Consider the following 142,640-nt stretch of genomic DNA (forward strand, 5'->3'; position numbering starts at 1 on the left):
GCTGCCACACATGGTTAAGCATTCACCACCTGACTCTGCTTCGTTTCACACCGCCGCCCGAGGGGAGAAACAACGAGAGAGGAGGCACACACACAAGAGAAAGTCCAAGTTGTGGAAAAAGAGGTGTTGAACTGGTGAAGCATGCCTGCCCTCAGCTCTCCAACTCACTCTCACCTGCCCCCAGAGATCCCCACAGCAAATAAACAGCAGCACTTCTTTTCCCTTCCAGCTTCTTTAAACCTGCATGGATGTGAACTTTTTCTCCACTTCCCCCCCCTTCTGTCTTTCTTTCTTTCCTCATCTTTTTTCACTCATTATCTGGCTTAACCTGTCTCTCTCTCTTTCCATCTCTCTCTCTCTCTCTCTCTGTATATCCACTTTCCTGCAGCAATGGGAAATCCTTCAAAATCCATAATTCACGCTTCAATGCTCCCCTCTCTCTCCTGTCTCCCAACATTTCTCCCTCTGCAGGCCCTTTATATTGGTGTGTGTGTGTGTGTGTGTGTGTGTGCTTGTGCATGTCCCTGTGTGTCCATGTAAGTGTTAGAGAGAGAGAGAGAGAGAGAGCTGAATGCAGATGCAAACCCCTTGTGGAAAAACAAACCTGTGGTTTTGCACACACACACACACACACACACACACACACACACAGACGTAATCTCACACATTTCCAAACATGTCTTATTTACATGCAAACCATGCACTTGACACTCTTATACAAATTAGTAATTTTAATAATTCTGTGGAGGAAAAGCAGAGAAACAAATATTTTAATTATACTGTATGCAAATTAGTAAAAGATTTCCGTTGACACATGCTGCACGTGAGAAACAATATGTACATCAAAGAGAAACTCATGGAACACAAATTAAAATGCATGTATATTGTCTGTCCAAACCTGCTGGGCCATTTGGGACAGATTGAGTACTCTAAAGAATTCACTCTGCTGCTTCAAATTAGATTTACTGGAGTTTGTTTCTCTGCATTGCAGAGTGGAGGGCTCATAATTTAGTTTGATTGTGTGTGAAGAATGAATCCCTGCTGACTGCAAAAAAAACACAAGTGTTATTTTAAAATAGGACTCGATCATACAGAATAGTTTTGTATGATAATCACAAAATTAAATTCAACTTACAAGCAGTCCTCAACCTTTTACTCAGATATCAACAATCTGCATCTTTAAAGAACACAGAATGGACTGCTGCAGAGGAAAGGCAAAGAAGGCAAGGCCTCTTAACATCTCTACTCACATCTCTGAAAAGAAAATTATGCTTCACTACAATCGGGCCTCATTCTTCCACTTCAATTTAGTTATAAAGCATATCTTCAACAACATTGAAGGTTACCAAATTGCTGAACAGATTTTAAAAAAATGCTTAATTAAAAAACACAGCAGATATAAATACATTTTTTGTTTCTAATCAAACAAAAATATAGAGCAAACAAATATATTGAGTAAATATCTGAGGCCAGGTAATTTTTTTAAACTTTTTTCAAACACATTCTACTGAGGTTGATCATAATCAGAACAAGATTTATTACCAAGTAGATTTACACATGTAAAGTATCTGTGTCCGTGTTGAGTTAATAAAATCATCAAATAGTGTTCAAAAAGAAAGAAAGACAATTATCATCAACTGTAATGAATGTGAATCAAAATAAACCAATAATTAAATCAAAGGCCAGAGATGACAATTATCAACATGCTTTTTAATTAATTGATCCACTCACAAACTGTCTTTTACAAACAACCTGAAGCACACACACACACACACACACACACACACACACACACACACACACTCACACACACGCACACGCACACACACTCACACACACACACACACACACACACACACACACACACACACACACACTCGCGCACACGCACACGCACACACACACACACACACGCACACACACACACACACGCACACACACACACACGCACACACACACACACACACACGCACACACACACACACACACACACACACTCAAACACACACTCACACACACACACACACACACACACACACACACACACACACACACACACACACACACACACACACTCAAACACACACACACACAGTGATCTGTCTCATAAATCAGATCAGCGCTCTCTGAGAGGGCCGGAAATCCAAGGACAGCTCAGACACGTGGAGCAGACACAGCCAAGACCTCCTGGTCCCACGCCACCCTGTCTCCCTGTGTGTGTGTGTGTGTGTGTGTGTGTGTGTGTGTGTGTGTGTGTGTGTGACAGAAAGAGAGAGAGTGTCTGTCCATATTTATGGCTGGCTCTGAAGCTCTTTCCCGTGTGTGCTCTCACCAGCATGTGCACATTTATCTGAGTCAGTAATGTGTGCTCTCTCTCTCTCTCTCTCTCTCTGGGCGCACAAGGCCTCTGAGTTAGGAATCTGCAGCCTTCTACAACTCTCCACCACTTGGCTTTTATACAAGCTGAGCGTTCAGTGTGTGTGTGTGTGTGTGTGTAAATATGTTTTCAGGTTTTTTTAAGATTTATTTTCAGGCTTTTTATGCCTTTTTGTAGAGATAGGACAGTGTGTATAGAGTTGGAATTAAGGGACAGAGAGATCGTGGAATGAAGCCACAGGTCGGATTCAAACCCAGGCTGCCTGCTGGGAGGACTGTAGCCTCTGTACATGGGGCACGTGCACTAACCACTAGGTTACCGCCGCCCCCATCATGTCTGTTTTTTGTTCTTTAACACCACTAACATACTAAAATCTCACTTAACAAGCCTCTTGTCCCTGAATGAGCTTGACCCCGTGTAATGGCCACCTGTTTTTATGTGGAACCTGGGGTGTAGTTTAACATGATTAACACATGACAGTGTGTGCGGGGGCGGAGGATGAAGGGTGCGTCAAAAGGAAGCTATTGGTTTTTAATTGTGTTTTTCAGCCTCTAACTGACTCCACACAGCAGCACAGAGCAACGAGCTTTGAATCGAAAACAGCAGCAGAGAGCGTCCTGTTGTCTTTTGTGTGTCTGGATGAGACTCTGAGTTATTTATGGGCTCTTTAACACACTGAGGGGTCAGGGAGGAGGGCCGGCGAGGTGAGCACCGCTCTGGATGGAGACAACAGCTCATTCAATAGAATCAGCGCCAAAGCAGTCTCTCTTAATAAAATTCCTTCTAGTTCTTTTAACCTCCTCCGCTCCTTTTTTTCCCCCTTTTCCATCTCTGGCTCTTCCATACCTAATTCTTTCCACTGATCTGAGGGATAATTCAAATTTTTTCCTCCCTCAGCCTCTGAATCAAATCTAATTTCTTTCAGGTCCACTCCTGCTAATTTGGCGTTAATGCTTCAATCCGGTTTCCTTCTCTTCCAACTCTCATATCTCTCCGCAGCTCCTTTACTCAGGATGAAATTCAAGTGTCATTTTAAAAATCTCCCACTGAATCAAATCTAATTTTCCTCACCATCTCTCACACTAATGTGTATTTAAAAAGATCTAATGATTCATTTTCTCTGTTGAGCTCTCTCCCTGATTCTGGTCATCGGTCTCCCTCTTATCCATGTGTCTCTGTTAAAACTAAAGGTAGAATACTGTACAGTGTGTACAGTGTGATGTGACAGTATATTATACAATGTGATGGCAGATATGTGTCCATGACAGAGGAAGTCATTGCACAGTCATTGTTTGAGATGACAATACAAACATCACTTTCATCATTCTTAAGGGAGAAAACCTTTGGGTCCTGTCTGTACATATTTGTGGGTCAAAAAACTAAAATGTGCACAAAGTTTGAGGTAAAATAGGCTGTAATGGCTGAAAAGTCATATCTGCATGCAAATATCCCATACCAAAGTATATCCTCTAAAAGTGCTTCAAAGTACTGTTAAGTAACACTTTCAGTATGAAGATCAACTTTATGAATTATATGAGACGACGTGTTTCTGTTTGTGGTTTTCATCAGGGTCTATTTTACACTCTTGAGCCTTCCTCATTGTCTAAAAGCATTACAGAATGGATAGCATCAGAGATAAACCATTTATGTTACTTTTTCTTCTTTCATTTTTTAAACTTAAAAAACGATTATACTTCACTCTCTGATCACAAGACTAAAAAAAAAGTATCATTGACCTGGTAAAACCCGGGATCTGCTGGTTTACCCCCTCATTGATCTACATGTTTTGTGAGGTTTTGTGTTATTTTGTATCACACAAATATTGTGATGGATCTGAATTCACTAAGTTAAACAAAGAAGTCATCCAAGAACTCAAACTTTTACGATCTGTAAGTCATCCAAAATATGAAAAGAAAAACTGGAGCTTTGATTTGAACCTTTAACCTGTTTAATGAAGCCTTTTGAAAACTTGAAATATTTTAAAATTCTAAATATTTTTATTAAGTTTTCAATAGAATAATGGCAAGAAATAATCACAACCATAAAAAAACAGCAGAAAAGAAAGAATAAGTAAAGGAATAAATCAATGTGTCTGCTACACTTGAATATAAAGGTTTACAGATCTTACTTTGCATATGAAATACCTCTGTATGTAATTCCTGCAGGATGAATACATGGAGGCAAATAAAGTAACACAATCAGAAAAGAAAGATAAAAGGGAGAAGGTAGGGACGAGATGAGGAGGGCTACTGATCTGGGCTATTGGCATCACATTTGTTTGCATAATAGTCTAAAAAGGGGTGCAAAGTTTAAAAAAAAATATTTTCTATTCTTGAACCATGCTTCAGAATATTTCTTGTTTAAGAACAGACGCTTGTGAATCTAGCGCGAGTGAGATGGAGAGGTTGGTGGTTTCCAGCTCAGCAGAATAAGCCTGTTGAGACTTGAAATATTTTTGAGTTTAAACTAATTATTATTTTCACTCTGTCCATCTCTCTTTTTTCCCCTGTACCTAATCTCACTCCCTCTTTTTTTGTCTGTCTCACACTTTATATCTCATCCACCCTCTGTCACCCCCTTCCTCCTCTCTCTCCCCCATCCTCTCCTCCACTGTGTAACCAAGGGTGCGAGATGTCTGGTTTCAGAAAATGTTCCCACATATCAAAAGGCTCCTGGGTTCTGAGTGGAAGCGGCCAAGAGAAGGAGAAGGTCAAGTTGAATACAGTGGGTGAGGAGAGAGGGATCAGGGCAGAGCTGTGAAGAACGGTGATTAATACCAGCAGCAGAGAGGCGGCAGCACTGAAAGGGCACTGAGAGAGGGAACTAATGCAGCACTGCTTTGTCCTTTATTTCCCCCTTCAAATATCCATTCATAGCCCTTCCCTATTGTCTGCCAATGATTCAGAATCACCTTCATTTTTGTTTCATCTGTGCTTTTGCTGGTGAACCCTGATAACCTGCATATTCATTTGAACTGCAAATTATTTAGATTAGAAATGAACACATACTATCAAAGCCCTGCTGTGTGTTTTTATCGATAAGCATCAGCCAAGTGAAATGTAGTTATAAGACACTAAAACTATAACAGGATACTCTTCATACAGGGAAGGTCTGGACCCAACTCATTATGGTATTCACAGAGAACCAACAGCGAGCAAGCACTCAGAAACAACAAGAAAGAATCTCTCTTTTATCAGGCAGAGAGCTCCACAAAAACCATGATCTTAGTGGATCACCTTCTGCTTTACCCTGTGATGAGGTCGTTAAAGCGTTAATTATAACTGACGTGTTAAAATGATTTAATGATACAGGAAAATTCCCCCTCAAAAAGGCTTTTTTTTTAAAAAGTGACAGTGACATAGTTTTGTAGATTGGTGTCATTTTTTTCTTTCAGTAGGGAAGGTCATCTTTGGATATCTTAATATCAAAACAGCAATTAACAAATCAAAAGCTCTGACCGACAAAGATAAATTCATGTATCTGTGGTAAGTCCTTCAGTCCATTCAAACTTGATTTAATGATTGGATGGTTTATCTTTCTCTCTACCTGCACTCATAGCTCCTGAGCTCAGTGTTCAAAGTCTAACTCAAATCTGGAGAATGATTTGCACAGAATTAGCAGAGCGAGGTAGTTTGATAAAAAAGGCAATGATGCTACCTTCTCCCCCAACACCCTCCAATGGACTCATTCTGCACTGGTATTGAACCTGAGCATGTTCAGGTGTTATGGGACAGTGGGACAGAGTTCTTTAAAGTATTTGCCTTATTAGCAGACACCCTTTCACCTCTGTTGCACCTATTTTTACTTTCCCCCATCAGTGCACCTCTGTGGCTTTATTACAGATGTTTGAGGCTTGACAGAGGTGCACCAGTCACGTCGTAAACAGGGTATGTAAAAGTTGCTTAACAAATCAATAGTGCCCATTTTTATTCCAATTAAGAAACATGTCGCTGGGTGCAATGGTTAGGCTCGATGATGAAAACAATAGAGCCACACAGAGGAACAGGATATATCTGTGCTGGATTTATTAAAAATACTTTTAATAGAACATAGTTTGAAACCAATATATAACCTTTTCAGTGAGGTGATGGTATTAAAATATTTGACCCTTTTTAGATATGAAAAACAATCAAACTGAATAATACAACAATAAAAAAGACCTCTCACTGTGGTGACCATTTTCATTCTTTCATCCCAATTCCCTTGTAACATATTCCTCCTTGTTTTCTCCTCTCAGCCTCGTTTCCCCTCACCGTGAAACAACCACAAAAATAATAAATACAATTCTATTGCAATAAGCAAATCTGCTCCCCCGAAGGACATCGCTGAGTAGTGTTCAGCAACTGTGCAAGGTACTCCAATCAGTGGCCTTGTTCCCTTCACACAGGCCTGCAGCTCATAATTTGCATGACATTGGACGAGTTAGCAGATTCTCTCTCTCTCTCTCTCTCTCTCTCTCTCTTACACACACAAAAATGACCACAAATACAATTGCATGCATATTATGATTACATGGTTATTGCACTTCATAACAGGCAAAAGGATATTCAAAGAGGCACGATACAGGCACATGTTGTCTCAAACACACACACATGCACGCAAACACACACACACACATGCATGCAAACTCAAAGACATGAGGCAGGCAGAGAGAAACCAGAAACAGATCATCCTCCTGACACATAAATGTGAAATTTTCTCTGAACATGAATCCAACTCTCTGCAGCGTTCTTGTGCTCTGGTTCCTGTCTGCTGCTGCTGGTAGGCAGGTCATAGACTGGGACTGTTTTTGTTTGTGTTCTGTGTGTTCTCCAAATCATCCCTTTGCTTATAAGTGCTGCGTAATTAACCATTAAAATCCTTTTATTCAATCATAGCTTAGTGACTGGAAGTTGGCCCAGCAGGTCTGTCAGGCTTTGAACCGTACAACACCAGAGCCAAAGTGTAAGGCATGGCTCACTCATGTGCTAATGATAGTAAAGGCTTTTAAAGGTGACTTCCCATATAAAGGGACAGGGTATCATTATTTTTTTGTAGTAACATGCTAAACACACAGGCTGTGCGGTGGTGATCATCCATAGTCATGTTTGCAATAGTAAATAGGAATGTTTTATTTCCAGATGTGTGTCATGTCAACCACAGAACCATAGAAGAGGTGGATGTGTTCATTAAAGCCAACGACTGCTGTTTCAAATCCTGGATGGATTGTGTCTGTAGCCATCTTGAACATATTTAGACAACATGTTAGAGCTGATTTAAGCTCAGAGGGGAAGTTGCTAAATTATCGTATACAATTATACAGTCTGTAAAAAAACGTATTCATTAAATTGGATTATGAACAAAAGTCTTTTCCACAAAATGCAATTCTATTTTCTGTGTTAGCTCGCTTTGGTTGTTTTGTCAAACATAATAAATATCCAGGAGGCAACATGAATACAAACAATGGAGGCACATTATGTATCCACCTGTCACTCAAAAGGCCGACCACTGCATAGGATTATGTGAGTTGAGTTATGTGAGATTTTGATCAAGTTGATTCAGTTCTTATTTATTTGAAGTATTTTAGACCAAACCAAGTATTTTCTCCAATTTGGAAAGTCTGTTGGTTTCTCCTTCAGTTGTACGCTCTAGCGATGACACTCTACAAGCAGCTACCCTGAGTGGGCGGAGCCATCTCTCTTCCCCCATGTGGTTGAGAGGGAGGGGTTCCCATGAAAACAAAACAACATGAATGGAGACGTGTATAAAACAAGCCTCTGAGTGATAAACAAGCTGAGGGAAGTGTGAACAACAAACCCAGAGGGAGCTGGACTTCACTCTTCACACACTTATTTTTTTAGAAAGTCATTACTCAGAGATAGTTAGAGGTTATATTTGATATCTGCTACATTAATGTTTAAAGTATTAATATATACATTTCACATATATGTTAACCAGCTGGGTTATATTAAAATGTTCCCCCATAGTTGTAATGAATCAAAAATGAGCTTTCAACACCAACTGTTTTTTGGGGGTTTTTTTGTACCAGGCTGCAAACAACTGTAACACTGCTGTGAAGTCAGTCATTTAACATTGGGCTCTATAGAGACTTATTCACTTTTAGATTATGGTGGCCATTCTAGGAACTGCAGTATCCATAATGACTCATGTCAAGATAATGTTAAAGTACGGCCTCAAATTACAAAACAATGGGCTCTATTGTTTGAAAGTGGTTTGACATTTACAGCACAAATGTCATTCGGCACATGAGCTGTATCAGAGCCTGTTTACGATATCCAAGTTTGCACTGTGTAGATATTACCCATGAACACAGTTTGCTCAGTACATTTCATTTATTTACAGCCTTCATTGTGTTGTTGTTAATACAAACTAACATAAGCTCAAAACAACTCTTTGTTTTTTGCTTTTCAAAGACTTCTAAGAAGGTTTTCTCTGAGAAAGCTAAAGAATAAATGCAGATTACCACCAACTTGTGAATGTAGCTGAATTCAGATGGTTAGACGATGCTGATTAAAGCAACAGTTGTCTTATCAGAGACAGAATCAAAATCAACAGTTGCCTGCTACAAATGAAGTTTGATATTATCTACCTCTTTCTGAATCAAGGAGCCACTGTACCAAACACTGATATGAATTTTAAACAGGGTAATCTCTCTGTTATCACTGTAAACTGTGGAACGCTTGACAACCATAGCAACAGTAACTAAGGGAGGTGGGGGCACATGAAAACACACACACACACACACACACACACACACACACACACACACACACACACACAAACGTGTCTTCCTCCTCTGTCTAGCAGGTGAAAGGCAGGGAAAGGGTTTGTGCACGAGGCAGCTAAGTGGCTCAATGCGCTATCGACTGGCTCACCGTGGCAACCTGCAGAATTCCACCGCCTCCCCACCAGCCTGGCAGACTATCTGCTCACCCTCCCCTCCCTCCTCCTCCTTCCTTCTCTGCCTCCCTCCCTCCTTCCCTCTCTCCCCATCCCCCACTTGAGCAGCTCCGGGGAAGCGGTGACGTGGGAGCTCCCTGCTCGGAGAGAAATAGGCTTGGAAGGAAAAGCCTGGCAGAGAGGGAGGGCGAGGAGAGAGAGAAAGAGAGAGAGAGAGAGAGATGCTGCACTACAGAGAGAGAAAGGGAGAGAGAGAGAGAAAGGAAAAGGGGGGAAAAAAAGATAAAGATCCTCCCTCTCCCAGCACTCGTTGACAATGACACTGGGAGAGTCATTTCGAAGCAATGAGCCAGAAAACGCAGAGCCGCCGCTGCCATTCATCGTCCTAAGCACGACACTCAGTCACCACCTCGCCACAATCGCATTCATCTCTCTGAGAATAGAACCGGCTTAATAAATGTATGGCAGAATGCTCGTTTTATAAAAACAGCCCATTGAGTGCTGTGACTCAAATTCATTGGAAGTAATAGAAAAGTGGATTGGGAGCTGTGCAGCTCTTTGAATTTAAATGAAATTGATTCAAACAAAAAGAGATCGCTTTCATTAAATATTTGGGATTTTTTTTTTGTATTTGTGGAAGATAATGGGGAAGAAGTGCAAATTCTGAAGATGAATTACGTGCACAGACATTGTGTGTTCAAACCCAGTTGACTACACAAATCACAAGCAGGATGATTGCACATGAAAACATTAAATCTACATGTCCGAGATATTCTCTTATGAAGAATGCAGCTGAGTCTATCTATTCAACATAACAAAGAGGCTTTTTTTGATTTTCCTTTTTTTTTATTCCCAATGTGGCTAAAATTTTTTGAAATTAACAAAAATCCCAAAATGTATACATTACAAGTAAATCATGTATATTAATAAAGCAATCATTCAAGATGTCATACATTTAATAACCCAAAAAATGACGACATCCATGGCAGTAAATTGTCACATCACTTATCCTCCTCCAAGTAGGACATCTTGTAATTACCTGAATTGAATATTAATGTACCGGCTACCAGCCTTACTCCACTTTCTCTTCCTCTACAAATAATCAAAAAATACCATTTCATTTCCCCCATCAGCCCCGGGTCATGTGCTGACGATGAGATGGAAAACACAGCGTGTCGTTAAGCTGCCAGCTAATCAGCGTTTGGCTCGTAATCCCCCCCCCCCCCCCCAGCGCCCCCCACTTTCCATCAAGTCTTCCAAACAGGCCCCTTTTTCTCCCTCCCAACACCACTTCCACCACCTCCACCTCCTCTGCTGTTGCTGCTGTAGTGAGCCTGTGAGATGGATGGCACAGCCCTAATCACCCCCTGCAGTGCACTGTCAGCATGGCTGCAGGCCGCTCTTAACATTTACACCACATGATCATACACGCACACACAATAAACACAAGCATATGAGTGAGAAAATCTCTCCTTCTCTCTTCACTCCTCCAGCTCAGCCCCCCCCCCCCCCCCCCCCGCTCCAAGGCCCGGCACACACCACCACTTCTCTCGCTGTCACCTTGGATGGATTCACTTGGATGTGGCCATGTCCTGAGGGCTGAGGGAGGAAGCTTTCCTCCATCTCCTCACATAGCGTCTTCCTCCTGCCCGTTATCTCCAAGGCTCGAGACATCATCAGCGGGGGCACTGCAGCTCTGGCTTCCAGCCGTCTCAGCAGCAGCAGCAGCTTCAGCAGGGGAGACGGCTGCCAGAGGAGCCAGGAGGGAGGCCTGCTCGGATATCAGCATCCTCTCATGTGGCCCCGCTTCAAGGTTCCTTCCAGTCCGGTTAACATAAAGCAATAAACACAAACAGACTGACCCACACACACTTTCAGGGTTAGCTTTCATTTTATTAAAATGAAAATTCTTCTTATTCTTTTCTTATATCTGAGACTACAAGGTCAAATGTCAAAGGATCAATTAGTTGTGGTGGCTAAAATTAGAATTGTTTAAACACTCAGGTATCAGTTATCAGTCCCTCTGAATCAGAGATCAGCGCTCGTTTTTTATACTTTGGCAGTATAATCTGAGGAGATATTTTAATATCTAAGTATATTATAAGTGTTATTTCAGATTACAAAAAGGCAAACAAGGCAAATCAGCTGAAAGATTATTTCTATAAGGTTTTTTTTTTGCCTGTCATAACTGCCAGTGAGTTGCTGATAGAAGAAGTGATGTAGAAGGCCCTTTGTCTACAATATCTTCTCAAAACACTTTTTGATGAGTGTGTTACATTTGACAGACGAAAAGAAAAGAAGAACAATCATTTGGATTTTTTTTTCAGAAAACAACTTCACATATACAGGACAAAATCATCAGAGAAAAGATGTCAAGAGGGGTTGACTGAATCAACATAAAAAGCAAGTTCCTCGGAAAGTAGCTGAAAGTGAAGCTTAATTCAAATTATTATTATTATTATTATTTCAATTCCCTGATTGTTCTTCCAGTAGAGTGGTCATCCTGTAGAGGAAGCCTGGGTTGATATTTGACATCACATTGAACAGCTGTGGGGAGCACAGGCAACAACCATTGTATGAAACGGACTAAACTGGGTCCATTGATAAAGAGCCCAAAGACTCTTCCACCCAAAGAGGCCCTGAGAGTTTCTAGAACATCACAGTTTTGAAATATTGTGGAATTACTTTTCACACATGTACCTCACAGCTCTCTCACAATTTGAAGTACCCTGATTGGTTCAGGATTGTGTCTGGACATGTGCACACTGGAGGAAACTGTGACATGTGTACAGTGATTCAACAATACAAACCAAACTGAGGCGTGCAGTTAAGAGTATAAACGACGTTAAATCACTCCGCCCACTTACTCACGTTGAATGTTCCAGACTGTTATACCTGCTGTGTTCACACCCCCACTTTACAAAGACTTTTTTATTAGGGGGGCTGGCAGAAAAAATAAATTATCTTAACAGGCATGACAAACTAATTTGTAACAAATGAGCTCTGGACAATGTTGGGAAACTTTGAAGAGTGCAGAGCATGTGTGAAAGGAGTTCATGATGCAGAATCTAGACGAGCTCTGTCGTCTGAAACGTTGCTGATGTCGAGCTCAGTTAACTGCTCATCATTTGTTTCCTTTTATTTTATGAGTCGGAAATATATATAATGGACCACTTTGGGTATATTCATATCATTTCATATTTGATTTATTTGCTCATTTCAGTGTATGGTTTCAACACAATAATACACAACAAAAAATATTTTCTCATAATACTGAAACACTGTTCATGAGCAAACAGGAGCAGGAAGAAGAAAACTTATAATACATGCCCCCTTTCCTAATAACATAAGATACTGTTTAACTGAATAAGATGGCTAACCTGTTGTTTTCTCTTTCTTTCACAAAACAAAAAATACATCAACAATATAGAAACAATCAAATACAATCAGTTAGATTAACTCAAAACATTCATAATTTCACAGAACCTTTTCTTTATACATTCTTTTAAATTGAATGATGACAGACGATTGATGATGAATGATGATTCCTAAATTAAATTGTGATAAATAAATCACCACAAACTAAGACAGATCATTTATATTCCAGCTAGTTCTAGATGCTCTTAATTCATTTGAATTAGTGAGTAAACACACACATTGCCTTGAGGCCCCCTGCTAAAAGACATGTTACTGTATCAGGGATTGTTCTAAAGGCAGACGCATTAAGTGAAAGAATTTTATTCGCTTCAAATGTAATAATCACTAAAAGTTAGGTCACCCGGACTGTTGTTTCAAATGCTTCAACTCTTAAGTTTACCAGTAATAAAACACCTCTTCAGATTCCCAATAACCAGGACCAGGTTCACTAAGAATGGAATGCGGCCGCTAATAACTTGAAAAATGGTGCTCTACTAATCTGCTCCACCTCAAGGTCTAATTTAAATAGTACATAGTGCTAAAGATAGTCAGGCGCAAACATGCCCATGAAGTAGTTTGGCTTTTTGTTTTGCGTCTGAATTTGGAGAAAAGCTGTCTGTACCTTCACTCTGTGCAGAACTGAGCTCTAATACTGACAGAGCCGTGTTGTCTACATAAACAAGATGAGCTAAGAGAGGAGCCCTTTTTTCAGGGTTTATTTTGATGACAGACTTGATGTAAAAAACGAGTTTCACTGTTTAAAACAGAGCGGTCTCTCTGGATGGAGCAAGCAATGGCAAAACATGTATCCCCTCGTGTACAACGGCTTCAGACCGTCTCAAGATGTGGATGAACAGACCGGGACTGATTTAACCCTGGTCATATTATTAACAGTAACATCAAAGTCATATTTAGATATTTAATAAACAGATCATTTATTTAAAATTCACACAGAGGCGGTGGTCGTTGTTTTCCTGATTTAAGTGTGACATCTCTTAAATACTGCAGCACAGCTCCCACCTGGGCTGTATTCGAATTACCAAGTACCTACTCAATCTTTCAGTAGGCAGTAGGCAGTACCTACTATCTGTGCTGTATACTGTTTAGTACCTACTATTCAGTAGACACACACAGTAGGCAGATATTTGTTCCTACTTCATCTGATTCATTCAGTGAGGAAGTGACGTCATTTACGTTACCCGAACCGGCCGCATCCACCTGTTTTTTTTGTTTAGCTTTATTCAAGAAGTGTAATGCGCATATACAGTCAGGTAAACAAAAAACAATATCACAATGTAAATCAAGTAAGAGGCAGATTAAATAACTAAATAACATACAGTAGCCTACATAAAGAAAAGTAGAAATGAAAGACAGTAATATACAGAATATAAAGTAAAATAAACCAATAAAGACACATTTAAATAGTGAAATCATTATTTAAATAGAGGGAGAAAGGTTTATAATAATGCAGATATTTGTTATATTTTCTGTTGTTAATTTAAAGTAGTGATTTCAGTCGGGACTTTCACTCTAGATTAAAAATTGATTCTATTAATCCACGCTCGTTTGTTTTGATTTGGAGGCGGACGTGACGTGACGATTTACGTTTAATTTTGCACAGCATTGTGGGAGGTAAAACACAAGCACACATCCGATCCATACTGCATAAAACCCAGAAGTTAGTATCCATTCTGAAATGTTCAGTATACTGAGGTGGACCCAAAAAAATGCAAACTGAATGACCACGAAAGTTCAGTATACTGAAACTCCATACTGAATAGTACGTACTGCATACTGAACTGTGACAATTCGGAAAGGGCCAAGGTCTCAGCAGATGGTTTTTGCGTGTGGCTGTTAGCACCGGTGTTTGAGAATTAGACACTTTTTCACAGTGAGTCTTACAAGGGAACAGTTTTCCCCTAAATAGCAGCGCATAGACTCATAGGCACAAACAGAAGACGGCACAGAGAGACAATGTTTGCCCTGCAGCACCATCAGGGCGTATACATGTGTTTGTAAATTAGATGGTGTCTTTTTGATTCATTGTGCACAGGTTTAGCAGGTACAACAGCAGCAGCAGTCTTTCTGTCTCACTGCCTGTTCTTTAGCTTTTTATACACTTTATATCAACACATCAGACTCATAAGTTCACATGTCATGTATCCAAGCACCATTTTAAAAGTTTCTATCCAGAAAAGGTTGATAATATTGCTGCTTCAAACTTTGTCATATTATCTACATCCAAACATTGACATGGAGAGGAGATAGTGTATGACTGTATCACATTCTGATTATGAAGATGGCTTTCTGATTAATGACAATATGGCCTATTATCTTTAGACCACCAAAACATTGCACGTGTTATTTCATATATTTATAACAATAATAATAATAATAATACATTTTATTTATAAGCGCCTTTCAAGACACACAAGGACACTGTACAACAATCAACATTTAAAAAGCAAGGATGGATAAAATCAGCATACAATAAAGTAAATGAAATGTAGGACAGTGTAATTACAGATAAAATGTTAGAGTGAGTAGGCGATCTTGAACAGATGGGTTTTGAGTCTGGATTTATTACTGTTTTTCTAAGATATATTGTGATTTCTGTCTCACATGTATAGCAAACTTGGCAGCTGTGGGTCCTATCTGACACATAAAGTTAAAAAGCCTCTACATTTACTTGAATGAGCTTTTACAGTTGATAAAGACATGAGAGATGGGAGCAGCAGTGCTAGAGTTTGTGTCTTCTGCTGCCCGTCCAGAGACACACCAGCAGCGTCCAGCAGAAGTTCTTTACGATACCTTGAATTCCTCCTCCTCCTCAGCTGCTGCTTTTTGAATCTCTAATCTTGGCCTGTGAGCTCTTCTTCTCTGAAGTACTTCCCAGCAGCACCTGCTTTATAGTGAGCTTCCTCTTACAGCTTCTCTCCTTTTTAAAGAAGGCCTCCTCTCTGGTGGCAGGTTGCTCTGTGACTGTGAGGTGCCGCTCTGTCTCTCTCTCTGGAAGTTTCTCCCCAGAGTGACACACACACTTTTCCATGCATCCTCGTCAGAGTAAAGAACGTCCACTTGTGACTCAGAATGGCCAGATCCTGATGATGTGTTGATGATGGGGTTGGCTTTTTTTGTAGTTTTTCCAGTCACTTGAGGTGTTTCTCATTTATTCTCAGCTCCTTCTCCGGGTAGCTCACCTCATTCTGCACACTGTCCGGTTGGTGTGTGGCTTCTCTTGTGTCTGTTATAATTATGATTTTCAAAGATCCTTAAAGACTTTCAAAAAGCCTAAATAATAGAGAAGAGATAATCTCTTAGTTTCCCTTGATTTATTTTATTTTGCAGGTGTTAGTGACACTTATTTTTTCAGAAACAATGATTTGTTTATGATCCCTAGATCAAATAAATGCAGAGCAGAAAGTGTTTTTTTCAGGTTACTGAATAAACTGAAAGGAAAGAGATGTAACTGATCTTGGTAGGTCATTCTAATCGTATAAATGCAAATATAAAAAACATTTTCTTTCAAACTTCTTTAAAAATAGTGAAACTAAATAAGACTAAATAATGGTTAATATGGATTTAAACTAAGTTTTTTAAGTAGGATTCTTTCATGGTGTATGAGGGTATTTATATTGAATCTTAAGCTTAAATCTTTGGAAAGACTTTTCTGTCTGTGTGCTGTTTGAAGGAAACAGGTTGGGAAATCAACTTCAACGTCATCTTCCATTTTCTTTTGTCACTGCAGGGCGATTAGTTTTGCAGCAAGGCATTAAAAGAAAAAATACATGTATGAAGCTAATGAGGTCAAAAGGAAGAGGGTAAGAATTTACTTTACCGTTTCGTTTTTCTTTCTTTACTCTGTAGCAAACAATCTTCTTTACAGATATTTTTTATACCATAGGACAGTGAGAGTGACAGGAAATGTGGAGAGGAGAGTGTGGGATGACATGGTGTCTGCACTCTGTACTCTCTCTAAACAGAATGAATCACCAACAGTCTCATCAGTAATTAGATGAATGAAACAAAAAAAACCATCTGAAATATAAAAAGAGACCCTCCCCTACTTTCCCAAGCCATTAAGACCCTCCCAAATTTTAACCCCAAAATCAAACAGGTCTGTTGTCCATTTTAGTGGTAAAAACTAAAGTACAATTTGAAGTATACAGTTTTAAAGGCTGAATTTAAAGCAGCTGTAAAATCTGTTTGATGGCACCAATTGCTATCAGCATTTGTTGTGAATTGTACGTCACTGTTAGATACTTCTTACAGACTCTACCATAAAACATTTGGAGTTGTCATACATAAAATTAACTGGTGATTACTGCCCTAACATTTTTATGACTTCCTCACATGCTTTCATTTTTCTCAGGATATCTGCCAGTCAAATTAATCCCCCTGCCTGCTCTACCTGTGCACACATGCGTCTGTATGTCTGTGTGTCTGAAGGCTTCATGTACCCATCTGCTTCCCTCTTGACCTGTTGACCCAGACCTCAAATGAAACCATGTGTCCCCTTCTTCACTCAGCTGCTGTCTCTGTCTGTGCTCTAGCCTCCCCACCAACCACACGCATGTCGCCTCCACCGCTCCCTGCCAGATTCACAAATATGGCGCTTTGTATTGGCATCAAAGGTGCAGTGGACTGGTGTAAAAAACTGCATCTCCCAGCAGTCATTTAGTGGAACAATAACTGGCCAGTAAGCATGACTTTATGCTCCAACCTGTTGTTGTCAACCTGACTTTCTTGTGTTTATCTTCTGAGCCAGGAGCTGAGCTGGTAGTGAAGATTGCAGCTGATTGGCTCCATTAGCTGAACGCTGAAGATACCGCTCTCGTTCATGAACTCCCGTTAGTCTGCACAGCTGATTGGCTCCATTAGCTAAACGCTGAAGATACCGCACTCATTCATGAACTCCCGTTAGTCTGCACAGCTGATTGGCTCCATTAGCTAAACGCTGAAGATACCGCTCTCATTCATGAACTCCCGTTAGTCTGCACAGCTGATTGGCTCCATTAGCTAAACGCTGAAGATACCGCTCTCATTCATGAACTCCCGTTAGTCTGCACAGCTGATTGGCTCCATTAGCTAAACGCTGAAGATACCGCTCTCATTCATGAACTCCCGTTAGTCTGCACAGCTGATTGGCTCCATTAGCTAAACGCTGAAGATACCGCTCTCACTCATGAACTCCCGTTAGTCTGCACAGCTGATTGGCTCCATTAGCTAAACGCTGAAGATACCGCTCTCACTCATGAACTCCCGTTAGTCTGCACAGCTGATTGGCTCCATTAGCTAAACGCTGAAGATACCGCTCTCACTCATGAACTCCCATTAGTCTGCACAGCTGATTGGCTCCATTAGCTAAACGCTGAAGATACCGCTCTCATTCATGAACTCCCATTAGTCCGCACAGCTGATTGTGAGTTAAATCAGGCAGGGGCGGACCGCAGAGTAGGAAAGTTCATAGATATGATCAATGGTTTTAATGACGGAGATTTCTAATGACGGAGATTTTTACTAACGTCACCATGACAACACTCTCCCTTCATGACAACTTCACCGGCTGTGACTCACTGATCACAGTGGTCACTGCGTACACGCTCATGACTGCTACCTGCCTCTGACATCCTCACACACACACACACAAAACACACATCAGTATCAATCACACAAACAGCAGTGTGAGTCACTGTGATGTCACAGCGCATCCCCCCACCCTCTGCCCAGACGCACAGGAGACGCTAACAGAGAGAACAGGGGTGTGTGTTGACGTAAGCACAAATCCTCCTGTGAGACTCATTTTCAGTGAGTCATGTGCACCTATTAACCTCTCTGTCATTACGTCGCTGATAAAAATAACTTCAACACGAGGATTTGCGTCTTGAACGTCTAATTTAATTCTGGTGATTTATGTTTCAGCTCTTTTAACATCCTTTCAAACAATACTCAAAGGAGGAGACCTTTCATTAGCGTGACTTCATGAATCCAAAAAGAACTGACTCTGTCACCTCGGCAGGTTAGAAACATTTGTCACACGGTTGGAAATAAGGTTCTTTGGAGGCCGCTCTGCAGATTACATTTTTTCCTTTTGTGTCTGCTAAAAAGACAGATCTGTATAAAAGAAGATGAGAGCTCTTTAAAACACGATGCCACTGCTGTTTAAAATCAGTCTTAAATAAATGATGCCAACTTCAACCTGAGTCTAATTTAGAATAATACATATTGTTTTAGCTCTAAAAACGTATAGTGTTAATACTGTCACAAGATTCAAGATTCAAGATTTAAAGATTCAAAGAATCAAAGATTCAAAAAACTTTATTGTCTATCACATTGTGACAGAAAATTACCTTTTGTTGAGGTTCAACATGAAAACATACAAACATTCACACTAACACTCACATTAGGTCATAAATAGCTAAAAGTACCCTAGGTAAAAACACATGCACAGCATTTAAAAAACATTGCTTATTTAGCCTTTAGACCTTTGCGACTCTTAATCTCTTTTCTGATACCGTCTTGTAAATGTCTAAGTAGACTTTTCTGATCTCCTTCGTCTGGGGCACCGAAAGCCTAGCGGTTACATTGTCTTCATCGCAGCGGCCATGCAGGTTTGAATCCGACATCAGCTCTTCGCTGCATGTCATTTCAACACTCTCTCTCCTCCCAACATCTCCTGTCTCCTGAAAAAATGACCCCACAAATAACTTTGTCTGTCTTTTAATTGTCAAATGTGATTTATTTTTGTATTTTTTTTAATGGAAACATTTTAAATAAAAAGTGAAGCCTGTCTTGCATTCAGTGAATAGTTTTGTGACACCAACACACTGACAGCAGTAACTAATAAAGATGTTTAAACAAATCCATGTGTATAAATAATAGTTCTGGTCCCTGCTGGTCTTGTTTTGCTTCAGAGCATCAGTGTTCATTTCAATCAGCTCAAAACTCCCCACACAAGCTTTAAACTCAAGTTTTGTGCCATCTGTTGTCACATGAAATCTTGAAATGCGTATTAAAGCTTCAATCTTGTACTGGAGTTATAATACTCGTAATAAAATAATACATATGTCCCCCGCCCCTCCTCAATATCTGTTACAACCACCAACAGCAGTAAAACAGGACAGGACTCCGGCTGAGCGGTTGTTACTGCTTGCATTAAAAGCTGCCAGCAGTGGTGACTCACAGTTTGATCTTTATATAAACAGTTGTTTCAAATCCCTTCTGATAATAAAATGAACAATGAAAATTGTAGTGTTGACAGTTTGGCCTGTTCTGCTGCAGCCAAGAATGAGAACAACTGAAACATCTTCTGTTCTGTTAACTTCAACTGGAGATGACACATTTTCAGATGAAAGAGCAGAAACAGTGTCCCCTCCCAAGTGACACATCAGACGTTTAATCACGTGTCGGCTTGTCAGAGAGTTTCATGTGAGGTGAAGAAACAAATCGATGTTCTGAAGCCGAGGCGTTATAGAGTCCTTCGGCCGAATGTTTAAATCTAAACATATTTGTTAAATATTCAGTCAACTGTCCTTTCTTCACAGCAGCTGCTCAGTCAGGTTGTCAGCTGGATCATTTAAAGAAACCTTTTCTGATTATTAAGAACCAGAAAGCTTTTTTAGACTAAAGGATTTCAGCTTTGTGACCACTTGTTTGCAGAAGGTCTTTAAAAACAAAAAAAGCTTTTCATTCAGGAGCGTTGAAATCCAAATCAGTAAACGCAGATCTCAGTGAATCAGAAGATTGTCATGTAAATTGTACGCAACAGAAACAGTGAGCTCCACTCTGCCTCTTTTTTTCTAAAGGGTTGGGAGACCTTGCTGCTTTGATACTTTACATCCACATTTCTGTTCCCATTATGAGGAATTATGCATCATTATGACACCATGCCTCCCCTTTATCCCCCTGTTCTTCTTCGGCTGTCATTTGATCTGTAGTTCAGCGCTGTGACGCAGACTGAGCGTCACTTCTTCCTATGTGGAAATGTCATCTTAATCAGACGTCCTCACTGACTGGGAGAGCAGTGGCATCAACAATAGCCACATGGAGGGGAATCATTTTTGTCCATAAGCATCAGCTAACATGTTGTAGTCAAGTTATTTCTCTTTTGTTAAACTAACACTTTTTTTTTTTTTTGGTTGATGTATTTTGTGTTCCTTTCCAGCGCATCACATTTACTGTAAATTGGTCTCTGATTTAGTGAGTAGCTTTTAACACCCACCTGACAGACTCTTTTTCTTTTGCATTTTGTAAAAGGGAATGTTTTTTTTGCTCTTTCTTTCCTTCTTGTTTGTCTTCTATAAATACTTTTCTCTGTTCACTGTTTCATTGTAGAAAATAATATTTTTTTCCATTTCCACCTGCCCTCAAATGTAATAAATACTTGCATGGCACTCATGCTTAAAATGCATATATTAGTAGATATGTTAACTGCCTAAACTTCTAAACTTGTGAAAGGTTGAAGTTTCATGTTTAAACAAAAAGACTAATACACTATAGGGCTATAGATGCATGATGAATGATTTATTTGTTTTAAAGCAGTTACTCTTTTCAAAATCATCTCTTATCTTTAGTTTCCTGTTGATCCCTTCTCTCACATGTGCTTTAGCTGAAGGGGAAGTGATCGTAACCAAGTCTTTCAGTCAGTTTCAGCAGCTCGTACGTGCACATTGCGCCGTTCACCAAACCATATTTAATCCATTAATAGAGCATGTTGACTGTGAGGGCAGAGGGATCGTTATTTATTTATTTTTTCATGAAAACTGGCAGTAGCTCCACCACAACCTGAACTTTTATACAATTATTGACTTAAAGAGGATATCAAATGTAGTGTGAGTTTAATCTGAAAACACACCAGACAAGTTTGTTTTCACGTCTTCAGTTGTTGTATTTGTAACTAATTACCTTAAAAATACACGAACGTTTGAGTTCCATCAATATGTCATTAAATAAGTGGTGCTTGAACAGCTGGATAAACACTGTAACCCGTATCTCCGTGCTGATTTTTCGTTTATCCCGTTCTCCTATGTTAAAGTGCACCGTGGGGCTGTGAGCGGGATTATGTGCTTCCGCAGCTCAGGTGAACTTCAGCTCAGGTGATCTTCACTGTTCAACCATTAACAACACGCACACGTGCTGGTAACACGTGCCAGGTTTTAAGACTCTTACATTTAGACAAAACCCGACGTGGCGTGAGCTCTCTGTGTATCGACCTTTGGCATCAGCAGTCATTGTTCCACACAGCTCATCTGATCACACTAAATGCCATATCTGATCAATCCTGTTATCTGCTGGTGAAGGCATCATGAGCAGACAGGTGACATTTCATGGTCTCGTGCTCCTCGCATAAAAAAAAAGCTTTCTTGGCAGTATTTCTTGAGACGAAATAGCCTTACCACACTCTCCGCCTCTTATTGACGACAGGGTTTATTTTCCCTGTAGTTAATTTAGGAATGACGCAGCTGAATTTACAGACTCAATGCATAGCGCTGCACCCCTTGTGCGCGCAGCCCACCCTGCTGCTGCAGAGAGCAATCCAAGTGAAGAATAATCAATGACAGTGTGCTTATAAAACGTTTGTTTGAACAAAGAGACACATTTAAGTACACTATGGTGATTATTTGATGTGATATTTCACCGCTGATTTGCACTCATTGCCTTATAAGGGCAGACAGTCGTGCCTCTCTGCAATAGGCCGAGCGCTGCAGCCTGCGGGAACCCTGCACTTTAACCCTCTCACTGCTGAATTTTATTTGGTGGAACCGTATGAAACAATGCAAAAAGGGCTTAGTAGACTACTACTTGTTATTTTTAATGCATATAAATGAACCCGTGAGGTTGATGTGCAGTGTAATGGATAACAGTTAATGGGATACATATCCAGAGGCCATAAACAGCTGGATATGTCATTTTTTAACCCTCCCTTTGTCCGGCATTTCTTCAAATTCATTTGAGTAACCTCAGTTTTAAGTCTCATTTGTCAGGATGTTACCAGAGGTCTATATGTGCATTAAATGTCCATCATACAGGGAGTCATGTCTGCATGAGCTCTCCGTGCCAAGGTGATAACGGAACCGGCTGGTGCCTGTCCTGTCGGGGCTGTGTGCACACAGAAATAACCCCGCTGGACTTTAAAGCCGGCGGGGTTTGAGGATGCTGACCTACATCGGCTGCCACACAACCAGGGGGCTATATCTTTTTTAACTCCGCGGAAAATCCCTGCAGAAAATCCCCGCGACACGGTGCCATCCCAAATGTCATCTCATTGTGTGACCTTGACTCAAGAGAGGATATGTGGATCTGTTCAGTGTAATGCGCAGTAACAGCGGCGATCTCTGCACAGACAGACCCATATTATCATCATAATGCAGCATCGGATGAGACGGTTTTCTTATTTCACTGGGATCATCGGTACTAGACGAGGCCTTGTTCTGGTGGAGGTGATAAATCAATGTCGAACAGGCTCTCTGGCCTTGACGCTGTTCGGGCCCATCAAGAGTTTTTTAGGCGGAAAAATACGTTTGAAATGACTTCTATTATGTTAGAATTAAAAAAGTAAACCAAACAGAATCATGTGTCTCAGCTCGTAACATTTTGGATATCTCTGTGGGTGGTAGCCTATACTGAGAGGACGCACTCAGCAAAAATCTCGCATAGCCTACTAACCCGGTCTAAAGACGAGTTTGGACTGAACATACATTTCATTAAACGAAGGGCTTTGGCAGGTTGCATTCATTCAGTTGTATTTCAGTCCATCGTGGTTTAGAGTTAAAAAAAAAGAAGCTCTTTTTCTACATGGCACCGTATTGCAGTTCGATCTCGCTTCACATGCAGCAACATCGCAGGGAGACGTGATGCCTTCACTGTCTCATCTAGAGTCGTAATCTAGAGAACCGCGACCAACTATTCATTTGGTAGCACTTATTTTGTTGTTGGACATTTTTACAAAGGGAAGAGTTGGCCCATAATGTACGATTATTATCTTGTGTGCAGTTTCCCTTGGCATTGTTTTTTTTTTTTTTTTTTTTTTTTAATCAAATTGGCTTCACATCATGACAAAGTTCTTCTCAGACCAGAGGGGGAAGAGCGAGTCAAATCATAGAATGTAAAAACTCTAAATCCTTGTGCTTTTTTGGACTTTCTGAACACCCTGTCTCGGATGAAATACTGCCTGTAAAAGTGATGTAGGCTACCTGTGTGGTTGTGTCGCTAGACAGATATAAAGTGGAAAGGTGCAGTGTTTAGCTTGTTAATTGATGCCTTTAAATGTGTTCTTCAAATGTTAAATGATACGTAAAGGCTTCATTTAATGCTAATAGGCTTATCCACACCTCTACAAAGAATGTTGTATAATGGCTGGAGTGAGCTGCACCAGCGTTAATTACTTGAGTGGGTTGGAGCACTCTGTTTCCATGCCTAGCATTACTTATTTCTCACCCATCACGTTTAAAAGAAAGCTGACTTCACCAGCAGTATGACTTTTTACAGCACTCATCAAGAGGCTACTGTTCACACGCTATCAAAGTCGTGATTACATATTTCTGGGCAGCCCCTGAACGCAGCACGGGGAACAACCCCCCGCCCCTTATTACCTCCCCCACTTCTGACGTCACGCCAACGGCTATTTGCATGAAGTGTTTTCTAGCTGCAGCTTGAAGTCGCCTGCAGAACGAGTCTCTCAGAGGGAAAGCGAGGGAAGAGACGCAGTCTGAATACGAGGAAGAGGAGGGGGGGTACTTGGATTTCACAGCAAAGGAGCAGCAAGTAAAACGAACTGAAAGCAGAGACAAGGTGTCGGATACCAAAAAACAAAGGGGCAAAAAAAAACACAGGAGATTCTGCTTCTTGCATAGGAAAATGGAGCTGCCCGCCGCGGGAGAGCACGTCTTTGCGGTGGAGAGCATCGAGAAGAAGCGCAGCAGAAAGGTTTGTCACAAGAGCACTGAAGGACATTTTCACACATATGCACATATGAGGTCTCTTCCTCTTCTTTCTGACTTGATGTTTTGTTTTCATTATGTGTGTTCTAACATGACGGTGCAATGCAGAGTGCGATTGCTGCGTAAAGTAACGTTACGCTAATTTCCCGTTTCTCTGCCTTCACAGGGGAGGGTTGAGTATCTGGTCAAGTGGCGAGGATGGTCTCCAAAGTAAGTCCATTTCTCTAATATTTCCTCACAGTGATAACACTCCTGCGTGTATCTGTCACTGTGTGAATCCGTGCGGGCGTGGGCGCGCAATTGGGCGGTTGCGCTTAAACGCTTCAGGCTTTGCCCTCGATGCTGGTTGTGGTTTTACAATGTATGCAATCCCCAGTGTGCCAATTAAAGGAGGCATGTCTAAACACCCGGTGTTTTTAGAAATACCAATATATCTGCAGTTAAGTGGAAGCTGAGCCATTATGTCCTCCTCTCTCCCCCCCCCCCCCCTGCAGCCGTGCGTAAAAGTTACTCAAGAGTTATTACACGTGCATCCACAGGGAGTGCAAGTGTCTCAGCATGTTGTTTACACTTGTACATGCCTATAAATAAGCGTTACCACGATTCATAAGTCAGGGACTGTCTTGTGTCACTGTAGGGTTTGTTTTGCTGTAGAAGTGACATTTCTCCCTCAACCAAAATAAATTGATTTTTCTGTCCACTCTCTGCACAGATACAACACGTGGGAACCAGAGGAAAACATCCTGGACCCGAGACTGCTCGATGCATTCCAAGACAGGTAAATTAATCATCATTTAGAAAAACACACACATAGAAAAACTGCCTGTGACTCATCTACATGAATGAAGCAGAAACATGAGTTTGTCATCAGGAACTACCACAAGTGACACAATCAGGATGTAACTATCTGCTCAATAAACGGTGTACATATTCAGTGCCTTGTGGGGGTTTGGATTAGGATTAACATTAGGGTCAGTTTAGGGGTAAACTAGAGTGTGTTGCTTTGCTGCTTCTGGTTTTTGTCACCTGATAGTTCTTTTAAGTGTCAGCATCAGGTTATCACACTACCTGCAGTCCCACCAGATGCACCTGAGTGTCTTCAACAGGAAGTGTGACAGATGAACAAAGTCTTTGTGGATGGGATAAATGACAAAGCTAAAACACAAAAATTTTGGTTGACTATTTGTTAATTTCGAAACTCAAAGGGGGTTTCCTCCAGAGTTTCAGACTCGCACAGCTATTTTCAGAAACCCCTACATAAATGTTTGGAAAAAATATGACAACTACATGAATTTGAATGATCTCACATGATTACTCGTTTGACCTAATGTTACATTGATGAGTTCAATTCAATTAAATTCAAAAAACTTTATTTGTCCCCGGGGGGCAATTCAAAGGCACACAGAGCAGTAAATTAACAACAGTGCAAGAAAACGAAACATTTTAACCTAAATATAAAGTGTCAATTTAAATACAACTTAAAGCTTAAACTTAACTTCAAAATACAAAATATAAAAGAGTAGATATAAGTGGACAGTGATCGGACTAACAGATGTAAACAGATGTAACCAGAACTATGTGCAGTAGTGACCAGATGTAAACAGAACTATGTGCAGTAAACAAGAAATAAATATATATATACAGAACTATGTGCAAGTAGGCAAATACTAAATGATAAGTTAATAAGGTGCATGGTGAATAATGGAAGAACAGAACTAATATATACAATATAACTGTAAAGGTAAAAATGAGATAAATAAAGTGACCGTAGTGCAATGATGGATAAGAACAACAGGAATAAAGTAACCAGAACTGTATGAATACTGATATAGAAAGGATAGAATAAAGTGATGTAGTTGTAGTGAGTTGAAAAGGATCAGAACTTAATCTACTTATTGTCCCTTGTTGAAAAATACTTGATCTGTGTGATTACATTTTCAGTTGACATGTCATCCTCACTGTGTGTGTGTTGGACAGAGATGGTGAACCAACAATAAATAAAACACACTTTAAGTGGAGAGGGACACTATATGATGGTGCACATCTTGTTGTTTTAATCTGCTCATGGTAATGTGGAAACTCAAGAGGAAATGAGGATTAAAGGAACAGTAACTTGTTTAAAACCAGAGCTGCATACACCATCTAACATTTGAGCTTGAATGACTCGTGTTTTTTTTAGTAATGAACTCAGTGTTAGGCTACCATGGTGGAATTAGCCACTTGGCTAATTGCTAAATAGTCTGTTGAGTGACTGAGCAGCGAGCTCCATATGAAGGACAGTGTAATTGAATTTCTTCCAGGCATGGCATGTTAAACTGTCACTGGCTTTCCTCCCATAGCCTCCCTCAGCTTTTCGCTTACAGCAACCTTTCAGGGCGCAGGTCACACGTTAAAGCAAAACATCGACATCACTCTGTGTCTGTTTTTGCAATTACCTCTCCCTCTCTAAAGAGGAGAGATTTTATTGAAACTAATTGCGTGTCTCTCTGGGGAGCCAAATCGTCTGAATTCCAGGCTATGAAAATACACTGAGTCGTCATTGTAATTAGATGTGAGGGAGGAGGGTGGGGGAGGGGACTGACATCACTTCTGTCTGTGGTATTGAGTTACTGCCTTGGAGAAACATGCATGGAGACTGAGGAGAGCTGTGGAAAGTCAGAAAATGAGTTGGCCTTTATCTTCTACTGTGGATATGAGTGTTATTTAAGACCCTCGTTTGAAGCCACTCTACCCTTTTCTTAGTAGAGTCCTCTCCAGTAGTTCAGCACAAGTGTGATGAGGTATAAAGAAAGTCTATAGGTTACTGTGAAAAGACAGAAACAGTTGGTCTGAAAGTGTAACTCCAACCTGTAACAGGCTCAGTGTTGTCTAATTGAGCCAGAGGAGGACACCCGTGACGCTGTGTTGCCATGCAACTCATCTCTGGGAGATGGTTTTACTGATTGGCTGCTGTTTTCCTCTCCAACAGGGAACGTCAAGAACAGCTGATGGGATATCGCAAGAGAGGACCAAAGCCCAAGCACCTCCTGGTTCAGGTGAGAAAGTGTCTCAGTGAATGAAATGATAACTTGCTGCAACGCTTACAAATCCATTCAAATGCACAAATTATCTTTCAAATACCAAAAAGGGATGTATGCTTTTATAAATATAACCAAAGAAACTAATGTGATTTAATATTACCCAAATGGAAAAGACAGCAACATGCTGCATGGTTGTATTTGTTCCATTTGTGGAAGAGGACATCTGGACATTAAAAACCAACATCTTTGCCTCAAAAAGAATAAGTAACTTTGATTTTTTTTTTAAGCACTATTGACAAGATATGGCATTCCTGGTATAGAAAAGATTTGTAGAATTAACTTCCATAACTTCCATAACTTTATTGGATTCATATAAGAGAGATTTTTTTTATTTAATTGGCAAAATTGAAGCAACATAGTTCAGATATCCTTATTTCTAAACACACTTTCCTATGATGAAACTCAAAAGCATCATTTGTTAAAACTCCTTGACTGACAAACATGCCTTTAACTCAATACATCAATGTGTAATGCAGGCTTCCTGTTGTGAATTTAAAGCTCCTGGGGGTTATCTTCTCATAATTATAAGACTCCCTCCATCAGAGCCACACAATGAAGTATGCGCATTATAAAACATTTAAGTAGACAAGAGAGGATAACTGATCTTAATGTGTAAAATCAGTTGTTGGCATGCTTTAGATGAAACAGTTTTTAACAAATGACACATACTATTATCGCTGTTTAATGTTATAGTGACCACCTGTCTGACCTAACAGTTGTATCTGAATGACTGTGAATTGTACATTAAGCACATCAATCAGCCGTCCAAAAGGGCCGTGAGGAGCCCCTCAGGGGAGAGTTTTTGTTCCTCTCAGGAGGGTGTTGGTGGTAACACATTGGATAAAGTCAATGACGGGACACCGAGCAGCCAGTGACATTCCTCTGAGCTGAGGTCACAGCCACAGGAGACACTTTGAAATGTCACTCTGACGGCCAAGGCCGGTGGCTGAAAGAGATGCACAGGAGCTGTAGGAGGGCTGTGTGAACATGGACGAGGGGCCCCTGAAATAAACTGTGTTGCACATCGGGGGCCTCAGAAGAGCCTCTTCACACATTCCAGGCACAGTGAACCACAGCCTGATACAGACACATGTATAGATGCTGTAGACGGTTGTAGCATTAATCAGAGTCCTTCTATGAGGGACTTCTGTAAAAACTATTCTTCATTTGAATCCTTGGAGCTGTATATATTTGTATTGCTCTTTTAATAACACAAATCACTGATTTTTCTCCACAGGTCCCATCCTTTGCACGGAGATCCAGTATTTTGGCAGACCTCCACGGGGCGACCCTGGACGATGACAGCTGTAAGAAGACCAGCCCCATCCAGATGCTCCGCCCACAGAGTCAGCAGTACCAGCTGAACAGCAAGAAGCACCACCAGTACCAGCCGCTGTGTCGTGAGCGCGAGGCCGAGCAGCAGCAGCAGGCCACCGGGAAGAAGTTCTACTATCAGCTCAACAGCAAGAAGCACCACCACTACCAGCCGGACCTCAAGGTGCACGAGCCCATGTTCGCTAAACCCAAAGAGGTGAAAGCTCCGGAGCTGGCTAACAAGGGGTACAACCTCCCCCCGGTGTTGCAGCAGAAGTGGGTGCGGGACAAAGACTCAGGCTGCCTCACCAAAGTAAAGGATATCACCATGGAGCTGAAGAAGCTTCCAGCGGACCTGAATGGAGAGCCAGAGAGGGTCAAACCTAAAGAGGACGCTGTAACACAGTCGAACGGTGTCAGCAGCAGCAAGCTCAAGATTGTGAAAAACAAAAACAAGAACGGGCGGATCGTGATAGTCATGAGCAAGTACATGGAGAACGGGATGAAGGCGACCAAGATTAAAAACGGGGATTCAGGAAGCGCTGAGAAGCACCTGCAGAGGACTGACAGCAGCGCGGAGGAGCATCTGGAGAAGATGAGACTCGTCAAGAAGCTCGGCCTCATGAACGGATTTGCAAAAAAGCTCAAAGACAAATCGACCGTTCTTACTTCTGGATTCAGCCGAGATCGCCCCCGGGAGAAAGAGCAGTCCCCAAAAACTGAGCCGACTGTGACGGAACGGGATAAACATGTCGAGGTCAGGGGTCAGGGGCAGCTTCCGAAGGATCAGCCTTTACAATTGACAACCAAATCTAATCTGCTCCCCCTGCCTCTGGACAGGGGGGTTCCCCACTCAGCGGATATACAAGGAAGCCAAGGTGGATTTCAGGGACTGAAGCGGCACTTTTCTGACTCTGACTCTGAGGAGCACGGGAGCAGTAAAAGGTTTTTCAGCACCAGGAGTATCAGCACACCTCACCCGGTGTCTTCTCCCGCCCAGAGCGTCAGCGTGGCCCAAAACGGACACCAGAGTCCCATTGGACTGCCAGTCTGTGAGTACACGGACCAGGAGGAGCCTATGGACTTGAGCATTGTAAAGTCCAGGCATTGCCCAACTCGGGCTGAGACACACAAGCAGACTGAAACTGTTACACACACTGAAACTTCTACACAGGAAGAAACAGACACACAAGCCATGACACATGTGGCACAGACAGAAACTGAGCATCAAACTGAAACAGAAAATGCTACAGGAGAAGAAAAGGTCAACTCGTTGTCTGTGACTCACCATGAAAAGAAAACAGACGATTCCTTTCCCTCTTTCAAGCCGTTCCTGGGAAATATTGTGATCACTGACATCACTACAAACTGCCTCACAGTCACCTTTAAGGAATACATAGCTGTGTAACTGGACTGGGTAAACTGTGTAACTGTATAAATGTAAATGAGATATATTTGTATTTTCAGATGATTGAATGTACAAATGGAACCTTGATGTTTTCCTTTTCTATAGTTTGGATTTAAAAAAAAAAAAAAAAGATCCTCTATTGCGTTATTTGCAGCTCTACCTGTTGCTATTTCTGGAGATTTTAATTACATGCAGTATCTAATTACAGCTTAGTTTAAAAAATACTAATTAGGTCAAATAAATGCCAGAACTTCTATTGGAGATGCACTTAATCCTTTTCTATGGATGTAATTTGATTGTACACTCAACTGTCTGCATCTCAGATAATGTTCAACAAATAGGCTTTATGGAGAGTTTTGTATGAAAGACAAATTATATTGAAACATGGTAAATTACACTGTGTGTGTGTGTGTGTGTGTGTGTGTGTGTGTGTGTGTGTGTGTGTGTGTGTGTGTGTGTGTGTGTGTGTGTGTGTGTGTGTGTGTGTGTGTGTGTGTGTGTGTGTGTGTGTGTGTGTGTGTGTGTGTGTGTGTGTGTGAATGGGTTTGTTTGTGTGTGCGAGCACGAGTGTGAGAACAGATGGACAAGATTTCATCAAGGGTGATTGCTGCTGGGACAGATTGTGCCATTAGGCATGCTTAAACATGCGGATAAAGAAAAATGAAGCGCCTCTCTGTCACTCGCAATGTGATCTGCATTGTTAAAAAAAAGAGAATATGTTCTGGTTTGTGAATGAAAGATTGTTTTATGGTTAAAGTTTGATGTCTGCTCTGACTGGAGAAAAGGTGTTTTTGAGTCATGCTACTTAGCAGCTGATCCTGAGCACAAGTGAACTCTGTTCTAACAGTCAAACTACAACCTTGTGACTTTATTCTAAGTTTTGCCACAATGCAGTGACTAAACTTTATGTTTCCCATAGTATTGTAACACTGCAAGTTGAGCTGTGTGTCCTAACAGGTCTGTTCCAACAAATGGGGGTTTCAGGATTCAGAATTTCACGTTTCTATTCTCTTGGCGTCTTGACATGTTTGCCTTTACGCAAGGAATTTCATTTTGCTTCTAATTGTCACATTTTGAGTCACTTAAAGGTACAGAAAGCACAAATTCTTGTCATAAACAGATCTGTACCCTTGTTACATACTAATCCGTTCTCTTTTTGTTAGAAACCCCCTCCCAACACTTTGTGATCCAAGCTGCGTTTAACTGCTCTGTGAGATCAGATGCACTTTTTATGTTTTTGTGTGCAGACCTTAAAGAAATGAAGGCTTTCAATGATACGTTTTGGAATAATAAACATATTTGCTAGTGTTTAATGGACTTGTGTGGTGTGCTTTTCTTTTTCTACTGACATGTTCTTACACAAAAAAAATCGTACTGTTCTCATCATGTGACCTTGGCCTTGAGAATCACGTTTTAACAAGGCCACAATTGTGCTTTTTAAAACCGCAAACTGTTGCTATTTGTGAACCTGTGTGTGTGTGTGTGTGTGTGTGTGTGTGTGTGTGTGTGTGTGTGTGTAGACAGCGGGCCGTGTGGATTCCTACAAAGCCTACATGTTTAAAGATGGACTCTTATTTGCCTCATTCTGTTGAGCTAAGGCATGGAGAGGAAAACATTTTCATTCTTTTTAAAGATTCGCAACAAATTCAAAGTTTATAAATGGCATTTTGCTGCTAAATTCTACAATAAGAAGAATGTGTCAATTGGAACAGCTGGTCGTTTTGACAAGAGGCCATAGGCTATGAAAAAAAAAACCTGTTTTTGATTTGAGAAAGAGAATGTGGAGATGTATGTCGTTAAATAAGACGCTTCATCATCAACTCTCTTAACCCGCACAATTTTGGAAGACGATATCCTATTAAGTCTTTCAAAGCTCATAACTTTGACCTGAACAGCTGTCCATGTCAGATGTTTGTTGGATATATCCTGCTGTCATGCTGAGAGAGACACAGCAGTGTTCAACCTGCAGGTTCAGCTTTAACGTGTGATTGTGTAGCCTATGAGCCGCTGTTTCTCAGAAGAACAAGAGGGCGTTCAAAATGAAAAAAACTGTGCAAAGGAGCAGCATGTAGCCTTCCCTATAATCCCGACCCCATCGGTTTATTTTACAATGCTTGTAAACGTGAGGGCTAATGAATGATATCCGCTTTTTCCGACGCCGTGAACGCATCACGTATGGAATCCGACGTCGGGGAAGCAGCTCTCTTCCATTTCCTCGGTTGCAGCAGCCTGCCAATAAAAAACCCGCTTTCTGCTCTCGTTAATGTGAGCAACGACAAAGAAAATGGCTGTCCTCCCTCCTCTCCATCCACTTTCTGTTCAGTCTCTGAGAAACGCCTCGCAGCTGCTGCAGCAGCCGACAAATAACTGCAACAAGGTTTCACCAGAGAAGCTGCAGCGCGGAAATTCCCCCGCAGGATTTACTCCACGTCACTCCCTGCAAGTCTCAGATGACTTGTTTTTCTTCCCGTGTTATTAAAAAATAACAAGCAACGCTCCGACACAGTGGGCTGCTTTTTTTTTTCGATAGGCCAAAATAAAAGAAGTAGCCTTGGCTTGTGTTTACAACAACAACGTCTTCATGATGATGAGCCACCCTCCTCTTCTCCTCCTCATCCTCCTGCCTCCCGCCTGCTCCTGCAGAATTTCTGCATGCATGACTGAGTTAGGCCCGCAGCCTAAACGGTCTCTACATGTGCAATAGATTTCCAACCAGCAGGTTTACACAGGAAATCTTTTTGTAAATGAGTGGTAGAGACATAAAGATTGATCCCCTCTATTTGGTGCTGGTGGAGGGCTTCACAGATTTCTAAATCAAGCATTTGACTTGCCTATAAACGGAGGCTTAAAAAGTTACAATGCGTTCAATGCCTTAAAGAGCACTTACCCATTCCTTCAATTTCACCATCAAAAACTGGTCAGAGGAGCCTACACAGAAATGTCAGCTCAGCTTTATTAACCAGATAAATAAGAAGAATCTCCATCATAAACGCTGAACTTGCATTTCACACTCATCTTCTTGCTTTGTCTCCAGATATTTGCATTATAACAAACACACTCTTTTCCTCTGTAAATGTCCAGCCTCGTGAATAACTCGGTGATAAATTAAAAACAGGAAAGCAGTTTGGACGCATTATGCCAGATTGTGAATGTTTAATTGAAAGTGATCAACCAACAGGTGTCTCAACCCCACAACCAAATGTTCTTGCAGATTCTTGAATGTTTAAGTGAGATGTAAAATGCTGTTATCTCAGCAGTGAAGTGTTGCTTCTTCAACCTTTAATTCTAGATACATTTTTTTACACATCTATAGGCCAACTCGCTTTTATTGTTGTTTTTTTTCTGGAGGAAAACTCCAACTTGTAAGATTAATTCTTGTGTAGAAAGCAGGATGTGAGCAATCATTTCGGTGTGGACAAAAGTCAAATATTCAGTTGAATAGGTAGCTTATATGTTGGGGTGGCTCTTCCGTTTGGAAAGGCTTCAGAACAACAGAAAAACCGTGCAGTGCTCAAACTGAGCACATCAAAACAGGCACGTAAATAAAGACAGATGTTGGTGTGATGTAAAACTCAGACCTGTGAGTGCTTATAGAAGACAACCTGTCTTGTTCTGCGTGTGTGGTTAATTGGAGATCTATGCGTTGCACAAGGACGAAATAGATCAAACATATCTGCGCACATGCTGATGTTCATCCTCTTTGTATTATAGCCTGTGTTTCTAGTGCTTTTGAAAGAGAGTTACTCTGAGGATTTGCTGCCAACCTGGTCATTAAATTAGCAAAGAATATTTTGAGTTTAAGGAAATAACTTGTCCGCGTGAACCCGAATGCCAAATAACGAAGAAAACAAACAAAGTGTGTGTTCATAACCTGTGAATCTGACGTGTCCTCAACTCCCCATTCATTTTTTTAAAAGATTTTTTTATTAAAGGAATTTTCATTAATGTTTGTTTAGTTTGATTCACATAACGTTCGGCACGACTTTTTCGATTTATCGTCGCACCTGTCTCAACAAAACATCTGATCTAAAGGGGACGAATAACACAAACTGATTCTGTCTTTGTCCGTCCATATACATGTAAGTGAGATATCAGCGTGTTTATGGCGTGACGATGGTTTCAGGTTAATACAGGAATCCACGTCTTGCCCGGATACAAGCCAACCAATAGTGTTTAAACGGCGGAGGCGCTGCTGCACTGCAGACGCGCCGAGACCAATCGCATCCAGAGTTTGAGGCGCGCCTGTTTTTCCCTTTCTGTCTGTACAGTGCGGTTTAGCAGCGCAGAAAACGACATGGACAGGAAAAAGGATTGTTATCAGAAACTAGATCATTTAAGACCGACGGCGTCCTTCACATGGAAAACACGTCGCCCTTAAAAGACTCAATTAAAGGATTGTGGATCTTTATCGAATGTGGACATCTTCCAAAAACTAAAATTGTTTTTTGGTGGAATCACTCTTTTCCATGACCTTCCCTTCCGCTAATTAAGTACAGTAGTTAATGTTTTGGTTTTTTTGGCTGACATCCTCAGTTTGGCTATATTGTGAGGGCTTTACGCATAAAACAGCAAAGATTGTGACACCGTCCTCCTCTTCATTCTGTAAGATTTTATAAACTGCCGCTTTTCCGTAAATGTAGGCTATTTGTTTATTTATTAATTTTCATTGATTAGAAATAAAAACATTGATAAAATGTAGCCTAGATTGAATTCTAGTTTTGGCGTCAGCGTATTTGTGCCATTGACTCAATCCAATTAATCAACTCTGCATCTGACTAACTTTCACTAGGCTATGAGGTATAAGGACAATATTGAGTTGCAGGTGAATAGAAATATGTCAGTGATCAGTGTAGTCTATATCACTAACCCTTCATTGTCAAATCAGAGTTTTTGGTTTTGTTATTATAGGCCTAATTCCGATGCTGTGGGCTCGAGTGATAAATGAACAGTAGGCCCCAAAGCTCCACTTCCTGAAGTTTCTCGGTATGAGTCATTTTAGGAAGGTCAACGTCGATAATATTTTAGGTGTACAATCACCATCTCTAGTTTCATGGCTAAAGTTTTGTCGTTTGGGCCATATGTTTGGGCCTACTGAAAAAAGACGGAAAAATATTGTATGATCGTGACGACATGATGATTTCAGAAATAAAAGGCTGTATGCTCTTTAAGTGACTGTGTAACATGATGTCGCAGTTTGTCTTTTAGAAATCTAAAAAAAAAAAATGAAAGTAGGCCTATGCTATTTAAAGAGACAGATTTCAAACGTTGATCTTTCATGGCTTGATTTTGTTTATTAATCCAACTACTGCGTTATTTATAGGCCTACTGAGTTTTTTTTTTTTCCACCTGAATATCGATTCATAAAATTGAAATTATACGCCACTCGCTTCCAGAAGACTGAGCACAATCAAAAATAAAAACATGCTTATGTTGGGAGGGAAATTCGCATTATGCTGTTTCCTTCCGTTTTATTCAAATCAAGTAGATGGATAAAAAAAAAAAAGATTTCAGGTCAAACGAAGATTGGCAATTTATTTTTTCAAAGACAACTAACAGTCTACCATTTGTTAATTATTTTTGAAAAACTAATAAGGCAAAAAATATATATTTAATAGTGTTGATTCTTCCCATGCAACGAATTTATTATAAGGGCTATTATTGTTATGTTATTGTTATTATTATTATTATTATTATTATTATTATTATTATTATTGGTTTTCATTCAAAGTATGCCTCAATATAATGAGGCCTACTTGTTTTATTCATGTAGGCTTTTTCTTTCTTCTAAAAAGTATTTAGGCTCCAGCCTGCAGACGGGACTGCAGATCTGATCCATTTATTATTTGAGATCATTCTCTAGCTCTCTTTCTGAGCTCGTCATGGTTTAAAAGAACTGGACCACGGAAGCCAGAACTATTTAGTTGTTTTAGACATCACCTGTTTTGTCATCTCTAGAGAGGGAAGTGGAAGCTTATTATTATGACACATTTCCTGACCGCTGGTGTCGATGTGTGCACTTGATGTTATTTTTGCCATGACCAAATAATTACCACAATAAAGGCTATTAGCAAATATTAGGCCATAGCCTATACTTTTTAATTGACCACACAATAAGACAAGTAGGCTACCCAAATCAACCTTTCTGTGTGTGACAGCTGGTCTTTGATTTTATCCTAAATGTAAAGCCAGAGGCGGGTATGTTTTGAACTACAATCAGTAGCCTAAGATTGGTAACAAATGTATAAGTTTGTCTTAAAACGTGACTTGAAAGTAAAGGCCTAAACCCGACAAAGCACGTTTAGATTGACGACATGAAAACTAAAGTGTAGGCCAGTGGTTTCGCCTGTCAGAATAAAACGCAAAATGATCCTCCACGCTTGACCCGAAAGAGCAGGAACAAACGAAATAAATGCAGGCAGGCGAAATTGTAACGTAGACTATTCTGTGTGTTTGGGAATAGTAAGCCTCTGATGGAGTTAACACCTTTGGTAGAAAGACGCGTCGCTGGATAGACAAGCGAAAAACGAGGTCTCATATAGCCTTCGCTGTAGCACTGTTATTTCCTGGTTTCATTATTTGCTTGACGACATTGACGCAGCACTTATAGCTACAGCCTTGTGACAACACGTGCATTTTCAATATCTCGTTAAAATTGCGTGAAATAATTCACACTCCGCGCAGGGGGAAAAATGCAGCCACTGTCTCCCCTTCCTTTCCGAAAGAATCCACACACAGGCACACAAGCTCCTCCCCCTCACTTAGCAACCCCAGCACGTAGCAACGGCCGGGGCCAATGGGCGTTCTCCTAGAGTGTTCCACCGACTGCGGTTCCTTAGCAACGGTGTAAAAAAAAAAATTGCGCTGACGTCCATTCTATTCGGAGTATTATGGTCTGTCGGGAATTCAGAGTGGAGAAAAATATCTGCTCGGCTAGCGTTAGCTGTGCAGCAAGCTAACGGGAGGTCGTTAGTGGAGTAAACATGGAGCTGTCTGCTGTCGGGGAGAGGGTGTTCGCAGCCGAGTCTATCATCAAACGGAGGATAAGGAAGGTAGTGCCCCCTTTTTTCACAGGGTATTTTAATATAATGCACTAATATCGCTTTACTGCTGCACAGAGAGCTAATGATGTAATGTTTGTTTCTGCACATGCAGGGTCGGATTGAATACCTTGTAAAATGGAAGGGCTGGTCTCCCAAGTAAGTGCTGCTACAGTGTGTCTCTGCATGTTTTTCTGCACAGTCTGTACTGTTAGCTCGTCAAAGCTACAGCCACATTAAAACGATGGAGATTTTAGCTTTAATGCTAACGCTACAGTGTGAGTCTGCAGCTTGTTTCCTCAGTCTTCTTCTTTAACATTACAGATACAGCACTTGGGAACCAGAGGAAAACATTCTGGACTCCCGCCTGTTCGTCGCGTTTGAGCAGAGGTAAGATATATCTGGGCTGGATCCAGTGAATGTCAACATGCACAATAATAAATATATAGTGTCCTCGGTGCACTTTGCTCCCATGACACTGGAAAGGGGTGTCACCGTATTTCTTTTTTTTTTGCACAGAGAGCGTGAAAGGGAGCTCTATGGGCCAAAAAAGAGAGGACCGAAACCCAAGACATTTCTGCTCAAGGTAAATGTTGCAGCTTTGTCACATGTTCATACCTGTTGCATGCCTTTTCTGCTCTCTTAAATACATTTTTTTGCAAGTAACTTTACAGGTGCTGTTTTCCCTCAATGCACAGGTCACTGTTTTGATGCTAATTGTGCACATTCAAAAGAGCGCATCGATGAATGGCTGTGTCCTCAGTTTGTGGATTAGCTAATGGGGATCTGTTGACATACCATGACAGGTTTAAATGCCTTTAACAAACAGTCATTAAATCCTGTTGTACTCATTAAGTGAAAGTGTATTTGTTTATCTTGAATTATAATTAGCTTGATCTCAGGAAGACAAAGATTTCTGTGTAAAGTGAATGTAATCTGTTAAATCGAGCTTCACAGTCTGATGCTGTTAGCAAGACTTTTCAGCTTTTCAGGACAACCGTGAAAATGGCTCTATGTGCCGACAGCTTGTCTTGAACCACCAGAATCTCCTTGACATGGCTGTTGCTAAAACAATGTTGTGGAATTTCCCCAGATAATTTCTGTGGCCTGACAGGAAACGTTTGCATGCTGTAGTTATCAGCAACAAAAATGCTGCCTTTAATTTTTTTTTCTCACACACCATACATTATGTGCCCAATGCAAATCATAGATGTGCAGTGTTTAAATATCAACAGGTCCTTTTTTTTAGCTCTGATATTTTGACATATGGTTGTATGGAAAGCACACATTTGAATTAATAAATTAAAATAATGCTTTAACTCCATTAAGCTTTTTTGGGTTCCTGGTATTTTGCATGCTGACTCGCTGTCACACTGTTATTGCTGTCTTACTATGACAATTTCAAATGTGTTCTATAAAAAAAGGCCTTGTTGTAGTTGTCTAAAAACTGAAGAATTGAAAAAAAAAAAGTTATTTTATTGTTCAGTTTTAAAAAAATCATACTTTCTGACTTGTGTTAGGCCCAGGCTAAAGTTAAAGCCAAGTCCTATGAGTTCAGGAGTGACGCAGTGCGAGGGATGCACATCACCTACCCAACCCCAGAGCTGATAGTCACCCCCAGAGCCAGAGAGGGTCTGAGGGCCGTTGTTCCCACCATCTTCCCTCCCAGCACTGTCAACCGTGGGGAAAGTGTTCGTCACCGACCACCAGAACTTAGCATCCGCGAGTACCAGCAGCCCTTCCTTCAGCAAACCAGCTCAGACGGACTCATCCATGCACCTAAAAAAAGAGGCCCGAAGCCTAAGCCCCGTTTCAAGGACGTCAGCTGCAGACCTTTGGCCCCTGAGCCACACAGGGGGAGAGCAGAGTCGCAGCTGGGCCAGTACAAGGTGCCAAAATACCAGGGGGTGGAGGAGATGAGGGTGGTCAGAGTCGCCCATAGACATCCAGAAAGTCATAAACACCACCACCACCCCCACCACCATCACCACACACACAACATAGGAGCCTCAGGTGGAGGTTCCCACAAGCAGTTTTACGCAGACCGCGGCCTGCACCCACACAGAGTGGACATGAACACACACGGGACTAAGGACAGCTCCAGCTACCTGGCTCCTGCACACTTCAAGCACCGGTCCAAAATGAGCCAGAACCCGAGTCGCCCACTGGAGCTCCCACAGATGGAGAAGCCCTACTTCTTAGACAGGCCGTCTCCCACCAGGCTCGACGCACAAGTGGATGAGGTGACGTGGAAGCCCTCCCTCGGTAATGTGGAGAAGGTTCTGGTGACTGACGTGACCACCAACTTCCTGACTGTCACTATCAAAGAGAGCAGCACGTCCAAAGGCTTCTTCAAAGACAAAAGATGATCGCTGGAATGATTTTTCTCTACGCTTCGCTTTGCTTTCTCTGATCTGCATCAGAATCATTCAAAGTTTATACAGAGTGTGATCATTAGGAAAAGCTGTTTTGTATGAAATGTATAAAAGCTAAATATGTTATGTGCATTTGTATATATTATAAAGTGGGACGTCTGTTTATTGTATTGACCAAATCAAACATTTCACATTTTGCATTGGTTGAACATGAATGGGTTGCACATTTTCTTTGCAGCACTTAGCTACTTTGTGTACAGAGCTTGTGAATTTAACTATTTTTTCAACTGCAACTAACTAGAATGTATTTTTGTCACTCAGATATCTTCCAGCCTGCGCTCATCATGCTAAGAATATGTGTGAAGTGAGGCCAGGCTTGAATATTAAATTCAATCTGTGTGTTGAATATTTATCTATAAATTGAACCTATTAGACTGAAGAGACCCTGTTTAATTATAGAATGATTATTTAAAGAATGGACTCAAGCACTTTGAATTGGAAAGTATTATGAAGGAGGAATCCATTTGGGTTGCTGCGTTCAAAGACCGAATTGGACTCCCGAGTTTGTTGCGTCTTTAACATTTCTTAAGAGAAGAATGAATGAATAAATTCATCATGGATACCGTGTTGGGATAACTCTAACATTCACCAATAACATAGTAGGCTATATTTTACATTTTCATAAAAAAAGTTCGCTCTAATAAATGGAGTTGTGTCAAATAGCTTTGTAGACGCTGTTGAAATAAATCCTTTGAATATTCTCATTTTGTGTCTATTTGTGTTAAGTGTTTCATCATCAGTCTTTTTCATCGGTCTGCTGTGGGTCTTTTAAAATGCTCTGAAGACAGCTGAACCCACCAATCACTTCAATTGAGATTTCGATTTTTTTTCATTCAAAACGTGTTATTGCAGTAATGAAGGCCTCAAAGCCAACCTATAATGTCAGGGAGATTTAGGTTTTTTCGTGTTGTCCCTGGCTTTTCATAAAAACGCGGTGGACTTATTTACAACAGGCTTCATTTAATCTTCCACTGAAGATAATATTTACTGTGATAACGGTATATGAGTTAAACCTACAGGCCTCAGGCTATATGACCATAGTCCGCTCATTTAGCACAAAGGCTATAGGCCCACTTTTATTTCTGTTTATTTCATGTCAGTAAAAAAAAGGATCTTCTTTCTCTCTATAGGCCTAGAATAAAGTCCGCTGGGCCAGTTCAGAATATGCTGTGGTACTTTATTTAATGCAGTCTATGGCGCCCTAAATGCCGCTGTTTAAAATAAGTAATGAGATGTGATAATTACAACAGAAAAACACCGAGGCTACTCATTCTCTAGGCCTTCTTTTACCTTTTTATTTAACTCCTTCTAAATAAGCGTCACTTCTCCTTTAGCATTAACGCATAGGCCTATAACATTGTCTTTGTATAATATATAGGCCTATCCTAATTAAGTGTAGATCTTGTACCTGCTCTTTTGTAAAGTGCCTTGCGATAGAATTTGTTCTGAATGTGCGCTTTACAAATAAAGATTGATGGTTTGATTTAACAGCATTGTTCTAGATCGGCTTTCATTTCAGATTGCGTTCATTCGAGTTTTTTCCCCCCGATCGGATCTTTTAAAAGGTCTGCTTCCCCTCACTACGCAGTGTAAGTGACTCTTATTATTACCCCTCTGCACCTATGACAGGTTTACCTTTAGGATAATGTTGTAATAGCAGTCTATCTTAGATGCCTTTAAACTCTTTATTGTGCAGATATTCAAACCGACCTAATCGAAATAAAAATGTCCATATGGGCTTTTGATCACACAGCAGCTCCTGGCCTTCAACCAATCAAAAATAAAGAAACAAAAAAACATTCTATCTTATAATCCCTAAAGGGTGAACGCACGAAGTCATTTTCTATCTGCTATATGGGCCTAATGACATAAGGAGCAAACAATTCTCTGGTGGCTACAGCTTGGCTAGCTCAGGAAGAAAAACTGAAAGAAAGAATATTGCCTACTGAAGGAAAAATGTCGGCAGCCTTTAGTTTTATCACTTCTTCATCCTGTTGGTCGTTTGATTTATTAATACCAACATAATAATAATAATGATGATGATGATGATGATGATGATGAACAAAACAGTCACACAGCAGAGGCTCTCATGCGTTATGATTTATTCATAAATGTTGGTAGAACACAATAGAGATGTTAAAGACACTAAACTACACAGCTGTTATTAGATTATATATATGAGTTAGTCAGCAGACATCAAGAGGTCATTTCAGGAGAGAGTATTTCATCCTTTTATTGTTTCCGTCTGGAATCCATGTCCTCATTTGTGGTCTGTCACTGTGAAAACAAACAAGAACCGTTCAAACAATGACAATCAGACCCTTTAATATGTCTGTTGTGGTCTTTTATACTGATGCTGTCTGGGTTTCGAGGGTTTCCAGCTGATTCAGGCCTTTTCAAAAGCACCCTAAAGATTGTAGATGAACTGAACGACTAAAGACATCTATCAACAAATGAAAAATGTTGATTTTAATCCAGTTTGTATTTGGATGATTGAAGGACGGTAACAGACAGTGTTGAATATTTGACACCATAAGTCTGAGCCAGAAACAGTTTTGTTTCTGTGGTTTCCTGCTGTGCCAAGTATTCATGATAAAATCACAAATCAGGAAGAGAAATAACCCAACAGCAGTGACAAACAAAGACTTAAACATTCTGTTTATGACAAAGCAGAACATGTCTAAAATCATCAGGAAGTAAAAGATTCATTTTGTATGAATGACGCAGGAATAGCCTGGAGATGTTTAGAAATGTGATCAGGTGTTGCAAGTTGTTACATGTTATCTGTAAGACTGACAGTTTGTGTGATGTTAAACAGATGATTAGAAGTCCTTTGAATAATCATGTAGCTATGTAAGTGCACATCATTACATTACTGTGTGCTTTCATGTGCATCAAACATTTGGAGTTGGTCCTGAAAGTAGACGCTAGTGGTGACCTGATCACACAGGGTATCCGTAGTTCCTGTCACAGCGGGGGTAGCAGTGAGGGTTCAGCCAGTTCTCCATATTGGTCTCCTGGGCCCTCTGATCCAGAGCCTGCATGTGCAGAAGATGCTCCTGTATAGGGAGGGAATGGGTGAACAAAGTGGAGGTGAAGAGAGATGAGAAATAAAGAAACAACCGAAGAGCTGATGATGGTCTCCATATTATTGATGATGATGATGGTAATGATGATGGTTTTTGTTTGATAACGACGACTTATAAGATGGTTTCTATACTGATTAGAGCTCTCAAGAACTGCCCTCAATGTTGTGCTTTGCCTCTGGTCACTTCCTGTCAGCACCTGTGTGTCCAATCAGACTCAAAGCTGATCGTTTGCTCTTACTGACATTGTTCCCTTTTTTCTAGATCCTTGCTTGTGTTGTTCTTACTCTCTGATGTACGTCGCTTTGGATAAAAGCGTCTGCTAAGTGAATTGTAGAATTGTAGCTGATCAAATGAGACCTTTAGCTAATCAGCTGTGACGCAGAGCGGTTCAGTCCTCTGCTCAGCCTGTTTGCATTTCAACACAACAGCAGAATAAAGTGCACATGACAGCACAAAGTGAAATTACAGAGATGAGTGGAAGCTAAACGGAGGTGAGCTTGTCTGGACCTGCACTGTCATGAATGGTTACATTCAAAGCATCACAGATTCAGAGAGAGAGAGAGAAATGACTTCATGGATACTGATGCTGCACTAAGAACAAAATGGTCAAATGAAAATAAATGGAAGAAGGCTAGAGGTACATGGCTTACTCTGCACATTGACATGGGATTCATAAGACAGATCTGTAATCTAGCTATCTAAACAAACATTTTCCTTCTAATGATTTCAAGTCTCCCTGAAGTGCTCGTCTGAAGAAGGCCCTGAAAGTAATATAGAGATGAAATAATTTATTGTAAATGTAAGAAACTGTTCATCAGCAACATAACACTCTACTTAGTGATTTCCAATTAGAACTTAAATAAGAAATGATGTTAATTTATGGTTTATCAAACATTAAACTCTTCTGCACAAGATCTCTGTGGACTAAGAGCTTTATTTTAGTATAGTTAGTTATTGTGACATTTTCTCATAAATCTTGACTCACACACACTCGAGATGATTTACATTTTTAACTAATTAATTATCCAAGTTTGTAAAAGAAAAGTATCCAAAATGAGTGTGAAAATATGCTGAACATTCTTATCTAACACTCACCAATCACGTATCCCTTTATATGAAGACAAATATATTCAGCATGATGATCAACTTAATATTAAACATTATGATATAGCTTTTATAATGATACATTATTGTAACAAATGTAACACATAAATCACTTCTTGTTGGTTTATAAGATGCCATTTTTAAAAATAAGATATGTCTTTAAATTATGGAGAAACCATAAAAACAGTTTGAAATAAACCCACCTGCTTGTGTATAACAATGTCATAATGCATTGTATGATTTATTATGATGTGAGTAGTGTTGTAAAAAATCAATTAAATGTTTAATTACTTCTCTAATCTTTTGCTCCTTATGAGGAATCATAGTTATTGATAAAAAACATTTTCATGAACACTGAAAATGAACATCACAGCAGTTTATGACTTCTTATTTTTTATTGGTGCTTTCAAATACAACAAAGAAAGATTGTTGCCCATAAAGCTCCACACTCAGCATGATCAACCGTCAATACTATACAATCTCCACCTTAAATCCATAATGTGTCTGTGCTCTTTGCTCTGAATGAACCTTACCCTCATTGGCTCATCGGGGTGGCCGGCCTTCATTGGTCGCTCCTGCCTCTTGCTGCGGAGCAGCTGCTTAGCAGAGCTCTCTTTGATGATAGGGTTGGCATCTGAGGGAGAGAGAAAGATAAGAAGTTCACAGCAAGGAGATTCAGTGTTTACTCTCATGTCTTGTGATGCACAAATCCATACCGCCGTTGGTGCTGTGAAGAAAACCACTGGGTAAAGAAAATGAAACAGTGTTTTTATATGATCTAGTTTGGTATATGTTAGTGAGTGTATCAGGTCTAGTGGTCTGATCTTCATTCAACCTCTGCCTGAGTTTTTTTTTTACCATGAACAAAAGCTGTTTGCTCAGTTTTGGCTCATCAGGGTGAAAATAGCAGTTTTCAGAGTCATGAATTCCCCTCTCACCCGATCTGCTGCTGGAAAGCTGTGTGTGACCTGATCTGTTTACTCAGTCTATGTAAGGCTGTTTATTTTCCAATACGAGTCCCAAGGGTGCAGCTCACACACACACACACACACACACACACACACACCACACACACACACACACACACAGAGACACAGACACACACACACACACACACACACACACACACACACACACACACACACACACACACACACACACACAGAGACACAGACACACACACACACACACACACACACACACACACACACACACACACACACACAGAGACACAGACACACACACGCACACACACACACACACACACACACACACACACACACACACACACACACACACAGAGACACAGACACACACACACACACACACACACACACACACACACACACACACACACACACACACACACACACACACACACACACACACACACACACAGACACAGACACACCTTGCAGAGTGAGGGCTCTCTGCCTTGCATAAGGAGGCAGGGTATTTGGCTGGAAGGTAACAAAGTGCCCATTCATCCTGGTGTCTCTCCAGGGAGCCCGGTCAACGCGGCACATGACCCCACCAGGCAGCCAGGCTGAATCTGTCTTCCTCTCCTGCCAGAGGGAGCTGCAGTGAGTGAACCCAGCTCTGTCAACACGAGGTATACGACCTGCTGCTGCCTGGGCCCCCCAAAGCAACGTGGCAAAAAGTTCTCCAGTTATCTCATTATGAAAAACGTACTTTTGATGTAAAGAAACATGAACGATCGTTAAGACTTGCAAAATTCAGTTTTATTCTAAACTCAGCTTAACCAATTCTTTACAGAGGTACAGTGGCTTTAAATGGCAACAACAACAGTTGTAACTAATGTTACAATTGTGACTTAATTAACAAGGAGTAAGATCTAGAACCTGGTCTCTATGTGATGTGTAACGTGATAACCTTTGTTGTGCCATCGCACTATAAACAAAACTTGATTGATGGTTTGCTGAAATCAGACCTGTTAAAAGCAGCAGGGATAAATAATACAGCACAGTCTCTGATATTTAAGTTTTGCATCCAAATACAATCATGAAACAAAATAAGGATGCACTTTAATAATGCAGTTCTAACTACAACATGTTATGTCCCTATTAGGTTTGTCTTACTGTATTGTCCTTTTGATTTGAATGTTGCCCCGTAATACAATATTACATGTTGCTGCTCTTCCCGGTAAACCCCCATGAGTTTCCTACCTGTGTAGAAGGTCAGCAGGACCAGGCACAGCGAAAATACCACCAGCGTCTTCATCTTCTTCACCTTCTCTCTGTCTGAGCCTCCTGTGGTCTGCAGTTGTGACTAGAGTCCAAAGGGGGTAAAGGGGGAGATTCTCCTCCTCCTCCTGCATGTCAACCACAAACTGTCACATACCTGCTCATGTTACTGGAGAGATAATAAACATAAAACATCAATACACGAGCCTATCTATCATCAGGAATGCTAATACATGTACTTTTACATAAAAATACAGTTTAACATTTCTTATATTAAATATTCATATTTGCAAAATTCAGTATTCTATTCAGTAACATCAAGTGAGGCAAGGAGAAGACTGTCCACTAGATGGCGATGCAAACCCAGTCATTAGGGGAAAGGGAATGTTCTGGAGACGTTTTGAACATTTAATTAAATTCACTGTTTAGCAAATGGAAAGGACTTCTGATCGTATGTGTTAGCAGAGGAAAACTTGTGTAGCCTAATCTGTTTTTGAAATGGATTATTTTCTTGTAAATGAAGGTTACCCACAGTATGCGCCATTTCAAAAGTCTATATATCCTTTATCTTTCTCTACCTCTGATTGGATATAGATGGATGAAATATCAGAGGAGGAATAAAGGAGTTACAGCCTGGTCTATGGCTTCTCTTCAATTCAGAACAAAATGTGACTTCCGTTAAAATTAGGTTTAGAAGCTTTTTAATTTATTTAGCATGTCTATGCATATTTTTGATAATGTATATGTTTCACATTGGTGGACTATATTTTGTTAAACCACGTAAATACATTTTTCACTATATGCAGGTTTGTCCAGCAGTAAGAGTATGGGCCAAAAGGCTAACAGGCTTGACATAAATTAATGAGAATTTAGAAAATACAATGCACCAAGACAGGATTTATTGCCCAAGCATCAGCCTACGTTTTTAATATAGCCTACTACTATTACTTAACTATTTCACTCCTGGATTAGAGCACTGCCTGTGACGTTCAAATGAATACGTCACTGTGCGTCATCCTTTCCGTTTCCCGCTTCTTCCCGCCCCCTATGCTTTACGCACACGTCTTCATTACCCTGCGCACTTTAATGATAACGTTGTTGGGATTAATTCCTGAGGGCAGAGAAAGCTTTTGTTCCCTCAATGTGATTATCTGACACGCTATGAGCTCACGGTGAATTGAAGGCGCATGCGCACTCTCGGCATGCACGCTGTACGTCAGGAGCGTCAGGAGCTCACAGTCAGAGATGTTAAAGAGAGTAAGATGTTCACTGCTGTTTTCCGTGGTCGCTTGTATATCGCAAGTCAAACAGGAAATATCCAGTCTTCAACAACGAGCCTACTTCTGGGGTTCATACATAAAGAAGTCTATCAAAACATTTGGCATTATAGCACATTTAATCATTTATTGTTTATTTGGAAAAGGCAGAGCACTACATAATAACATATATGTATTATAGCTTAAGCTCATTTCCACATGTCGAGCAACAGAATGCTGCACTTGCAGCAGTAATATTGAAAAGTAAGCCAGGCAGTAATGTAGTTACTTAGAAGTGCTGGACTTAAGTGCAACGTCTTTGGTCAAGGTCAAGTATTACGCTATAGAAACTGCCTAATGATCCAACTGACTCTTAAAATGTCATTCAAAAACCCTTGTGGCAGATGTCAATATGACCCGACCCCCAGGTTAAAAACAAAGTGATTCATAAGAAGCCTATTTCAAATTCTCTGGTGTCATACCTGATGACGTATCTGTCAAGGACTGGACTATTACTTAGGTCTACATACGTCTGTACTTTCAGTGAAGCAGGAATTTGAATGCAGGTATTTTAGGCTTACCTGTAATCAGTTAGGCTATACATTTTATCCGTTTTTATTAGGCAGGATAAGGATCTCCATGCAGCAAAAACACCCTTGGTTTGCCCGCCCTGACAAACTCTGTAGACATTCTTGAGCACTTAAACTTAATAATTCAAATTATTTGACTCAAATAATGGAATGCACAATTTCTTTTGTATAGAATTGAAAAACTTTTCCCACTCTACGTAGTTCTTTGTGCTTTAGAGTTGATGTATGTGCGCATGCGCGTTTTATCCGGTTGGTGGGGTGAATCATCTTGACATGGAAACACTCTCTGATCAGGCTAGGGTTGCGAAGTAGCTCATTGGCCAAACGTCACACTGGTGTCTGTTGTTTATAGCTCGTTATACTCTGAAATGTTCATCTTTAAGATAGAAGTAGTGGCAGCATCCGGGACATGTTTGTGAACATGGCTGTCGCAGAGAAAACGTGGCGTACGTCCTGTCTCTACTCGCTGTTGTTTACATAGCTTTTCCTGTCGTACCAGTTTCCGCTCTTTAGCATCCCCCATCCTTCAGCAGAGATGTGCAGGGAGGGGGACGAGGTGCAGGACGACTGCGGCTCCCGGGAGGAGTGGACCCTCCTCTTCTGGACCTCTGTGGCCGTCATCGTCCCGGTAATCATCACCCTGTGGTGCAGCGCGCAGCGCTCCAAGCGGAAAACGCACATGAAGGATTTCTTCCGCAAGAGCAAGCACGGCTGGCACTACACAGACCTGTTCAACAAGCCCACCTACTGCTGCGTCTGCTCCCAGCACATCCTCCAAGGGGCTTTCTGCGACTGCTGCGGCGTGTGCGCCGACGACCTGTGCCTCCGCCGGGCGGACCGGAGCCTGTCGTGCAAGGAGATCATGGCCCCCTCCTCCGGTCCTGACGGGGGCATGGAGCACCGCTGGGTCCGCGGTAATGTCCCCCTAGCTAGCTACTGTACAGTGTGCAAACAGCAGTGTGGGACCCAGCCGAAGCTCTGTGACTTCAGGTATGAGACGCTACAGGTGCAGCCTGACGTAGACTACCTGTCATAGCACACATTGACATACCTGCCATTGGTCGAGGTATCAGCCCCCCACCCCCTCGCCCCATATTCTGCATCAACCTTCCAAAGTTGTCATGCCACACTGGTGCACATCCTCATTTCATAATAATCCGTCTGCTGCTGCTCGGTGGGAGAGAAACTAACCAGCTGGCATCATCCCATATTGTTATGTAGATTGCTAATCGTAGAACATCTGGCCAGAGGTGAATGTTAGAGATGGACCAAAGGGGGGTCAAGAGATGATGTAGTGTATTTTCATACACTCTAAGAAATTGCTGTAAATTTACAAGGACATTTCATCAGTGTGATCCTGTCATGTTTAAAAACAGGACATTACTGTATTATAACGGTTTATAACAATATTTTACTGTATTATTGCTTGAAGGAAACAAAACGGTAATTTGCCGTAGTTTTTGCAATGCATTTGTCTTAACATTTTAAGTTGTAATTTTAAAGGCACTGTTTATTTATTATTTTAAAACATGGTGTTTTATAACATGGCATGCAAGGAATCATTAATCAAACCACTAGGTTTAGAAAATACATATATTGTATAGGAAATGAATATATAGCTAGGTGTAGTATTTACAATTCACAGTAAAAATCTGCAAATATGCCTCTTGTGAAGAAGTGTAAATAAACAGTATTAAACAGTTAATCCTTTCAACAGTGTTTTCCTGTTAATGTTTAAAATCACAGCTTTTTGCTGTATTTAAAAAAACGGTAGAAAACTGTAAATTTCAGCAACAGCAATATACCGTTCATTTTACAGTAACTTCCTGGCAACCCTGCTGCCAGTTGTTTACCGCTTTTTAACAGGGAAATTTCTAAGAGTGTACTTTCCTAACATGTGTTTGTCTCTCCTTCAGGTGTGTGTGGTGTCAGACCACGGTGCACGATGACTGCTTGGAGAGCCTGGACGACGCAGAGCAGTGTGAGCTGGGCGAGTTCCACAGCCTCATCATCCCTCCTCACTACCTCTACCACGTCAACAAGCTCCGCCGCCGCCAACCGGATGAGTACAGCAAGGTGCTCAATACGTGATTGTTTTTTTTAAGCATAGTGGATACTGCTGGTTTTCTGTTGTATATCAGATATGTTTTAATGTCAGCTGACTTGTTGGTGTCTTGTGTGTTTGTGTAGCTGGCCTCTTCCTGTGGGAGTGGCTGGACTCCAGTCTTGGTCTTGGCAAACACACGCAGTGGGAACAACATGGGAGAGGCTCTGCTGGGAGAATTTCGCACTCTTCTGAATCCAGTGCAGGTAAGTCTAAAGTTTTTTTCTTGGTTTGTGTCAGAAGCACTAAATCATCCTTCAAACCAACATGCACTCTTCATCCTTTTTTTATCATCTTTGGCATTAGTCAAGAATGCATTTCTGTAAAAATCTGAGTCTTTTTGTCCACGCTGTCTTCCAGGTGTTTGACCTGTCTGAACTGACTCCCTCCAAAGCCCTCCAGCTGTGCACCCTACTGCCCCCCGGCAGTGTCAGGGTGATTGTGTGTGGTGGTGACGGCACAGTGGGCTGGGTGCTGGACGCCATTGATACTATGAAGCTTAAGGTTAGACATCAACTCTTGACTTCTTCTCTCCACTTGTGTAACACTAACTGTTTAACAGCTCACCTAACTGCTCTCTCGTTGTCTGCTGTCAGGGCCAAGACCAGTTTATGCCAAGAGTGACCATCCTGCCCCTGGGGACAGGAAATGACCTTTCCAACACTTTAGGCTGGGGTGCCGGGTATGCTGGAGAGATCCCTGTGGAACAGGTTCTCCGTAACATCCTCGATGCTGAGGTGGTCAAAATGGACAGGTGGGGGCACGACAACTTGCTTCTGGGCAGAGTTTTCACAGAATGATTGTTTGTCTTCAGTTTGTAAATATGACTGAGTTTTTGTGGGTTAAAATTACAAAAACATTTTTTAATTTATGTTGACCCGTGTTGTGTTCAGGGTCTAAAATTATTAGGTTTAAAATAAATAAGACACAAATACATTAGAGCCAAGAACAGAAAGACAGAGAAGTTTTCCTCCTGACAGCAAATTATTTATCCCCGTTTGTTTACAACAGACAAAACATCAATGTGAGGATCTCAAAGTTCAAGCTTGAAAAGAAATCAGTAAAATGTTTTTTTAAAAATCTGTCCTAGAAGTGAAAACAGGTTTGATTGAACTGAATATTTGGATCTGATCTGAAGCCTGAGGCCTGAGTTCTGAGTTCTGAGTTCTGTACAGTTTGGAGTTGGTTGGTGCAGGGAATTGAACAGTCTTCTACTTTGATCAAGACGTCCTGATCAGCTGTAATTGAATAGACAATCCTGTATGCGTAATTATATCAACATGAAGAGGTTTGTAAACTTTAGATGAAGAATTAGCAACAACAACGAAACGGCACTAGCCTACTTTTGTACATGTGACCTTAATGTATGTAAGATTCTAGCTCTTGCCTTGTTGGTGTTTCTTTCATTTCTGGTCATTATTTACTTGATCCTCTTCAGGTGGAAAGTGCAGGTGGCTTCAAAAGGCCTCTACTTTCGCAAGCCAAAGGTGAGCATGAACTCTCAGTTGGTAGATATTTATTTTGATATCCTGATATGTTGGAGTTGTGGGTTAACTTCCTCTCCGTCCTCCTCAGGTGCTGTCCATGAACAATTACTTCTCTGTGGGGCCTGACGCTCTGATGGCGCTCAACTTTCACACACACCGCGAGAAAACCCCCTCCTTCTTCTCCAGCCGCATCATCAACAAGGTGAGAGAGTTTGAGCCACGTCACCTGAACACGTAAATAAATCACATGCAAATGTTGACTGAGTTTAACTATTAATGCAAAGACAGTTCCTCACTGTGAGTCTTTGTTCTGTTTCTCAGGCCGTGTATTTCCTGTATGGAACCAAAGATTGTTTAGTGCAGGAATGTAAGGATCTGGATAAGAGGATTGAGGTACAGTAGCCTTATTCATGTAATCAACTTTTGCGTTCATTCTTTCCTCACTCTTCATGAATGAAAGTTTTCACTCTTTGTGATACACTTTGCTGGAAATCACTCGACATTAGAAGTCTGGCCTCCTCTTATCTAGCTGTATCTTCAGGTATGATTTTTAATTTCCTGTCACATCTGACCTTCATACTAAACTTATAGACTCCATGTTTGCTCGGGGCTTCAGGATATTGAAAAATAAAGTCATATTGGGTTTATCAGTTTGATATTACGATTGTGATATGTTTCAATATTGGGGGGGATGACCATGTAAGAATCACAAATGTAATGAAAACTATGATGATGTGACATGTTTTGGGTTGTAAACAAAAAAACAAACATGTGTTCTTGCATGTTGAGAACAAGTCTGCAGATGCTGAATCTTCTCTGGAGCACTAGACTTCTTCCTTATGATGCTTTTTTGCATCACATTTTGCAAACAAAATGACTACTTCTGGATGTTTACCAGTTGCAATTTTCATGTTATTTTGAAATTGCACGATTGCATTTTGTGTCTCATTTCATTTGATTGTTTATGCAGAATATTTACATTTACATTTATTGGTGTTTTTGATCTTTTAAACTCTCTCCCAGCAAGAACTCAAATGAGATGAATTCACGTTAAACTGAGATGAAATGTAGGCCCAAAAAGTCAAAATGTTGTGCACACACAAGATATTTTTTGTTCTATTTTTTGTGAATTCAGGGGCGCCGTAGAAATGTAATCTGCAACAGGTTATTATTTATTTATCACTACAGACTAACCAGTAACAAACATTTCTTTATTGTATGTTGTCTACAGTCCAGTGTAGTTTCATAACTTCAGAATGCCACAGCCCACTTTCAGATAAAGCCAGAGCCTCATATCACACATCTCTGACCCACATTTGAGATTACATTTACTGGATTTTCCTGTAGTTTTTACTTAAAGGTCCCATATTATGCATTTTCTGGTTTTATATGCTCTTTAGTGTGTTTTCCAAGTGTCCTGTGCATGTTTAGGCACATCTATGTGAAAAAATTCAAAGTCCGCGGAAACGCAGCTTCTCCTACGTCCTCCTGTTAGCTGTAGCATTAGCTGCATGTAACGCTCGGTTCTAGCCCCCCTCGATAAAAAACTGTCAGTGTGACGTCTTGTCAGTGTGAGATCACTGATCTAAGCCCATTGGCTCGTTGTGGCAAGCCCTGCAGCTCATGTTGCATGCCCGTTAACTTCTGTAGCACGCCCACGATAAGCCGTAGTCTGCGGTAGCACAGTAGTGCTAAGGTGCTAATGTTTATGCTCCCCTCGGACGGAGCCAGTGGCTGCATTCCAAATATGGTAAAAGAGGCGGGACATTTCCGAGAAGCGGCTGAGCAACTGACCAATAACGACAGAGCGGCTCGGCAGACCAATCAGAGCAGACTTGGCCCACGTGGGGTCTAACTCAGCAGAGTGTAGCTGACGGACTCAGAGCAGTGATGTGAAAAGCAGTTCTTTTCAGTGTACTGAATCAGTAGAATCAGTTCAGTAAAGTGATTCGTTCAAAAGATTCGTTCACTGAATCGTTCAGTACTTCTCTGCAGCTCTGTCTGTGAATCAGAATTTAATAAGCTGAAATACGGCCGAACGTTTAGTTCTGCTCGCGATCGTACTGAGAACAGCCGGTGGTGAATAATAAACCAATGAGCTGAGAATTTAGTTGGATAAAGCTACAGTTTGCAAACTGAAAGCTGCTGAAACAATCACATTTATTTTCTCCGACCGTTCTGTTCAGTACGTTCAGTACACAAATCACTGACTGACTGAGAGGAAGAGAGACTCGGAGGCGGAGCTGTCGTTCAGTTCGTTCAGTTCGTTCAGTCAACAAACTGAACGAACGAGAGCTCCGCCTCCGAGTCTCTCTCGTTCAGTGATTCATGTCGGAGCTCTCGTCAGTGAACGAACACACACACACACACACACACACACACACACACACACACACACACACACACACACACACACACACACACACACACACACTGTACTGACTGAAACACGATCGTTAGTGGATGTTAAAACAGTCAGCTGAGTGAAATTAAGTTGGATATAAAAGCCGTTTGTAAACTGACGGCAGCTATAAAAAGCACATACATTTTCGCGACACCTAAATGTTAAATAATATATTTTCTACTTCCTCAATTTTGGAGACATGAGAGGGAGAAGTAGGGGCGGGCTTTAGTGACACAGAGCTCCCGACCGACTCCGTCTCTCCTGACTCCGGGAGAGAGGAGAGCGCAACTGAAGTTGAGAAATGAACGACTCTTTTCAGTCAGTGATTCAGTTCAGTTCGTTCACCCAGATGATTCGTTCGTTTTGAACGAATCATCTTCTTATCAATCAACGACTTTAGCTATTGTGAACATACAAAAGTAGGAACATAGATTAAATATACAAACCCCAAAAAGGGCATAATATGGGCTCTTTAAGAGATTCTGTGTAAGAGTCTGTCTACAACAATGTAGAACAAATTAATAATAAATCCACAAACACATTTCAAAGCAGCATAAAAAGTGAAAATCTACATTGTTAAAATGTAGTTATAAACTTTGTCTTGTGTTTGGCGGTAACTTAACTTTTGTGTCCTTCCTGCAGTGCCTTCACAGGCCTACAGGGGGCTGTGGCCCACACGTTGTTAATCACTGGTTCACACTCTATAATTTATTTACAGGAGGAATTTGTTCAGATATGTTAGCCTAAAGTTTTCCTTCACTGCACTTTGATACATTTTTATTGAATTTTAAGTGTTTTCTTTTTCATCATACTCTGTCGTTTATTTTTCAACTTAAAATTGAATTTCCCAAAAATGTAACGTGGCAAGTTTGTCAATGTGTGCATATACATACTCGGTATCACCTAGCTGAAATATAACATGCAATCAGGAATGTGTTTCACTTCTGTGACAGAGAAGGAAAAGATTTCATTGATTTATCAAGTCAGCATCCAGTTGATGATACTCTGTGTGTGTTTGTCCGTGTGTTTTTACCACAGCTGGAGCTGGATGGGGAGAGAGTTCAGCTACCCAGTCTGGAGGGCATCATCGTCTGCAACATTGGCTACTGGGGTGGAGGCTGCAGACTCTGGGATGGTATGGGGGATGAACCCTGCCCACCCACAAGGTAAGAACTGGCATACGATAGAATACACTTTATTTTCTTGGACTCAAATGATCAACATGAGTTTTCAAGGTAAACAGGTTATCTAGGTGTATACCAAGATACCTGCTGTCTTGGTATACACCTAGATAACAGATGTATACAGTATTATTGTGTAAATGTCACACAGGTCATATATCCACTATAAGTAAGCAGAATTTAGCTTAAGTGATTGTAAAGGCTCCACTTTACAGGTATTTGTATATAAAGCACTGCAGGTTACCATAGCAACTAGCAGTGAGCAGCGGTTCAGTTGTTGTCTCCCCCCTGCAGGCTGGATGATGGTCTACTGGAGGTGATGGGTGTGTTTGGCTCCTTCCACTGTGCTCAGATCCAGGTCAAGCTGGCCAATCCCGTACGGCTGGGACAGGCTCACACTGTCAGGGTGAGGAAATACCACACACACACACACACACACACACACACATCACAAACAAGGCTCTGCCACAGTGTTTACTTGCACACATGGGCTTTGAGAAATAAAATAATAAAGGTGTGAAATGAGTTTTCTCTGCAGGTTTGAGTCATCACAGCAGTGATTTATAGTGATCTCTTACAATTAGGTTAAAATAAATCAATAAAAGATCCACTCGTAAAACTGTGTTAAAACATCATTACAGAGACTTCCAAATAGAGATCCAATGGATTTCCATTTTGGATCAGTTTAAACATCTTGTCAGAAACAAGGACACAGATCTTGGACATCTAGGTGGCACGACCACAAAGAACAACGGAGGAGATCATTTTGGTAAAACCTTTCTTTAGCCAAGGTGTACGTTTGTCCTCGTCATAAGTAAGAAGAACAAAAGGTTGGTGAAAATGTGGAGGAGAGGAAAGCGTTTGAAAATGTATCTTGAATTTGAGGGAGTCGCTGTCAGATTCATAAATAACACAAAGTGATAAGTGGTCTTCAAGTCATTCATAGCAGGGTGGAAACTTACCTTCTTCGCCTATCTGCCACTTTCATTGGTGGAGTCACTCATTTTTATTTACCGGTACCTGCCACTTTTTTTTCAATGCAAGCTTTTTTTTTTTTATTGCACAAAAAAAATATAATAGATCAATGGAAAAACAGACAGTACATAATGATTAGTTAATTAACAAAATATACATTTTGAAAGAAATGTGCTGGAGGAGCCAAATAAACCCAGAGGGGCTTGTCGAGTGGCCCTCCTAGCATAATGTAATGAGGTATAATATCAAATCAAGGCGTACAGTATTCAAGTATGAAGGGAGATGTTTCAACGATTAAAAACAGAAATCAAGTTTATTTGAGTGATTTTAGTTTATTATTTTGAAGCTGCTAAGAGTCTCCATTGCAGTTACAATATGTCCTCAAAAGATAAACCAGTGAGCTGCAAATGAACATCAACTGACATCTTTCACCATCTCTATGAAAACAATGATTTCAGTCTGGATGAGAATTTTCTACATGCATATTTTGACTTTTTAATACATATATGATGAAGGTACACTTCACTTTTGCGGTGCATGTTTGTTGATGGTCAGAGCAGTCTGTAAGAGAAGAAGGGCAGAGATGACATTGATTTGCTGCTGCGGCTTGTGAAGTTTATTGCTGATGTTTTCTGACAAATATCTTCATCCTTATGTAGCGGTTGTGTACTCTCTCTTGCGTTGTGTGATGAATCAGACAGACACTTTTACTTTTAGCACCAGCACGCCGTTTAATCTGATAACAACAGAAGCACATACGGTCTCTCACAGCCACTCTTCTAGTTATAAGCTCCAACATTGCTAAAGCATAAAAACAAATAATTGAGCAACCTGTTAAGCAAGCTACACCACAGAGATCAGAAGTTACATAACACACAACGTGGTGAGCCTAAATGACTCAAAAACATAGTAATTTGATCACAGAAAAGTTTTACAATAATTTTGGAGATTCTCTCAAACATGTGAAATGGAAAAATATCACTTTTATCAAGAAAAACAAACATATTTTATTGTATTTCAGCGGAGCTTATTTACACATAAACTAACCACGGTGACAGCATAGTGCAGACTGGCGAAGATACACGGGCTGCACCGCTCAAGTCTGCAGGGGCACCAGCAGAGGGCGCTCATGTTACACAGAGTCCCAGTGGATACTCATTAGAATTAATTATAAACAGTATTTAAACAATAGAAATGGTCAAATAAAGACATTCTATGCCAAGTGATGACAAGTGGAATCATTAACTCTGTTACACTTAAAACACCAGAGCTATTTTTTTTCATGCTCACAGCAGCCTGATATTTAGAAAAGACAAATCATGTAGCACTAGACGAGGAGGTTACTGACATTACTACAATCGTTGACTAGACAGAATATTCGCTCTGTAAGACTCGTTTCATATTGAAGTGTCAGGTGTTCTCTTTCCCTCCAGCTGGTTCTCAAGAGCTCCAAGATGCCCATGCAGGTAGATGGCGAGCCATGGGCCCAGGGCCCCTGCACCATCACCATCACCCATAAGACCCAGGCCCTTATGCTGTACCACAGCGCCGAGCAGACAGACGACGACGACGAAGACGACGACGAATCAAGCGCCTCTGAGACGGAGAGCCCCACCCCACACGACTCCCCGCGTCCCCCTGTGCCAGCCTCCGTCCGTGCATGATCCGCACACCAAATGTCACGCAATCTGAAGCTCTATTTAACCCTCGTGTTCTTTTTCTGAAGCCCAGTTTTTTATTTACCCCTCCTTTGCACTGGCACTGGTTCGCCCTCCTCTGAGGTCTTTGCATGGGCTCAATACAAAGATCTCAGAGGAGATTCTCGTATAATCATTTGTTCTCAGAGAACTCTGAGCTGTTAGCACAGTTGGTTTGGAATAAGGCTGGTGTGATCTGCTTTTTTGGTATTTTTTGTCCACCATGTATTGTAACCCACAGCTCAGGCAGTCCCCTCTCCACAGCTGGTCAGGAGGAGGTGAATGTTTAAGAGAAAGACTGTGATCCTTGGTGCCAGAGATATCTATATTCAGCTATACTGTATTTATTACACATGCCCAGTGCAACCCTGCAGGGATCAGTTAGCCATTTTTAAACACGTTGCCCAAAGTCAGTAGACTGAAACACTTTAAAGCCATGTCTGAATAAACAGCAGGGGGATGAAGAGGCGATGCAGAAAACAGTGCTGAATGTAAAAGTGTAGATTTGGCTTAAGCAGTATGCTATGCTTTACTATCTGTTAGTGTGTTGTTGTTTTTTTTTACTCCAATAATAGCACAAACAAACAGCACACACCTTTTCTGAATAATATAGGAGCGCTTTAGTGACTCCAGGCGATGAAATGTTTAACTGTACAGAGGATGTGGTCGATTCCCCCTTACAGGCTTCTGAACATTTTGAAGTATCTGCTGCTTTTTCTCACCTCATGATTTAAGTCTTTGTGAAGAAAGGGTTCTGTTACAACAATGTGTTGTCAATCACTGGACATTGATGCTGATTTGTGACCTTCATGATGCACTGTCTCGAGGAGCTCGCCAAAGTGTTAAGTCGTACTAAGATGCAGTCGAGAAAAACGATATTTACCTTTCCTGTAAAACTCACAGGAAACAAGCTAACTTGTTCATTTTTAAAGTACTTCCAAGTAATTCAGAGGACTTATTTCGCCTTTTGTTTTCCCTCTGTTTACCTGGTTCCTGCTGTTTACACATTTTGTTCTACACTGTTTTGACACTTACACTGATGCTTACAATGCTTAGGACGTAGGACATGCACGCTCATCATGTTGACCTTTAAAGTTGCTGCAGACAGTGATAACTGCGGATGAGATTACGCTCTCCCTCTCATGTTGTTTTATGTTATTAAAGTACTCTTCATGTATTTTCAAATGTTTTGTTTTGCCAAATGGTCACCACAAGGTGGCGGACTAGAGCAGTATTTTGTTTTGTCGACAACATGTAGAGTTGATCATCCACTAAACAAACAGGTTAATAGGGCGTGTGATTGAATGTGTTGTGTTCAGGTGACATTGAAGTGTTTCTTGATTGCGTCAGATTTGCACACGGTCAGTTTCCTGTCTCTCTGTCATGTAGTGTCTTTTTCTATGTGTCTTCTTTTACCTTTTGGGGTGGTCCTGTGTATTTCAGAATGGTTGCTTGGTGCCAACAGCCATATCAGGAAAGTCTTAAGAATGTCAGTTTGTGCTTTCAATGTGTGTTGCGCATAGTAAGGCTCAACAGGGATCTGTTTTTTTAGCCGTGTGATGCCTATGCTTTTGGAATACGCAGTTCACCAAGCCGCATGGTTTCATTATCCTCCATTTGTTTAGTGAATGTCTTCAAACTAAGTGACGCTGGGTCTGATCTTTACCTGATCTTCCATGTTTACCACAGTTGCTTGTTTATTGCACTCTATTTTATTGCCTCATTTCATAATGAGCTACCTCTGTAACTACTGGATATTTAGCATCCCCCCCAAGAGTGATTTTGTTAATCCTGATAAATTGATGTAGCGTCAAAGCTTAACATCAAATTTGTGCGGACTGAATTTAAAAATCCTGAATGAGTTTTTTGGTGCTGGCATACGTGGCTATCACTGTGAGAAGGTCACAGGTTTTGCTTTGACAGATACATTCAAATTCTAGAGCTAAAAACCTGATGAATGCAGCTTTGATCTGATGACAGTGGACAATGTACAGCCACTAACTGCACAGAGCTTAATGATTTTCATTTATGTAACATAACCTCTTTTTTTTTATTCAGGCACTACCTTTACATTTTGTGTGTCCACTACTGATAAGAATGTAAAAACAGAAAAATAATCCAACATTTTTTCCCTGGCCTGTAATTACATTTCCAACTCAGCTGGTTGTCAGTGTGGCTGACCACTCTGTAACTTGTTTTATGGTTGACGTTGAAGGGACCTGACTGTGCTAATGTTTTGACTGGCTCAGTTTAATGACTGAGTCTTGGTAGATATGAAACAGCGTTAATGTAAACTGAATTTGACACCCGTATCACCCCTTTGTCTGCTACAAAATGCTTTCATTATCAATATTTGAATATGCTTACCTCTGTGCTGTTAAGTTTTAGTTTGAAAAAAAACCTTTAAGGCTGATAGGAGTGTGCAGAAAGAAAAAGGACACGATACGGTCTGAAGAGGAAGCCTTATGTTGTCTTTGCTGAAGAGTAAATACAAATAAAACTGTATGAGGAAAATGAGCTCTTGTAATGAACAATCATGTTCTAATGGCAGGGAAGACTGCTTTGCAAAGTTGTTGCTAACGGCAACAACAAAAAAAACCAAGATTGAGCTGAATGTAAAGTGATTTTTCGAATTTGAAGACATTCCCATAAATATTTTATATACAAACCACATGTCTGCGTGTCTGTGTTTTAATGGGGTAATTTTACAAGTAAAAATGATTTCAGTAAGATAATCTGTTCCACTATCCCCTGATAAGAGATCCTATTCATTATGATGCCGAGCTCACCTCGTCTGGCACCGTGCAGCAGCACACTTGATCAATCATTTACAGACGGCTGTCATTACTCAACAAGCCTTTTATTGCACAATACAAAGCAACAAGTGTACTCCCCATCATGTGATATACTGATAACCTCCACCTAAAAGAGCAAATACATCTGCTGCTGCATCTACTCTTTTTTGTGAGGCCGTGGATTTCCTTTAGTGGATTTCCCAGATGAAGGATTGCCTTTAGTGGATTTCCCAGATGAAGGATTTCCTTTAGTGGATTTCCCAGATGAAGGCTGGCCTTTGTCTTTCTTAGTGAAATCAGACTGTTTGGCACCCTGTTTACCTCCACCTGGAGCACCGGGGGGCTTTTTATCTTGTTCTGAAAAATAAATATATATATAAACATAATATTCCGAAATATGTGCACTTTTAAAACCTTGATTCTGTGAAGTACAACTGTGAGAAAACCTGATTTTGTAGTCATTACTAAAATGGGTTCTGAATGTGAAAAGCCTCCAGAGTTTTCAAACATCTTAGCAAATAGGTAGCTCTGGTTGTTTCAACTTTGTAAGAGAGCTATGAGCTGTTTGATTCATTTTACAAACATCTCTAATCAAACAACCACCCTGCCCACATGACAAGACCTTAAGTACAAAGATTAAACTACACAAAGAGCTTACAAATACTGAGAAAATGGTTCCAGTTAAGAGCTCATTTATACAAAAAGTGTAACAAGGTTTATGATTTACAAAATGAAATATTGTTAGAAAACTCAGAAGCCATTTCAATGTTGAGCAACAGAAAGTTATTTTTCAAAAGATTAAGCCAACAAACAAAGTGCAAGAATCAAATGATTAAATATGTTTTTCTTAACCATGAAGCCAAAAAAATATCATTTTCTAAATGTAATATTTCATATCATGCAAACATTACGTGTATATCTGGTCAAGATTTTATTTCAAATGATGAGTCAGCAGGAAATGGTGTGCATGGAAAACAAAAAGAACTTTTGAGTAAACAAGATAATAAAGAATTATGACATACTTTGGGACGACTGGTGACTGGAATCATTGTCTGCGTAAAGAAAAAGGGAACATGTCATTTGCTTAACAGCTTATCCTCACATTTTCTGTTCACCTATTTGATCAGAATACAAAATACCTTGAGTACGTCATACACAGTGTGTTTGAGTGAAAACCTCAGAGACAAGATCACAAAACCTGGACCACTACATTCAAAGTATCTCCAGAGCTAGTTCAAAGTGTGTTCCTTCTGTGTGTTGTCGGTCTTGCACACATTTGCAGCCTTCTTTGGGATCCATTCAAACTGATTGGGTTCTCTCGCCTTTAAAGTTAAGTTTGGCTAAAAGGGTAAGTATTGTGTTTTGTTGTGTATTTTTGTGTGTGGAGTTGGTTGGCTGGGTGGTTTGATTTGACTTGTTCATGATCATCTTCTTGGGAAAAGTCATCGGATAAATATTAAATTAAATATGATCAATGTGGAGATCTTTTCATCACGCTGTCATGATCAATAAAACATTGTGCTGATTCGATATCTTACTTGTCTTTGGTCCTGCCTTGAAAGGTGGACCCCTATGAGGGTGAGAGGACTGTGCATACTGGGATGAATTCCAGCCTGCATCTGGAGGAAAATAAACAGGGACAGGATATGGCTGGAAGATTGGCTGGATGGGCGCACGACCTGGACTGTTCTGCTCTGGTGGATCTGGAAGTTTTAAGGTAGGAAGGGGAGTTAAAGAAACTTTCATACACTTACAACTGTTCCATCATATGTTAAAGATGTGTGTTCTTCAAAATGCTTGTCAAAGAGACATCTGTAGTTCTGCTCCTTTAATTGTTTTGCTAAACAATCATCTTTGATAAACTTACCAGATTCAGGTCCAGCACTTGCAGAACTTTCAGATCCATCTGCAAATGGTATACAGTAAGTGCAGTGCATGTATTAGCTGATTAAACTAAGCATTTCATTAATTTCACAATATTCCCTCATGACATGAAGTCATGAGATAAACATGTACTGTGGTGAAAAGTGATTGGCTTCATGTTAAACTTTCTGCACAGTGGAGTCACCTGGTTTTAGAGCCAGTAGTCTGTCTTCAACAGGCTGTTTGAAGAGCTCAGTCAGATGCTCCTTCAGCGCAGCAGCAAAGGCCTGTGTTGCTGTCACCTTTTTGGTGTCCAGGTTGATTCGAGGGGCATAAGGGTCAAAGTTCACAACCCGTGGCAAGTCAAAGGAGGCCTATGAGAAACAAGAGACAGCAAATACCCCAAGTTTTGTAAGACATGGGTCTAGCATGTGTAGGGTGTAGCACCATGCATGTATCTGTTTGTGATAGCACCACTCAGAGGAGCCACAGACAGAAATGATCTCAACAGAAATTACATGAAGCTACTTATTTCCTCAATTCATTGATACATTAAATCATAAACATAGTGATAATGTAAACACCAAAGCTGAAACACCCAAACATATTTGATCATAAATCACATGATACACCATCCGACCATCAAGATTTCAGAACCAGGAAATGTTGGTATCATTGCTAAAAACAACACTGACTCATGTGGTCTGTTGCATTCTAAAATATTGTCGATTGATATATTATGTTGATTACAATCTTGATGCATCTGTAGCTATAGACGTTACATGGTTGTTCTTCAAAATGTTGTGGTTGACACGAAGCATTCACCAAAATAGCATCCAGTCCAATTCCCTTGTCCCTAATGTTTTCCTCCTTTGTCTTCAGGCTAAGCATTAAATCCTCTCCCTTTTACCCTCCCTGACTGGTTTTTCATATTTTCCTCCCACCTGTAGAAAGGCCAGGGTCCGGGATTGACCAAGCAGACTGTTGATATTTTCTCTGGCTTTTCTCATGTTCTCAGCGTTCTCAGTAAACCTCTTTGTGAAGTCCTGCACTTTGGTCTGACCAATCTCCATCTCCCGGTCCACCTCATGCTGGGCCTCACGTTCCTCTAAAGCCAACATATCCCGTATCTGCTGATACATCCCTGCCAACGCCGTCTTCCTTTTGGTTGAAGCATCCTACACAAAAAGGAGCCATAAACACAAGACCAACTCAACAGAGGGACCACCATCACATTTTTTTTGTTTAAATTAAATGCTTCTTGACATGTTTTCTAATTTTGTGAGACAAAATTTAAATACCTTGAGCTTGCTCTGCACATCTTTCATTTGGAACAAAACAGTCTCAGTCCGCTCTATCTTCGTGTCCAGCAAACCCAGCTTGTCCCTAAGGTCAGACTGAAAAGAACAATACACCAGAAGTTGAAAACCACTTTAAAGTTAATAATAAAGTTATCTGCTGTAAAGAAGATTCCATAAACTGGTGTACAGATCTCCATGTTGTTTTCTATTGATAGTGTGTATGCCTCGGTTGCTAAGCCCCACTTACGGAGAATTGGTGTAGGCCAATCATTTGTCAGTCCTGTTAGACGTGAGTGGTGTACTGTTAGTTGATCAGAGCAGTTCATGATTACAAGCAAGCTCTCTCTCAGTTAAAGTTAATGTTACGTGGTTCGTCTTCATTGGACAGTGAGGACCTGTGTGTGTCCATCAGGATGCAAGTGCTCTTTATGTTTAATGTGGGACTGTAGTGTTTTCTGAAGACAACTCTATCTTGAGCATTTTTACTGATGCCCCACAGTGACTACACTAACCAACCATTGAATTGTTAGTGGTGGTTGAATATCACCTTGTTCGATTTAACGCTGCTGTGTGACTTGTAAATTCAACCTTGCACAGCTAAACTTGAACCCTGTATTTTGCAGGAGGCAGATGCTTATTTTAATCTACAAGTCCATTAGAGTTTAAGTTGAGCTGAGCTGTAGTGTCATAAATGATATAGGCACCAACACACCTCTTTCTGGTTCCTCTGCTCCTCAGGTGAAATGAAGGGGCAGCCTTTGTGGACCTGTTGCAGGCAAAGGCTGCAGATTGGACGGCCATGTTCACTGCAGTAAAACTCTATTAACTTGTGGTGGTCCAAACAGAGATGCTCCGACAGGTCCCCGACAGCATCACAAAGCTGGTGGGCACTAAATTTGGGATTTTCTCGGTGAGGTCGCAGGTGCTCCTCACAGAAAGAGACCATGCAGGTCAGGCAGGTCTGGGACGCTTCTGCCTCCATACATGTATCACAGCGTATGACATCATCTGTCTCCTTTTCTTTGCTCTCCTCCATGTCCTGGATGGCTTCGCTTTTGTTGGACCTGAGGTTGAGGGTATTTACAATAGTGCTGATGACGGTGTTTTTCTTCAACTCAGGTCTGGTTGGGAAGACGGTCCGACACTGAGGACAGCTGTAGGAGTTCTTCCAGGTGGTGAGCAGGCAGTCCTGGCAGAAGTTGTGTCCACAGGGAATGGTCACCGGACAGTCAAAGGGGCTCAGACAGATACTGCAGGTCAGCTCATCCTCCAGACTCATCAGAGAAAACTGTTCCTCGTCCACTTCAGCCATGACTGGCGCTCTGGTGACGCTGTGAGGGAAAAACGAAACCTAACTTGACAGGTGCATGAAAATTTAATGAAAATAAACTCACATTTCTGTTCAGTCAGTTGGTTGAGGCTGAGAGGGAAAAAACTAAAAATTAAACTTCTAAAAAAACAATGAAAACATTTATGCTAAATTAACGTTATTGTAATGTTAATTGGTTGCCTATAGCAACCAGTATGAAGCAAGTAAACCAATACCAGTCACGCGACAGCATTCACAGCCTAAGCTAATTTGCAATACCCATCTCTAGATTGGCCTTTAACATGCATACAAATCAACAACAAATGCACAAAACCCTCAACCAAGACAGAACAATACAGGTTACAAGATGTCATACAATAAAACTAATATAAACAGGAAGCACAAAATGATATTATATATAAATGAGAAAAGTGAGAAAACATATGTAGACTAAGCTAGGATCCAACTGAACAACAAATTCAACAGAAATAGAAGTTAAGTTTGATAGGACACACCAGTGGGAAAAGCCTGAGTCAAAATTCATTTTATTGTGTTTGATAGCCTAATTCACTCATCGAAACTACCATGGCAACCTGGCATATTTTTATTTCCTTTCTTTCTGCCTCCCTTCTAATTTCTACCATTGGATTCAGAAATATTAGTCAGCATTAATATGTCACCCTGAAGTTGGCTAATTGACTCTGGTAACTAGCTATTCATTTTTATATGTGGGTGCTATACTTTTGTATGTGAGCAGTTAGCAATTAGCATTAAAGTAAATACAAATTAACAATCACATTTTATGAGCACATGTTAAGAAGGTAACATGTAGTGGCAACTTAACTCAAACAAAAATCCTCTTGCCACTTCTTGCAGGACTAGAAGTTTCTGACTCGTAGGCTACTTTCCAAAAGACACATTTTTAAAGTAATCCAAAGATGAAAGGAGGCAAATTTAAAGTGACAAAAAAAGATGATTTATTCCTCAAAAAAGAATTGCAGTTTACAAAATAAGCTCTTATAAATATCACTTTATATTTATATACAAATATTTATTTTGACCAAAAACTAAAACCGTGACGGTCAGAAAACTGTTGCTCCATACACATAAACTGAGCACTTATAACCACACAGACCTCCGTTTATTTGATTGAGGAGTTTGTTGCAACGTTATTAGCATGGATCAAGTGGGACAAGAATCAGCCACAAAAACAGTACCAAAGTCTACTGTTAAAGTGTTTGAGGAAAAGTTTAATCAGCTAAAAGGAGCAAGGAAAGCTAAGTTTGCTTATCTCACGAGAAAGATGAAGGAAATTGATGCTCTTACGGAGGATGACAGCAATGCTGAAGAAGTGAATGCTAAAATGACCACTGATTTCACAAACATGTACATGAAATTCTGTGCAGTCAACGATGCAGTTAAGAGTCGAAATGAACGACAAAGAAGTTCTTCATGATCAGACGCAGTGGCATGAGCCTAAATTCATCAAATTAAAAACATTTGTAGAGAATGTGGAAAAGTGGTTGAAAATAGTTCAGCAACAGGCAGATGAGGCTAAAATAATGGATGCTAAGGTAGAACCTACAGATAGTGCCTCAATGATATCATCAGTCAAACACAGTAGTGTGTCGCAAAGCAGCCGATCTGTTTCAAGTGTGTCTACAACTGCATCTTCTGCTCGACTTAGAGTAGAAGCTGAACGGGCAGCCTTGGTAGCACGTGCAGAGGCTTTGAAACAGAAACTGGAAACTCAGAGAGAAGAGGCTTTGCTGAAAGCAAGAAAAGAGGAATGGGAGTTGCAGACACCTATTGCTCCAGCTAGTGCAAAACTGGAGGTGTTGACTGTAAAAGAGCCAGCTGATAGCACTTCTGCTGTTTCAAAGGATGGAATTACTTCATACCTAAATGCTGCAAGCCATATTAGAGAAGGCAGCATTGGAGCTGTGCAGTCAGAATGTGTAGACTTCCGCCAAAAAAGTAGACCAGATGCAAGGGCGTAGGTTTGGATTCACCATTGGGGGGGACACATTTTCAGCGGGGGTCTGAGGGTTCCCCCCCAGAGAATTTTCAGCGTCAAACACTTCATTTCCTGCATTCTGGTGAATTTTTATGCAACAATTTGTGCCATTTCTGAATTAATTTATGACGGAAATTTCTTTACTATGTATAGGAAATTATAATTATTTATGAATTACTATTAATTATTCAACTGTATTGTTTATAACTTTCTGCATATTCAAAACATTACAGGTGTTTTGGGATGTTTTTTTAGGAATCATGTACATCTCAAATCAAATCTATTAGAGAATGCCACCTTGCTATAGCCTTAGTATCCAAAATTTAAAACTACATAAAAGCTGTATAATGGGGACAGCTGTGCCTGTTTTGTTTCTTCTGTCACCTGACAAAGTAACAAATCAATCACCATTAAGAGTGAAAAAACGGTTGGAAACAATGTTTTGCATTCATTAGCGGTAGCCTATGAGGGGGGACTATTTTCCTCAGGTGACTTACACTTTGTTTCGTGAAATATCTTCTAATGTCTTCTTCCACCTTTCTTTTCTTGCCCGACATCCTCGTACATATGTCGCACACCAACAGTATCGACCTCCCTCTCATCAACACTGGCAAAGCCTGTTAGCGAAACAACTTCGACAGCCTACAGGAAGCTAAGCCAATCAAAAAACAGGCCTGTCTCAAAGACGCATTTGAGAGGCGGTGCCGAAGTGGGAAAGAATTTAACCCTTTGTGTGCCGCATGAGGCGCCTTTTTTTTCCTTCAACCTTAATATTGGTGTGGACATTTCAGCCATTGTTTGAGATTGGTATGGACACATCCATACACAATTCTACGCCTATGACCAGATGTAACACAGAGAATCAGGCTTCAACATAGCTCAGAAAGAGATGGCAGACCTCATCATCTTAATGCTAAGTCAAGCAAAAAGTCCAGCACAAGACAAAGCAGAGTTGCTGATATTGGAGATTTGCTGAATGTCATGGAGCGACAAAATGAGATTACAGAGCTTTTAGTAAGGCAACAGAGAGTCTCCACTCTCCCACCTCTAAATGTCCCAGTCTTTAATAGAGATCCCCTGGAGTTTGGTTTCTTCATGAGAGGACAAACAGCAACCGGGATAGGTTGCATTTCCTTGAGCAGTTCACCCATGGCAGACATAAGATTCTCGTTCAGGGTTGTTCACATATGCATCCTGACAGAGGCTATGTAGAAGCTAAGAAGCTCTTGAACAAACATTTCGGGAATGAATATACTATTGCTTCTGCCTACATTGAAAGAGCATTGAAATGGCCTGTTATTAGGTCAGAGCCAGGTTCAGTAATCTGGTCAGCTTCGTGGACAAGCAGGCAAAAATTGCTTCTCATCCATTGCTTGGCAACATACAAGAGCACACCTCATCAAGGGATGGAAACAAAGCAAATGCAAGCAAAGAAAGTGCTTCAAGGATAAAAGAAAAGAAGAACATTTTTGCAACAGATGTCAAACCTATGTCACAGCACACAGAGCAAGCAAGAAAGGAAAAGGAAAGTACTGGCAGCACAGGTGAGAGACAGTGTCTTTTCTGTCATAGAACAAGAAATGCAGCATGAGAAAGGGAGATGTGTTGTGTATGAAGTTAGGTGGCTAACGTTAACTTAAATTGAACTGAAGGAAGCATTTACTTCATCCAGAACAACATATTAAGTTGTTCTTTCTTTTTTCAGACAATTTAAGTTAACCTTAGCCACCTAACTTCATATACAACATAGCCTACTATTCATGTAATTATACATTTATTTCATTCAAACAAACAACGTGGGGGCTGATGCCCTGTCCAGTGGGGGAAATATAATCTTGTTTTGCATTGTTTTGAATCGATGTAAGCCTTGTAATACAATTAAAAAACAAACAAAATCTCAAATTTTGAATGAAAAGGAGCAGAAAGAAAACTAATTTTATATAATCTGCCCCTCTAAACTATGACTTGAATAGTAGTAGAATCGTAGTGTATTGGTAAACTGGGACAGTGCCAAGACCTTAACATCATCCATCTTCTATTTTTATTTTTAATAATTATATTCCCGTCCCCTGTTTTCTTGAGCTGCTGTAATGCACAAATTTCCCCCACGGGGTATCAATAAAGTTTATCAATCAATCTAAAAATGCTTTGTCATTGTGCTTTCTGGTTGCTATTTTGTTGAATATGGTTTGCCACGCCCAAGACAGTGAGGTCATACCCACATAAACTTTATTTTTTTAATCACATACTTTATTATGATTAGCTCAAGCTGCAACAGTGAAATCGTAACTCTCCTGGTCGCTTTTTAGCTCCAAACAGTGTTCAAGGACCCATTTTTCCTTTGAGTAAAGTTTGTGTATTTAGTTCAGAAAATATAGCACAGATTGTTTCACTTCTCCAACCTTAAAATCTCACCACCAAATCTACATAGTGCACCTTTAAAACAAACTTACTTTTTTGCAAGTGCTGCTAACTCCAAATTAATCGCAGAAACACAGCCTTCTCTCGGATGTATAAGCGACGTGGATGTATGTGAAGGAATAAATCAGTCCAAACGCGTTCTGGGTCTTTCTCATAACTTCAGTCAGCTTCTCTGACGCACGGTACATTTCACAACATCTCTTCTTTTCCTCTTTTCCTCCAGCTCACTCCTGCCTGAACAGCGCCCACTAGGTGGCCTACCTAATAACAGGATATTAACATTACTGTAAACACTTGTAACCAACATTATAGCAATCATTTAAGAACATACTAAAGTTATGTCTGCATAGAGAAAGAACATAATAAAGACATGTTTCTAACTTATTTGCATATCCCATTTTCACTCTTGCACTCGCAGAAATACAGATCTGAGAAGAGGTTCTCTTTTGCCTGCCTTCTCTCTCTTGCTATGGATGCATGTCTCTCTCTCTCTCTCTCTCTCTCTCTCTCTAGCTCGTCAGGGAGAAATGAAACCTAACTTGACAGGTGCATGAAAACCCAAAATAAACTCAAATTTTCCTTTCAGTCACTTGGTTGAGGTTAATGTTAATTGGTAGGCTATAGCAACGAGTATAAGCACCACTCATTCCCACGCTGGCCGGCACGGTTTACAAACAGACGGACGAGAGAGAGAGAGAGAGAGAGAGAGAGAGAGAGAGAGAGAGAGAGAGAGAGAGAGAAAGGGACGCTCAGGTGAGTCCGCGTCTGCACATCAGAGAACAACACCGAGAGCATGACAGCTACTTTACTGACTTTGAGGCTTAATTTAAGCCATTTTAATCAGACACAGCAATAAATAAATAAATAAATAAATAAATAAATTAAAAAATAAAATAGACGCGCGGCAGTGGTTGGCAGTGTGTCGACACTATGTCCTTATTCCATTATAAAGGTGGTAGTGTTGTACAACAATGCTTTCTTGCCAAACCGGTTGCTGCAAAGCATGTTTTATAGAGAAAGAGAGAGAGAGAGTGAGGGACTTTTGTGATTTTTAAAACACAATTTATTATTCCGCTCACATACAATGTACACATTTATATTAACATTTTAAATGATCTATTTAAAAGACTATTCTTTGTTCTTTTGTTGTCGAATAAATAAATAAATATATAGAACATATTGTCAGCACATTCCCAAACTCCAGGTCATCATCTGCCACATCACATAAAACAGTCTGGAAACACCACACAGTCCTGAAAGTGTTCAGATCTCCTGAAACCTTGTAAAAATTAAAATCCAGAAGAATCCTGGACCCTCCACCTTCCTCCTCCGGCTCACATACACCGCCATCTTGGCCTGGCCCAACACAAAGTTTAAAAGCTGGCTCTTCTCCTTCTTCTGGTGAGTGTATTTAAAACCACAGATAAAAACCTCTGTGGTAAAAGGCTCAGTAAAAGCAGTAAAAACACTTTGTAAAAACAGAAACAGTGCAGACAGTCAGTGACATCCAGTGAAACAATGAAAAACAGTCTCTCTCTCTGTGATGGGCATTTGTCTTCAACATCAATGTTCACAACAGAGATAAAAGAGTTCACTGCCACGGCCCCATGGAGGTTCCTCCACTGTAAGTCTCCGTGTCTTTTTGTCAGTGGAGGTTTGTAAAGAGACCTCCAGGCCAGCCCAGACCCTCCTAGGCCCAGGTGAGTACTCCATGGGGTGTCAGTTCGTCTGCCACCTTTCCTGAGGCGTCCTGCAGAGAGGCCTGAGGACAGTGGTCCAGAAGGATACCTGTGCAGTTGTTCAGGTCCACAGTGAGCTGGATGGAGGGGAAGGGGTCCTGTGTGTCAGGTGCAATCCGACCAGAGCAGAAAAAGTCCAACATCTGGAGCCCACAATCACTTAGTTTCTCCTTCCAATAGTCCAGGAGCTTTTGGGCGACTCTGCTGGACCTCATTCCCAGTTTCACTGTCAACCCTGCAAAGTTCTGCAGCTGGGGTCCAGCCAGCTCCACCACCTGGCCCAGAGTAGTGACCCCTGCAGTCTGGAACAGAGAAGACAGGTAGGGGTCTGCCCAGCTGGGACAGTCCAGAATTGTCCCATGAAGGACCGGTTCCTGCAGCAGCCAGTGTAGGGAGTCTGCCTGGTCCTGTCTCTGTTGTCTCACAAGGTTCCAGACATTAAAAACACTTTTATAAAAACTAGGCAGAGATGACCTGTTAAAATGGGTGCTGTCCATTAAACCAAATTAAAATCCATACCCAGGTTATTAAAATGGTTCAGGATGCAGCAGGCTAGAGTCCTCCACAGAGTGTCCTTTGGTCCAGTTAAAAACCTTTGAATGAACTGCAGGCGGAAAGCAGCTCCCCTGCTGGCCAAATGGACCAGGCCCTGACCGCCCTCCTCTTTAGGGAGAAAAAGGACACTCTGTGGGATCCAGTGCATCCTGTCCCAGATAAAATCAACTAAAAGACGTTGTACCTGAGCTAGGAGAGAGGCCGGCGATGAGGGTCCGTCCTCACTAAGACATTTTAGGGAGTAGCCATCTCCACTTATTTAATCTGCCTTTTACTTTTTCAAGGACCCCCTCCCAATTTTTCTTGGTACTGGTCTCATCCCCCAGGAAGACCTCCAAGTACCTGAGACCTCCTCTCTTCCATGTGAGTTCAGCAGGCAGACTGAGCCGACCCCCCAGCCTCTCCCCCACCATCACAGCCTCGCTCTTTCCCCAGTTCACCTTTGCAGAAGAAATAAACCAAACATGTTAATAGTGTCAGTTAAAACATTGATATCTTTTTGTGAGTTAAGAAGCACGATGAGATCATCGGCATACACAGATATTTTAAAAGACACGGGGCAGCTGGGGAAATACACACCTGTTAGTTTCTGTCTTAGTTGGTGGAGCAGAGGCTCGATGGCTACAGAGTACAACGTGCCTGAGAGAGAGCAGCCCTGCCTCACCCCCCTCCCAATATTAAAAGATGCACTCAGCCCGCCATTAATCTTCAGAATACTCGCAATGTCACTGTAGAGAACCCTGATCTTGGCTATGAACCCAGGGTTGAAGCCAGACCCGGCTAGAGTCTGCCACAGGTACTGGTGTTCAACCCAGTCAAAAGCCTTTTCCTGGTCTATGGAAATAAGACCAGTTTCTATGCCCAATTCACTGGAAACTGCCAGAACATCTGGAATTAAAGTGATATTATCACTTATGAGCCTGCCAGGCACACAGTAGGTCTGGTCAGGGTGGATGATGGACGCCATCACCTCTCTCAGTCTGAGGGCCAGAGCTTTGGACAGGATCTTACAGTCTGTGCACAGCAGAGACACCGGTCTCCAGTTCTTAATGTCCTGCAGGTCTCCCTTCTTAGGCAGCAGGGTGATGACGGCCCTCCTGCAGCTCAGAGGGAGTCTTCCCTTCTGAACACTGTCTGTAAAAACCTGTAACAGATCTGGTCCTATGATGGACCAAAACGATTTAAAGAAGTCTACAGGAAGGCCGTCCATCCCTGGAGCTCTGCCGCTCTGCAAACTCATCATCGCTGTGTACAGTTCTTCCAGAGTTAACTCTGCCTCCAGCTCCGAGTTAGCCTCTGTACTGACCTGAGGGAGACCTGCTAGGAAGCTGCTGTGCACATCTGGATTATCACTCACTCCCAAAGAGGTCTCTATAGAAACCGGCAGCAAACTTCCTAATCTCAGACGAGTCTGAGATATCGGAGCCACTACCCGCACGTAAACAATGAATGATCTTCCTTTGTCCATTTTTCTGCTCCAGCCCAAATAAAAATCGAGATGGGGCGTCCATCTGTGAGATGTTCATAAACCTCGACCTGACCAGAGCCCCCTGTGCTGACACGCCTAGCAGGTTGGCTATGGCTACCTTTTTGTGTTTGAGGGAGTCTAAATGCCCTCCATTTCCCGAGGACTCTGCTAAAGACTGCAGTTCTTCTGCCTCAAACTCAAGATTTCTCAAAGATCGGGTTAAGTCTCGAGTGACATTGCGAGTAAACTGCTGGCATAATTGTTTAATTTGAGTCTTCCCAAAATCCCGCCACTGCTGAATGCTGGGAAAGGCAGGCCTGCTCTCTCTGTGGCTCTCCCAAAAAAACTTAAAAGCAGTTCTAAAAACATGGTTGTTTAAAAGAGCGGTGTTAAAATGCCAATAGGTGCTCTTTAAACAAATGTTTTAATGTTTTAATAAAAACAGAACAGGAAACTAAAGAGTGATCGCTAAAACCCACAGGCTGAATGTGACATCTTTTAAAAATATTTAAATGATGATTAAAACAATAGAGGCGGTCCAGTCTAGCTAATGATAAAAAGTTGTCTTTTGAATGACTCCAGGTGTATTGTCTGTGATTACTGTTAAAAACCCTCCACACATCACACAGCTGGTGTGTTTGAATGATCTGTGTGATCCTGCTAGAGGAAGCAGGGTGGGGCTCTAAATGATTCCTGTCTAAAAGAGGTGTTTCAATACAGTTCAAATCACCTCCTAAAAACATCAAATCATCATCATTACAGTCTTTAACAGTATCATTTAAAATGTTTAAAAATGCCATCCTGTCCAACCCTTTGGTTGGTGCATAAACATTTAAAAACACAAGCTTCACTTTTTCAAAAGTTGCTTTTACTTTCATTAAAACACCTGGGATGATCGCCTCTAAGTCAAAATAAACTGGTAAAAAACTCCTGGAAAATGAAATCCCCACCCCTCCACTTGTGACTTAAAACGACCCCCCCATTAAAAGCCTGCCTCCATTCACATTCATTATCTGCTGTGCTGTGGGTCTCCTGTAAAAACGAAACATCTATCCTCTTTATCTCCATGAGTTTAAAAAGAGCAGCCCTTTTAAAATCAGCCCTGGCTCCGTTCAGTTTTAAACTGCTGATATTAAAATCACACATGGATAAGAAAGAAAGTGTACTAAACCAGTTCAGAATCATCATCATATTCATCCCCCTCAGCACCAACATTGTTACATAGTTCCTGTCTCAGTTTGGAATACATACTTTCTTAGTCTACAAGTTTCCTGATCAGAAAAAGACCCTTTCCCTTTTATCTCTCATGAGATCTTGTGCCGACTCAAAAAAAACCTTTTATCAGGGAAATAATTTTTAATTTCCCACATATATATATATATTTTTTGTTTTTTTTGTTTTTTCTACACTGTAGTCTCTTTTGTTTTTCTGTCTCTGAGAGTATCTGCACTCAGACGTTTCACTGTCAGTGAGATGGGGAGAGTCCTCACTGACCTCTGATCCTGGATCAGATTCTTTTGGTTTGTTTTCTGTTTTTCCTTTTGCTTTCTTTGTTGTTCTTTTCTTTTCTGCCTGCTCCTTAAACCCTCCTCCACTCTGTGTCTCCTCACCTGTCTGCTCCTTAAACCCTCCTCCACTCTGTGTCTCCTCACCTGCCTGCTCCTTAAACCCTCCTCCACTCTGTGTCTCCTCACCTGCCTGCTCCTTAAACCCTCCTCCACTCTGTGTCTCCTCACCTGTCTGCTCCTTAAACCCTCCTCCACTCTGTGTCTCCTCACCTGTCTGCTCCTTAAGCCCTCCTCCACTCTGTGTCTCCTCACCTGTCTGCTCCTTACCTCCTCCACTCTGTGTCTCCTCACCTGTCTGCTCCTTAAACCCTCCTTCACTCTGTGTCTCCTCACCTGTCTGCTCCTTAAACCCTCCTCCACTCTGTGTCTCCTCACCTGTCTGCTCCTTACCTCCTCCACTCTGTGTCTCCTCACCTGTCTGCTCCTTAAACCCTCCTCCACTGTGTGTCTCCTCACCTGTCTGTTCCTTAAACCCTCCACCACTTTGTGTCTCCTCACCTGTCTGCTCCTTACCTCCTCCACTTTGTGTCTCCTCACCTGTCTGCTCCTCACTTCCTCCACTCTGTGTCTCCTCTCCTCCTCTACTCTGTGTCTGCTCACCTGTCCGTCTGCCACCTGCACTGGATCCCTCAGCTTCATCTTTGTATGGACATGCTCTGATCAGATGGCCCTCCCTTTTACAATGAAGACATTTCATGTTTTCAGAAGTGACATAAATCACATAATCAAAGTCTTGTACTCTCAGGTTGAAAACAAGATTAAGCTCCACATTTATTTTATTTAAGATCATATAGACCTGACGTCTGTGAGAGACCATGTGACTGAGCTGCGGGGCTTTACAGCCCGAAGGCAGCTTCTTAATGGAAGAGACTATTTTCCTGTGTCTTGATAACTCCCTTGAAGAAAGTCATCACTGATAAACGGCGCACAATTTGGCAAAATGACCTTCCTAGAAGGCAGAGACAGAGATGAAAGTGTCATTTATGACCACTCCGTTTTCCACCACAGCGTTCGCCATATCAACGCTGTCTAAAAACTGAACCACCAGCAACCACTGGTCGGCAAAACACACACACACACCCCGCAACTAAACGTCAAACCGATCTCAATACACCCAGTAACAAGTACCCAAAACAACAACTAACACATAAATTAGATTAGAAAAGTTTGGAAAATTAACACTCACTCAAGAGCTCCGCACACTCTCACACACCAACTCTCAGCACATCCACTCAGTGTGAGAGAGAGAGAGAGAGTTAGAGTTCAAGTTCAAGTTTAAGTTCAAGTTCAAGTTCAAGTTATCTTTATTCGTCAAATGCACAACATAACAGGCAAAGCAGTCATAGCTGGCAATGACATTTTTGTATTCCAAGCTCTCCTTAACAATGCAAAAAATAAAAAATTGTATAGAAGATAAGAGTAACAACGTACAGTGCAATTAGAACCAAAAGTTTAAATAAAACTAGAATATATGTACAGTATATATATATGTATGTAAATATGTATGTATAGAATATATGTATAGAATATATATATATAACAATAAAGTAAAGTGTCTCAGACAGTATCTGTGTAGTGCAGTGGCATACAGTGTGCAGTAGTACGCTTGTGTGTGCAAAAATATTGTGTGTGTGTGTGTGTGTGTGTGTGTGTGGGGGGGGGGGGGGGGACCTTAGGGTTTAGGAGTTCAAGTGGCTTGTGGCGCTCGGAAAGAAGCTGTTCTTGAGCCTGGTGGTTCTTGTCCTGATGCTCCGATACCGTCTGCCTGACACTAGCAGAGTGAACAGTTTCTGGCTAGGGTGGCTGTGGTCCGTGCTTTTCTCCAACATGTCCGAGTGTAGAGGTCCTGTATCGATGGCAGATCAGTGCTGTGCAGTTTTCACGACCCTCTGCAGAACTTTGCGGTCGCAGTCGTTGCAATTTCCATACCAGGTGATGATGCAGCCAGTTAGGATACTCTCGATGGTGCATTGGTAAAAGTTGCAAAGTATCCTGGAGTCCATACCGAACCTCTTCAGTCTGCGGAGGAAGAAGAGACGTTGTCTCGCTGCCTTAACAACAATGTCGGTGTGGTGTGACCAGGACAGGTCCTCAGTGATGTTTACCCCAAGGAACCTGAAGCTACTGACTCTCTCTACTGCAGCCCCATCTATGTGGATGGGGGCGTGCTCTCCTCCCTGCAGCTTCCTGTAGTCCACTATGAGCTCCTTTGTTTTGAGAGAGAGAGAGAGAACTCCCCTACCCTGGGCAGATGTACCCTCACCCCCACCCAAGGCAGATAAACCTTCATCCCCAGCCAAGGCAGATTTACCCTCACCCCCACCCTGAGCAGATATACCCTCACCCCCACCCTGGGCAGCGACACCGAGCCTCTCAGCAGCAGCCGCAGCAGCAGCAGCTCCCCCCATCACAGCTGTCTCTTCATCAGTTGCAGGAACATTACCCCCAGAAAGAACAACCAAATGAACGTCTTCTAGAGTACACTAAAAGAAATCCCAACAGAGAGAGACACCTACGCTGATGTCGCTGCCAGAACAAAGGTTCCTCTGTAACGCCAGATAAGAGACAATATTTAAGTTAATTAGTTAATTAACTATTTGGTTCATAGGTTGAATTTATACTGCATATATTTGATTGTAATGAATTTATGGTATCTTGGAAACTTTGTTATGAAGCACTACACTTTTAATTGAGAGAATTGCATCCTTTTCTGTTAGTAGTTGGAATATTCAGGGACTGAAGTCCTCTACATTTGGAATGAAAACTTCAAACCATGATTTTGTAAATAGTATAGGAAACATTGATATTGTAATCTTACAGGAAACATGGCAACATGAGAATACCCCCTCAAACTGCCCAAGTGGCTACACTGAACTGAGTGTACCATCAGCTAAACATTCCCATATAAGAAACGGTAGACAGTCAGGAGGAATCCTTATTTGGTATAAACAAAAACATTTCAATCATATCTCACCCGTCAAAAAAGGGAAAAATCATATTTGGGTTAAAATTAAAAAAGGACTCATTGAAAACTACAAAGATGTTTATTTTATTTACCCCCTTCAAGCTCCCCATATTATTCGGAAGAATACCTCCAAGAAGTCCAAAGAGAAATACTTGACTTCCAGTCACTCGGTTCGGTGTTACTACTTGGGGATTTGAATGCCAGAACTGGCAAAGAGAAAGATTGTATTGATACAGATGGAAATATTCATTTGAATATATCTCCCTTAAACCAGCCTGTGGTTACAGAACAAAGACAAAGCTATGATAGTACAGTTAATAAGAATGGGAAAGACATCTTACAAATGTGTAAATCTCTAGGACTCTATATAGTGAATGGTAGGACCCGAGGAGATTCTCTGGGCAGGTTTACCTACTGCTCTGTTTTAGGTAACAGTGTAATAGATTATGCAATCACGGATCTCGATTCAGACCAAATTAATGCATTCACAGTCCTACCCCAATGTCCCATATCAGACCACAATCAGATCACACTATATTTAAAGACATTAGAGACCCAGACTCCTAACAACACACCCGATGGCGACCTGTTAACCCACCCCAAACATAACAACTGGACAGAAAACAGCCTCACACACTACACCAACAACACATTTAACAATGCTAACATCCAAAACATACTAGATACATTTCTAAGCAGACAGTATCCCATAAACAAAGAAAGCATTAATTTGGCTACAAAAGATTTGAATCAAATATTCATTAAATTAGCGAAGGAATCCAAAATGAAGAGACCAAGTACCAAATGGAACCAAAGACCAGCCAAAGAACCGTGGTTTAACAGTGAATGTTGCTCTTTCAGGAAACATCTCAGAAAACTGTCAAACAGCAAACACAACGACCCTGAAAACAAAGAACTGCGTCATGAATACCACACCGCCCTTCAACAATACAAAAAGATAATCAATCAGAAGAAAACTCAAAACTCAGACAATGAATTAATGAAAATCGAAAAGGCAATAGACCAAAACTGTTTTTGGAAACTTTGGAAAAAATTGTACCCAAGCAAACATAAAAACAACTTCGCCATTCAGAACAGCGACATTTGGAAAAGCTACTTCTCCACTTTATATCAAAATCAAGAACAATTTGGTTTAAACACACATCAGATCACCACGGTAGATAAATTAAAATCATTAGAAATGTAATAAAAGATAATCTAAATACTTTAGACAGTCCGATTACAATGGAAGAGCTACAGGACAAAATGTCTAACCTGAAGAATGGAAATGCGTGTGGTATCGCTGGTATCAAGCAGCTGTGCTTCAATTATTTAATTTAGTTTTAAAAAGTGGTGTATATCCTGAGATTTGGAACAAGAGTCTGATTACTCCTATTTTTAAAAAGGGAGATAAACTGAATCCCAATAATTATAGAGGAGTCTGTGTCAGATCCAATCTGGGGAAACTGTTCTGTAGTATATTAAATTCAAGAATCCTGTCCTACCTGACTGAAGGTGACATTCTAAGTAAATCCCAAATTGGCTTTCTCCCCAAACACAGAACAACAGACCACATGTTCACTCTCCAGACTCTCATCCAGAAACATGTACAGCAGAAGAAGAAAGGAAAAATCTTCGCTTGCTTTGTAGATTTGTTGATTCCATTTGGCACAACGGCCTTTTCTATCAGCTGCTCCAAAACGGTGTAGGAGGAAAAGTTTATGATCTGATTAAATGTAAATACTCTGAAAATCAATGTGCTGTAAAAATTGGACAAAAAAGAATTGAATTTTTTAAACAATGTTGTGGGGTCCATCAGGGCTGTAATCTGTCACAGACACTTTTCAACATTTATATCGACCATTTAGCCAAACTACTGGACGACTGTCCAGCCTCAGGACTGGACTTACAGAGACAAGACGTGATGTGTCTTTTTTATGCAGATGATTTGTTACTGTTATCCCAAACAGAACAAGGTCTACAAGAGCTAAACATCCTCCATCAGTACTGTGAAAACTGGAACATCAGTGTGAATCTAGAAAAAACTGAAGTCATGATATTTCAAAAGAACGCAAGATCACAAAGCCAAAAATATCTGTTTAAATTGGGAGATACATTATTAAACCACACAATGGAGTACACGTACCTGGGCCTAGTGGTCACTGCATCAGGACATTTTGGTAAGGCTGTGAGTACATTGGCTGATAAAGCTCGTAGGGCTTATTACAGCATAAGAACAAACTTGTTCAAACTCAACCCCCCAATAAGGATTTGGATCAAAATTTTCAGAAGTGTGATTGAGCCAATTCGGTTATACGGAAGTGAAGTCTGGGGCCCATTAATCAAAGAGCAGCTCTGGGACTCAAACCCAGTGGAAAGAGTCCATCTGGAGTTTTGTAAAAACATAATACGAGTCCACAGGAATTGTCTAAACCACGGCTGCAGAGCCGAGCTGGGCCAGTTCCCTCTACTGATTCACATTAAAAAAAGAAGGATGAAGTTCATGAACCACCTGATCGAGTCAGAGTCAGAGTCACAGCAACACAGAGTTTATTTAGAACACACACACTCTCTGATCACTGATAGAAAAACCACACATAGATCCATATATCAAAGCAATGCCCTGATCCCCAACTCACAAATTCAACAAACAGACAAAGATAATAAACAGAAATATATGAATCAGTGGAAATTAGAAACCCAAACAATACATAGATTAGAATGCTATAGTTTACTGGACAGGCAATTCAAATTAGCCCAATATTTAAGAGAAATAAAAGAACCTCTTAAAAGACAAACAGTGACTAAATACAGGCTCAGTGATCACAGACTAGCTGTAGAAACTGGTCGACATAGAAGACAGTGGTTAGAGAGATCTCAGAGAGTGTGTGTGCACTGTGGAACAGGACAGGTGGAAACTGAACTTCATTTCCTCCCTAGCTGCCCCAAATATAAAGACATTATAGACACCTTCTTTCCCAGATTTAATGATCGAATCCCTGGCTTTCTTTCCCTCCCTAAAGAGGAACAGATGAGAATCACTCTGGGAGAAGAGAGCTGTAGAGATATCAGCAGAATATGTGTCTGCATGTCATCGAGTGAGAGAGGGTTTTATGTAAGTTATTTATATTCAAGGTTCTTCATGTCACAATATAAGACATGTTTACTCATCTGTAAATGATTTTCATTACTCTTTTATGTAATTGTATTTTTCTTCATTATTTATTTTCATATGTAAATGATTATAATGTGTATTGTATATTTTGCTTTGGCAACATGTTAAACCCAAACGTCATGCCAATAAAGCCATTTGAATTTGAATTTGAATTTGAGAGAGAGAGTTAGAGAGAGAGAGAGAGAGAGAGAGAGAGAGAGAGAGAGATAGACGGAGAGAGAGAGAGAGAGAGAGAGAGAGAGAGAGAGAGATAGGGAGAGAGATAGGGAGAGAGAGAGAGAGAGAGAGATAGAGAGAGAGATAGGGAGAGAGAGAGAGAGAGAGAGATAGGGAGAGAGAGAGAGAGAGAGAGACTGGAGCGAGAGAGAGAGAGAGAGAGATAGGGAGAGAGAGAGACTGGAGCGAGAGAGAGAGAGAGAGAGAGAGAGAGAGAGATAGGGAGAGAGAGAGACTGGAGCGAGAGAGAGAGAGAGAGAGAGAGAGAGAGGGAGAGCGAGAGAAGGCTGGCAAAAAACAAACGTCTGGCTCCGGCTGTGTGTCAGTCACGAGATCTTGGTTCTCACAGATCTGTAATTTGGAGTTAGCTGCAAAAAGGTAAGTTGGTTTTAAAAGGCATGATTAATTAAACGCGTAGAGACAGAAATCTTGTAATGATTGATGGTGCTTATACATTTAGGAGAGTTACGATTTCACTGTTGCAGCTTGAGCTAATCATAATAAAGTATGTGATTAAAAAAATAAAGTTTATGTGGGTATGACCTCACTGTCTTGGGCGTGGCAAACCATATTCAACAAAATAGCAACCAGAAAGCACAATGACAAAGCATTTTTAGATGGATGATGTTAAGGTCTTAAAAAAAATAAAAAATAATGAATAGCTTGTAATTTTGATATATTAAATGGATTATAATGATGAATCAAAATAAAACAAAATGTAATTTATTTTATTTTTGGGGCAATTTTGGCACTGTACCAGTTTACCAATACACTATGAGTGAACTGGGACAGTGCAGTATTGGTAAAGTGGGACAGCCATTCAAGTCATTGTAACGGGGTTAATGTAGTTTAGAGGGACAGATTATATAAGATTAGTTTTCTTTCTGCTCCTTTTCATTCAAAATGTGAGATTTTATGGTTGTTTTTTAATTGTATTATGAGGCTTACATCGATTCAAAACAATGCAAAACAAGTTTATATTTCCCCCACTGGACAGGGCATCAGCCCCCACGTTGTTTGTTTGTTTGAAATAAATGTACGATTACATGAATAGTAGGCTACCTTCTTAACATGTCCTCATAAAATGTGATTGTTAATTTGTATTTACTTTAATGCTAATTGCTAACTGCTCACATACAAAAGTATAGCACCCACATATAAAAATAAATAGCTAGTTACCAGAGTTAATTAGCCAACTTCAGGGTGACATATTAATGCTGACTAATATTTCCGAATCCAATGGTAGAAATTAGAAGGGAGGCAGAAAGAAAGGAAATAAAAATATGCCAGGTTGCCATGGTAGTTTCGATGAGTGAATTAGGCTATCAAACACAATAAAATGAATTTTGACTCAGGCTTTTCCCACTGGTGTGTCCTATCAAACTTAACTTCTATTTCTGTTGAATTTGTTGTTCAGTTGGATCCTAGCTTAGTCTACATATGTTTTCTCACTTTTATCATTTATATATAATATCATTTTGTGCTTCCTGTTTATATTAGTTTTATTGTATGACATCTTGTAACCTGTATTGTTCTGTCTTGGTTGAGGGTTTTGTGCATTTGTTGTTGATTTGTATGCATGTTAAAGGCCAATCTAGAGATGGGTATTGCAAATTAGCTTAGGCTGTGAATGCTGTCGCGTGACTGGTATTGGTTTACTTGCTTCATACTGGTTGCTATAGGCAACCAATTAACATTACAATAACGTTAATTTAGCATAAATGTTTTCATTGTTTTTTTAGAAGTTTAATTTTTAGTTTTTTCCCTCTCAGCCTCAACCAATTGACTGAACAGAAATGTGAGTTTATTTTCATTAAATTTTCATGCACCTGTCAAGTTAGGTTTCGTTTTTCCCTCACAGCGTCACCAGAGCGCCAGTCATGGCTGAAGTGGACGAGAATCAGTTTTCTCTGATGAGTCTGGAGGATGAGCTGACCTGCAGTATCTGTCTGAGCCCCTTTGACTGTCCGGTGACCATTCCCTGTGGACACAACTTCTGCCAGGACTGCCTGCTCACCACCTGGAAGAACTCCTACAGCTGTCCTCAGTGTCGGACCGTCTTCCCAACCAGACCTGAGTTGAAGAAAAACACCGTCATCAGCACTATTGTAAATACCCTCAACCTCAGGTCCAACAAAAGCGAAGCCATCCAGGACATGGAGGAGAGCAAAGAAAAGGAGACAGATAATGTCATACGCTGTGATACATGTATGGAGGCAGAAGCGTCCCAGACCTGCCTGACCTGCATGGTTTCTTTCTGTGAGGAGCACCTGCGACCTCACCGAGAAAATCCCAAATTTAGTGCCCACCAGCTTTGTGATGCTGTCGGGGACCTGTCGGAGCATCTCTGTTTGGACCACCACAAGTTAATAGAGTTTTACTGCAGTGAACATGGCCGTCCAATCTGCAGCCTTTGCCTGCAACAGGTCCACAAAGGCTGCCCCTTCATTTCACCTGAGGAGCAGAGGAACCAGAAAGAGGTGTGTTGGTGCCTATATCATTTATGACACTACAGCTCAGCTCAACTTAAACTCTAATGGACTTGTAGATTAAAATAAGCATCTGCCTCCTGCAAAATACAGGGTTCAAGTTTAGCTGTGCAAGGTTGAATTTACAAGTCACACAGCAGATAACTTAATTATTATTAACTTTAAAGTGGTTTTCAACTTCTGGTGTATTGTTCTTTTCAGTCTGACCTTAGGGACAAGCTGGGTTTGCTGGACACGAAGATAGAGCGGACTGAGACTGTTTTGTTCCAAATGAAAGATGTGCAGAGCAAGCTCAAGGTATTTAAATTTTGTCTCACAAAATTAGAAAACATGTCAAGAAGCATTTAATTTAAACAAAAAAAATGTGATGGTGGTCCCTCTGTTGAGTTGGTCTTGTGTTTATGGCTCCTTTTTGTGTAGGATGCTTCAACCAAAAGGAAGACGGCGTTGGCAGGGATGTATCAGCAGATACGGGATATGTTGGCTTTAGAGGAACGTGAGGCCCAGCATGAGGTGGACCGGGAGATGGAGATTGGTCAGACCAAAGTGCAGGACTTCACAAAGAGGTTTACTGAGAACGCTGAGAACATGAGAAAAGCCAGAGAAAATATCAACAGTCTGCTTGGTCAATCCCGGACCCTGGCCTTTCTACAGGTGGGAGGAAAATATGAAAAACCAGTCAGGGAGGGTAAAAGGGAGAGGATTTAATGCTTAGCCTGAAGACAAAGGAGGAAAACATTAGGGACAAGGCAAGGGAATTGGACTGGATGCTATTTTGGTGAATGCTTCGTGTCAACCACAACATTTTGAAGAACAACCATGTAACGTCTATAGCTACAGATGCATCAAGATTGTAATCGACATAATATATCAATCGACAATATTTTAGAATGCAACAGACCACATGAGTCAGTGTTGTTTTTAGCAATGATACCAACATTTCCTGGTTCTGAAATCTTGATGGTCGGATGGTGTATCATGTGCTTTATGATCAAATATGTTTGGGTGTTTCAGCTTTGGTGTTTACATTATCACTATGTTTATGATTTAATGTATCAATGAATTGAGGAAATAAGTAGCTTCATGTAATTTCTGTTGAGATCATTTCTGTCTGTGGCTCCTCTGAGTGGTGCTATCACAAACAGATATATGCATGGTGCTACACCCTACACATGCTAGACCCATGTCTTACAAAACTTGGGGTATTTGCTGTCTCTTGTTTCTCATAGGCCTCCTTTGACTTGCCACGGGTTGTGAACTTTGACCCTTATGCCCCTCGAATCAACCTGGACACCAAAAAGGTGACAGCAACACAGGCCTTTGCTGCTGCGCTGAAGGAGCATCTGACTGAGCTCTTCAAACAGCCTGTTGAAGACAGACTACTGGCTCTAAAACCAGGTGACTCCACTGTGCAGAAAGTTTAACATGAAGCCAATCACTTTTCACCACAGTACATGTTTATCTCATGACTTCATGTCATGAGGGAATATTGTGAAATTAATGAAATGCTTAGTTTAATCAGCTAATACATGCACTGCACTTACTGTATACCATTTGCAGATGGATTTGAAAGTTCTGCAAGTGCTGGACCTGAATCTGGTAAGTTCATCAAAGATGATTGTTTAGCAAAACAATTAAAGGAGCAGAACTACAGATGTCTCTTTGACAAGCATTTTGAAGAACACACATCTTTAACATATGATGGAACAGTTGTAAGTGTATGAAAGTTTCTTTAACTCCCCTTCCTACCTTAAAACTTCCAGATCCACCAGAGCAGAGAAGACCACCAAGGTCCCACAGTCCAGGTCGTGCGCCCATCCAGCCAATCTTCCAGCCATATCCTGTCCCTGTTTATTTTCCTCCAGATGCAGGCTGGAATTCATCCCAGTATGCACAGTCCTCTCACCCTCATAGGGGTCCAACTTTCAAGGCAGGACCAAAGACAAGTAAGATATCGAATCAGCACAATGTTTTATTGATCATGACAGCGTGATGAAAAGATCTCCACATTGATCATATTTAATTTAACATTTATCCGATGACTTTTCCCAAGAAGATGATCATGAACAAGTCAAATCAAACCACCCAGCCAACCAACTCCACACACAAAAATACACAACAAAACACAATACTTACCCTTTTAGCCAAACTTAACTTTAAAGGCGAGAGAACTCAATCAGTTTGAATGGATCCCAAAGAAGGCTGCAAATGTGTGCAAGACCGACAACACACAGAAGGAACACACTTTGAACTAGCTCTGGAGATACTTTGAATGTAGTGGTCCAGGTTTTGTGATCTTGTCTCTGAGGTTTTCACTCAAACACACTGTGTATGACGTACTCAAGGTATTTTGTATTCTGATCAAATAGGTGAACAGAAAATGTGAGGATAAGCTGTTAAGCAAATGACATGTTCCCTTTTTCTTTACGCAGACAATGATTCCAGTCACCAGTCGTCCCAAAGTATGTCATAAATCTTTATTATCTTGTTTACTCAAAAGTTCTTTTTGTTTTCCATGCACACCATTTCCTGCTGACTCATCATTTGAAATAAAATCTTGACCAGATATACACGTAATGTTTGCATGATATGAAATATTACATTTAGAAAATGATATTTTTTTGGCTTCATGGTTAAGAAAAACATGTTTAATCATTTGATTCTTGCACTTTGTTTGTTGGCTTAATCTTTTGAAAAATAACTTTCTGTTGCTCAACATTGAAATGGCTTCTGAGTTTTCTAACAATATTTCATTTTGTAAATCATAAACCTTGTTACACTTTTTGTATAAATGAGCTCTTAACTGGAACCATTTTCTCAGTATTTGTAAGCTCTTTGTGTAGTTTAATCTTTGTACTTAAGGTCTTGTCATGTGGGCAGGGTGGTTGTTTGATTAGAGCTGTTTGTAAAATGAATCAAACAGCTCATAGCTCTCTTACAAAGTTGAAACAACCAGAGCTACCTATTTGCTAAGATGTTTGAAAACTCTGGAGGCTTTTCACATTCAGAACCCATTTTAGTAATGACTACAAAATCAGGTTTTCTCACAGTTGTACTTCACAGAATCAAGGTTTTAAAAGTGCACATATTTCGGAATATTATGTTTATATATATATTTATTTTTCAGAACAAGATAAAAAGCCCCCCGGTGCTCCAGGTGGAGGTAAACAGGGTGCCAAACAGTCTGATTTCACTAAGAAAGACAAAGGCCAGCCTTCATCTGGGAAATCCACTAAAGGAAATCCACGGCCTCACAAAAAACAGTAGATGCAGCAGCAGATGTATTTGCTCTTTTAGGTGGAGGTTATCAGTATATCACATGATGGGGAGTACACTTGTTGTTTTGCATTGTGCAATAAAAGGCTTGTTGAGTAATGACAGCCGTCTGTAAATGATTGATCAAGTGTGCTGCTGCACGGTGCCAGACGAGGTGAGCTCTGCATTCGTTTCATTGAAAATATCACATTCTCTCATCATGGTAAAGTTTGTTCCCCTTATGTACATGATTATCCTCAAATGTTAAGGATTATTGCTTTGACATGTATGTTCATTCTACATCAGATTGATTTACAAGTTAACCAGCTGTTATTAATAAAGGATCTTTTTTCTCCATCATATATTATTGTTTTCATTCCTTCTTTAAAGAGCAGCTAAACATGTTTGTTTTTCTTCTGCTCTGTTAATGTAACACATAAAGAACAGTTTCAGCATTCACGTGTGGTTATCACAGATTTGGTTATCCAAATACATGTCTTTCCTGACTTATGTTAAATAGACTTGAGCTTGTATAGCACTCTAGTCCTCTGACTACTCACAGTGCTTTCACACCGCAGGTCACACCTACCCGTTAATTAAAGTTTGGAAATACCTTGGCCAGTACTTAATTATTTTCGGCTGATGGTGTCACACTATAATAATAATAATAGACTTTATTTGTCATGGACATCACAGATACATTGGACGAATCAGATGCATTGTTTAAGTGTTTTAGCAAGCATGCTAGTTCTCAACACCGGTCCACAGGAGGCTTTTGAAAGGAAAGCAATTAAGATAGAGAGAAAAGTGAGAAAACAGAGAAAACAATAAGGAGAGAATAAATAGATAGACATAAAGTGTAGAGCAAAGGCAGCATGATCAAACAATAACCCAGTCAGAAGCTATTCATGTGAGCACTGTTGTTTTGATTTTAGCCATTGTTTGAGTCCTCTGTTAAAAGCATTACTGTTGCTCTCTAGTTTTATGCCAGTGGGCAGAGAGTTCCAAAGTTTTGCCCCCTTTGCAGAGAAAGCAGACTGGCCAAAAGATGTCTTGTACATTGGGACAAGACAATCACTGCTGATGGAGGCTCGTGTGACTGCCCTACGAGAGCTCTGACGCCTAATGGCTAATTCAGATAACTACATATCATCATGTGTACATGATAGGAGAAAGCTACACATTCATATCACATTCATTCAAAAACACATGTAGCTGTCGTTCTTCTCCCAGCCCTCTACAATGTGTGAGCCTACATGTTTTCTCACATACAGCATACTCCACAATGTAGATTTTCTTTAGTCATACTATAGGTAAAATATATTGTTTTTTTAACAGTTATATGACTGGAGGGTGCCACAGTCATGGTAAATGGACTTGAGATAGTGCTTCTCTAGTCTTCTGACTACATAAGCGCTTTTACACTGCAGGTCACACCTACACATTCACACCCTGCTGGTAGAGACTGCTGAGTAAAGTGACCATCAGAAGTAACTAGTCCTATTTGTACACATTCATACGCCGCCGATGAAACAGCGGGAGCAACCAAGGACACATTGGACGTGGCTGAAGGAGCTGGGGATCGAACCCCTGACCTTCCAGTTGAGAGATCCACAGGCACCCATCATGGAGAGATTCACATGTATTAGGTACAGCAGGATATATCTGAAAGAGTTTTCAATAATGTCTGTGTGGGTTCTCAGTAATTCAGTTCATGGTAAATTGAAGCTTCAACCAACTCCCATTTCCTTTGATCGAGCTTTGTTTGTTTTTGATAAGAGGCCTAATGCGTAAATATCAGGGTCAGCAAACAGTAGTGTGACAATTGATAGCCAGGCCTTATGGTTACAGTCATGCTACCTGTTGAAATTCATGTTTTCTGTTTGTTGTATTTTAACTCTGCACGAGACTCTTTACACTGTGTTAAACTGTGTGCCTGCTGGGTTGCTTAATTATGATTTGACTCGCCTGAATGAGCTACAGTAACTGTGTTATGGGTTGTGTTTGGACCACAGGAGAACAGATAGCATATTAAAACTTTAATATTCACTTTGCAGGTACAGGAGAAATAAGTTATGCTATAAGTTAAGTTATATGGAGGGATAAAGCAGAAAGCTGCATTTGTCCACAGGATGCACACAGTAAACAATGTAGAAACACTGGAATTCAGAGCCACACGAAAACACACAAGTTATAATAAAAAACTCACTCCGGGGTTGTCGTAGCAGGCAACCACAAGCGGGCAAGGGGAGAGGAAGACATAAATCTAAATCAGTTCTAAAGTAAGTGCTGGAACATCTTGGCATGGAAAAGTAAAGAACAGCCTGGCAGTGTCTGGAGCAGAGGGATGAGTGACATAGTGAAGGCAGGGGAACAAAACTGTTACATAATGTGCCTTATGATTATCGGCATGTTTATGTGCACCCCTTTTAAAACAGTCACATGGCAATTATCTCTAAGCAACATCATCCAGAGGGAGCAATGATATGAATATATGACCTAATTGTTCATTTTGTTCCCTCGACAGAAATGTTTCCCTGCTCCTCCCCGACTTTATGTCTTTCTACACGTTTCAGCAGACTAGCTCCGAGTTCACAGCTTGTTCAGTCATGACAAAATCCATTTGATGCAACTGCAATTAAACGTCTGCATTCTGTTTTCTGTTCGTCAGTATGTTGTTCTCCTCTCTTTTGTGAATGTTGTCATTCCATTTGGATTACACATATCATTGATATAAAGATTGATATTGTCATTATAGCGTCGTGTAGCAGACTCTACTTCTGTGTTGTTTATTAACATCTCTTCCTTCTCTTCCTTTCCTTAGCTCAGGAAATCCCCCGCCCCCCCCCTCCCCTCTGACAGGGATAGTCCCCCGCTGTGAGGAGCATATGTGAACGGCTAGGTCAGGAGAATCTCCGGAGAAGTCCTCCTTTCCTCTAGATATCATTCCCGAGTGCATATGTGAAAACGGCTTATGTCACTCGTTACTTTTTCACTCATCCTGCCTCTGCTCCAGACACTGCCAGACTGTTCTTTACTTTTCCATGCCAAGATGTTCCAGCACTTACTTTAGAACGTATTCTCTGTTGCCAAACCTGCCTGCCTCCCACCTGACTGCCTTGTTGTTATCCCTGGAAATCACTTCAGCCGTCTTCAGGGTCTTCCTCTCCCCTTGCCCGCTTGTGGTTGCCTGCTGCGACAATCCGGAGTGAGTTTTTTATTATAACTTGTGTGTTTTCGTGTGGCTCTGAATTCCAGTGTTTCTACATTGTTTACTGTGTGCATCCTGTGGACAAATGCAGCTTTCTGCTTTATCCCTCCATATAACTTAACTTATAACATAACTTATTTCTCCTGTACCTGCAAAGTGAATATTAAAGTTTTAATATGCTATCTGTTCTCCTGTGGTCCAAACACAACCCATAACACAGTTACTGTAGCTCATTCAGGCGAGTCAAATCATAATTAAGCAACCCAGCAGGCACACAGTTTAACACAGTGTAAAGAGTCTCGTGCAGAGTTAAAATACAACAAACAGAAAACATGAATTTCAACAGGTAGCATGACTGTAACCATAAGGCCTGGCTATCAATTGTCACACTACTGTTTGCTGACCCTGATATTTACGCATTAGGCCTCTTATCAAAAACAAACAAAGCTCGATCAAAGGAAATGGGAGTTGGTTGAAGCTTCAATTTACCATGAACTGAATTACTGAGAACCCACACAGACATTATTGAAAACTCTTTCAGATATATCCTGCTGTACCTAATACATGTGAATCTCTCCATGATGGGTGCCTGTGGATCTCTCAACTGGAAGGTCAGGGGTTCGATCCCCAGCTCCTTCAGCCACGTCCAATGTGTCCTTGGACAAGACACTTCACCCCAAGTTGCTCCCGCTGTTTCATCGGCGGCGTATGAATGTGTACAAATAGGACTAGTTACTTCTGATGGTCACTTTACTCAGCAGTCTCTACCAGCAGGGTGTGAATGTGTAGGTGTGACCTGCAGTGTAAAAGCGCTTATGTAGTCAGAAGACTAGAGAAGCACTATCTCAAGTCCATTTACCATGACTGTGGCACCCTCCAGTCATATAACTGTTAAAAAAACAATATATTTTACCTATAGTATGACTAAAGAAAATATACATTGTGGAGTATGCTGTATGTGAGAAAACATGTAGGCTCACACATTGTAGAGGGCTGGGAGAAGAACGACAGCTACATGTGTTTTTGAATGAATGTGATATGAATGTGTAGCTTTCTCCTATCATGTACACATGATGATATGTAGCTTGACACCATCAGCAGAAAATAATTAAGTACTGGCCAAAGTATTTCCAAACTTTAATTAACGGGTAGGTGTGACCTGCGGTGTGAAAGCACTGTGAGTAGTCAGAAGACTAGAGTGCTATACAAGCTCAAGTCTATTTAACATAAGTCAGGAAAGACATGTATTTGGATAACCAAATCTGTGATAACCACACGTGAATGCTGAAACTGTTCTTTATGCGTTACATTACCATCCACTGGACTTTTAAATTATTTTCTTTACATGCACTCTGTGAGTAGGTTACATACACTGTAAGATTGTTTCTCTTTGTCCACTGCACAGGTCCTACATTACACCTTTTGTACATTTTAATTAGTTTTTATATTTTACATTTTTAAATTCTATTTTGTATATTGTAATATCTTCTTATTCTGTATTATTTAAGTTGTTGCTAGTTCTGCTTTATTTCCTTGTTAATTGTTTAGCACCGATACACCAAGTCAAATTCCTTGTATGTGTAAATGTACTTGGCAATAAAACCGATTCTGAAGTATTAAATAACACTTTTTTTTACTCAAACATTGAATGAGAAAATTAAATGAACATCTGAATGAGACACAAAAGGCGGTTTATATCGTTGTTGTCCTCTGTAGTTAAAACAGCAGAAGAAAAACAAACATGTTTAGCTGCTCTTTAAAGAAGGAATGAAAACAATAATATATGATGGAGAAAAAAGATCCTTTATTAATAACAGCTGAACTTGTAAATCAATCTGATGTAGAATGAACATACATGTCAAAGCAATAATCCTTAACATTTGAGGATAATCATGTACATAAGGGGAACAAACTTTATCAATCAACTTAAGACCATTCACAATAAATGACGCAAAGAACAATGAGCCACACCACCACTAATGCAAAACAACATCTAATGTTGCATGTATCATCAATATTTTAGGAGCTAACCACTGTCAACACAATATTACAACTTGGGTCACTTATGATCCAATGGAATAGCTCACACAACCCAACGCCCAAAACCCCAACACCCCCAATAAGCAACAGCAAACAGAGAAAACGGCAGATTTAACACGGTTGGTTCACACTTGACAGTGTTGGACCTTTTAAGCATTGGTACGAAACAGAAATAAAAGTTGGACCCAGAAAACCCCCGATTCTTTTTCTTTACCAACAGTAAGCTGATTTACATGTTATAGCAGATATCATCTCCGAAGCTTTAAAGGCGTATTCGTTAAGTCAATCCTACCAACAGCGTCCCCTGAACCCCTTAAATGCAGTGAGGTTACACCTTTGTCATAAAGAACAAAGAGAGACATGTTGTGATGACAGATATCTACTGATTTATACCTCAGCAGTTTGTCGTACCTGCATTGTTGTACTTTGACAAACAACTTCTGTAGTCCTTTGTATCACTTTGTGAAACTGTGACTACACGTTACCATTTCCTTATTGATAAGCCAACAGAGCATTTTGATGGCTTGTAAGTTTCCAACCATAGATATAAAATGAAATAACATTCTTCTTCTATGGGAAACACTATCTTTCAAGCATGACATCACAGGGCTAAAATCTGGCCAAGGACCCTTGTTGCATGTCATGCCTTTCCTACTGACCTCAATAAAAAGAGACAAGACAATCACAACAAAGGATGGGGATGCGATTAGTCGAAAAAAAAATAAACGTCATCATCTTCGGTAGTTCGCACCAGAATTATTAGTTGGTAAAACGAATGATTATTTTCATTAATGTAGAACCACTATGCTGGTTTAATGTTGTGTCTAAGTTGTAACGTGGCCAAACAACACAAAGCAAGGGCGGTGGCCGGGTAATGGACCTACTCGGCCTGCTCGGATGACGGCACTGTGGAGGATTGCATGGCATGTTGTAATGGGCAGGACAGGTTACACATCACCACTCAACCAGAGTAATGAGAAACCACATTCAGCACAGGTACATGGGTGAAAACCTGCAAGGAGGACCAAATGACAGATAGTGCTGGCACTGCCAACATCAGCCACACTCTGCAAACCAATTCTACATTGTTAACCCGCAGGGTAGTAAAACGCTCCAAAGTGCCACATATTTCAACGTAGTATAAAATAGCCGTGAATTTGGAGAATGTGAAGAACTGTTTGAAATAGCAATTAAATAGGCTACACACAATATGACTTTGACATTTATGGGAATGTGTTAAATTAGCTGTGCTCCATTCTGACTGTTTTCTGACTGTTTTTATGCCTCAAGACTAGTCGACTGTTTTGAATTTAAATTCCCATCAATTTACAGGGAAATAACATTCAGACTAGGAATATCCCTAATCATAACGTGATAAGAACAGAGTCTATATGACTCGTTTTCTCATCAAAGAGTTGAGGCAGTGACTATGTAAGGCTGGATGATTCACACAATATATTCACTTTTCATGATGAAGATGAGAAGCTTCAATATGTTGTTCCATAGAGTACACTGCTGAAAAGATCTAAGATACGACTTAGACAAATCTCCGTCAAGCTAAACGTCTTGTAAAGAATAAACCATTTCAACAGGGCTGGTTGAATTAGCTTAACACACCACATGCTTTCGGTTGAGTTGGATAACATTTAGTATCTCAGGAAAAAAAAAAAAAAAACTCAGCATGCCTCAATACATGTATGTTACATGCAATCTGCCAAAAATACCAGGGTGTTATACTACATCCTGTTTCATTTTGAAACTCAAGACGCACTGTTATAAATAGTGCATCCAAACTGCATGCATACTGTGTATGCAAAGTTCATTATTTGCAAGCCTAGTCACAATAGTATAGAAAAAAAAAGATTTCATTTGAAACACAGAGGCTGCACTGCTATTAGAAGTTGGAAACTTAAAAATAAAAAAACCTACAGCCACACAGACCTCACATGCAGGATTTAGAAGCATTATTCACCATAGCGCCCATCAGCTCTTTTTTTTAAGGTCCGATCAAAAATTCTGCAAGGGGAGTGTATGTAGGACAGCAGGTCGGACACTAGCCTGGGAAGTGAGCCATTATTTTATACTGCCTTAGACACTCCTATTACAGCCTGCAAAAAGGTAGCTACCCTCATGGTTTCCTCATGGTTTCACTTGACTTATAGACTACTGTTATATAGTGAATAAGATTTCTAAAAATAAATGGGCCTACCCTTGATTTATTTTTTTCTGTATCAGACCTGCAAGTCTGGCCCTCCAAATATAACCATCACTCTAGCCTTGTATTCCTATTAATAATGACAGGGGGAAACGGCTGGCTGTGCATGTGTGGGCCTGAATATCCCATTTACCATGAAACTTAAAATAAAAGCCCGTCCTAATTTCAGGCCCAGTCCTCTTTAGGAGCCTGGAGTATCTGCATGCTTTGATGAATAAACATAGGTCTCAAACAGAGGCCTTAAGAGGCTTTCAATACATTTACTGTTGAAATAGTTTGCAAATAAAAAAAACAAGGAGAACACGCAGCAATGCACAAAAACATGAAGAGGAACTTCAACATCTGTCCGAGCAAGACTGAACAATGCTAGTGTTCGACGAGTGTGATAAACAGGGTTGAAGATCAACTGGAGATTGTGCGTGTGCATCCACAAATGTGAGCACCGCCTCTTAAGAGTCTCCTGCATGACGATCTGGATAAAGACTAAAGAAATTTAAACCTCAGTGAGGGACGGAGGACGCTTCTGCTTGTGCTTGCTTTACAGATGGAAATAATTGTTGACATTGTGAAAACTAATGTTTTTTTTTCCATCTCTCACGGGAAGTTTTAGCACTACAACATCTGCCTTAAACAACCAGGCATTCTGATATGTTTAGACAGCTCCATAGGCCAGCACAGCATTCATTAGGGATCATATTAACGGGGGTCAGAGCAGGAAGTTGGGATAGATGGGAAAAGAAGTGAGCTCAAACCCTTTGCTGTCCACAAGTTTTGTTTCAAAATAATTATAGGTGTCATATTGACGCCTATTACCAAATAAAGGTAGGGCCATTTCATAGACGGAAGTACTGGCTACTGATTGAAGTGTTACAGTATGTGCATACTACTACAACTGCAGCTTGCACAAGGTTACGGAAGAGCCACTGGAAAAAATCCAGAAAGCTGGATAAACAGCTTCAGCAAAGGGGAAGACAAAGGAGTGGAAGGGATAAGCCCTGTCTGCCACGTTATAGAACGTAGCAGTGCCATTGTCACAATCCAACAGCACACCCACACGCTTTGAATTGGGATTTTCCAGCACAGTCTCACTGCTGTTAAACCAAGCCGACAGCTTGACGTTAAACCACTCCACACACCAGGATTGGGCGTTGCGGCCCAGTCGACTGGTGGGACCTTTGCGGTCAACACTGCTGTAAGCCAAGCCGATGCCAACAAAATTGTTGCTGCTCAGTCGGACTTCCCAATAGTGGCGACCTCTAGAGAAACCTTTTGAGGTGAGCACCTGGGAGCAGACAGAGAAGCGTTCAGGGCAGTCAGGGTAGTCTGCGTGTTCATCTGACACCGAAGCTACAGTCAAGCCCTCACTCAGTACGATGCGTTTGTGAGCTGTCTTTGGATCCAAAGTGAGAATGGTGCCATCTGGTAGGGAGAGAAAAAAAATGCCATTCTTCTTACAATCATTGTTACTGAGACAATATGAGGGAAACATACCAGCGACACTACAACACTTACATTTCAGAAGATCACTTCTTTTTTCAGAAGATGTTAGGTTAGGGGGAATGTCCACAGTTCCTACAGCAGAAGACAAAAAAAATAAAGATCAGACTCATGATTAGCAAATAAAAGCTTTTAAAATGATTATAACTCAACCAATTGTACTCATGCAAGTGTATTAATAGTTCAGAGTAGTAGTGCATGTATTGCGATAAGTGTACATGACACTTCATTCTGCCTCAATTTAATGTGAGTTTGACAGTTCTGAAGTGCTACATCTTTAAAGAACTCTTTTAATTCATAATAGATGATGTCTACCTGGTTTCTGTGTGGACTCGGCTACAGGAGTCAATCCGCCATGTTGGTCTTTCCCAGAAAAGTCCAACAGGTTTTCTGTTGAATGGGCTAGATTTTTTTTCCCCATTTTGTCTTCTGTAGACTGGTTACCTTTTTTATTTTCTAAAGAAAACGAGATGACAAGTCTGTTTTGTGATTGCAGCAAAAAGAAGAAGCTGTGTTATGTGAAAGACATTTGAGAAAAACATGCATGAAGTGAACATTCCAGTTTCCAAAAGGCATCCAGACCACAAGACATTATGCGGGAGTCTTCTCTCATTATGATAAATGAAAGATGTTCAAAACCTGACTTTTTAAAACACCTGATACTGACTTCCCATCCTATACCACAGTGACGAACAAAACAATATAATAACAGGTCAAAAGCAGCTGTTGCTAGTTGCAGCCATTGTAAATAATGGAAAAAAAAACTTACTGAGATGCTTTTACAATCATATTTATCTTTATTGCACATTACTGTCCCAGAACATGTTACCAGGTTTTATGTCTGTTGAATCTTAATGCAACGTAACCTCTGACTGAGTAAACCTCAGCCTGATTGCGTAACTTGGGTGTTGTTTATGTCCCAAAGGTTCATGGGAAGTATACAACCTAAGAAAGTTTGTTGAGTGCAGGCAATAATGTAATCCAGCCAGTTAATAAACCAGTTAAACCGGATACACGTGCTCGCTTCGTTTTTTTAAACAGTCTATAAACAAATGCACATTTTCTTACTTTGAGGTCGCTTCTTTGGGCCCTCTTTTGGTTGAGATCCTGGGCTGTGGGGCCTGGGGAGTCTGGGAGCCCCCATAAACCATTGGGGATCTTAAATGGCAAAAGTAAATGCATCACAATATTATATTGGACATTGTGAAATCTCCTTGTATGTTTTTCCCTACACATATAAAGGATGTCATCAACTCATTTGATTTGATTAATTTATTTTCGTGTCACGCACACAAAGTGCCCGACCCTCATGGGCTTATAAGACACCAAAGAATTCAGTTGCAGTGGTTTACATTTAAAAATCATAAGATTACAAAGTTGCCGGCTCCTGTCACAGTTCAGTCTTAAACAGCGTGTTCGCTCTTTTTTCCCAGGCTTTACAAACAAAATCTGCTATAACAAAGGTTCCTTTTTTAAAACACAACTCAAGTTTTTCATAATCGTCTAGCCAAAAGAAATCAACATAAATTGAAGACATTCTTTTAAAAAGAACATCCCTGATGTCAGCATACATCGTGCAGTAAAACAAAAAGTGAATCTCGTTTTCAGTTTTTCTTAACTCACACAACAAACAAACTCGATCTTCCTCTGGAATTAAACCTGCCGGTCTCTAAAGCTAAAGGCAATGTTCCTGAACGTAGCTGAGCGCAGAGGGATCTAGGGGTCTTTTGGTTAAATTAAATTTAGCATAGGCTTCTACACTGTAGCAATCCTTTATGAGACAATACGTTCTTAGTTTTGGTTTGCACCAAATATCCACAGACAATTTCTCTTTGTACATTAGAAACATATTATTTTTTTATCTCCTGAAAATCACAAGTTAACTTATTTAGAAAGATAAAGGACATATTATTCTTATGGAATACAGTTTTTATCTCCTTTGCCCATGGGTGACAATGGCAGGTATCCCAAATAAAAATCTTTTTAGTGAGTCTAAGTCTATTCCAAAGCCGAAGCATTTCACAGTTATGTCTGATGTTTGGAGGCTCCCATCCCATATCTCCAGTCACAGCGAGGACTGGTGTTAATTTATGGACTCCCAAGAAGGATCTCAGGACCATGTAACAAGCTTGATACTGGTACGTCTACATCTTACCAGCCTGTACTTGTTTACCTACCGTGACCAAATTGAAGAGGATTCACGCCTCTGTACTGATAAGAAGGAACTGGCTGGAAGAATGGCAGAATAGGTGGGCGACCTGGACTGTGAGACCTGGGCTTTCTCTTCTGCTTCTGAGAATCTGACAGTTAAAAAATATGATGGGACATTTGGCTTGTCATTTGTGTTCAATTAAAGTCTTTATATGTAATTTTTCTCACTTAAATGATATAGAAATCAAGTATATCCTCTGAAAATAACTCTGTGAGTCATGACTGTCTACAATGGGTGTAACACCCGAGTCCCACTGTCTGTGATGTTTTCAGAGTTTTCAGAGTCCTATCTTCACTTTGTTTACATCGTTGGGATGGCCGGCTGACTCCTCCCCTTGTGTATAAAAGTTGTTTAATTGAGGGACTAGAGAAAAGAAGAATAACATACTGTACTCACTGCTTAACTGTGTTTCTAGATCACGCTCATTTCAGGTCAATTTACATGCAGTGTGAAGATACCAGCATAATAAAGATCGCTAGCATTAGCATGCTAACACAACAATGCAGCACGAGTTGTTTTGGTTTCATGCTGGTGCTCAAGGGCGACATCTGCTGGATCAAAAAATCACATATATATATATATATAAAGCCTTTAAGTTTCAACCTCTCCGAGCACATGTGCTCATATTACCCTATTCATGCATTAAGGAAGTTTAACATAACACAGGCTGACATCCTGTTTTGTTTAGGATACACTTAAAGGCAGATATTTTATCTACATGGATTTCTTTCTTTCTTTTGCTGCTGAAGTAAAAGATTCATAGAGGAGCATACCAGATTCTGACTGAGATCCAGAACTTGCAGGTCCTGAAGCAGGAACTTCTTTTTTATCTGTAAATGGTAGAAGAACAGGATTCATGTAGACTATGATTGTCCTCTATTTCCCCCACTTACACACACACACACACACACACACACACACACACACACACACACACACACACACACACACACACACACACACACACACACACACACACACACACACACACTGATGACAGAAAGCTATTATTGTCAAGTTTCCACTCAAAGTACCCAGGCACCAGTTTTTAGGAGAAAGATTTCTTCCTCCAGTCGTTGTCTGCTTTTCCGCCATAGTTAAAAAAGTGAATAGTACACATATATTGTATGAAATAGTTACATCCTTGTTTACAATTGATTTATCATCACAACTACACAAACTGAATTAAAACATAGCAGGTACAAGGGGGTCCCTCGTTTGTTTGTGCAAAGATTTAACAACAGCAAACATGGAGGAAACTCAAGTTCTGCTGCTGTTGACAGTGGTTTAAATAAAATGATTTCCTGATTGTTTAATTGCTACACAGGACTTTTTTAAACAAACAACAATGACATAATCAGTTCCATTTTAAGGTGCCTTGTTTGAGTGGAAAGTTCCCTTTGTGGAAACACATCTAGTGCTATCATTGACTACCACATGTGGAAAAAGTAGAGCGAAAACCTGATCTACTTATTGATCCAAAGTTGTCCTTGAAGATCAGAGATACAAGCAAATCATTTTTTTTAAACTCTTAATTCAAAGTTAGCCCGTCACTACAGAGAACAGAATCAACAGGGTCATCATTGGGTTAGATTTGGTTTGATTAGTCATGAACTCACCAGATCCAACAGTAGCAATGTTTAGTTCTGCAAACAAAATTAGACACACTCTTTAAAATACTTTCATGAAACATCTGTGGAAATGAATTCTCCCACTCTCTGTACAGTCAGTCACCTGGTTGTGGTGTCAGTTGCCGGGTCTCGATCGGCTGTTTGAGGATGTCAGTCAGATGCTTCTTCAGGGCAGCAGCAAAGGCCTGAGATGCTGTCACCTTCTTGGAGTCCAGGTTGATTTTAGGGATGTGAGGTTCAATGTTTGCAGATTTGGGCATGTCAAATGAAGACTGGGGAAAGAAACATAATGTTATTTTGTTGTTTTGAAAGAAATTGTGGAACTAGGTTTGACCTTTTTCGACTGCAGGGTGTATAAGAGGAAACTGGAATCACGGCCCACAGCTTAATACTTCCACCAAATATCCATGTTGCAGTTTCCATTCATCAGTGTTTACCACATAATGACAGTGTGACTTAAGTCAGGCAGAGGGACTATTTCTCATTTGAAAATATTTGAAAGAATAAATTACCCTTCAAAGCAAAAGAACAAAACAGTGGGCCTGCATAAACAGGGGAGGCCACAAACAATGATGCAGGAGGCACATAATAAACCTCTATCTCTACCTACCTCTATCTTCACAGAGCATTAAAGATTTGACCTTAACAGCAGCATTTTTCATCTGTGTTTAAACTCAGAATGCATTCCACTACGTGAACAACAGGGTGTTCAATCAAATTCCCCACAAAGAATTCCTAAGACATCTGATTCACAAAAATGGGCTGAACAGACAACTGGAAAACATGATGCCTCCAGTCACAGCTGTCACACGTGCACACTAGAGGTGTAAAAATAGTGACTTGAGAAAGAAAAGACAAATTGCAGAGTGAGGGTTAAAGCAAAGCATGCATCCAAATGAACCTGCTGCAACAACATCTGGATATCCTGTGTTTCTGTATCATGTACTGATGAATATGTGTAATGCATTATTTGTATCTATGGACTTGTTGGACTCAGTAATAACAAGAATTTGGTGTCACAGGGTCGTTACCATACAGTAATTGCATACCAGTGCAGAGCATCAAATGAGATAGTCTTGCTAACTCTGTTTAAAAAAACCTGTCTTATTAAAAATGCATTTTACGAAACAACTGAGCAGATTTTGTTTCCCCGACATTGAACTGTAAAACTTGATGAACAAAGAGGTCTCACCTGTAGGAAGGCCAGACTTTGGGACTGACTCAGCAGACTGTGGATGTCTACTTTAGCCTTGCTCAAACTATCGATGTTGTCAGCGAACTTCTTCTTCCAAACACTAACTTTGGTCTGCCCGCTCTCCAGCTCTTGGTCCACCGCAAACAGAGCATCCTGCTCCTCTCTGACCAACATATCCCGCATCTGCTGATAGTCAGCCACCAGAGCTTTCCTCCTGTTGGTAGCTGAATCCTAAAGGAGAACACACATGGGATGCATTTATAGATCAGTAGGTAGTAAGGCAGGTGGATACAAATATAAGACAGACCATCTACAAAAACTTAATTAGCAATTTCTGCTCATTTGAACAGTTACCTTTAGCTTCAGCTGCATGTCTGTCATTAGAGACAAAACATTCTCATTCTTTGTAATCTTCCCATCCAGCACCGACAAGTTGCCTCTCAGGTCAGACTACAAACAGAGGGATATAATACATTCAGTGAACTCACACAGATACACAGTTCATGGATGTCTGCCGAGAGCAGTGAATAGAACATATGATCGATGATAATAATGATCGTAATACAGCCTCAGAGGTGGGGTTTACGTTTAAAAAGAACTAGGTGATAATGCTTTACTTATTAATCACCACCTCTACATGATCTGCTTAAAAAAAACTTCCATCTTCTTTGAAACTTTGCATTAACCATGTCTTCATGCAAAATATTTAATTTATAATTTTCTACTAAGACAACCAGGGACCAAAAGTCCACATGGATTACATTGAGGGCAATACATTTAAAAAGTAAGCAATTATCAACTTAACCAACTGTTAATTCTTACATTAAAAAGACATATTTAACTTTGCTTTAAGACTACTCAGGTACTGATAAACACCTCTTTCAGGTTCCTCTGCTCCTCAGGTGAAATGAAGGGGCAGCCTTTGTGGGTCTGTTGCAGGCAATGGCTGCAGATTGGACAGCCATGTGTGCTGCAGAAAAGATCCATCAGCTTGTGGTGGTCCGGACAGATGCGACTTAGCAGGTCACGAACCGGCTGGCTCAGCTGGTGGAGGCGAAAGTTTGGGTTTTCTCGGTGAGGTCGCAGGTGCTCCTCACAATAAGAGACCATGCAGGTCAGGCAGGTCTGGGACGCTTCTGCCTCCATACATGTATCACAGAGTATGACATCCTCTTTCTCCTTTTCTTTGCTCTCCTCTATGTCCTGGATGGCCTTGCCTTTGTTGGACCTCGAGTTGAAGGTGTTCACAACAGTGCTGAGGACGGTGTTCTTCTTCAACTCTGGTTTAGTAGCGAAGACGGTCCGACACTGAGGACAGCTGTAGGAGTTCTTCCAGGTGGTGAGCAGGCAGTCCTGGCAGAAGTTGTGTCCACAGGGAATGGTCACCGGACAGTCAAAGGGGCTCAGACAGATACTGCAGGTCAGCTCTTCCTCCAGACTCATCAGAGAAAACTGATTCTCGTCCACTTCAGCCATGACTGGCGCTCTGGTGACGCTGTGAGGGAGAAACGAAACCTAACTTGACAAGAGCAGGAAAACGAAACTAAAGAGGCTTCAGTCATAAACCAAACAAAACGTTGACGGAAGGACGAAACTCTGACGAGTTTCTTTACATTCTTTACTTATTTAGGCTTAGTGTAAATGGAAAATGTAAACAAATGTGTCTTAAATGTTTTTTTAACATTATACATTCCGCGCGTCGCCGAGTTTGATATTCAAGTGTAGCTTAGCTTGCAGGCTATTCAGACACTAAAAACAAAACATTAAATTCGATAGGGTTCATCTTCGATATTTTGGGGATAAATTTTCCATTAGCTTACCTTAGTCTCCGAGTGTAATTTCAGGATAACTCCTTACACCTTACACACACCTCACACCGTCCTGTTCCTGATCCTGTGAGCGGTGAGTGCGTTTGTGCTGATTGGTGCTCTCTCTCTCTCCCTCTCTCTCCCTCTCTCTTTCTCTCTCTCCCCCTCCCTCTCTCTCTGTCTCCCTCTCTCTCCCTTTCTCTTTCTCTCTCTCTCCCTCTCTCTTTCTCTCTCTCCCCTCCCTCTCTCTCTCTCTCCCTCTAACCCTCTCTCTCTCTCTCTCTCTCTCTTTCTCTCTCTCCCCTCCCTCTCTCTCTCTCTCCCTCTAACCCCCCTCTCTCTCTCTCTCTCCCTCTAACCCCCCCCTCTCTCTCTCTCTCTCTCCCTCTAACCCCCCCTCTCTCTCTCTCTCTCTCTCTCTCTCCCTCTAACCCCCTCTCTCTCTCTCTCTCTCCCTCTAACCCCCCCCCCCTCTCTCTCTCTCTCTCTCCCTCTAACCCCCCCTCTCTCTCTCTCGCTCTAACACGCAGCAAACTACACAAGTACGGAAGAGGATTAGGGCCACTTAAAATTGTTTTAATTCTGACTTTTTCCCCCCCTCAGAATTCTATGGAAGCCCATTTCCGCCAGTTAAAAAAATAAAAATGAAATTATGAGATAGATAAATAAATAATCGAAATAATGAATCTGACTTTATTATCTCATAATTTGACTTTATTATTTTCATTTTTATTTGTTTAACTGGCGGAAATGGGCTTCCATAGAATTCTGAGTTTGTAAACAACATAGTACTGACAAACAACAACAGATAACGATACATTACAAAATATAGGCAACAAACAGAACACAACAACAACAATCACTGTAAGTTCATCAACAAAAAAAAGGTCAAAATTGGAGTCAAGACAAAAAAATATTATCAGTTTTTATTTGTATAGAACCAATTCATAACAAATGTTTTTTTTAAGACACTTTACAAGAGGGCACGTAAAATCCCGTACTCTTTGTTATATTATACCAATAGCAGGTAAAGTCCATTTTTTTTACCTCTCCCACAACAGTAGACGAGTACGGACGATTCTGGGCTGGTCAAATGTGACCACCTTGGCAGACTCGGTAGTAAAGTCCCTGGAGTTTAACTTTCTACCACTAAATTAAAGGAAGGAGTGCAGGGCCTACTGCTCCAGATGCAGGTCGGTTCATCAAACGTTGAAGGTGGTTCAACAAAAATCTTCACTTAAGTTGTCTTATTGACTCAAAAGTCAAGGAATTTGTCTTCTTTATGTCTGCCTTTCATTCCTTTGCCATATGGTAGGCTATATTGAATAAATTGGAACGAAATGTTGTTGCATATGTGGCACCCTAGGTATTTTAGTAGCTAAGACTATGCCTGTGATTATTGGTTATCAGTTATATTATTACATTGGTGCCCCCACCCACTATTATTTTTCTGGTTAAATGTCATTTAGATGATTTGTGTGACTTAAAATAGGAGGGATTCACCTGCTTAGGCTGTAAGTACCTGCAGGGCAATATTCATTGTAGCCAGTAGGTGTCAGTAGCAGCATTGATATGTCAACAACTGGGCCTGTTCCCTGTGTATTGCAGGAAGTAAGCACAGTTGTGAAGTAAGCACAGTTGTATCGCGTCAGACAGTCTGCAAAGCAGCACTATATGCCGATTCTCATATAAGACTGTCTTTCTGTTGTGTTTACAGTTACGAATGCTGTAAATAAAAACACCTTTCTTATGGAACCCACATTGTCATAATTCAGTGTGCGTAACACAAAGTCACATTTCTTCACCACTATTAATAATTGTTTCCAGTGATAATTATGATATGATAATTAGATACAGAACATTTCCCCAAAAGTGTAGCCATATAGAAGAAAGCAGAAGACACAAAATTATGTGGCAAGCCTAAATGAATAAAGAATTATATTAGAAGAGCCAAAGTGGATCGCCTTGTGGATCCCTTGCAGAGAAAGTTCCCCTGAGAGACAACACTGCAACAAGTAGGCCTCAAACATGCAATGCTGCTGTGGTCAGAGTTCAAATAGAATAATGCTTTAAACTCTCACAAACTCTTAATTTGTAGGGCTTCGACTAACATCATTTGGTTAGCATCAACCAAAAATCCCTTTCCTCACCTCTGTAATCCAGGTTTGTCCTTCATTCATTTCATATCTGTATTTGAGCCTATTCACTCCCTCATTTACTCATTAGTTTAAAAAATGTAAATAAGAAATGAAAAGGCATTATTTATCGGCAAAGTCATTGTTTGTATATTTTATTTTTTTGAGCAGAAAGTGCCGGTCAATGTACTGGACAACTTACAACCAAGAAAATCAGATTGAGTATCAATGTTCATTTGTTTAATTTCCCCCTCAAAGGAGGTTATGCACCTTAATGATGCAAATTATGAAACGTTGATTTTCATGAACAACCTTTTTAAACAACACCTAAGTTTGAGGAGGATATGTTAAGCTTGAATAGATGACTGGACTAATGTACAGCAATGCATTGTGCTTCGACGTAGCTTATCTTATTCATTGTTGTTGTTGTTGTTGCTCTGTTTGTCCCATAAAGGTTCACATATAAAACATGTCCGCATCTGAGATACAATGGAAGCAAAAAGGCAGACACATCAACATTTTATGTTCATCTCAGTCAGAATCTGACCTCCTACCTGTAGTCTCATTATGTTTGTAACATACATTTACACTGGCTCAAAAAAAACTACAACTGTGACTTCAGACTGTTGTTTTCAAAACCCTCTATATGTGTTTAAATCCACACTGTGATACTGCAGCTAAAGTTCGTTATAGGGTTCAGTTGCTGTTTATGTGTGGTTTTCCAGAATGCTGTGAGTTGTTTTGACCACTGTCGTAGGCCTCACTGAGCTGGTGGAGGTCCTTCATCAGGCCTGCAAACTGTTCCTCCTGTAAGCACATAGAAAACAGACATGTTTATGTCATCACTCCACCATTACTTTTGTTATTTAACAGCTGCAGAGGCAACTGCTTGGGTCCCCAGGACAGTAGGGGGCACCCGAGGGCTGATAAACTTTAAACCACGGCAGTGGCTCAAAATGTGCAAAGTTTGCAATGAGAGTTGGAAACCTCCCTAAGGGGGCCCCATCTCACAGCACTCAGTCTTGTTGCACTGCTGAGCATGACATGGATTATTGCTGTCGATGAAAGTCACAGAGGAAAATAAAAGTTTATCAAGATATTTATATCTACAGTACAAATAATAATAATGTGAATTGTGGAAATCTTGTGTTGGTGTGACATAATGCTGATAAAAGCTGGATGGAGGGTCCCTCCTGTGAACTTTTTCTCCGGGCCCACACAGACTCTAGAATCGCCACTGAACAGTTGAATACCCTCAATGAAAGGGTTACCGCAAATATACCTCCATAGCAGTTTTATTATTAGGGAAAATATGCATGAAATCTGCCGAGGACAACATACACTCACTGTAATTCAAATATAAAATGAGCTCATGTTAGTGAAGTTAGTGTTTGAAGATCAATTATTTCCAACATGAAACTGCAAAAATATTGAAGTGTTGAATTAAACCACAAGCTCTGAAAAAAAAATACCAATGAACGTTGTTTGTTTCATGACCTCTTTTGTTGTAAGACTGCCACAATGTCACCATTTTCTCCCATGTTTGACAATGAATGAAAACAAGTGGGTTTGTTTAACAGGTGACTTCATACAAAACCTCTTCTCTGAATCATGAGTTAGGTGTACTAGATGCCAGCATTACATTGATTTGGCACAACAAATAAACATCGGCTCCTGACATTAGTTCATGCCACATTATTTGCTGATGTTTGCATTCATTGTTGACATATTGACTGTGAACACCTTTCAGTAGGTAACTCTGCTTGTATCATTTGTTAACCGTTTCCATCTATTCCTTTATTATAGCGTGATGTGTTACTTACCAGTACGTTCATTCGCTCAGAAGCTGCAACTGCAACCCCCAGCTTCCTCTCATCTTCCTCCCTCTCCTCCTCAATCACACCCAGCCTATGACACACACAAATAAATGTGATGCTCATACTGTATATAATGGCATAATACTTTAGCATTCAATTATTTACTGATAAGAAGAAATGTCATTTTAAACATAGCTAGTTAGTATATAAGTAATATAGTATCTTACCTGAAGGTGGCACTGGCAAGCTGCTCTTCTCGTACAGCCAGCATGCTACGAAGCTCGTTCACCTCTGCCTGCAGCATTGCATTCTGGTCCTGGCTTTGGATTATGAAGTCCTCCAAGCGCTTTGCCATGTCTAGCTCACGCTCTGTAACTTGCTCGATCCCCAGACGTAGCTCTGACAGCTCTTGAGCATGCTGGTGTTTGGATTAAAATGTGACATTTCATGAAATGTAACAATGATATCAAACACTATGCAGGTATTGATTTTGTCATTTTAGTGGGAAGGAGTTTAAATGTACCCTATCCAGTAAGTTGAAATGCTCGCTCTCAGGCTTCATCTCACTTGACTCCCTGTTATTGTCTTTGATCCAGGGAACTGGTGCATGTGGACGTTTGATACTGACATTCTGAAACAGCATGACATATTTCAAAGAATTCAAAGTTATTGACTCAGAAATTCAGTATTTCACGGTATCCTCCCCAAAATGGTGACATATTTATTGCAGTGGCAAGACGCCACAGACTAAGAGACAAACTAGGCTCACTGTTCCTCTTTTGACTTACAGTATTTGGTTTGGAAATGCGTGGCTGGTTGGTCTCCATCTCTGGCTCATTGTCAGATGTTGGCAAATTTTCAGAACTTGTCTGCCTCTTTAAGGCTCTCTTGTGAGCGGGTCTGTGTGGAGCACTCTGGGTTCTCTTTACTGGCGTTCTCACACTCTTCTGAGGCCTGGCATCTCTGCTAAATAAATGAATGAATGTATTCAAATGTAATTATGTCAGTGACATGCATCAAAAAGTGGCATATAAAAAGTCTTTAAAAAATAATAAACCATACTATGTCTTTATTGTACACTCTGTGGATATGAGTATTTCCTGATTTGAGTTAAAGATGCAACACACTGATTTCTACTAGTATGATCAATCACTTTGTGAAATAACTTTTGCATGAAAACATAATGGAATTGTCTTTTTCTTTTGCACGATGCATAGGATAGTCTAAATGTTTTAAAATTGTTCAGGAAAATCCCTGACAACATGTATACAACTTATAAAAAGCCCAGTTACAGACACACAACTGTCATACCTGTCTTGGCCTTTGGAGTCTGCAGGAAGCTGCTGAAAGGATGATTTGTGTGGGCTGTACTTGTCCAAGTATTTAGGAGGGATGTACTCTGGCTTGCTGCAAGAAAGTGTCTGCTTAAATAACATGAACACCATGATGTACAAGTTCATGTTGTAAGCGACGCATATGTGATGTGGACGTTAAACATACCTGCTAACTGTAATCCTCTGTGCTTCAGGCCCTAATGACTCTGATATCTGGTTCAGAATTGAAGGCAGAGGATGTAGCTTGTCAATTGTGTCCTGGGGAAGAAAATTATATTCATGTTAGGTCCGATCCAGCATTGTCTTTGACCATGAGATCAGAGTCTTGATACCTTTTTGCTATAATTGCCTTCCAGGAGAGATTGTCCCAAACCACTTCACAAATCAAGTATTAAGGGATAAAGGTCACCCAAAAATACCCTTTAACGTGTTTTTCTAACACTAATATGTGTCCCTAGCCTGTCTACAAATGCCCCACTTATGAGAAAAATACATCCTCTCTGTCTTTTCCCTGCTTTACTTTTCAGAAAATGTGTGCTCAAACAGGCCATTTGGAGTTTGCCCCATCATGACATCACAAAGGGCAGTAGCCCCTCCCCCAGGTGGGTGACACTCCCACAGCTAGGTGTTTGTTCTGCACTCTGAGTCTGCCTTCTCACTGTAAACAACAGGGCAATTCAACGAGAAACCCTAGCCACCCAAGCCCTTCCAGAGAGGGGGCGTGGTCAGACACAGCTCATTTGCATATTTAAAGCTACAGACACAGAAACAGTCTGTTCTGCGCAGGGCTGAAATAGAGTATATAGAACTTTTTAAATATAGTGGATTTAACAAGAAACTTCACATACTTGTTTTGGGGACCTCTGAGACTTATTTAAACATGTTCAAAAGGAGTATAATATGTGTCCTTTAATGGGAATCTGCCAGTACACTTTGTAGAAACAGTTAAAAACAGTAAAAAGTTGTAGTTGGAGTATATGTGAATATCCTGATTGACTCATGAACATGGAAACACTGTATAGTATGCTCAACGGTTCAATTCTCCAAGTAACTCAGAGCTCTAGTAAAAAAGGAACAGATTTTACTCATTGGTATTCTGTCCTACCTGGTCCTTCTGATAGATGATGTCCACCAGCAGGCCGTGCAGCACAGCCAAGCGCAAAGGCAGGTCCACATACCCATCAAAGGAAGTCATTGGGATTTCAGGGTCTGAACTTGAAACAGTTTGAAGAAAGCCCCTCATTCCATCCCAGTGCTGCTGCAAGAATTCATTCATAAACAGCATGTATTCCTCCTTCTCTCCAAACCTGAACCAGAACAAAATCATGCATTAGGTCAAACAGTTAGACCTGTTTTTCCAGAATGTCAAAAGATGATTTGCGCAGGTATAAATGCACACAAGGATCTTTTGTCGCAAACAGGCTACTCACAGGGTGAAGTTAGCCAAATTCTGGATGACTTTGGCAGTTAAGGTGAGTGTCCGCAGGGTATTTGTTTCTGGATAAGGCTGTATAAGCCCAAAAAGAGATGGACTGAGGATAGCCGAGCATAAGAAGCGAAGAAAGAGGGAAGCGGAGATGAGCCGCTGACCAATTTCTGGTCGGCCCTGGTCTTCACACAGCTCCACCCAGCTGGAGAAGATCTTGTTTAGCTCTTCAGGAAAGGGTCTGAGGGCAAAAAATACATATGGAAATCATAAGCTTTTGCAAATTTGGCTCTTTCATCAGCTCAAAACAACTGGCCTAACATTCTCACTTCTCTCACCCGTGGATCTCAACAATCTTTTGCACCACCTCCTCACAGGTATCCATCAAATGCTTCTGATTGTTGGCCAGTTCCAAAGCAGGACATTTACGAGGGTCAACTTCACACTTGTCCCCCGAGGCGTAAAGGCGGTTGACAAAGTCCCCTGCAATGAAAAAAAAGATCACAGAGAGATTAAAGCACCAGCCAATATTGATCTCACAAAAACCACCATAACAAAAGAACCGCCCTACCTAGTGTATCAATAAGGTACTTCTGGCCCACCAGCTTCATATAATCATCAATAGCTTTAGTAGCCAGTGTGTTCTCTCTGAAGATCAGTGCCTCTTTCTCTCCAAGACGCTCCACCTCGTCACTTCCCAAATCAACAAGGAACTCCTGAAACAAAGACGTTCAACTTTGAAATGATATATTTAATAGCTGTTGTTGTATAGTCAGATTATGTTTAAATTTAAATTTTAAATTGATGGGATTAAAATAAATGTTGACAAAGGACTAATCTTCTACCTTTGCTTTGCCAATACTCTGCAGTACATGGACCAGAGCTCCTGCCAACTCTTCCTTCTGCTTCACATTGAGAAGTGGCTCCAGGTTTCTGCACATTTCCACATAATCCACTGTAACATACTCAGCAAACTCTTTATATCTCTCCATGGGCAGCACTTGCAAATTCTGGAAACGGGCCTTGATGCGGAGCGAAGCCTGTTGCCCCAGCTGTTCTTTGCCTCCTGCTGCGCCTGAAGGTTTGTATGGAGTGATGGGATACCACTTCTCCTGGTAGGTCCTCCCGCGGATCTCAGCTAACGGTATGGCCACGCTGCCCAGTGGATGGAGGCTGGACTCGTCTCGAGAGTGGCGCTTTTTCTTGGGGTCTTCTTCGCGGAAGAGGTGCAGGGTGATTTGGGAGACACAGGGTAGATTGTCCAGCTCAAAGAACTCACCCCAGAATAGCTGACACCCTCCAGCCACACCTCCACTGGCACCAAGGGCTCCTGAAGATCCGGTAGAGCTGTCTCCGGCAAGGCTTGAGCGGTTACTTGGCTTACCCACAGCTTGAGTGCTGGTCCGGGCAAACAGGGTCCCATCCAAATGTACCTCACAGTAATAACTCCTTTTGGGTGGCAAATCCTTTACTTCATTTACCCACAGACTAAGGGAGTTCTCTGTGCGTTCAATGTTATCCTGTTAGCAATGACACATTTAGCTTTTTTATAACTTTTTTTAAATTTCCAATACATGTGGAATTAATGGCTAATGGCTTACCTTGTTTGGCTGGGCAGCTCGTCTCAGGTCTTCAATCCAACGGTCACGCTCAGCAGCTGATGTGCATCCAAAGCAGTGGGTGTTCTCAGAGTTTATCACCTGTAAGGTTCATTGAAACCAAAAGGAATGTGTGAACCACTGATCTAGGGAATTTTAATTACATATAAATTATATATTTACTTGAGGGGACTGTATGCTGCCCTGTGAGGACCCTAAAGGAGCATCATTTACAGACTGCAGCTCACCTCAAAGCAATACTTCTCCCCCAGAATGGAGCTGTGAACCGGCCTTATGACAGTGCTGGTGTCAGAACTCAGGTCCAGACTCCCCACTGCACTGACAGGAATTGAAACTGATTCCCGAGAACCATAGAGCCTTGAAAAAAGAGAGAGTAAGAAACTTTCAAAAATGAATACGATTAATGTTACTTGTCATTTGCCAATGTTATAACGTTTATTTTAGCTTTTCAACTACTAATTGCAACAGCCATCTGAAACCAGCATAATGTTGATTTTCACAGATGGCTGGTACAAAAGTTGGCATAACTAGACATGTAAGCATCAGTAGTATATATGTGTAAGTAGATGTATTTTGACAGATTGGTCTGATCTTTCTCACCAAAAAGGAAACCATGTGATCACAGTACCGACTGTCATGAAATTCTAAACAGCCCTTAAGGTCTTAAGGTTGTAGCCTGTTGACTTTTGTAAGTTTTGTTGGGGCACCAACATGAAGTTAGTATTTTTCTCTGACGTCTTAATAACTATTGATTGACTCAAAATGTTGCGAGGGTAACAAGGTTGCTATGAGGATGAAGACTATGGAGTTTTCTCTACCAACAGGGTGCAGTGAAGTATCTCAATATCCACTAACAACATCCATCCAACAAATTTGGGATGGATCCCATGATTTTTGGTACAGGTCTATGCACAACCTGTTAGCATGAAATGTTATTATGTTGGTAAGCTCTAAAGCTCTATTGTCCCAGTACTGTGTTTACAGAACCAAAGACCACCTGAACACCCTCTGCTGATTTCTGAGCAATCACCATTTTATCATTGTCACTGGGCATTATAGCATGCTGTCTTCAGCCTTTAGCTCAGCCTCACAGAGATGCTACGGTGGCTATGGACAGAGTAGTATAACAAAAAAGAGGTAAGCCTTCCTTCCTTTTTAAACTGATAATGACATTAAAAAAACTTAGAATTAAACTTGTGGCATGAACTTTAACTCAGTATTAAAACTTTTATTTCAAATTTGCTGAAGTGGAGAACAAAACTACAGAAGAACACAGAATGTTCACATGTCTTAGTGGATCATGGATTGCACTGTTTTTGGCCTTTTCCAAACATTACAGTCATTTGTACCTGCTGTCTTTGTTTAGGACAGATTGGTTCAGTGGGCCGTTGTTATTCCTCTTGGCCCTGTTCTCAAGACGTCGCTTGATCAGTGCCTAAGGGTAAAAAAAAAAGGAAGCATGTGTATATGCCTTCCATCAACAGGAAATGCACGGGTAGCAGAGATTATCATCTCTGTTGTGTAAAATACTCACCCTCACGCCACCGTCTTGGTTCTTTGGTCGAGGGCCGCCCGGAAGGCCCACATGGGGGTCAGGGCTACATTCTGAGTGTAAGAAGGGATCATTTCACTGTAGGAAACTACACCATACACCATAACTACACCATTTTATGTCAAGCTTTTTCAATATTCTATCACTCATGGAATTGTTTGACAATACTCAACTTTGTAATAAAGTGTCAAACCGATTTGTGTTTATTACCCATTTTATTTGTAATTTGTTTCCAGGCAAAAATTTGTGAAACAACATTTTATATTTTTACCTCCTTACTTGTAATTATTTTCTCAAAACTTGAAGTCAAATTAAAGGACAGTGTTTTCACTTTAACTAATTTCTACATTTTTCTCCACCTACTATTCTGGTAAAAAAAAAAAAAAAAAATGTCAGATCAGACCATAGAGGAAGTGGTTTTGAGCTGGAACTGCAGACATCTATGTAAAGTTGACTAATTGAGTGTACGTCTTTGACACACGTTCTTAATATTGTAACCCAAAGCTGGAAATTAGAAAATTACATCCTGTCATGATTGCTTCTGTAGCATCACTTTTTCTAACCTCATAGCTACAAAGTAAAGACATTAAAGATAGCAGCGCTTTTCATTTGCTTACCCAAAGCCCCTCCACAAACCATCCAGCGTCTAAATCCCATCATTTAGCCTCTCTCTTCATAAACATATGATGACGATGACACCAAAGCAAATCCAGCCAAACTCAATGTCCGATTAATAATAATGTCCACAGAGCTTCATCTGAGCCAAACTCGAGAGCTGAATGGAAACAGATACTAAGACCTCTCCCTCCTGCTCCAAATGTTCACTCTACTGCTAGATCAACAAAGCTTGATGTTATCTTCCCCAAAATACGTAGCGGAAGCAATTTGATAGTGACTCTAATGCAAAAAAAACATTCAGCAATTTCCTCTCTGACTGGCAGCAGAGTCATACTTAGTGAGTGTTGCTGTGATGTCGATATCTGTTATTCTGGTGAAGCTTGTTTTCGCTCACTTCCACAGCATTTTATCATAAATGAATTAGTTGTAGGCCTACTCTCTCTCTCTCTCTGTGTGTGTGTGTGTGTGTGTGTGTGTATATTCACCTGTGTCGATATCTACAAGGTTTTGCATGCTGAGGTTAGACAGGCAGCTGCTGACACGGTTACGTGTCCACATCGTTGGCTGAGAATCAAACACAAAACACATTTTTTTAACATTTTTTTTTACAATCTTTAAAAAAAAACACTCCTAAGAAATAACCACTCAGAGTGTATAGAAATAAGTCTGTGATTTTTCCAATGTATCTGCAGTTGTAAATAGACTAATAGTTAACCATGTGAGTATAGTTGACTGATTGGGTTTGTGCATGTTTACCTCTTCTTCGGGGGAAATGATAATTTGTCCATCTTCCAGCATACAGTTGGTAATGTCCCATAAGGGAACTTCCTGCGGGGGGACCCATGGTAGTTTTGGGAGACTACAGCCAGTGGGTACTGATTCACCCCCATCTGCAAAACAACCATATAAACACATACACACACACACACAAACACAAATACAGTGAAATGAGTTTGTTCAGTACAGTAACATAAAATAATCAGTCAATCAATCAAACTTTATTTGTATAGCACTTTTCATACAACAAATGTATCACAAAGTTTTTTACATCAACATTTAATCAAACAGCAACAACATGACTCCCTCCCCCACCCCTATCCCACAATCCAACTACTACTACTAAGATAAGAACAGGTACTGAGGAAACGCTATCATTAATTCTAAATGAGGAAACACAGGAGATTCAACATGTAAGACATTCATCATGTATAATGTGCCTTACTCTCAAAGGCATTACTCTATAAAAATATAAATATTGCATAAGCATAATTGCAAGAACATGCCAGCCTTTGTTTTTTTTTTTGTTATTGTTGTTTTAGGGGTCATTATGGCATAATTATCTCCCCCTGCATTTAGCCCCTCCCCTCAATCAAGTCACCGGCGCTCCTGATGTTATCGCTCTCTTTTCATGACACACCAGCATGAGCTGTACACATCCTGTGGTTCAGCATATTCTACACATCTTTAAGCATGTAGGCCAATTGTACCTATACTGTGTCTCCTTTTGAATTTGATTTAAACAACAAACTGGATGTAACAATAAAAATAGAGGTGTTAATAGTGTAAGGGTAGTGGTCTCGTAAACACTTAATGAGATTAAGAATAATCCTATAATGCTTTACTATAACAATACAACATGTTTGTCTCAAAATAAAGATAAAGACAACTGTCAGGAAGTACAGTTTTTGTGTTCATTAGATTTTCTCCTTCATACCTATGTAATTATGTGTGTAATGTTATTTTGTAATTCATACTTAAAAGATAACCCTTGTTGTTTTCTTTATTTTAAACTAACAGTCTTGACTTTTGAGTGTTTTTTTTGTTGCCATTGTTGGCATGAGCAGCAACACACCTAAATGCCATACAGTCCAACTTTTTTGATCATCTACGTCCTTCCCATAGTCTCGTGAGTAAACCCATATCATTTAAGGTTGAAATTGTTTTCTCAGCAGAGAGGAAGCTAAGGGGGATAACCTGGTTTCCAATAGATTTCCAAGAAAGCTTGTAAAAAATGAGAATACCTCTAAATTGACACATCACCTTATTCCTCTAATGAAATAAATATCTAAGTAGCTAGATTCATTTTTTTCTCAAAACATTATGACTTCATTTTTAAATGATTGTCCCATTTATAGTGAAATAAAAGATAAAGCTGGGAATGTTTTAGGTGTTGCTACCTCATGATGTACAAATCTAAACCATAGCATTAATTGTGCTTTTCAGGGTTTTCTGGGTTGATTTATTTTCAGGCCTTTAAATAATAAGCCACTGAATCTCAATTAAAAAACATGTGACTGTGAGTTATGGAGGCATGCTGCTAGCCAAGCTAACGCTAACTTTAGATGATATCCAAGCTATGAAAAGCCTTTTACAGCTCCATCGTCTTTAACTAAAAAAATACATGCATTGTTAAGTTCAAAATGCTCCACTTAGGGCTAGAGCCAGTCAACAACCAACAGTTGATGTAAGAGTGGCTGTGTGCACTTCAGCTGTACAGGCTAAAACACTAAAACACTCTAAAAGATTATGTAATAGCCTACTTGTAGACACAACACTGTCAAAGTGTTTGGAAAAAAAAGTATAAATAAAGTCAAGAAATCTGGATTGAGAAACCTTCTTGACACTCCTCGAAGTTACCACGGTAACAAATTCTGCGGTGTCAGGCTCAAATTTGTTGACGGTTGCGATCACAACTTCACGTAAAATACACAAATTGCCTGATAATCAATTCAGCATTTTTCCACTCATTGCACTATATGAATTTGAATTTACACTTTACTGTATAAATAATTTACTGACAACATTGAAATTGCAACCTTTTGTTTTACATAAATATAATTTTTTTCCTCCTTGTAATTTAATTTAAGTTTGTTTGACTTTGTTTGGCTCTTTAATTATGTGTCATAGTGAAGAAAGCTACACAAACTCCAGCTACTGAATGTTAGTCACTGAATGATCTGCTACATACAATAAATCCTACTTGAACTTATGTGGTAACCATTTACATGAAAACCACTTGTGAGGGTTTTTATGAGGATTCACATTTGATCTTAATGTGATTTGTTTTATCATTCTAACTTTTGGGCCCATCTCAGACACTAAGACGGCATTAAGAGAAAAATAGTTCTCCTTACCTGTCAGTAAGTTGGATGTGCTGCTCCGACTCTGCAGCTTGGGCCTTTTAAGCTTCTGGGACACTGTCCTTAGGTACTTTTTAAAGAGTGCCCCTCCACCGCCCTTCTGTGTAGGGTCTGTGGAGGAGACCCCTGAGCTCTCTGCAGCAGCTGAAGCTGCATGAGCTGAGCCAGCAGAGCTGGAGGACGGGGAAAGGGCTGCAAACAGTGACCCTGGAGGCTCGGACAGAGCTCTCCTGAACGGGTTCTTTCTGGTTCCTCCCCCACCTTTCTCTGGCTTGGCTCCCTCTCCACTTTTTCCACTTGATGCATTTTTGTCTCCACAGTCCTCGCTCAGCGCTTTACGCCAGTTTTGCACCTTGCTCCATTTGTTGGCTGAGGCCTTCTGAATCTTATCGAGCGTGGACGTGGAAGAAGCTGCTGCTCCTTCAGCTTCTTCTCTCACCTCGTTGAGTGTTCCTTTGGATCCTGTGTGCCACTTGTACGTGTTGAGGGTGTCTGTGGAGTCAGATGTTTGGACTTCAGGAGGATCCACAGGAGATTCCATTTCGTTCTCTGTTGATTTCTCCTCCTTCGGTGGCTGTTGAGCTGCAAGATCTAAATCGTTCCCCTCAGTGCCCATTTTCAGGTTTTAAGGTTGTGTTGCTATAGAGATTTGTCTTTCCCCTCAAAAATGCATCAGACTAAATTCAAAACCCTCATTAGACACCGTATTGCTCTCTGGGAGATGGTTTTGGGTGCAATGACAGAGTAGTCTGTTCCCTCCTCTAGTTCTATCTCGCTGCTTTTCTTGTTTCCTGCTTGCAAAACGAAATCTGGCAACAACGAGCCACCAACTTCTCTGACTGTGGTTGCTTTTGCCGCAGCTCTCGTCTTCCCTCATGGGCGGCTTTCTTCCTCATTAATAAGCACAGAGAAGTCTCCTATTTACAGAAATCTTTGAGCTTTTTTCTGTTCTATATTTTCATTGAACTCTCCCCTTCTTCCTCACATCCTGGTTCAGGTTCTCCTCTTAATGAAACTCTGTTAAGAATACTCACATTGTCTTTTAAAAGAAATGTGATTTGATTACAGCCTTCTCCAGATATTTATCAGCCCCAACTTTAACTCAAATGAAACCTGCTCGTCTGTAAGATATTGAATCACAGGCACAGTATGAGTGTGAGAAATGTGGTTTTTCATTCTGAGATAATTAAACTGTTTGAGTGTGAAGGACAAGGGAGCAGCTACAGTTCTTACCCTTGTTTACCCCATTGTCTTCTATTAATAATTAAAATTGCATGGAAATGCTAAATTATTAAATGCAATACAGTATCCACCCTCATCAGCTACCTGTGGGTGTACAGACTGTTGACTGTTAAGATCAGTTTCCTGTCAAAGCTTCACTTCCTGCTGAGATCCGTTTGTCAGACTGAGAAAACCACTTCCTGTGTTCATGCGTCTATCTGCTTGTACACACCTGCAGGATATATCTGTGTTTCACTGGGGAAAGATGGCACCATTAATGTCAGCTGTTGGCTGATTGTAAATTACACATGCATAGCAAGCTACTGAGTCCTTATAAACATGGTTTATGTTATGTGGACATTCAAATGGGACGGTCAACCTTTTCTTTAAGAACTAAGTTTGTCCCCTGTCCCTTCAAATATTTTTGTAACCTCAGAGTTAATCTCTATTGACAGACAGCCAATTAATAAATCATCAGAGAAAAAAATGATGTGTACAGTTCGTTGACAGCTATGATGGATTTGTATCTCTTTTTTACCTGGGCCCTCTGGTGGCTGCCTGTTGGTATTGATAAAGGCAAAGAAATGTTACTAACAATTTGATTTAGCTGCAGGGAGAAGTATGGTGGCTGGGAAGTGCAAAGCAAAATCACAGTGTGAAACATTTTTACATTTTAGAAAACCATATCACAAAAGCAAATACTAAAATATTATCACCTAAGTCCATATAAATGAGAAACTTGGCCAACATGATGTCATCCATTGTTTGGTCGACTGCCTTTTTGAAGCCTCCACTTTGACATTTGGGCCACTGTCAATGTATGAAATACACTTAAAGAGCTTAAAAGATATAGGTACATTTAGGGCAGACATCAATACCTGCAAATAACTATAATCAATTATATTTCTGTAGAAACAGCTTGCACCTGTCACTCAAATAGGCCACGAACCTTATGCCCTGTGACCACCTAATATATATATATTTTTTTTATAAGAAAAGCGCTGCACATCCGTCCTGTCTCTATGACAACAGTTGCTGTATGACCGACACTGGTCCACTCATTTTTACAGCATATTTTTTATTTTTTTAAATTATGCTCTACTTTAGGCCTTTGTAAAATTTCAGTGGATGAGTTGTGAGACAAAACTGTATTTTAAACCAGGTTTCATGCTAGTTTAAAGATGAGTGTTTTTTGTTTTATGCTCACCCTTTATATGAATATTTGGGAAATGCAAATCAACACATTTAGCTGACCCAGATGCCTTTTGCACAACTGACTGGAGATCATCTCTGCAATGTTGTTTTAGTCGATATTCAGCCATGAGTCAAACTCTGACATCCGGTCTCAGTCTTGGTGGCAGTCTGACTTGTTGGGGTGAGGGAGAGGGGGGGGGGGGGGGGGCTCTTCATATTCTTTCATTTCAGGTCCTCGATGCCCTCTGGCAGTCCTCAGAGCAGGCTAAACCCAAATCTTCATTCTTCCTCAGCCAATATGGCTAATAGCTTAGTGTCGGACCAGCTCCCATTGTTAGTCCTGGCTGACTGCATGCTGCACAGAGGGCAACATCACATGTGCATCAGCCCTGAAATAACGTGCATCTCCGCTTTCTAGAGAATAAACTTTCAGAAAAGTCTCCTCTGAATCTGTATGTCCTTTTTCAAATCCTATACCTTAAAGGAAGAATATTCGACTTTTTGATCCAGTAGATGTCGCCCTTGAGCACCAGCATGAAACCAAAACAACTCGAGCTGCATTGTTGTGTTAGCATGCTAATGGTAGTGCCCTTTAGTTTGCTCGTATCTTCACACTGCATGTAGATTTACATGAAATAACTGTGATCTAGAAACGCTTACTTGACATTCAGTTAAGCAGTGAGTACAGTATGTTATTCTTCTTTTCTCTAGTCCCTCAAATAAACAACTTTTATACGCAAGGGGATGAGCTGGCCGGCCGTCCCGTCCATGTAAACACGATGTAGATACGGCAGGGAAAACATCCCAGACAGCGATGTAGACAGTCAAGTGTAAAATGCGCATAAACGCCTGTTCAAGTCGGAGCAACGACTCCGAAAATCTGAAAAGAATTAGGTGCTATGGGGGCAAAATATATATAAGGAGCACATGAATGCATCATCAATCTGCTGTTGCAAACAGACCATCCAATCCAGCGCAGGCAGCAGATCCCCAAGCTCAGGCTGGGGGAGGAGATAGATGGAGTGTTTTTCCCAGTTCAAGTGCTGCAGCCTCTAGGTACATGACATTGGGCGTACCTGCAGCCCACCAGGTAATCCAAGCAGTTTACTTAACCACCAAGCAGCATGGTGGGGGTAACAGAGGCTCATGCAACAGGATAAAGACATGTCACACTGATAACCACAGGAGAACCTTTGTACCCGTCATTCTAAATAAAATACACTGTGATATGTTTCATCTACTTCTTGGAGCAAAGCACTGAGTTGTTCACAGTGCAAAGAGACTGTGCAATCATCAGCACGTGGATAATACAGTGTGGGTGCGCTCTACAGGCAACTTTTGAGACTACAACACTTCTGCTGTCTAGAGGTCACATTGAGGCTGCGGTTGCCAACCTTTATTGGCTTGTGACCCAACTTTGACTTCACAAAACTCTGGGGACCTCAGATTTGATGTTTTAGCTTTTTGATAAAATGAAAATTTAAATCGTGATTTTTCTTTTGAGTTGCAAGTAAACAGTACTTTAAGGGAACTATTTCAGGTTTATTATTAAGGCCGGGGCAGAAAGGCCGAGATGAGAATTGTCCAAAAAGGGAGGATTTTTCTTTTCTCAGTGGACAGCCAGGTGAGCTTGTATTTACAAGGCTGGAAATGAATGTTGGATGCATGATGCATAGATGACAGACAGACCGAGATAGTTTGTAACATGGGCTACATCAGCCCTACAAGATTACGTCTTGTAGCTTAATTAAAGCAGAATGCTCCAATATATTCAACTTTGAGAAATAATTAGACATTTCAGGGGAGCCCATTTGAATACCATTTGGGGTCATGACCCAAAGGCTGCTTCATGCAACGACGGTATTATGATATAACTAATATGTAAGAGCAAATAAAGAGGATTATTTGTGCACAGCAGCTATAAAATGTATTAATTTCAATTATATATTCACTTGTTTTATTCAATTATAAAAGTGTCATATACAAGCTTTGAATGATGTTGTTTGGTCGAATCAGAAGAATACTAATGCAACTTCTTGATATTTATATAGGTGATTTTCTAAAGGTCACATATTATGCAAAATAAACTTACCATGTTTCTCTTACACTAATATGTGTCTCTAGTCTGTCTACAAATCCCCCAATGATGAGAAAAGTCCATCCTCTCTGCCTTTTGCCAGCTCCACTTTTCAGAAAATGTGTGCTCAAACAGGCTGTTAGGAGATTTTCCCTTCATGACATCACAAAGGGCAGTAACCCCTCCCCCAGGTGGATGACACTCCCACAGCAGGTGTTTGTTCTGCCATCTGTGTGTGCCTTCTCACCGTAAACAATAGGACATGGAGTGAGAAAGACCGAGCCACCCAAGCCCTTCTAGAGAGGGGGCATGGTCAGACACAGCTTATTTACATATTTAAAGGTACAGAAACAGAAACAGCCTGTTCTGAGGAGGGCTGAAATAGAGGGGTTTAAAGGCATGATCAAATACAGGATCAGAGTGGATTTAGAACAAGAAACTCCACACACATGTTTTGGGGAGCTTTGAGACTTATTTACACTGGTTGAAAAGGAGGAGAATGTGACCTTCAGGCAACATTATTTCATTAGAATTTCAGTGAAAATAACAAAATGTGATCATTACATTGTCCCAAGGGTTATACATTTTTTTCTATCAATACTTTTTGATGTTATAAACAATATATCTTTTTTCATAATCAATATATGGAAAAGTGCCAAAGCTTAAAAAAATCCATAAAATCTTTCTGATCTGTCTGTGAGCTCCCCACAATCTTCAGATACGAGCTTGCATCATAATAGCATTGTATAGGAAGTTTGAAGTTTTTATTTTATCATTGTTTCATACATTTATATACCCAGCCTGCATGGTCTTACATGACACCATGAGTTAAACATTCCAGGATCAGAGTGCATAGTAGGTCTATTTATTGTCACAAAATAAAAAGAGAAAACAAAACCCTAATTAACAGAATATCCTGTCTTCTTTTCCAGGCTTTTGAGACAAAATTAGCAAGCTTAAACACATCAATCTTAAACAGCCATTCCAGTTTTTGCACATCTACCCAAGCCAATATTTCAGGTTTTTGATGAGCTACTTCATGAAACACAAATTCTGTTAAATCCTCATATTTTGTACAATGCAAAAGAAAGTGGGTTTTAACTTCGTCCAACTCACACATCTCACAGAGTCAAATAAAGGAATATTTTTGAATCGAGCGACTTCAATGGCCAGAGGGAGAATACCAGATCGTTTTGTGCAACCAAGGATCTTTGGCTTCTAGATAAACGACATGTAGCATACTGTATAACTCAGGCATAAAATCATGTTTGATCTGTACATATGTCCTGAGTTTTGGCTTGGATAGACCATTCTGAAACCACATTTCTTTATACTTGATCAAGAGCATATCTTTCATGGAGTTTACGCTACAACACAGATTATTCATGAAAATATACATTTTATCCACCTCCTCAAAAACTGAATAAACCTCATTCGCCCATTGAGAGTTATGTTTTTTGCTTCACATGAATACTTTCTTGTTTATTCTGTCGATTCCACAATCAGATCATTTCATTTTCATAGTACAGCCCCTGGCACCCAGCCCATGTTCCCCTAGGAGCAAATCTATGAACCCCCAGAAAGCATACTATAGTTTTAATCTTTACAATATCTACATTTTTGTAAACCCCACACCCCTGCAGCACAATTCAAAATGGAATATAGGATGTTAACTCAATTTCCAAACGGCTCACTTTCCCCTTCCCAAAAAAAGTGTGATAAATGAGTATTAAATTAGATTTCATACATACAGGTGATTGTAACTATTGATGATTAGAGCGCTTCTTGCTGTCCACTCACATCCTTTAACACTAGAACCACCAAGATGGTTTTGGGGTTTTTATAATGCAAATAAATCCTACAACTTTTCCTAAATATGTGTCTTGTATGTTTTCTGAAGCCTTTAAGTTACTAAAATAAAACACAAGAGCATTTATGCCTCTGACCGCCGCCGCAGTCATACGGACCGCAGTTGAAAATGATACATTCTCCTGCAACTTTTTTTTTAAACTGCGAGAAGAACACTTGTGTGTCAAGGCCAGTCTGACATCGGTGCCCATGGAGCCACAGCAGCCACAAGAGCCGAAAAGAAGGCAGTGTCAGATCAAACCCACAGCAAGCAGAATAAGACCCTTCTCTCCTGGAATCAAATCCAGTTGCTGAGAGGAGCAGGAGGAGGAGCATCATTACAAAAATGTTTCCTCTCATTATTTATCTCTTTTTGCAGTGTTTTATTAAAATGCATATCCTAATATAGTCAACAATATTAATAGACTAAAAGTTATGTATTATTTATTTTTGTAGAATGTATTTTAGCGACGGAAGACGTGGAACAGCAGTAAAAAAAACAAAAAAAAACACTGCCCACTATAAAAAAGCCAACAAATATTGTGAATTGACTTGAGACATTTAAAAGGTTGCCAATCCTGCTCTATGCTCTGTGATATTTTGTTTGTACATTTAAGTATTTATTGTAATTTATTGTAACTTTATCAAAAAAAAAATATTATTTTTGTGTTTATGAGCACAAACAATGAAATGACATATGACGGTCTGACAGTCACTCGGTCGCTCGCAGGGGACCCAAAATTGCTGGCAGTCCTGGTGTTAAAATGCTTTAATTATGTTTTGAATGTTCCATCTTTGGCCAGAGCACTGCTGCATTAGAAGTTTTCCATTTTTAATCTCCAGACATCTCTTCGTCCGTCTGCTCTTCAGTTCTTTGCCCTGAAAGAGAGAACACAATATCATCTGCATACAACATTAACCAATATTTTTAAATAATAATAATAATAATAATAATAATAAATTAGATTTATATAGCGCTTTTCTAAATGCTCAAAGATGCTTTGACAGGAAACAACAAAAAAAAACAAAGCAAAAACTAAGAGAACAATACAAAATCGAAATAGTGTCAAGGGAAGAGGATGAGAGTCAGTGGTTATAGGCGGTGATGAAAAGATGAGTTTTTAGGGAATTCTTGTTGGAAGTGAGTGTGGGGGAGTCTCTGATGTTTTTAGGGAGAGAGTTCCAGAGGGTGGGAGCTGCAATGGAGAAGGCCCTGTCCCCCCAGGACCGAAGGTTGGTCCTGCAGGGGGGGACAGGAGGTTTGCATCTGCAGACCTGAGAGTGTGGGTGGGAGTGTGTCGGTGGAGGAGCTCAGACAGGTAGGGGGGAGCCAGGTTGTGGAGGGCTTTGTAGGTGATGATGAGGAGTTTGAAGTGGATACGCTGGGGGATGTTTTACTAACAGTGGTCACTGTAAACTCTTTCATCCTCTAAAAGCCCTGACACAAGGAGATTGTCGGCCTTTGGCCCTAGTTGGACCATCGGTCTGTCGCTACCCATCGGCCTTTTTTTGGCCAATTCGACATGTTGAATCGTCGTCAGCGGTCGGTGAGAGGAATCGCCAGAGCCATTTTCAACTTTTTATCAGACATTATTATCGATTAGTAGGCTACCTATAAAACGAGTCGTGTGCGATAGCGGTGTGAAAAATGGTCTTCTCGTATCATAACAATTGACTACCGCCACCTGCTGGAATAGAGAGTTATTTCCTCTCACGCATGTGCAGAACGTACGTGTTGGTTGACCGTCGGCTGTAGTCTTTGCGGTGTGTTTTATTGCAACATTTTGGCCAAGACAAAAGGCTATGTGAGGCCACGCCAAAGGCCGCCTTTGTCGCCACTAGGTCTTGCTGTCTGCTTGGTGTGTCAGGGCCTTTATGTCAAACACTTTGAAACTCTGACTTTCTAAACTGTTCTACAGAGATAACATTTCTCTTTGCCTCATCTCTTCTCTGACTGTCATTATTTTAATATCAGTTGATTTTGTTGTACCTGAGTAAAGTCCCAGTAAATCCTCATTCCGCTCCGTGCAGCCTCTTTGCAGTCATAAAGGCTGGGGAAGGTTTCTTCCTCGCCAACGTCAGTTAAACACCGGTTGTCATTGTACTTGTGGGACTTGATGTATGGAGGTAGATATGTTGCAAAATGTGAGAGCTTGTAGAATGAGATGTGAGCTTGTAGAATGTGATGTGAGAGCTTGTAGAATGAGATGTGAGCTTGTAGAATGAGATGTGAGAGCTTGTAGAATGAGATGTGAGCTTGTAGAATGAGATGTGAGAGCTTGTAGAATGAGATGTGAGCTTGTAGAATGAGATGTGAGAGCTTGTAGAATGAGATGTGAGCTTGTAGAATGAGATGTGAGAGCTTGTAGAATGAGATGTGAGAGCTTGAAGGAAAGAAAAGTGAACTTTTATTACTTTTCTCGCGTGAATCTGCGCGGCTTGAGTTTTGCAACACATTTTGCGAGACGTCTATAGCAAAACAAATTTGTACTTGTAGAAATGGCGCACCAAGCCGGGGTAAGTAGCCTAGCTATTAATAAAAATCATTGTTTTTTTTAATTTGTTTTACTACTTTAATGAAGGAGTAAATAAAAGCATGCATCCAATCTCACATTCTTAATAACATGTAAAATGTAAGGCAATAACCGCTAAACTGACGCCAACTATGGTAAGCTAGCTTTACATCGTTAGGTTTAACAATGTTGCTATGCTCAATATTGAGCCGTAGTGAGTGTGTTTTTTTACTTCTCGTTCTCTATTTGTTCAGTGAATCACTGCAGTTTACATGTGGTAATGTGGCGTGCACGTTTAACCAGCAAACAGACACCAAAGCTGATAAAATAACAGCCTTTATTCATTTATGTGTTAATGCATATTAACGTTATCATGAATCCCGTTCCCATTTATTTGTTTCTGTCCCGTCACAATCCTGGGAGAAGTAGTGAAAGGACGAATCGCCCTTACATGGAAACATTACGGAAAGTAAAGTGTTTTCCAACTTTACGGTAATTGATAAATATGAACTCACTGGGTATTGGATACTAGCATTAGTAATGTCATTTATTGACCAATACTAACTTAACGTGTCAAAGCCATGTGTAAAGTTATCTTTTACATTTGTAAAGGGGAACGTCAATTATTTTACAAGGGGTGCAACAGTCGCATTTTTTGAATTAACCAGGTATGCACCCTGCTTCAACGGTTTGTGCTCTTTCAGTATTCTCCTGACATAACTTGCTGCTTACAAAGCACTTAACGTTGTTTAGTTTCGTTAAATCATTCCAGAATTAATTTCTTCCTCTATTTTATGTGAGGCAGCATGGTATTCAATGATGTTGCTGTTGTGTTATGTCTGACTTCATTCAACTGTCACTCCACCCAGGCTATTTGAGTCTGGTTACAGAGACAATTTGAAGCTTACAAGCTGCTGAGGTTGTTGCTGCAAGTGGAGTTGGATGCTAACGGCCTCTTTTTCAACCCACCATGGCACAACAGTCCAGTATAAGTTTTATTCCACACTTCCATTAACTTTTTGTTTTGGTATGTCAACTCATAACTCTATGATGTCTTTAAAAATTGGCCTTAATATCTTTTATACTTGGTCTCAAATTATCGCAATGTTATTTTATGACACCTGCTGACTCCCTGATGTCATTATGTATGTTTATGTTGTTTATAAAGTTAATGCGGTATGTGAAAAATGCATGTAATTGCATCCAGAGTAAATATTTATAACTTGTACATGATTTTTTTCCCCCAGCTACTGCTGCTCAACCACTTGTTAGAAAGGCTCCATACACGACTGTCAAGCTGGCTTAATCGAGTTCCTCTTGATCTTGACTTTTTAGAGTTTGTATGTTCTCAAGAGTTGGTCATTCTCAGTGCTGTCTCAAGCTAGATTGACATTCCTCAAGATCTATTTAATGCACTCGCTCTAGTCCACCGGATGGCCTGCAACCAAAATAAAAAGGAAACAACAATCATTGTTACCCATGAGAAGGGGGGGGGGATTGGTCGTCCAAGAACAATAATTTCAGAAAGCTATACATCCTACCTTCTCACTTTAGGATTACCTGTAACATGTATTGCCCAGCTGTTAGGGGTATCTAGGTTCACAATACATAGGCGCCTTTCAGAATGGGGATTAATTGTCAGGGAAATGTACAGCAGCTTGACTGATGCAGAACTGGACTCCTTAGTGTCAGTGATCCATACCAGCAACCCAAATGCAGGGTATAGAATGATGATGGGTCTACTTAGAGCGCAGAGACACAGAGTGCAGTGGGAGAGGGTACGGTCCTCGATGCACCGAATAGACACTGCCAGCATAGTCTTCAGGATGTCACAGCTACGTTGTGTGGTAAGAAGAACATACTCTGTCCCAAGCCCCAAGTCATTGATGCACATCGATACAAATCACAAATTGATACGGTAAGTAAAAAGAAGAAAAACAGTACACAATGCACATAGTGTTTGTGTGTAAAAGTAAAAACTAATTTTTATAATTTTTATCAACCAAGGTACAACATCGTGATATTTGGAGGGATAGATGGCTTTTCAAGAAAGGTATGGAGCATAAGAAACTGTAAGAAATTATCATTCTACTACGTTGGTGAAAGGGGCAATATCTAATAAGTCTCCTGAATGAAATGATAAAGTGAGCCTACTATATGATCAGACATTAAGAAAACATGCTATGTTGAAGTGCTGGCTTCTCTGACAACAATGCAGCAGCCAGTATGTCCTCCTTCTAACTTTAGATTCTGCTCCTGAATGCTCTGTTTTTGTTCTGATATGATGTTTTTAATTTGAAATGCAGTACCCAATTTAAATGCTATGGAGTTACATATTGCACCTTTAAGTATTTAAAACGAGCAAAAAAATTGCTTGAATACAATGTTGCTACCCTAGAGTGTAAAATAATTGAAAAATGATTAGGATGTGAACATTTTCAACTGTCACTTGCCATATTATTGTAGTGATATATGGAATGATCTTATGCCTACATGATAGTCCTATAACAACATTATTATATGATTATTAGACACCAACAACAACATTTAAGAAAATTAAGCATTTTGAGTAAGTTAAAAATGTGGGACCCCATGCATACAATTGGTAATATGTAGAATGAGGCAGGATTAACAATAAAATCTTGAGATCATACAAATACACTACCTTCTCTGATTTGTGTTCTTACATCTAGATCATGTATCTACGTGTCACAAACAACAATCTGGCATCAACAACCCTGGCCTTCTTCAGTGAAGCAGTGCAGAATTTTGGTTTGCCACTGAGGTAAAAAAAATAAAGCAATTTTTTTGTGCTTTCTCGCTGTCATTTGTAACATCACTTAAATATCCAACATAGGGTCTTGATCTGTTCAAATGAGATATAGCATAATTTGTATTTATAACAAAATAGGTATCGTATAAGCACTGTGTACTGTTCATTGACTGCTTTGTTTGTGGTTTCTCAGGGTCCGGGGTGATCATGGAGTGGAGAATGTTGATGTGGCTCGTTTTATGTTCTCTGTCCAGGGAACAGGCAGGAGTAGCTTCATTGCAGGCAAAAGCGTTCACAATCAGAGGTGATGATAAATATGCATATAAAAAGGCACATAAAATTTCAAATGTGTGATTGGTGACCTGTTGTTTACTTGTCTCAACGCATAATGTAAATGTATTTTTAAGATCTCAAAAGGTACCAGACGAGGGGATCCATTGTCACCATTGATGTTCGTACTATCTATTGAACCGCTGGCAGAATATATTAAGGTAGAACAGAAAATAAAAGGCATATCTATAGCAGGAGAAAATCACAAATTGGCAATGTATGCTGATGATATCTGAATTTATTTATATAAACCTGAACAGTCAGGTAAAGTACTAATGAAGGTAATTAAAGAGTAATTTCAGGGTACACATTAAATATAAATAAGTCTGAGGAAATGCTAATGGGCTGTACAATCGGGGATGAAATCAAACAGAAATATGCATTTCATTGGGATGTCGAGAGGATAAATTACTTTATTTCCTCAATTAAGATGCTAGAAATGAGAGAGAGATTAATGAGCATTATTGTAATGCTGATGTTCTGAGTTTTAACTCGACTTCCACATAACTTACGCGAACGTGCACGAGCCTGCTGGTTAAGAACATCGGTAGGTAATCAGTGTTGATAAATCCCATGTTCTTAAACAGCAGGCTCGCACACGTTCGGGGACATTTGCATTCAGAAACGCCTCCAATTAACCATTTATGGTTACACACCTCTTTAAAAACCACCTGAACATATTTGCCTCGCCGGAAAAATAACTACAAGAGCAAAGAAAAGGAGCTTCATAACAACAGGAATGGAAGTGGAAGAGGTTGAATAAAAAAGGGAAATAAATAGATAGATAAATAAATAAAGAGATAAAATAAGGTTAGTAAATGATTAGTCTTTTCACTTAGTCGAAGTTACTAACAAAAGAACAAATGCTGCATGAGAGAAGGTGACAGGTCGGAGGAGAAAACACCAAGATGAAGTTTGATAATAAGTTCAGTGCAAAAAATAACAACGCATCAAGGCACAAAAGCGAGAAGTATCTGCTCCACAATTTCACCCTTGAACATTTACAGCGTGGTCGGGGGCACAGCTCTCTCTGGGGGATTAATCAAACAGTGACGCTCTCCCATCAGAACAAGCTGGACCCAACGGATCAGTGCGCTCTTTTGAACAGACTTACTGCGCACGCTTCACCAAATCATCTGATAATGCAAAACCAGCCATGATGTAACATTTCAAAGTAACGCCTGTCACAGCAGACTTTTTAAGGTTTTCAGACCAATTAGGCAACGGGTCTGAAAATATCAAACTGAAATTATTGTCACTGTGTTGTTGTTAAGAAAACAATAAAATAAGTTTGAAGAAATTATAGACTTAAAACTTTCCTTTTTGATAAATCTTATAGTTAGGGCTGCTGCTGGTGTAGACCAGCTCTTAGTTATGCTGCTATAGGCTTAGACTAGCGGGGGAACTGGTACCTTGAGCTCTTATCTCTCTCTCTCTTTCTCTTTCTCTCTCTCTCTCTCTCTCTCTCTGTGAGATCATATTACTGTCGCTATCTTTAAATCTCAGTTACTAACAACATCATTTCCTGGGAACTCCTGAGCTCTCTGAGGCCCCCCCCCCCCGTTCCCTATCCCTCTTCCTGCATCTTATCCCATCTCCCCCTTTCCTTTTTTCAAGCCAGGTCCAGTCTTGGCACGAGGGCTGTTTCATCATGAGCCTGGGATCCTGCCGAAGATTTCTGACTGTTAAAAGGAAGTTTTTTCTTACCACTGTAAATGTTGCTGCTTTGATGGATCTTTAGGTCTTTGTAATATTGAAATAAGTAAGGTCTTTTTACCTGCTCTTTTGTAATATTAAATAAGAGTAAAGTCTTTTTACCTGCTCTTTTGTAAAGCGTCTTGAGATGACACTTGTTATGAACTGGCGCTATACAAATAAAGATTGATTGATTGATACTAGGCATATTTGCGAGGTGAAAGCTAAAATTAGATGTTTCCTCATTTCACACAGATTTTTTTTGCTAGATTTGACAAATTGCATCATCTAAATCAGCTGGTTCTCCTTTTTCATTTTACTGAAAGCTGAAATGTTAACAAAGGGGCAAAGTTACATTGGGTTTAGGTACCAGTGCAGTTTCCTGTGAGTCCATCTGAACATTATGTGGGGTGAAGTGACTCAACTGCTGAGATCTTGTTTTTACCGCAATTATTCATTTTTGCAGTTACCGCGACAGCCCTAGTTGTAATGATAATAGTGCTGGGCGATATGGCCTAAATTTGATATCACAATATTTTTTTGCCTAATGTCGATATTCGATATGACTCGATAGTTATCATATTAAAGTTTATAAATGTAGTCAATAAAACTGAATCTCCACTGTATAAAAAAAAAAGATCATTGAACCGCTGGCCCAGGAACATTACTTTTGATTCGAGAAATAACAGCCACCAATTTACTCTTGAACCATTCTGATGCAAAAGTCAGTTACAACTTTTATTTAATTAATTGAGCTCTAATTATAAAAATATTGTGTATTTTTCTTACATTTATGTGCTCATGTTTATTCACCATGCTGGTAACTGTAACAGTCTACTTAATCTGATATTAATATGAGGCTGTGATAGAGCTGGAATCTCTCCTTCTTTCTTCTCTTTGAGAAACTCTTCATCCTTAGATCTTTACTTTAGGAGCTCTCTTAAGGGCTAAGATGATTTGTGAATAACTTTTATCTTTACCATGGTCTAGTCTTTAACTTTAACGTGTTCCAGCTCCTCCAGCAATCTGCCACTGTAGCTGAAACTTTTCTCCCTTCTGTTTTCGTCATGCCCTACTGTCACTCCCAATTTTTCCGGTGACTTTTATTCTTTGAATTCTGATTTAAGCTCGGCTTTTGTCAGGATCTGATGGTTTTAAAACCGTTTTACCAAACGTGTGTTTTGATAGAGAAAACCTGCGCTAAGATCTGTGTGCGAGTGAACAATTTGAGTGTAGCGAGCTGAAGTGACAGCAGTGAAGCCGCCAGCTGAACGTGCAATCAGCTGGACTCTGTCAATCATTCATCCGGGCCAGCGGGACACTTATAATGTCGAGCCCTGCATTATGTGCTCTTTCTTGGAAGTAATTCAGCCTCGCTTGCATCTTTCTCTTTCTCCTCCATGTTGGTCGCTTACAAGAGCGAGGCTACTCAGTGGCAGGAGTGGAGTCTCCTCCGCCCTTCTGTCTCTGCACAACAAGCGCTGCCGCGGAAATCTCGCGGAACAACGAAATATCGCCAGAACACTTTGAAGTGGTTTAAAAAATAAAATCGTTGTTCCCTTTTCCATATCAAGCATTAATTAAATATCGATCGAATCGAGCTTCACAATATATCGCCCAGCACTAAGTGATAATAATATTTATTGTAACACTAATCACTATTGTTATTACTGACACTAATAGGATGATAAAAGAAAAATAGTAAATGTAGGGATTATCATGAAACAAATGACCTGTGACCTTGAAGTTGGTAAACACTAGATCTAAAAAAGACATATTTCACTCAGCATTTAAAGCTGCTCAAGAAAACTTATAACAAAATACAAGTGACTGAAGAGTTTGTTAATATTTAAGATAAACACTGTTTTAAAAAACCTAGATATTTTACAGTATATATTTGAAGAACTAAACAGATTATTTTTACTCATTAAATCATATCTGGATTTACTCTGCCTTCCTGCAGTTCCTCACAGTTGGAATCAGTCTCAGTCGTCCCTGGTCTGATGTGTTGTAATTCCTCAGGTCCAACTCATCCAGAACCGCCTCTGACATCTGCAGCATGTAGGCCAGAGCAGAGCAGTGGATATCAGAGAGTTTCTCGTCTGATCGGTTCTCTGACTTCAGTAACTCTTGGATCTCCTGATGTACTGAGAGGTTGTTCATCTCCGTCAGACAGTGAAAGATGTTGATGCTTCTGTCAGGAGAGATATCATCACTGTTCATCTCCTTCAGGTGGTTGATGACTCTCTGGATCATTTCTGGACTGTTGTCTCTCCAACCCAGCAGGCCTCTTAAGAGTCTCTCGTTGGACTCCAGAGAGAGGCCATGAAGGAAGCGAACAAACAGGTCCAGGTGACCATTTTTACTTTTCAGGGATTTCTCCATGGCACTCCTCAGGAAGACATCCAGGGATAAGTCATCGCTTTCAGGAGTTTGAAAAATGATGTTGTTCTCTTTTAGGAAAGCCTTCACTACACCTCTCTTCCTGTTTGTCAAACAGTGGAACATGTAGACTGCAACCAGGAACTCCTGAACGCTCAGATGAACAAAGCAGTAGACTGTTTTCTGGAGGATCACACACTCTGTTTTGAAGATCTCTGTACAAACTCCTGAGTACACCGAGGCCTCTGTGACATCAAGACCACACTGCTCCAGGTCTTCTTTATAGAACATGATGTTTCCATCCTCCAGATGTTCAAACGCCAGCCTCCCCAGCTTCAGAAGAACTTCAATGTCGGCCTCCATCAGTTCATGTGGACTTGTCTCACGTCCCTCACCATACTTGTTCTTCTTCCTCTTTGTCTGAACCAGCAGGAAGTGTGAGTACATGTCAGTCAGGGTCTTGGGCAGCTCTCCTCTCTGCTCTGGGCTCATCATGTGATCCAGAACTGTGGCAGTGATCCAGCAGAAGACCGGGATCAGACACATGATGTGGAGGCTCCTGGATGTCTTGATGTGTGAGATGATTCTGCTGGACAGATCTTCATCATCACTGAACCTGCTCCTGAAGTACTCCTCCTTCTGGGCGTCAGTGAAGCCTCGTACTTCAGTTACCCTGTCAACACATGCAGGAGGGATCTGATTGGCTGCTGCAGATCGAGAAGTTATCCAGATGAGAGCTGAGGGGAGCAGATTCCCCTTGATGAGGTTTGTCAACAGTGTGTTTAACGATGATTTCTTTGTGACATCAGACACAACCTCCCTGTTTTTAAAGTCCAACGACGGTCTGCTTTCATCCAGGCCGTCAAAGATGAACAACAGTTTACAGACAGCGAGCGTCTCTGCTGTGACCTTCTGTAATGTTGGATGGAAAACACGGAGCAGCTCAAGAAGACTGTACCGCTTATCTCTGATCAAGTTCAGCTCCCTGAATGAAAGCAGGATCACCAGACTGACGTCTTGGTTCTCTGAGCCCTCTGCCCAGTCCAGAGTGAACTTCTGCACTGAGAAGGATTTTCCAACACCAGTGACCCCGTTTGTCAGAACCACTCTGATGGGTTTCTGTTGGTCGGGTTGAGCTTTTGTCTTTTGTTTCTGTTGGTCGGGTTGAGCTTCTGTCTTTTGGTTCTGTTGGTCGGGTAAGGCTTTAAAGATATCCTGACACTTGATTGGAGTCTCATGGAGGGTCTTCTTTTTAGAGTCTGTCTCAAGCTGTCTCACCTCTTGTTGGGTGTACACCTCTTCACTCTGTCCCTCTGTGATGTAGAGCTCAGTGTAGATCCTGTTGAGGAGGGTTCTACTTCCTGTTTCATCACTTCCTTGAGTCACATGTTCACATCTCTTCCTCAGACTGATCTTAAGTTCATCTGTAACCTCCTGCAGACCTCTATCTGCTGAAAGAGAAGAAACATATCCTGAGACTGGATTTATAAAATGTTCAAATAAACAATTTTCATTATTACACATTAAGCACCCAACACAAAAACATCCCTGTAGTAAAATGTGTGCTGCTACAAGAGAAATAAAATATACTGAATATAAACTGACTGCAAGAATCAGATAAAATGTAAATGTTTCATTTAACTATATATCAGTGAAGATACTAACTGCTTTGTCTTGTTTTTAGACACAATGACTTCAGTCTTACTTATTACAGTGCTGGACTTACTGGATATCTGCAGTCCTCGTCTTATTTTAGATCGTTCTCCACACTGGGAACAGGAGGACTCTCCTGATGAAGTAGACTGGTCCCAGTATGAGGTGAGGCACAGTCTGCAGAACCAGTGTCCACAGCTGGTAGAAACTGGATCACTCAGGATGTCCTGACACAAAGCACAGCTGGACAGCTGCTCCTCCACAGAAACAGACCCCTTTGTTATTCTGTGGAGATAAGGGAAATCATAAAGCCGTGAAAACTGAGACTGACATTTAGAAACCAGTGGTGGACTAAATCAAATAAAGCCACAAAAAGCAGTGTTTTAAAAAGGTGTGCCATGTCCTCCGCAGTGAGCATGTGCAGAAGTCTGTCTGTGTAAGAGTCTACCATCTGAGTCCAATAACTGACCTAGTATGTATCGGGTTTGACAAGGTTTTAATTTGGGGTGCAGAGTCAAGTCTGACAAATAATATTTAAATGCAAATAAAAAGTAGTCAACCTGCACAAAATATGTGCAGGAGCTGTGTCATGACCTGCACACTGAGCATGTGCAGGAGCTGTGTCATGAGTTAAAAAAATAAGTACCGTAAAATCCGAAATATAAGTTGCACCGGTATAAGACGCGCTGTGTTTTTGAAGGTCTCTCAGAGAGAAAATAAAGTTTACACTGTCTTCCTGCATGACAGTTTTTATTGTGTTCAGCAAAGTCCAAAACCTGCAGTTACTGTTCAGTTCTGTCACACTTTTAGTCTGTTTTCTCTTTGTGGAGTCTGCTCTCCTACCAGCTACAGTACGGTAGTCGAGCTCTCAGCCTGCAGGGAAAGTTGTGAAGCAGAGACTCCTAGCTTGTGAACTCTCTGCCCGACTCCGCTTGTTTCTCTTTAACTTTAATAAAGGACTCTTTCAATCAAAAGAGAGTTCAACAAGGTTTATTTATGGAACAATATCCTACAGTTTTCTGTAAATTAATTATTATGACCTCTTGAGGGAAAAGTTTTGAAAAAGTAGCGCAGCCAGACTGGTCTGTGTCGCTGTCTTTCCCAGAACAGCTTTAATACACTGAGGGCCTGATTTACTAAGTTTGGTGAGTGTGCGATTTTCGGGTGATCGACTAAGAAAATTTGCGTGAATGACACCAGGTGCAAACCTTGTGGAGGCGGTACTATTTAAGTTGGGTTTTTGCGTATTCTACTGGTTTACGTCATTGAGAGTTTGGACAGAAAGCAGGATGACTGCAAGCGCAAAATAGGTATCAGTGGAAGAGGCAAATGAACGTACAGTATTTTTGAGTTATAACAGATAAAGCTGAATATAACAAAAAGAAAATTTGGCTTATAAGAAAACCTCGTTATTAAACAGGGCCTCTCTTTTCTTCCCTCCATCTTTTGAAGATGAATTGTCATACATTGTGCAGGAGGTGTGAGCTGTGTCCTCTGTGGCGCTCAGACGAGACACTTGGCACATTGTTGAGCACCAGACAGCTGGCCAGCGCTGTGTCTGACCGGACATAAATGCTCTTCCTAAGAGGAATCGAAGACGGGGGTACAAGCAGTGGTGAGGTCCCCACATCCAAGTGTAGCAGCAGCGGGCTGTAGAGGGAGGAGACGAGTGCACGAGCTGGGGGAGAGACGCGCAGCCCGAGAAAAAGGAAATCCCAAGTTTAAAATAAAATGTTGGTGAGAAGAGGGAAATAGGAAGAAATAAACGTCAATGTTGAAATTCTTTAAAATGCAGAGGCTGTGAATGTTCAGTTGTTTGTTGGCTATAAATAGGCAACAATATAGTTTAATCATTGTGTTTCCTGCTGTCATTCCAAACGTATTAACATGTGTGGGGAATAACGTGATCTGTATGCCTTCTTTGATTGTGCCTATGTCTCCTCCTAACTTCAATAACAGCAGCCTGTTGTGTGTAACACTGGTCTCCTGGGTTAGCACGTTCTTTTCAAAGGTATTAAATTCAGACACCGTCACAATCACCACAGTTTTTGTCAGGCTTGGTAAATCACAATGCATGTACTAACTTAACTTATTTGCATTTTCTCCTTTCTAGGACAGAAACGCCCCATATTGAACAAACATACTAAATGGACAATGCGTGTTGTTTTGCTCATATGGTATCAAGTTTGCACACGTTTTAAGACACGCAAACATTTAGTAAATCAGGCCCAATGAATGGGGATCGTTTTTAATCACGTCCGGCCGCACGCAGTGATGGTGAGTTCTGGTAATGATGGCTCATGTGTCAACATTTTATACTGGTATATTAGTAATACCCAGCCAACTTTAAGATGAAATAAACAGGTATTAAAAGTGCATCTTACACCGGATTTTACGGTACTGCAGTAAAAAAAAAGATCTCATTGTGTAGTCATGTTAAAAAAATTAAAAAAGACAAACAAAGAGTGGACACAACAGAAAAAATGATTCAAAGAAAACGATCACAGCAGATCTCACTAGACTTCAGGATCAGTTTAAAAGACTACTTCCTGCAGAATCACAGAGAAGACGACTAGATACACAACCAAAGTGTCAATACTGAAATCATGTTATCTTATCTATAAACATATAATACATATATATAATCCTTAGTATGTTGGTATGAGTTCAGTGACTTTCTCTGTATGATCACTGTGTGCAGGTTGATGATTAAAAACAAGAAAATCAACACATTATGGTGTTCAGGACTCTTTTTTTAGCTTGACAGTTTGGTGATTAAAAAAAGTTCTCTTACAGTGGATCTGAGGGTCCTGGTTCATTACTGAGAAAGTAAGTAAGTAGAGAGGTTGACCTTTAGACCGGTCACTCTTCATAGAGAGACAGCTGGACAGAGGAGACTCTGCTCTGTCCCCCTCTTTGCCCCCTCGATCACTCATCTTCTGATCTCCAGATTGATCAGAGGACAATAAAAGACGTTCATGCAGGTGAAACAACCTGAGGACAAAATAACAAACAGGTGAGATACAAGCAGGAAAAATGTGAAAGACGGAGATGGTCAAGTCTCCACATCTCATTACCTGATGTGATCCTTCATTTGATTTTCTCTTCCTTCCTATCTGCCTAAGTACCTGATGCAGCACCTCAGTGCAGTTTGTTTAGTTCCTAACATGATTTGTCCGTCTGATCTGTCCTGAATAATGCCAATAACAAGACATTGAGTCTTACTAACATGTTAGTATTTAACAGCAACCATGACCTTTAGGACATTTGTACAACTAGAACTGTATAAAACAGGGTTGGAAATCAGCACTCGTCACATACGGGTGTCTTTTTGCAGTGGCGGGTGAATTTGCTCAACCTACCGACCACAGTGGCAGAGCGAGGGTCACAATGGTGCTCTATACGCTGGAATGGCTTTGCTTGGTGTAACATGATTAACAGAGCATAGACTAGCATCTCTTTAACAGCGGGTCAACCAGCTTCAGGTGTGTTTAAACTGACGCCTTGCTGTTTCAAGTCCAACATGATAAAAAGAAGCCCGCTGTGGCGTTGATTTGGGGTCAAAGGAGCAGCTGTAAATACTATAACTTCCGACATTTGTCTTAGGCTCAAAGTGCTGCAACAGAAAAGTAGAAACCCATGTATAAAACACAACATATATTGCACATTACCCATATACAGAAAAAGATATAAAAATATAAAACGCCATGATGTTTCTGCTGTAAATGTCTAGTGATGAAATGGTGAAACAGACAGTGGGTTATCTTAGAATTTATTCGGTCGAGGTCAGACAACAGCAACAGAACACAAATGGCTGACAAACGTTTCATGTTAACGGTCCTCAGGGTTTTTCCTGGCTTAGAATGGGCATTTGGGGGGGGACTATACGCGCTGTAGTAAACGTTCGACCCTCGTATAACAGTATAGTCTACGAGTCTGTATTACCTTATTTGACAGAAATCTGTGCATTTCCTGTTATTTCTGACCATTTTATAAAGAATATTATCATTATGCTTAAGTTACTGAAACCCCAATTAAATCTGGTAAATAATTTGTTTTTATTGCAACAGTGAAACAGGAGAGGAGAGGGATTTTGAGGTAGAGGGGTGTAATGAGATTGGGAGAGGGGGGGTCACATCCTGCCAGTTTCCAGCAGAAACCTTTATGACTGTGATGACTCTCCTCATATAAGCTCATATTCTTTTAAAACAATATATCCATTATCTTACCTCTCAGTCGAGGTTTCATTTCAGCTTCATCAGCCTTTGAGGACATAGCCCAAAAATAATGAACTAAAACAAACTTTTTTTCTGTTTATGAGTGAGACAAACAGCATGTCAGTATTTTATTTAATAGTTGATCGTCTATTTCTTGAATACAATAAGCCTTGATTATTATGTTACACGTCAGTACATTGTGCTGCCAGTTAAAATAAAGTGGCAGGTAAGAAATGTAAGACTGGTACCCGCCAAGCACCTAATGCGGGTAGATTTTCCGTTTGGCAAGTTAATTTCCAGTGGTGTAGTTGAGGGTATACGCAGGTCAGGTGTATAGGTATACCCACTTATTTTTCAGTCTGCATAGGGTAGACTCAGTAGTATGCAGCAATTTTTTTCACAGGGTTGGTGAAGGGATGATCCTCCCTACTGCCTAAAAAGTGTAAGACTGGTAGATTTTTGAATCCACCAGTCACAGGGGCACGTAGGCGAAAAAGTTAATCACCAACCGTGGTGTAAAACAAAGTCCTTCATGCCTGTAGGGTTAAAACCTTATCATAAAACAGACCTCATTCAGTCACAGCATTTTACTTGGTTGAAGTATTTTGATGTGACTGCTTGAAGAGGTGGAGAAAATATTTCCTATTAAATTTAAAACTGAGTCATTCTCTGGATTTCATTTAACGTGAGAGAAAACCATTAACGCTGACTTTGAGCTCAGACCGCAGGAGTCCTGACAAACAGGAAACAATACGGGAGAAACTCAATAGTTAGGATTAAAGATCAGCTGAGGACAAAGTCCCAAAACATATCAGATAGCTTGGTGTGTGTGTGTGTGTGTGTGAGAGAGTGTTTGAATGTGTGTGTGTGTGAGAGAGCTGCTGGAATCAAAGTAAAAAGCATTAATCCAAGCTAAATAGGTTTAGTGTAACCCGTGTGTAAAGGATGTGTTGGGGTTGTATCAAGTCAACTTTGGTTATATTCTTTAATAATTATACTTAATTATTAATAATATAAATAAAATATCATTAAACTATGTTTAATCTCGTTTTGGGGCACCAACCTGTAATCAGGTAAATATAACCAAAATATCACTCAAATCAGTCTCAAATTAGTTATTTAATTACTAATATTATTAATAATGAATAACTATATTTAATAAATTGAAGGCGTGAAATCCGTACACAAAGCCTTCGCACCCAGCTTATATCACAATGCAAATACACCAGTAACCACAAACAACTGCTCTCTTATAATTATAACAGAATTTATTTAAACAAAGCAACATCAATCCAAAATCAATGAACTTAATTAAACAAATAACTATTATAAACTAATCTAAGCAACAAACATTATCAAGCAAAGGCTTGTGGAAGGGGTGTGAATGTAGGTGTGTGTGTGTGTGTGTGTGTGTGTGTGTGTGTGTGTGTGTGTGTGTGTGTGTGTGTGTGTGTGTGTGAGAGAGAGAGAGAGAGAGAGAGAGAGAGAGAGAGAGAGAGAGAGAGAGAGAGGGAAGAAGAAAGGGGGGGAGATGGCTTCGTACCCTCGTGGTCGTTCACGATGGCGCAAACCTAACAAAGACCTGGGTGTGTGCACGTGTGGATGAAAGGGAGAGAGAAGGGGGGGGAAGATTACTTCGTCCCACGTGGTCGCCCTTCCGATGGCACACACCTAACAAAGGCCTAAATGTGGCCTTAAGGTCTAAAAGAGACTGAGTTCGGCCCTACACAATCTGTGTCTCTGAGGCGTCTGGATAGCCGCGAGTGTATAGATCTCTGTGCGTAATGGCACGGTGGTGGAGTTGGTCTCCAGATGTACGTTTACACAGGAATATGTGTGTATGTGTGTGCGTAGAAGGGGAAATAAAAGCGAATAAAAGAGAAATGCGTGCCTGAAGAGGCCGGATCACAGTCCGACTCCCGCGCCACAACTCGGAGTAATTCCCTTCATTAACAGAAACAAACCAATAGCCGAATTCAGGTTAATACAGCTTACACTGGCCTTTCTGATCAGAAGAGTAATACCCGGTTATAACGCTGTTACGCTAAACACATATAGGACGCAGCGGTCCGAAACAACAACAAGAGTTTTAAACAGTTAAAACTCAGGACGCAGGTCCAACAAAGATAAAAATTACAGTTTCTGCTTTGATCAACAATTGTTAAAAACACTCTCTAAAGCTAATTCTGCCCAGACCTAATTAAGCCTCACTTGTGAATCGCTTTGTCCGCGATTGGTGAAGGAAAAGAGTCCGGCGATGGAGCAGATCTTCTGTCCGTCCTGGTGCAGAGGCGTCTGATGGCGGCGAGGCTCCCTTACGGCGAGAACGGCTTCGTTGGTTCTCCGTCGAGTGGAAAGATGTCCCTTGATGTCCTTACGTTGCAGGACGGAATAAGACTGTTATCTTTCTGATAATCTGGTATAGTCTGACGCTCTCCGAGAAACTGAGATGCGTTCACTGGACAATCCGAGCTCGGAATTTAGAACACTGCCGGCCGCGGATTACCTGCGCGCCAAAACTTAAAACAAAGGAAGATTGTTGCAGGAAACAGGAGATCTTCTTGGGTCTCCGAGCACCGAAGGTCAGCGCGTGAAAGAGAGCGAGCAATGGAAGTCTTGGAGTTTTGTAGCCTGGCCTGCTCCATGGGGGTCTACCTCAGGTCCCCTCCAATGAGGAGAGAGAGGTTCCGGTCCCCCCTTTACTTCACACATAGGTGTGAAGTACCGCAGGGGATTCTGGGATTAAGAGTCCTTTTAGGCCTCTTTGTGATCTCAGTGAATAACTCAAATGAGGCTTTTACAGAGGTGCAGGCCCAAGTCCATTGCTTGACTGTTCTAAGCCTGCGTGGCCCAACATCCCCCCTTTGTCCTGAAGAATGGGATTGCGGGTCGCGGTCTTTAGGGCAAATAGGGCCAACAGTCCATGCGTGAGGAGACAAATTTTCAAATAGTTAGTGAGCCAAAAGTCCATACATTTTGAGAGGCATTCGGTCTGGGCAGACACTGTCTAACTATGTCTAAAGCTAGGCATAAAACATAACCAGGCATTAGCAAAGCTTCACTACTCAGGGCACATTCTTTAACAAAACAAATGAAACAAACAGACAAGAGGAGGGGAGAAAGAGAAGAGTATAAGGTGTAGATTTGTGGGCTAACTCCTAGCCTGGGCAGGAGTAAGCCTGTGGGAAGGTGTTTGTGGCATGTAGGTGTGTAAATGTACATGTACATTATGTGTCTCCCTACCTATGTCAAAACACAAAACAGGGACTAGGAAACATTCATGTCGGTAGAGTGACATTGTTGTGTTTCTAGAATGGAGGCTACACCCCCACTCCTATGTGGAGTCAGAATCAGGTTCTCTGTAAGCGAGGGAGTCCTTAGGGAGCTCGTAGGAACTCCGATTATACCTACCCTTCTGTCTCAGACTACGGCCATCCCGAGAGTTCCGTTCAGATCTGGTAGCGATCAGTTCTCCAGGCTGGAACCTACTCTGTGGTTGAGTCCCACCTTCACCCCCCTGGCTCTGTTCTCTATTCTGCCGGTGATATGGTCTCTTATTCTTAGCACAAGGCAACTTGTTGCCCTCACGTGACACGTGACGTAAGCGTGTCTGCCAAACCGCCTGTGCGAATCTCTTGATCTCTTTCATACTAAGCTGATGTGTACGACTATGCAGGGTGACATCTGAACGCACGCAGCCATGCAGATTGTGCATGAAGATGGACTTGAAAGTTGGGTTCTCTTCCAGACCTGGAGCCTTACGTCCCTGGAAATATGCAGATCTTAGTCGCCAGTAATAATCTTTGGGGGCCTCGTGCTTCTGGTGCAAGACACTGAAAGCACTAAGAAGGGCAGATGCAGGGTCAATGTAGGTGGAGTATTCCTGGCGCAAAGCATTGCAGAGCGCAGAGTACTGGTATCTGATCTCAGGCTGAAGGGTAGTCGTGAAGTTACGGACACTCTTGGAAGTTGTCTTCCAGATCAGCCTGAGTTTTTCTCTTGTGGATGCATCAGGTACCTCACTGAGACACAGGTTAATCTCTCTGAGGTAATCATCGATGCAGAGGTCTGAGTTATCTGGATCAAACCGCTCTACATCCTGTGCCATAGATTCAATGAGCCTTATGCGCATTCTTTGATCTCTGGGTAGAAG

The 142,640-nt window shown here is 40.7% G+C and overlaps 9 protein-coding genes across 16 annotated transcripts; 4 read left to right on the plus strand and 5 right to left on the minus strand.

Moving 5' to 3' along the window:
• The first annotated feature begins 24,327 nt into the window (after positions 1-24,327).
• LOC109999250 (E3 SUMO-protein ligase CBX4) lies at positions 24,328-31,748 on the plus strand. Its single transcript, XM_020654262.3, has 5 exons — positions 24,328-24,619; positions 24,800-24,843; positions 25,346-25,411; positions 27,602-27,668; positions 28,951-31,748. Exons 1-5 carry the CDS (start codon positions 24,551-24,553, stop codon positions 30,433-30,435), a joined length of 1,731 nt encoding a protein of 576 aa, XP_020509918.2. The 5' UTR covers positions 24,328-24,550; the 3' UTR covers positions 30,436-31,748.
• Positions 31,749-37,310: 5,562 nt separating this feature from the next.
• On the plus strand, positions 37,311-40,611 carry cbx8b (chromobox homolog 8b). Its single transcript, XM_020654252.3, has 5 exons — positions 37,311-37,484; positions 37,588-37,631; positions 37,797-37,862; positions 37,992-38,058; positions 38,993-40,611. Exons 1-5 carry the CDS (start codon positions 37,416-37,418, stop codon positions 39,839-39,841), a joined length of 1,095 nt encoding a protein of 364 aa, XP_020509908.1. The 5' UTR covers positions 37,311-37,415; the 3' UTR covers positions 39,842-40,611.
• Positions 40,612-41,992: 1,381 nt separating this feature from the next.
• Positions 41,993-46,445, minus strand: c1h17orf67 (chromosome 1 C17orf67 homolog). 2 transcript variants are annotated; one of them, XR_002278625.3, is made up of 4 exons: positions 46,287-46,432; positions 44,634-44,734; positions 42,779-42,966; positions 41,993-42,184 (listed from the first exon to the last, which is right to left on the minus strand). XR_002278625.3 is itself a non-coding variant. In XM_020654251.3 (4 exons), exons 1-3 carry the CDS (start codon positions 46,339-46,341, stop codon positions 42,850-42,852), a joined length of 273 nt encoding a protein of 90 aa, XP_020509907.1. In that variant the 5' UTR covers positions 46,342-46,445; the 3' UTR covers positions 41,993-42,184; positions 42,846-42,849. The 2 variants fall into 2 exon arrangements, 1 of the variants encoding a protein (XP_020509907.1); XM_020654251.3 differs by having other exon boundaries at positions 42,846-42,966; positions 46,287-46,445.
• Positions 46,446-48,205: 1,760 nt separating this feature from the next.
• Positions 48,206-60,669, plus strand: dgke (diacylglycerol kinase, epsilon). The gene is made up of 11 exons (XM_020654247.3): positions 48,206-49,140; positions 50,067-50,226; positions 50,341-50,460; positions 50,615-50,758; positions 50,851-51,008; positions 51,693-51,741; positions 51,830-51,943; positions 52,063-52,134; positions 55,184-55,311; positions 55,621-55,732; positions 57,735-60,669. The coding sequence occupies exons 1-11, from the start codon at positions 48,686-48,688 to the stop codon at positions 57,963-57,965; spliced, it is 1,743 nt and encodes a 580-aa protein (XP_020509903.1). The 5' UTR covers positions 48,206-48,685; the 3' UTR covers positions 57,966-60,669.
• Positions 60,670-60,837: 168 nt separating this feature from the next.
• On the minus strand, positions 60,838-69,896 carry LOC109999242 (E3 ubiquitin/ISG15 ligase TRIM25). 2 transcript variants are annotated; one of them, XM_020654249.3, is made up of 9 exons: positions 69,737-69,896; positions 64,670-65,288; positions 63,958-64,053; positions 63,601-63,834; positions 62,862-63,030; positions 62,661-62,699; positions 62,332-62,496; positions 61,816-61,845; positions 60,838-61,150 (listed from the first exon to the last, which is right to left on the minus strand). In XM_020654249.3, the coding sequence occupies exons 2-9, from the start codon at positions 65,267-65,269 to the stop codon at positions 60,951-60,953; spliced, it is 1,533 nt and encodes a 510-aa protein (XP_020509905.2). In that variant the 5' UTR covers positions 65,270-65,288; positions 69,737-69,896; the 3' UTR covers positions 60,838-60,950. The 2 variants fall into 2 exon arrangements, with proteins under 2 accessions (XP_020509905.2, XP_020509906.2); XM_020654250.3 differs by lacking the exon at positions 69,737-69,896 and adding an exon at positions 67,781-67,928.
• Positions 69,897-81,615: 11,719 nt separating this feature from the next.
• On the plus strand, positions 81,616-87,496 carry LOC109999245 (E3 ubiquitin/ISG15 ligase TRIM25-like). Its single transcript, XM_065962578.1, has 9 exons — positions 81,616-81,768; positions 83,252-83,870; positions 84,081-84,176; positions 84,300-84,533; positions 85,109-85,277; positions 85,440-85,478; positions 85,643-85,825; positions 86,312-86,341; positions 87,007-87,496. Exons 2-9 carry the CDS (start codon positions 83,271-83,273, stop codon positions 87,144-87,146), a joined length of 1,491 nt encoding a protein of 496 aa, XP_065818650.1. The 5' UTR covers positions 81,616-81,768; positions 83,252-83,270; the 3' UTR covers positions 87,147-87,496.
• A 4,631-nt stretch (positions 87,497-92,127) lies between these two features.
• Positions 92,128-103,149, minus strand: trim25 (tripartite motif containing 25). Of its 4 annotated transcripts, XM_020654253.2 has the most exons (12): positions 102,956-103,147; positions 102,012-102,630; positions 101,490-101,585; positions 101,133-101,366; positions 100,044-100,212; positions 99,929-99,955; positions 99,083-99,139; positions 98,275-98,397; positions 97,166-97,255; positions 96,413-96,553; positions 96,113-96,172; positions 92,128-96,019 (listed from the first exon to the last, which is right to left on the minus strand). In XM_020654253.2, exons 2-12 carry the CDS (start codon positions 102,609-102,611, stop codon positions 95,487-95,489), a joined length of 2,130 nt encoding a protein of 709 aa, XP_020509909.1. In that variant the 5' UTR covers positions 102,612-102,630; positions 102,956-103,147; the 3' UTR covers positions 92,128-95,486. The 4 variants fall into 4 exon arrangements, with proteins under 4 accessions (XP_020509909.1, XP_020509910.1, XP_020509911.1 ...); XM_020654254.2 differs by lacking the exon at positions 99,929-99,955 and having other exon boundaries at positions 102,956-103,148; XM_020654255.2 differs by lacking the exon at positions 98,275-98,397 and having other exon boundaries at positions 102,956-103,148.
• A 2,068-nt stretch (positions 103,150-105,217) lies between these two features.
• On the minus strand, positions 105,218-117,402 carry rasal3 (RAS protein activator like 3). Of its 3 annotated transcripts, none has more exons than XM_020654261.3 (19): positions 116,579-117,402; positions 114,201-114,334; positions 113,930-114,008; positions 112,809-112,879; positions 112,624-112,709; positions 111,502-111,631; positions 111,257-111,355; positions 110,501-111,175; positions 110,227-110,371; positions 109,994-110,138; positions 109,660-109,896; positions 109,335-109,536; positions 108,396-108,487; positions 108,207-108,302; positions 107,684-107,858; positions 107,419-107,526; positions 107,123-107,313; positions 106,902-106,986; positions 105,218-105,885 (listed from the first exon to the last, which is right to left on the minus strand). In XM_020654261.3, exons 1-19 carry the CDS (start codon positions 117,198-117,200, stop codon positions 105,775-105,777), a joined length of 3,483 nt encoding a protein of 1,160 aa, XP_020509917.1. In that variant the 5' UTR covers positions 117,201-117,402; the 3' UTR covers positions 105,218-105,774. The 3 variants fall into 3 exon arrangements, with proteins under 3 accessions (XP_020509917.1, XP_020509916.1, XP_065818703.1); XM_020654260.3 differs by having other exon boundaries at positions 107,684-107,861; positions 116,579-117,401; XM_065962631.1 differs by lacking the exons at positions 113,930-114,008; positions 114,201-114,334; positions 116,579-117,402 and adding an exon at positions 113,444-113,638 and having other exon boundaries at positions 107,684-107,861.
• A 14,777-nt stretch (positions 117,403-132,179) lies between these two features.
• LOC114921323 (NLR family CARD domain-containing protein 3-like) lies at positions 132,180-135,795 on the minus strand. Its single transcript, XM_029281255.2, has 3 exons — positions 135,737-135,795; positions 134,344-134,555; positions 132,180-134,068 (listed from the first exon to the last, which is right to left on the minus strand). The coding sequence occupies exons 1-3, from the start codon at positions 135,793-135,795 to the stop codon at positions 132,180-132,182; spliced, it is 2,160 nt and encodes a 719-aa protein (XP_029137088.2).
• Between the last annotated feature and the right edge of the window lie 6,845 nt (positions 135,796-142,640).

Source organism: Labrus bergylta, chromosome 1, assembly GCF_963930695.1.
Source record: "Labrus bergylta chromosome 1, fLabBer1.1, whole genome shotgun sequence".
Taxonomy (NCBI): Eukaryota; Metazoa; Chordata; class Actinopteri; order Labriformes; family Labridae; genus Labrus; species Labrus bergylta.

Coding starts and splice junctions, on each gene's coding strand:
- LOC109999242 (XM_020654249.3), bottom strand. CDS start 65,269: ATGGCTGAAGTGGACGAGGAACAGTTTTCTCTGATGAGTCTGGAGGAT. Junction 63,031..63,600: donor GGACCCTGGCCTTTCTACAG/GTGGGAGGAAAA, acceptor TGTTTCTCATAG/GCCTCCTTTGACTTGCCACG. Junction 61,846..62,331: donor CAAGGCAGGACCAAAGACAA/GTAAGATATCGA, acceptor TTCTTTACGCAG/ACAATGATTCCAGTCACCAG.
- LOC109999250 (XM_020654262.3), top strand. CDS start 24,551: ATGGAGCTGCCCGCCGCGGGAGAGCACGTCTTTGCGGTGGAGAGCATC. Junction 24,620..24,799: donor AGAAGAAGCGCAGCAGAAAG/GTTTGTCACAAG, acceptor CTGCCTTCACAG/GGGAGGGTTGAGTATCTGGT. Junction 24,844..25,345: donor TGGCGAGGATGGTCTCCAAA/GTAAGTCCATTT, acceptor CTCTCTGCACAG/ATACAACACGTGGGAACCAG.
- cbx8b (XM_020654252.3), top strand. CDS start 37,416: ATGGAGCTGTCTGCTGTCGGGGAGAGGGTGTTCGCAGCCGAGTCTATC. Junction 37,485..37,587: donor TCAAACGGAGGATAAGGAAG/GTAGTGCCCCCT, acceptor CTGCACATGCAG/GGTCGGATTGAATACCTTGT. Junction 37,863..37,991: donor TTCGTCGCGTTTGAGCAGAG/GTAAGATATATC, acceptor TTTTTTGCACAG/AGAGCGTGAAAGGGAGCTCT.
- LOC109999245 (XM_065962578.1), top strand. CDS start 83,271: ATGGCTGAAGTGGACGAGAATCAGTTTTCTCTGATGAGTCTGGAGGAT. Junction 83,871..84,080: donor AGCAGAGGAACCAGAAAGAG/GTGTGTTGGTGC, acceptor TGTTCTTTTCAG/TCTGACCTTAGGGACAAGCT. Junction 86,342..87,006: donor CAGTCACCAGTCGTCCCAAA/GTATGTCATAAA, acceptor TTTATTTTTCAG/AACAAGATAAAAAGCCCCCC.
- trim25 (XM_020654253.2), bottom strand. CDS start 102,611: ATGGCTGAAGTGGACGAGAATCAGTTTTCTCTGATGAGTCTGGAGGAA. Junction 99,140..99,928: donor CATTGCTACTGTTGGATCTG/GTGAGTTCATGA, acceptor TACCATTTACAG/ATAAAAAAGAAGTTCCTGCT. Junction 98,398..99,082: donor TGGATCTCAGTCAGAATCTG/GTATGCTCCTCT, acceptor TTTAACTGTCAG/ATTCTCAGAAGCAGAAGAGA.
- c1h17orf67 (XM_020654251.3), bottom strand. CDS start 46,341: ATGAAGACGCTGGTGGTATTTTCGCTGTGCCTGGTCCTGCTGACCTTC. Junction 44,735..46,286: donor CCTGCTGACCTTCTACACAG/GTAGGAAACTCA, acceptor TCTCTCCCTCAG/ATGCCAACCCTATCATCAAA. Junction 42,967..44,633: donor ACCCCGATGAGCCAATGAGG/GTAAGGTTCATT, acceptor CTCCCTATACAG/GAGCATCTTCTGCACATGCA.
- rasal3 (XM_020654260.3), bottom strand. CDS start 117,200: ATGGGCACTGAGGGGAACGATTTAGATCTTGCAGCTCAACAGCCACCG. Junction 109,537..109,659: donor AATTTGGCTAACTTCACCCT/GTGAGTAGCCTG, acceptor GTTCTGGTTCAG/GTTTGGAGAGAAGGAGGAAT. Junction 107,862..108,206: donor GACTCCAAAGGCCAAGACAG/GTATGACAGTTG, acceptor TCATTTATTTAG/CAGAGATGCCAGGCCTCAGA.
- dgke (XM_020654247.3), top strand. CDS start 48,686: ATGTGCAGGGAGGGGGACGAGGTGCAGGACGACTGCGGCTCCCGGGAG. Junction 51,009..51,692: donor GAGGTGGTCAAAATGGACAG/GTGGGGGCACGA, acceptor GATCCTCTTCAG/GTGGAAAGTGCAGGTGGCTT. Junction 51,944..52,062: donor CCAGCCGCATCATCAACAAG/GTGAGAGAGTTT, acceptor TCTGTTTCTCAG/GCCGTGTATTTCCTGTATGG.
- LOC114921323 (XM_029281255.2), bottom strand. CDS start 135,795: ATGTGCCAAGTGTCTCGTCTGAGCGCCACAGAGGACACAGCTCACACC. Junction 134,556..135,736: donor GCTCACACCTCCTGCACAAT/GTATGACAATTC, acceptor TTATCTCCACAG/AATAACAAAGGGGTCTGTTT. Junction 134,069..134,343: donor ACGAGGACTGCAGATATCCA/GTAAGTCCAGCA, acceptor CTTCTCTTTCAG/CAGATAGAGGTCTGCAGGAG.